Source organism: Budorcas taxicolor, chromosome 5, assembly GCF_023091745.1.
Source record: "Budorcas taxicolor isolate Tak-1 chromosome 5, Takin1.1, whole genome shotgun sequence".
In the NCBI taxonomy this organism is placed as follows: domain Eukaryota; kingdom Metazoa; phylum Chordata; class Mammalia; order Artiodactyla; family Bovidae; genus Budorcas; species Budorcas taxicolor.
Genome location: NC_068914.1, coordinates 100308690 through 100442748, shown reverse-complemented (window position 1 = coordinate 100442748; position 134059 = coordinate 100308690). Strand labels below are relative to the sequence as shown.

General features: G+C 50.0%; 10 protein-coding genes across 15 annotated transcripts; 7 read left to right on the top strand and 3 right to left on the bottom strand.

Annotated features, from left to right (window-relative positions):
- The first annotated feature begins 5501 nt into the window (after positions 1 to 5501).
- MARS1 (methionyl-tRNA synthetase 1) lies at positions 5502 to 24756 on the top strand. Of its 2 annotated transcripts, XM_052639393.1 has the most exons (22): positions 5502 to 5660; positions 6650 to 6740; positions 6886 to 6964; positions 7042 to 7176; positions 7519 to 7594; positions 7834 to 8006; positions 8168 to 8274; positions 12335 to 12451; positions 12594 to 12797; positions 13600 to 13801; positions 15759 to 15833; positions 20365 to 20535; positions 20705 to 20800; positions 21159 to 21276; positions 21631 to 21844; positions 22620 to 22751; positions 22859 to 22963; positions 23055 to 23241; positions 24069 to 24140; positions 24258 to 24281; positions 24375 to 24446; positions 24543 to 24756. In XM_052639393.1, the coding sequence occupies exons 1-22, from the start codon at positions 5552 to 5554 to the stop codon at positions 24687 to 24689; spliced, it is 2706 nt and encodes a 901-aa protein (XP_052495353.1). In that variant the 5' UTR covers positions 5502 to 5551; the 3' UTR covers positions 24690 to 24756. The 2 variants fall into 2 exon arrangements, with proteins under 2 accessions (XP_052495353.1, XP_052495355.1); XM_052639395.1 differs by lacking the exon at positions 24258 to 24281.
- On the bottom strand, positions 24700 to 28612 carry DDIT3 (DNA damage inducible transcript 3). The gene is made up of 4 exons (XM_052639396.1): positions 28529 to 28612; positions 26254 to 26301; positions 25377 to 25532; positions 24700 to 25284 (listed from the first exon to the last, which is right to left on the bottom strand). The coding sequence occupies exons 3-4, from the start codon at positions 25512 to 25514 to the stop codon at positions 24916 to 24918; spliced, it is 507 nt and encodes a 168-aa protein (XP_052495356.1). The 5' UTR covers positions 25515 to 25532; positions 26254 to 26301; positions 28529 to 28612; the 3' UTR covers positions 24700 to 24915.
- A 1990-nt stretch (positions 28613 to 30602) lies between these two features.
- Positions 30603 to 37863, top strand: MBD6 (methyl-CpG binding domain protein 6). Of its 2 annotated transcripts, XR_008199418.1 has the most exons (14): positions 30603 to 30826; positions 31848 to 31911; positions 32091 to 32227; positions 32519 to 32621; positions 32737 to 32899; positions 33118 to 34170; positions 34343 to 35004; positions 35284 to 35437; positions 35620 to 35789; positions 35909 to 36322; positions 36421 to 36473; positions 36679 to 36742; positions 36891 to 37060; positions 37323 to 37863. XR_008199418.1 is itself a non-coding variant. In XM_052641481.1 (13 exons), the coding sequence occupies exons 3-13, from the start codon at positions 32115 to 32117 to the stop codon at positions 36963 to 36965; spliced, it is 3024 nt and encodes a 1007-aa protein (XP_052497441.1). In that variant the 5' UTR covers positions 30603 to 30826; positions 31848 to 31911; positions 32091 to 32114; the 3' UTR covers positions 36966 to 37862. The 2 variants fall into 2 exon arrangements, 1 of the variants encoding a protein (XP_052497441.1); XM_052641481.1 differs by having other exon boundaries at positions 36891 to 37862.
- Positions 37864 to 38014: 151 nt separating this feature from the next.
- DCTN2 (dynactin subunit 2) lies at positions 38015 to 51714 on the bottom strand. Its single transcript, XM_052641483.1, has 14 exons — positions 51539 to 51714; positions 50596 to 50664; positions 42548 to 42644; positions 42327 to 42388; positions 41835 to 41933; positions 41407 to 41567; positions 41066 to 41216; positions 40683 to 40748; positions 40436 to 40474; positions 40182 to 40259; positions 40018 to 40089; positions 39690 to 39792; positions 39486 to 39577; positions 38015 to 38459 (listed from the first exon to the last, which is right to left on the bottom strand). The coding sequence occupies exons 1-14, from the start codon at positions 51572 to 51574 to the stop codon at positions 38373 to 38375; spliced, it is 1212 nt and encodes a 403-aa protein (XP_052497443.1). The 5' UTR covers positions 51575 to 51714; the 3' UTR covers positions 38015 to 38372.
- A 3410-nt stretch (positions 51715 to 55124) lies between these two features.
- Positions 55125 to 80566, top strand: KIF5A (kinesin family member 5A). Its single transcript, XM_052639776.1, has 28 exons — positions 55125 to 55271; positions 66144 to 66231; positions 66325 to 66398; positions 66807 to 66911; positions 67166 to 67214; positions 67654 to 67709; positions 67933 to 68020; positions 68310 to 68434; positions 68920 to 69024; positions 69514 to 69662; positions 69767 to 69915; positions 70189 to 70364; positions 71351 to 71419; positions 71793 to 71999; positions 72298 to 72444; positions 73042 to 73230; positions 73590 to 73707; positions 74083 to 74147; positions 74248 to 74357; positions 74734 to 74835; positions 75334 to 75394; positions 75613 to 75684; positions 75845 to 75949; positions 78605 to 78821; positions 79036 to 79189; positions 79502 to 79584; positions 80001 to 80028; positions 80488 to 80566. Exons 1-28 carry the CDS (start codon positions 55143 to 55145, stop codon positions 80564 to 80566), a joined length of 3099 nt encoding a protein of 1032 aa, XP_052495736.1. The 5' UTR covers positions 55125 to 55142.
- Positions 80567 to 86023: 5457 nt separating this feature from the next.
- PIP4K2C (phosphatidylinositol-5-phosphate 4-kinase type 2 gamma) lies at positions 86024 to 98644 on the top strand. 3 transcript variants are annotated; one of them, XM_052639429.1, is made up of 11 exons: positions 86024 to 86246; positions 89072 to 89169; positions 89843 to 89939; positions 90313 to 90456; positions 93981 to 94127; positions 94316 to 94354; positions 94935 to 95048; positions 96026 to 96293; positions 96462 to 96565; positions 96753 to 96852; positions 97171 to 98644. In XM_052639429.1, exons 1-10 carry the CDS (start codon positions 86073 to 86075, stop codon positions 96831 to 96833), a joined length of 1266 nt encoding a protein of 421 aa, XP_052495389.1. In that variant the 5' UTR covers positions 86024 to 86072; the 3' UTR covers positions 96834 to 96852; positions 97171 to 98644. The 3 variants fall into 3 exon arrangements, with proteins under 3 accessions (XP_052495389.1, XP_052495390.1, XP_052495391.1); XM_052639430.1 differs by having other exon boundaries at positions 96753 to 96875; XM_052639431.1 differs by lacking the exon at positions 94316 to 94354.
- Positions 98645 to 101441: 2797 nt separating this feature from the next.
- DTX3 (deltex E3 ubiquitin ligase 3) lies at positions 101442 to 104958 on the top strand. Its single transcript, XM_052639420.1, has 5 exons — positions 101442 to 101498; positions 101682 to 101756; positions 102094 to 102842; positions 103748 to 103965; positions 104301 to 104958. Coding segments are annotated over exons 2-5 (1044 nt in total). The 5' UTR covers positions 101442 to 101498; positions 101682 to 101755; the 3' UTR covers positions 104377 to 104958.
- Positions 104959 to 105403: 445 nt separating this feature from the next.
- Positions 105404 to 112434, top strand: ARHGEF25 (Rho guanine nucleotide exchange factor 25). 2 transcript variants are annotated; one of them, XM_052639418.1, is made up of 16 exons: positions 105404 to 105526; positions 105808 to 105922; positions 108167 to 108381; positions 108515 to 108610; positions 108921 to 108997; positions 109173 to 109239; positions 109424 to 109527; positions 109715 to 109784; positions 109880 to 109969; positions 110067 to 110159; positions 110345 to 110395; positions 110552 to 110629; positions 110790 to 110990; positions 111138 to 111318; positions 111594 to 111805; positions 112108 to 112434. In XM_052639418.1, the coding sequence occupies exons 1-16, from the start codon at positions 105428 to 105430 to the stop codon at positions 112216 to 112218; spliced, it is 1860 nt and encodes a 619-aa protein (XP_052495378.1). In that variant the 5' UTR covers positions 105404 to 105427; the 3' UTR covers positions 112219 to 112434. The 2 variants fall into 2 exon arrangements, with proteins under 2 accessions (XP_052495378.1, XP_052495377.1); XM_052639417.1 differs by lacking the exons at positions 105404 to 105526; positions 105808 to 105922 and having other exon boundaries at positions 107851 to 108381.
- Positions 112435 to 114398: 1964 nt separating this feature from the next.
- LOC128047490 (solute carrier family 26 member 10-like) lies at positions 114399 to 121741 on the top strand. Its single transcript, XM_052639710.1, has 18 exons — positions 114399 to 114732; positions 115236 to 115346; positions 115835 to 115992; positions 116189 to 116353; positions 116592 to 116744; positions 117572 to 117654; positions 117806 to 117953; positions 118072 to 118185; positions 118883 to 118960; positions 119050 to 119145; positions 119559 to 119665; positions 119777 to 119846; positions 119919 to 120035; positions 120179 to 120212; positions 120292 to 120374; positions 120470 to 120524; positions 120642 to 120748; positions 121061 to 121741. Exons 1-18 carry the CDS (start codon positions 114399 to 114401, stop codon positions 121097 to 121099), a joined length of 2052 nt encoding a protein of 683 aa, XP_052495670.1. The 3' UTR covers positions 121100 to 121741.
- B4GALNT1 (beta-1,4-N-acetyl-galactosaminyltransferase 1) lies at positions 121715 to 127246 on the bottom strand. Its single transcript, XM_052639712.1, has 10 exons — positions 127029 to 127246; positions 126347 to 126511; positions 126112 to 126218; positions 125602 to 125642; positions 125274 to 125454; positions 124184 to 124282; positions 123860 to 124050; positions 123094 to 123234; positions 122612 to 122852; positions 121715 to 122000 (listed from the first exon to the last, which is right to left on the bottom strand). The coding sequence occupies exons 1-10, from the start codon at positions 127244 to 127246 to the stop codon at positions 121783 to 121785; spliced, it is 1602 nt and encodes a 533-aa protein (XP_052495672.1). The 3' UTR covers positions 121715 to 121782.
- Between the last annotated feature and the right edge of the window lie 6813 nt (positions 127247 to 134059).

Sequence of the window (134059 nt, the reverse complement as noted above, 5' to 3'; positions counted from 1 at the left end):
ATTTGTGACCCTTTATTAAATTTACACAAGGACCAATATTTCCATTACTGATGGCCACAGACCTGCAGCTGTGTGCTTCCTGTGCAGATTGAGAAGAACATTAAGACAGAGAAACAGAGCCAGAGAAATAGTAAGATCAAATTGGAGAGAAAGAGAGAGTGGTTAGGAGAAACACAGAGGTGCTCAGTTTGAGGAAAAGGTAAAATCAATTTAGGATATATTTTGGGGAGCTGAGAAACACTGATATGATCCTTGGTACTAAGTCTCTTGGGTGGGACCCTACTTTAGTGTGTGGGTTCATTAATTCATGCTCTTAACAAGGGTTGGCTGACCACCTCCTGTGTGAAAAGAACAGTGTCAGCTACTAGAGATGAGAGAAGGGAAGGAGACAGACATAGCCCTTGCCCTCTCAAAGCTTAAAGACAGATATCAACTAATGACATAATAAATGTATTAATTACAATTGAATCAGGGACTATGGACAAATAGCACAGGATGTTTTGACAGCTTATGGGGGTGGATGGAGGATTGATCTCAGTTTCTCCCTGGTGGAAAATGGGAACTGACCCCCACTGTCTATTGCCAGAACTTTAAGCCCCAGAATTTAGTGCTTCCTCCTTACCTGATCACTCCTCTTCTCCCCTTCTCTGTTTCTCTACTGCAAGTCACAGGCTTGCTCTCTGGCTTTGGAGACTTGGAGTAGGGAGAGCCCCATCCTCTTGGTGACATCAGAGAGCCAGGTCTCCTCCCCTGACACCTGATCTGAGGCCTGGGTTGCCAGTACTGGGATTCTGCCTTGGTGATCTCTCCTTAGTTTGCTCCACTTTCAACATGTGGAGAAACTTGCCCCTCCACTCTCCCTTCCCACTTCCAAAACAGTGACCAAGGAAATGGCTACCCACTCCAGTATTCTTGCCTGGAGAATCCCATGGACAGAGGAGCCTGGAGGGCTACAGTCCACGGGGCCACAAAGATTTGGACATGACTGAGCGACTAACACTTTTTTTTCTTATTCATTTATTCATTCATCTGGTGGTTGTTAACTGCTCAAATCTCATCCTCTAACTGTCCCCAGGGACTGCTCCTCTCCAGTCCTCTCCAGTCTGCCTTCTCTCCTGCACTTTTTCCTCTTTATTGACTCCTTACCATTAGTTTTTATTTTTTTTAATGCATTTCTTTTTTATTTTATTATTTAATTTATTTTTGGTTGCACTGAGTCTTCATTGCTGCACTCAAGCTTTTTCAAAGTTACAGTGAGCAGGGCTTACTCTTCGTTGCAGTGCATGGGCTCCTCATTGCAGTGGCTTCTCTTGGTGCACAGGCTCTAGGTCCATGAGCTTCGGTAGATGCAGCACTCAGTGGCTGTGGCTCCTGGCTCTAGAGCACAGGCTCAGTAGTTGTGGCACATGGACTTTGCTGCTCTGAGGGATTTAGAATCCTCCCAGACCAGGGATCAAACCTGTCTCCCCTGCATTGGCTAACAGATTCTTATCCACTGTACTAGCAGGGAAACCCTACCATTAGATTTTAAACATATCCAAGTCTCTCCCATCTTTAGACAAACTTCCCCTTCATTTACTGTACTCTCTAGTTGCTACCCTATCTCTCTCTTCCTTTTCACAGTCAAATTTCTTGAAACAGGTGCCTACACATGGAGGTCTCTATTTCCTCTCCCTCATTCCCTCACCTTTGCAAGTTCACTCCTCATAGGGTGTGGCCTGTTTCTTCACAGACACTCTGCAGTCCTTATGTTGCTTGACATCTCAGCAACAGTCAACACAGTTGAACTTTCTCTCCTACAAACATTGCTGGTGTCCTTCTTAGCCTTTTTTTTTTTTTTTTTTAGCCATTCCTTCTCTGTTGCATTGGAGAAGGAAATGGCAACCCACTCCAATATTCTTGCCTGGAGAATCCCGTGGAGGGAGGAGCTTGGTAGGCTACAGTCCACGGGGTTGCAAAGAGTCGGACACGGCTGAGCTACTTCACTTCTTCTCTGTTGCATAAGGAAGAACTTTGCTTGTTTCTTAAACCCCAGAAGTCTGTCTAAGATCCTGTGCCCTTTACCTTCTATATACCATTGGTGGTCTTATTCTCTCCCCAGCTCAAATGACCTCCATATGTCACTGGCACTGTATCTCCAGTCCAGATCTTTCTCTGGAGCTCCAGTCTAATCCGTTGTCCACTGAAAAACGCCACTTGGGTTTTTCACAGGTACCACAAACATAGTATGTTCTCAATTGAACTTGTCAGCTTCCCCCATAAACTTGTTTCTCTCGAAGTACCACTAGTAAGTTAATTAATTTTGGGGGGGGGGGGCCACACCAAGCAGTTTCCCAGAATCCCAAAAGCTAGGCTACCAGGGAACTCCCAAGTTATATTTAAATTTATAAATATTCATTGAATGCTTACTATCATACATACCAGGGCAAGAACTGTATGCTAGGCATTATCAATTAAGATGCCCTCTTTTAGGGAATTCCCTGGTGGTCCAGTGGTTAGGACTCGGCCCTTCCACTGCAGGAGGGAGGGCTTCCATCTCTGTTTGGGGAATTAAAATTCTGCATGCTGTGATGTGTAGTCAAAAATAAAATTGTTGCCCTCTCATTGACGATTAAAATACAGTGTGATAATCACTATGAAAGGGGAAATACTATCATCTGTTGGAGCACATAGAGGGTGTACCCAATAGCCCAGGCCAGAAATCTAGCAGCCAGCCAACCCTAACTGTCTTGTTTCTTCAGCACTCATATTTAGCTGATTGCTAAATCTTTGCAATCTACTTCCTTTAATCCCTATAAGTACTGCCTTTTTAAGCCCAGATAATATAATTTCTGAACTGGTTTCCTTGCATATAGTTCTGTTCCTCTCCAGTCCATTCCTGGCACAGTGATGCTTCCAAAACATAAAAATGCCCTGCCACTCCCCTGACTTAACCATTCAAAGGGTTCCCATTTTCCTCAGAGTAAAGTCCAGATTTTACAGTATGGTTTAGAGAGACTTTCTCCTGTTAGCCTAGCATTTTCACACTTCCCACTACAAACTCCATATTCCAGCTACATACTAATTCCTCACATTCCTAAAATGCATTGAGGTCTCTGGTCCTTTGCATAAGTTGTTCCTTCTGCCTGAAACACTTCCTCTCTCCACTTCCACCAATCTTTATCAGACTAATTCTTACTCATTAGTTAGATCTCAGTTGAAAGGTCATTTGCACAAGAAAATCTCTCTTAACTCCTTAGAGTCAAGCAGGGCCCCTAACTAGGAGATCCTACAGCAAGCTTTACATTTCCTCATAACTTTCATGACACTTTAAGGTTATTTGACTTTTCTGACTTCCCAGAAAGTCTGTGAGCTCTGCTAAGGTAGAAGCCTATTTTGTGAACAACTGTATCTTCAATGCTTTATATAGCTCAAAGTAACCTCTCTGTGGGGTAGAAAGTTTTCCTCATCTGAAAAATGAGAATGACAGAAGCTACCACACAGTCTGTAATTTAAAAAATAACAATTATTTTCTTAGAGCCCATGATTTTATGGGGCAGAGACTTGGGCAGGGCTCAGCTGGGCGATTCTTCTGTCCCATATAGTGTTGACTAGGATCACTTGGTGATATTCAGCAATCAGATAGATGGTTTGATCTGGAAAGCTTCACTCACATACCTGACCACTTGATGAGCATGGATGGAATGCTGGGATCAGCTGGCACTGTCAACCAGCATGTCAACATGACACCACTCCTGCATGGCAATCTCAGAGTAGTAAGACTTCTTACCTGGCAGTTCAATGCTATTCGAGTGTGCCAAGAGGCCTGGGCAGAAGCTGCAGGGCTTCTTATGGCTTAGCTTCAAAAGGCCCAGAACCACCACAGAGTTTTTTGAAAATTAAAAATGTGGGTTTTTTTCCATTTAAAAAAATTAGTTTGAGAAATATATATATATATATATATACACACACACATATATAAAACAGTGCCAACTTCATAAGTACTCCTATTAGGTATTAATTAATTTTAAAGGGATTCAAAGATGATTAAGAAGGTCCCTTTCTCAATTACTGATACGTGTTTCCTAGAATAGAATATACTTATTGCCCCTGGTGGCTCAATGGTAAAGAGTCCACCTGACAATGTAGAGACATGAATTCCAACCCTGGGTTGGAAAGATCTCCTGGAGAAGGAACTGGCGACCCATTCCAGTATTTTGACTGAGAAATGCCATGGACAGAGGAGCCTGGCAGCCTACAGTCTGTGGGGTCACAAGAGTTGGACATCCCTTAGTGACTAAACAACAATTGCCCAACTCTTAGCCTTCATAGTCCCCTCAATCTACTTTTCTATACGCAAGCTCCCTTCCCGTTAATGAAATTGCCAGTGTGCATATGCGCTTCAGACTGGTATTAAATCAATATTTAATAGTCACATTCTCTTAATTGGACATCACTTACTGCCTAAACAGACAGTTGGCTCAACGGTTAAAGCATCTGCCTGGAATGTGGGAGACCTGGGTTCGATCCCTGGGTCAGGAAGATCTGGAGCTGGAAATGGCAACCCACTCTAGTATTTTTACCTGGAGAATCCCATGGAGGGAGGAGCCTGATAGGCTACAGTCCATGGGGTCCCAAAGAGTCGGACACGACTACGACTGAGCGACTTCACTTTTAGCGACTAAACAACAGTTGCCCAACTTTTAGCCTTCATAGTCCCCTCAATCTACTTTTCTATACGCAAGCTCCCTTCCCTTTAATGAGATTGCCAGTGTGCATATGCGCTTCAGACTGGTATTAAATCAATATTTAATAGTCACGTTCTCTTTTGTTAATAAGACAATGAAAATTTTTAATTGTCACTAACCTTAAGTTAGTGTCCCTAACGTAAGTAATTCGGGCACGACTGAGTAAGCACATAGTGAAGTCGCTCAGTCGTGTCCGACTCTTTGCGACCCCGTGAACTGCAACCTACCAGGCTTCTCCGTCCATGGGATTCTCCAGGCAAGAATACTGGAGTGGGTTACGATTTCTTTCTCCAGGGGATCTTCCTGATCCAGGGATCGAACTCGGGTCTCCCACATTGGAGGCAGCCGCTTTAACCTCTGAGCCACCAGGCAAGCCCCAAGCACATTGCACAACGTTAAGTTTATCATAACTCTCAACTCTAGAACTCTTGATTCTTATGAACTCCAATCTACAGTCAGCCATTGCGAGTTGCCTCTGTCATGGCAGCGCCACTTCAGCAAGAAAGTGGGGCCCTCGGTTTCCGTCATCGGCCTCTGGCTGCTTTAGAGGATTAAAGTGAGCTGGGCCCCACACGTTACGGGCTCCTCCGGTCCTCCCATCAATAAAGTGTCGCTCTGGCACCGCATCTAAACCTCTCCATCTCTATGACACTCCTTTCCTGTTTTCTAGTGTTGCATGATGGGAGAAACAGTCAGCTTTCCGGGAGCCAGGCCAGGGGAACGGCTCCATTCGGGACTCCATTTCCCGGCGTGCCTCGCGGCGATCGGTCAGCCCTCTGGCGGGAGACCGGTTCCGGTTGCGTCAGCGTAGGGTCCACGGCGAAATGCGGTTGTTCGTGAGTGAGGGCGCTCCGGGGAGTCTGCCTGTGCTGGCCGCGGCCGGGAGGGCCCAGGGCAGAGCGGAGCTGCTCATCAGCACTGTAGGCCCAGAAGGTAGTCGGGCTGGTGCTGGTGGGCGGTGGATGAGACGGGCGGGACTGGAACACGCGGACAACGACCCCACAGTTGTCTTCGCCAACACTCCAGGCCCCAACACCACGCACTCCCGTCAACTTCCTCCCACGTTATCCTTCAGCACCCCGTACCTTCTTCCCTCCCAGTGACATCTTTCATCAGTCACTTCCCTTAGTTAGCCTCAGTGTACCCTTCTCTCATTTCTGGTCTCCCCTCCTTTCTCTCCCAGGACCTCGTCTCACTCCAGTGAACCTCTCTCCCCTCTCCAACCTTCTCCCCCACGTCATTCATACGATGCCCCCCAGGTTTTCTTAGGAAACCCTACTTTCCCTTCGGTTTATCTCTTCTCATTCCCAGCCATCGGTTTGTGTGACTCCTAAGCGGTTCTCTTGTCAGTCCTCCCAGTTCACTTAATTTTGTTCTCCCAGGGTAGCTCAGATGATTTTCAGATATTCTTGTGCTCAGTCTCTCAGTTGTGTCCGACTCTTTGTGACCCTGTGGATTGTAGCCCGCCAGGCTCCTCTGTCCATGGGATTTTCTAGTCAAGGATCCTGGGGTGGGGGCCATTTCCTTCTCCTGACACAGGGATCGAACTCATGTCTCCTGCATTGGCATGTGGATTCTTTAGCACTGAGCCACCTGGGAAAACATCAGACATCCTAGTTATTTTCAGTTGTTGCAGTTCTTGGCTGCAGCACTACCCCAGTACCACCACACTCTCTCTGCAGTCCCCATCTGTTTCTAGCTGGCAGTCTCAGCTGAACACCTGCTTGTCTCTCCAGCTCATTCTGGACCCATCCCCTTTCAGAGGTCCTATCCTGGACCCTCTCCTTGTGACTGCCCATCTCCCCTGCACCCCCTCTGCCCTCCCCCCCAGCACCTCCCCCGGACGACTGTGAAGATGTCCTTTTAAGTTGACATAGTATTTCTTTTCTCTGTTTTTCACCCATCTTCCTCCCCTGTGTCAGAGTGTGTGGTCCCATTCCTGACCCGGCCTAAGGTCCCTGTCTTGCAGCTGGATAGTGGCAACTACCTCTTCTCCACCAGTGCAATCTGTCGGTCAGTACTGGTCCTTGATGCAGGGAGGTGGCTGAATAAAATCGGGTTACTGTCCTCTGTGTGGCCTTATTTACAACTGGGGTAAGAAATGGACTCAACCAGCGAGCCCCTTTAATTCTCCCTCTGTTGCTCTTTCCCTGGGTAGATACTTCTTTCTGTTATCTGGCTGGGAACAAGATGATCTCACCAACCAGTGGCTGGAATGGGAAGCAACAGAGCTGCAGGTAGGACTGAGATGTGGGGTTGGCAGGCAGATTGTTGCTCTGCACGGCCATCCTGACCCGGGTCTCCTGTGTTTCAGCCAGCTTTGTCCGCTGCCCTGTACTATTTAGTGGTCCAAGGGAAGAAGGGAGAAGATGTTCTTCGCCCAGTTCGGAGGGCCCTGACACATATTGACCACAGCTTGAGTCGTCGGAGCTGTCCATTCCTGGCTGGGGTGAGTTGGGCCTTGAGATCAGGGTTGGGAAAAGCTGTATGGTATAAGAATTAAGGAGGAAGACTGTATTCAAAGTTCAACCCCCACCCCCAACTGCCCCTTACTAGCACTGTAACCTTTAAAACTCGTAAGCTCTTTAAAGTTCATTGTTTCTCGTCTTTGAAGTGGGAGTAATGTTAGAACCCTTCTCAGTGGGTTATTGTGAGAATTGAGATAATTTAAAATGCTTAACACAGTGCTTGATATTTAATAAGTGTTTAGGAAATGTACAGTATTATTATATCCATGGGAAGAAACTGAATGTCTCACCTGTGTAATTTTTCTTTTTGTTTCTCAACAAAGGAGACAGAATCTCTAGCTGATATTGTTTTGTGGGGAGCGCTCTACCCGTTACTCCAAGACCCATCCTATCTCCCTGGTGAGAACTGTGCATATCACTTCCCCACCAGCCTGAGGAACTTGGTGTTGGGGTTACAGAGTGGGCAGTAGACTATTGAGGACCTATTCTGAGCTGTAACTTGACAGGGCAACTATAGCAGAAAGACAGCTGAGGGAACTGGGGAAGGCAGCTGGAGAAACTTCATAAAGGGGAGGAGGTCCCTTTCCAGCTACCGATTCTAGGTCTTGTTGATTGCTTCCTTTCTCCCATGCCCACAGAGGAACTGGGTGCCCTGCACAGCTGGTTCCAGACACTGAGTTCCCAGGAGCCATGTCAGCGAGCTGCAGAGACTGTGCTGAAGCAGCAGGGTGTCCTGGCCCTCCGGCCCTACCTCCAGAAGCAGCCCCAGCCCAGCTCCCTTGAGGGCAGGCTTATCAGCAATGAGCCTGAGGTTTGGAACAAAGAAGAGGGGTACCCACACAGCCTCAGTGCCTGAGGTGGCGGGGGGTGGCTTGGAGAGAGAGTTTGAGCACCGCTGTTAACTGTGTCAGTTCTTGGAGAGAATTTCCTTACGCGGTGTACCTGGTGAGGGATACTGTCCACTCTTCATAGGAGGAGGAACTGGCTACTCTGTCTGAGGAGGAGATTGCTGTGGCTGTAGCTGCTTGGGAGAAGGGCCTGGAAAGCTTGCCCCCTCTTCGGCCGCAGCAGAATCCAGTGTGAGTAGGCACAGACTGAGTGGGGCTTGGTTTTTTATGTGGAAATTGTTGATAGAGCCAGTACCTGCCTGTTTAATCCCCATTGCTGACCTTTCTGTAATTTTCTATCCTCTTAACCTCTTGGCTAATATTTTGGACATACTGTCCATCAGTCCCCCCCCCACACCTGTGTTTTCAGTTACTTTCCACCTACTGATTGTACCTTAGTCTGTTTCTCCCGTTCAGATCGTTGTTCTGAGCTTTAGACATCTCTACCTCCACTGGCATTGCAAACTCATCATGTCCAAAACCAAACCTCTTACCTTCCCTGCCAGCATCTCTTTCTCCTTTAGTCACTTGTCTTAGTGAATGACTCCCACCTTCCACCTGAAGATCCAGGCCAGAAATCTTGGTGTCATCTATACCATTTTTTCATCTCTTCCTGTATCATTTACTCCATTACCAGGTCATTGATTCTAACTCCTAAGGAGTCCTTGTATCCATCCCTTCTCCCTATCCTCACTGCTGCTACCTGAAGTGGGGCCTTGCCATCTCTTACCTTCTCCTTCCCTGCTGTCCTGTGCTCCATATTGTCACCAGATGGCTGCTTAAAACTGCCAATATTATCATCTCATTCTGCTTTTCAGAATTCTACAGATGGTTTCTTTGTGTACTTCACCTGGTCTTTCACAATCTGGCTCCTGCCTGCATGCTTAGCATCATGTTTTATCACTCTTCTGATAGCTAAGATAATATTCACATACATACTGGGAATTTTCTGGCTGGGTCCAGTGGTTAAGACTGGTGCTTTGACTGGTGAGGGCCCAGGATCGATCCATGGTCAGGGAGCTGTGTGGTGTGGCAAAAAAAAAAAATCACACCCATATGTAGATTTTTCCATTGGAACGAAGTATTTGTAGTTCTGAACATGTTCAATAAAGATTTACGTGTCCACTCCTTGTCAGGCCCTGTGTGCTGGGAACTGGGTCTACAGACGGGAGCAAACAGACAAGACTCTGCTGTCATGCCACTTTGAGTCTAGTGTTATAGACAGGTATTTCAAAAACTGTAAGTAGTATGAAGGAAAAGACAAGTACTGTGAGAAAATGTCACAGGAGGTTAACTTAGAAAAAGACAACATTTGAACTAACACTTGTGGGAACTCCCTGGTAGTCAAGTGGTTAGGACTCCATGCTTTTACTGCTGAGGGCCTGGTGGGGGAACTAAGATGCCACAAGCTACACAGTACCACCAAAGAAAAAAGGAGATCTAAAGATCAGTCCTGGGTGTTCTTTGGAAGGACTGATGCTAAAGCTGAAACTCCAATACTTTGGCTACCTCATGTGAAGAGTTGACTCATTGGAAAAGACTCTGATGCTGGGAGGGATTGGGGGCAGGAGGAGAAGGGGACGACAGAGGATGAGATGGCTGAATGGCATCACTGACTCGATAGACATGAGTTTGAGTGAACTCTGCTGGTTGGTGATGGACAGGGAGGCCTGGCGTGCTGCAATTCATGGGGTCGCAAAGAGTCAGCCACGACTGAGTGACTGAACTGAACTGAACTGAAGACTTGCAAAATGAGTAGGAGTTAGTCAGGCAAGGGTAAGTGTGGGGAAAGGCTGTCTCAGATAGACGAAGCGTCTTTATAAGGAATTTCTAAAAGGCCAGTGGCTGGAGGCTGGTCAGTCAGGGGACAGCTGGGTCAGAATGAGCTTTGAGTGGAGGGCAGGCTGAGATCATATTCTCACACCTTGGTGTGTTTGCTCATGCTCTTCTTACTGGAAGGCCTGTGTCTCCCCTACCTCCTGGACAGTTGTTCAAGAGACTGGGTCTATCATTTCCTTCTCTGTACAGCTTGAGAGTCTTAAGTGCTTCATCTTCTGGCAGCTCCCGTTGTCACATTTTATGGTAATTGTCTCTACGTGTCTGTCTCCTCACTAATCTGTAAGCTTATTGAAGATTGGGGCTCTCTTTTCTTTTACATGGCATATCTTTTAGCACAGGGCCAAGTATTTGGTAGATAATGGTAAAATTTGAATGAGTTAATGAAAGTTCATCTTTTGTTCATTCACTCATTTTGAATATTTCTGTGAGTACCTACTGAGGACTGATTTGGAGGTAGTAAAGAACAGGAGGTAGACTTTCTCAGGTGTCTATACAGGCTAACTTGTTTGAATGCATACTTAGAGGAGGAGACAATTGGTGTTAGGCACTAGAGCAAATGCTTTTGCTTCTGACTGAAGTGCACCCCAAGAGTCTTGAATCTGGCACATTCCCACCCATTCTTAAGAACCCAACCCATATAGTTCTGCCTCTGTGGAATCTTTCTTTATTTTTGGCTGTGTGGGCTCTTCATTGCTGCGTGTGGGTCTTCTCCAGTTGTGGTTTGTGGGTTTCTCTTGCTGCTGAGCGTGGGCTCTAGACGTGTGGGCTTCAGTTGTTGCGGCTTACAGGCTCTAGAGCGCAGCCTCAGTAGCTGTGCTGCATGGGCTTAGTTGCTCCTTGGCATGCAGAATCTTCCTGGACCAAGGCTGGAACCCATGTCCCCCGCATTGGCAGGTGGATTCTAAACCACTGGACCACCAGGGAAGTCCCTCTGTGGAGTCTTGGGCTGGGGATGCTCAACTTCCTTTGACCTCTGTGAGCGCTTTGTACCTCTGATCGCACTGATCCCAGTCAGAAGTTATATGATAGAATGTACCCTCCTTGAGGGCAGAACCCTGGGCATGCTCACCTTTATGTCTCCACTGTAGTAAGCTCACACAAGATGAGAGAGACATTACGGAGCGACACGAAAAGGAGCACTGCAGCGTGTGTGGCGCAGGTTGCTTAGGGGCCCAGGGCACAAGGATGACTGGGTGGGAGGCCGACCGTCAGTGAGGGAGGGCTTTCCCGAAGGAGCTGATTTCTAAGCTGGATTTCAGAGAGAATTATGGTATTCAGTCACGGGGAGAAAAGTCAATGAATGCAGGAGAGATTGGTGAGCACTTTCTGAGGAAATGAGCTGTAAAATGTTCCAGGAAGTAGATGGACCATCTAATCAGCACGCAGCTGGGAAGAAGGGTGAGATTAACAGGAGGAAATCACTGGAGTCTCTGTTGGTAAGAGATTCTGAGACTCGGTGAGCCTGCAGGGTGCCTACAGTTGAAGAACATGGTAATTGTTGGAAGCTGGCTGTTGTAAGTTAAGAATGGTTTGAAATAACATTGTAAATCAATTATACTTCAAGAAAAAATATTAAAACTGAAAAAAACACAAAAGAATGATTGGAAAGATGAACCCTAGTGAGGTGTTAGTGCTGGAGAGGGCGGCAGATATAGGATGTGTTCAGCCGAGCTGTCATGGGTGACAAAGCATGGAGAGAGGAGCAGATGGAGTGACTTCTGGCGGCAGGTTGAGTGGGATGACTAGGAATGGTCCTGGGACAGTGGGGAGGAGATTATGGCTATGAAGGCAGTGGCTGGTGCCTGCCGGTTTGAGACAGGCCATGAGGAAGTGACTGACCCACATGGGTTAGGGCGTGAAGAGTCATGCGATATGAGAGGACTTGGGAATGCTTGTGTGTGGGTTGGTGAATTGTAAGCGTTTCAGGTCCTGACTAGAAGTAATGCTAACATAGCACTTGGAAAGAAGGGGAGAGGTCAGTGCTGGGAAGGTGTTCTTGGGTGGTGTTAAAGTCCAGGGAGTTAGTGAATGATGGTTGAAGAGAGCCTGGGGAGAGTTGTCAGTACTCGGGAGGCTGGAGCCTGAGAACCAGCTGATGGAAAAGGGGCACTTAGGATTATAAAGAGGGACAGAGTTCCATGTGGGAACGAGGCTTCTTAGGAGCAGTACACGAGGCTTGCTCGCTATGGGCAGGGCCCTATATTTGCAGCTGGAGGGATCTCATGGCTTCTGGGAGAGTTTAAGCTCCAGCAGCTTCGTGTGAGGAAAGACTTCAGATGGACATGACCCTGGGCAGTAGAATAGATGCATCTGGCTGCTCCGTGCACTTTGGGTCACTTTTTTTTTTTTGGGGGGGGTCACTCTTGACCCTCTCATCTCCCCCTGGACTGTTCTCTTCCTTCTTCCCTTCCAGGTTGCCCGTGGCTGGGGAGAGAAATGTGCTCATCACCAGCGCCCTCCCTTACGTCAACAATGTTCCCCACCTTGGAAACATCATCGGCTGTGTGCTCAGTGCCGACGTCTTTGCAAGGTGCAGCCAGCTACTGGGGGAGGGCCCTGAGGAAGCAGTGCTCCCCAAGTGGGAAATAGGCCTCAAGTGGGGATACTGGAAGGATCCTGGGCACATGGAGGGGGCTGAGATGGGGCCTCATGATCACTACATTCCCTTTCAGGTACTCCCGGCTCCGTCAGTGGAACACCCTCTACCTGTGTGGGACAGATGAGTATGGTACAGCGACAGAGACCAAGGCTGTGGAGGAGGGACTAACCCCACAGGAGATCTGTGACAAGTACCACGTTATCCATGCTGACATCTACCGCTGGTTTAACATTTCGTTTGACTTTTTTGGTCGGACTACCACTCCACAGCAGACCAAGTAGGTGTCCTTTGATCAATCAGAAATGGAGGGGGTGAGGGCAGTGGGAATATTGAGGGGACAGAAAGACAGACGGAACCAAAATTGTTGCCCCCCCGCCCCCAAACATCTGGATATTGTCCTGAAATGTGATGTGTCTCAGGCATTATTATGGGGAGTCATTGTGTGCAGAAGTCTGACCAGGGCTGCAGGAGCCGCCAAGGTGGGGAAGAGACAGGAATTACGTCCACAGGAAGGATCTGCCTTGCCTCTCCCGCCTTCCTTCTCTTACAGTCTTAGGACACCCTTCCCGCTCCTGTGTGTTTATAGGAAACATTCATTCTCCTCTGCTTGATTGTCAGGCCTATAAATACTACACAGTAGGTAGGCTGCCAGAGAGTGCTGTGCAGTTTAGCAGTTGGACTGATTGAATTTTTCAGTTCAGTTCAGTCGCTCAGTCGTGTCTGACTCTTTGCAACCCCATGAATCGCAGCACACCAGGCCTCCCTGTCCATCACCAACTCCCAGAGTTCGAAGAACTAACCAGTCCTATCCTTTTGGAGATTTTTGTTAACAAAGAATACAAAACAGATAAATCTGTATTTGACCAAAGTAAATTCTAGAGTGATGAAGAAAGAGATCATGTGGGGAGTTGGAGAATTTATGTGAGAGGTCTGGGCTCATGAGTAAACTCCCTGCAGATGACTAGAGGGCCTCTCCCTGATTTCTTTGGCACTTGGACTGGGTGAGTTTGGGTCGAGTGGCAAGAAGGAAGGGTGCATTGCTTCCTCTGACTTCCCCCGTCCCTTCCACACCTCGTCAGAATTACCCAGGACATCTTCCAGCGGCTGCTGGCCCGAGGTTTCGTGCTGCAAGATACTGTGGAGCAACTGCGGTGTGAGCACTGTGCCCGCTTCCTGGCTGACCGCTTTGTGGAGGGTGTGTGTCCCTTCTGTGGCTACGAGGAGGCCCGGGGTGACCAGTGTGACAAGTGTGGCAAGCTCATCAATGCCATTGAGCTCAAGGTAGGAGGAGGGTCTCCTGGGAGCCTGGAAGGAGACAGTGTCTAGTTTTAAGGGACTGTCACGATGTTTTTTAAATGAAGTATAGTTGATTTATAATGTTGTATTACTTTCTGCTGTACAGCAGAGTGATTCAGTTATACATATATATGCATTCTTTTTTATATTCTTTTCCATTATGGTTTATCCCAGGACATTGAACATGGTTCCCTGTGCCACACAGTAGGACCTTGTCCGTAGGATTTTTGATTTAGCATTCAAGACCTTTCACCAGTGGCTCTTTCTACTCTAGTCTTAGCAACTGATCACTCATACTGAGCATTTACTATGTGCTTGGCATTGTGCTGGGAAAGAGACAAGTTGAATTCATGCTTTCTTGCCTTTTCTTCTGCTTCACACCAGCTGTTCTGTGCTTGTTTAGTTCTTCCTTTCTTCCATAAACACCACCTTTCTTCTACTCCATGTTTATTCATTTGGTAGTTGTTCATTTATTCAACACACTTTTTTGAGTCTTTACAGTAGTGTTGTCATAGTTCTGGTTATTGAGATTGTAGCAATGAACAAGACAGATTTTTATCTAGTGAGAGAGAAGACAAGCACTAAAGATAGAGTGTAGTTGCTATAAGCTTCCAGGAAGATGTAACAGAGTGACTTCTGGGGGGAAGAGTTGAGCTGGGTGATTAAGGAAGTCCTCTTAGAAGGTAACATTTGAACTGAAAGTTTAACTGAAGAATGAGAAGGAGCCAGGAGGCGATAAGTGGGATGAAGAGTATTCTAAGCAGAAGGACCAGGACATGCAAAGACCCAAGGCAGCAGAGCAATGAAAAGGGGAATTGAAAAGACCACAGTGGGTGGGGGTGGAGAGGTGGTGGTGGTGGGTTGAAATGAGGTCAAAGACATAGGCAGTGACCAGATTTTCGGGCACAGTTAGCCCTCTTGGAGTGGAATGGCAGGCTGCTCTGTGGATAATGGGTGGGAGGGAAGCAAGAGAGAAAGCGGGGAAACCAGTTTGGAGGCCAGAGTGGCAGTAGCTCAGAAATGGAGTGATGGTAGCTTGGACTAGGTTAATAGCAGGGGGAATGAGGGGGCAGGGAAGGATTTGAGATAAGTTTTGGAGGCAGACTCTGTGGAACTGGACAGACTGGAGTTTGAGGTGATAGGTAAGTCAAGAGAATGGAGACTTTACGTTTTTGGCTTGAGCAGCTTGGGTGGCTGGTAGCACCGTCTACAAACACGGGCAAGACTGCGTGAATTGCTTTCTGGTAGAGTATGGTGACACTGTTTGGGTTTGTTAAGTTGGAGATGCCTCCTTAGACATCCAGGGAGGGATGTTAGGTAGGCAGTTGATACAGACATGTAGAGTTCGGGAGAGAGTTCCTGAGAGAGTTATAATTTCTCACCTTCAGAAACCCAGATCAAAACTCACTTGCAGGCTTTCATTGACTCGCCCCACCCAACTGCTACTCCTTTAGCTGTCATACTTCATTGTTTGTACAGTCATGTTGTGTCATGCAGATAAGTATTTCTCGACATTTTGCCGTGTGAAGGCCTGCGCTTGTTTTTCATGTAAGCCCTCTCTCCCTGCTCGAGCGTAACTTCCTCAAGAAGAGGAACCATGTGTCTTCTTTTCGGTTGGTCTTTTCACTCCTCACACAGCTGCAGGGCTGTCTAGCCTGGGTCTATCTAGCCTGTGCTCAGAGAGTGCATTTTTCCTGTGCTTGGGAATGAAAGGACACAGACATGAAACTCCGTAGCAAAAGTTGTGCCCTGCAGACCTGACTCTCCAAGCTCAGAGCCGGTCCAAGTAAGTAGTTCTTACTTGGTGGGGTGTGAGAATGAGGTGAAGTATGGTGGCAGACAGGGGACCTCATCTCCCCTCAACCTGGAGAGCTCCTGGCCTGCAGCCTGATTCCAACTGCCCTGCCCTGGGTCACCCCTTCTCTTGACTTTACCTTCACAGAAGCCTCAGTGTAAAGTCTGCCGGTCGTGCCCTGTGGTAAAATCCTCTCAGCACCTGTTTCTGGACCTGCCTAAGGTGAGTGGGCCTTTTCCTCAAGCCAGTCTGCACAGCCTCTCGTGCACCCTCTGCCTCAGCGACAGGCAGAGACAAATGTGTACCAAATCACTCTCCCATGTTTTTAATTTCCATTTTAAAATCATGCATGTTTAATGTAAAAAGACGTAACAGGAAAAGAGCACAGAGTGAAAGGCCAGGCCCATCTGCCAAGAGGTAGTTTTTGCTGCTGATTTTCCTCTGTAGCACTTGCATGTGAACATTTTATTTTTATTTTGGTGATTATTATTTTTTAATTGATTTATTTATTTTTGGCTTCACTGGGTTGCTGCAATCTGGCTTTCTCTGGTTGTGAATGGGAGCTACTTTCTGGTTGTGGTATGCTGAATGAAAGTATTTTTATGCCTTTTGTCTTTTCCTTAATGTAAATTAGATGGGCATTCATATTATTCTGCAGTCTACTTTCTTTTACTTCATAATTTGTCTTGACCAATTTTTCGCTTTAGTGGATCTGTCTTTTTTTTTCCTTTTATTTGTTTAAAAATTTTTTTTTGGCCATACCCTGTGGCATGTGGGACCTTAGTTCCCTGACCAGGGATCAAACCTGCACCCCTTGCATTAGAAACTGGAGTCTTAATCACTGGACTACCAGGGAGGTTCCTGTTTATTTTTAAAAAATATTTATTTGGCTGCGCTGGGTCATAGGTTTTAGTTGCACCCCACGCAGGATCTTCTGTTTTAGCTGCAGCTTGTGGGATCTAGTTCCCTGACCAGGGCCACCTGTATTGGAAGCTCAGAGTGTTAGCCACTGGACCATGAGGGAAGTCCCTTTTTTTTTAAAACTTTTATTTGGAGATGATTTCAAACTTGGAGAAAGAGTTGTGGGAATAAGCAGTTCCTAGAACAAAGAACCTTGTGTTCTTTACCTACAAGAACCTCATGTACCCATTACCCAGATTCACTGGCAGTTAAGATTCTGTTCCATTTGCCTTAGCTTATTCTCTCTCTCATACATGTATGTATATGTACTTATAGATCCTCTTTACTCTTAAATGCTTCATTGTATGTTTTCTAAGAAAAAAGACATGTTCCTGCATAACCACAGTATGGTTAACAGTTTAAAGAAATTTAACGTTAATATAGTTGTGTGATCTACCATCCGTATTCCATTTTTGTCAGTTATTCCAATAATATGTTTTCTAGCATGTTTTTTCCTGTAGTGCTGAATCTGGCTCTGAATAATGTATTTAGTTTTTCTGTCCTTTAGTTTCCCTTAATCTGAAACAGTTCCTCAGCCTTTATCTTTTATGATATTAACAGTTTTTAAGAATATAGACCTTGATTCCCCTTTCAAAACAGAATATTCTTCATTTTGCATTTGTTGACTCTTTTCCTCATGAATAGATTCAGATTACGCATCCTCAGTTGGACTATTGCATAGATGATACCGTGTTCTTTTCGGAGGCATGTGGTGGCCATTTCCCCCTTATCAGTGATGTAAATTTTGTTCAGTCAAGATGTTACTAGGCTTCTCCACTGTGTAATTAATATTTCCCCCCTTGCAACTTAAAAGCAGTCTGTGGAAATGCACATTTAAGACCATGCAAGTATCTTGATTTTCATTGAAAGGGTTCCTCTGAATTTAGCATCCATTTATTTAATCATTCTTACCTGACCGGGTTTTTATTAAGATTTGCCAACTCTACCACTTTCTCCACACTTACCCTTCTCCATCATTTCATTTATTTATCTATTTATGTATTTATTATTAGTGTTGACTCATGGATTCCAATTTTTTTCAATGGTTTATAACTTATTCCTGTCCTAAAAAATTTTGATGTTCTGATTGTTCCTTATTTGGCCAACGGGAGCCTCAAGGTGGTTTCTCTGGGCGTTTCTGAGGTCTCCTATCATTTTTAAGCACTTATTTTCTAGCATAGCAGGATATTCTAGATTCATCTTATTCCATCCTGGGATCCAACCATTTCTCCACCAAGCCGTATTTTTTCTTTTAAGTAGGGAACAGTATTAGAGGCCAAGTTTTGTGTGCTCATTGCTCTTGGGATGTCTTTGCTTCTCAGCCCTGTCAGCAGAAAGTTAGGCATTTATTTTAGGTTCACACTGACATTGCCATTCCAGTCCAGCCCCATGGAGTTCTTCTTCACTTTCCCTCATCCCTTATTTTTTATCTCCCTTCTTCCACACAGTAAGTACTCTGGTTTCCAGCAACATTATTTACTCATTTATTTGATCCTACAGTACACCTAAAATTAATTTCAGAATTACTTCACCCATACCGCTACCAAAAAACCTACTAAGGTGAGTTTAGGGTTAGTTTGCAGTCCTGCTCCTTCCCCTAGAACTGAGGGTATGTAATCAAGTGTGTTCAACATTGTCTTGGCTCAGTTTTTTTCCCCTTTCAGTGTGGTTATGTTACTGAAATAAGCCAATAATTTAGGTTCATTTGCTTCTAGTTTTTTTTTCTCTCCTCATACTTGTTTTTTAAAAATGTAGAACAGTAATATGCTTCTAAATCGAAACCCTGAGAAACCTGCCATGCTGCAGTCTCCGAGGCCACAAAGAGTCGGATATGACTTGGCGACTGATCAACAAATACTCAGAGAAGTGTCATTCCCTTTCCTGTCCATGCTGCCTTGCTCTCCTGTATCCTACAGGCGATTGGTTTTATTTTCTGATTTAGTCTTAGTGTTTATTTTTGTAAAGATAAGCTTATATATATGTGTGTGTGTGTGTGTAAAACATTTTATATATACATATAAAGATGAGCAGATAAATGTATGTATACATATGTATCTGCTATTTTCTTCTTATACAAAATATAGCATACTCTACATACTGTTTTGCATTTTATATTTTTCACCTAACAGTATGTTCTAGAAATCATTCTGTATCAGGACTACTCCATACATGTCAGTTCATAAAGATCATTCTTACTCAATGTTGTTTTGTTTTTTGTTTTGGCAGCATGTGGGGACCTTAGTTCCCTGCTGCTGCTGCTGCTGCTAAGTCGCTTCAGTCGTGTCCGACTCTGTGTGACCCCGGAGACGGCAGCCCACCAGGCTCCCCTATCCCTGGGATTCTCCAGGCAAGAACTCTGGAGTGGGTTGCCATTTCCTTCTCCAGTGCATGAAAGTGAAAAGTGAAAGTGAAGTTGCTCAGTTATGTCCGACTCCTTGCGGACCCCCTGAACTGCAGCCTACCAGGCTCCTCTGTCCATGGGATTTTCCAGGCAAGAGTACTGAAGTGGGGTGCCATTGCCTTCTCCGACCAGGGGTCAAACCTGTGTCCCCTGTAATCACCACGGAATTCTCTGTTTTTCCTTTAAATTTTTATTTTTTTATTTTATATTTTGGCTGTGGTGGGTCTCCATTGCTATGTGAGGGCTTTGTCTGGTTTTGGCAAGTGGGGGCTACTCTTTCTTGTGGTGCTCAGGCTTCTCATTGCTGTTGCTTGTCTTGTTGCGGAGCACAGGTTCTAAGCATGTGGCACACAGGCTTAGCTGCTCCACGGCACGTGGAATCTTCCCGGACCAGGGACTGAACCTGTGTCCCTTGCATTGCAAGGTGTATCCTTAACCATTGGACCACCAAGGAAGCCTTGTTACTTAAACGGTTGCATAGTACTTCATTCTGTGTGGGTGCCATAGTTTATTTAACCGATTTTTTTTGTGTTCGTCATTTAGGTAGTTTCCAGTATTGTGCAGTTAAAAATACTGTTGCAGTGAATAACCTTGTGCATATGTATTTTTGTATTGTGGGAAGTCTGTCTTCAGGAGAAACTCCTTAAGGGATCACTTGCTGTGTCCAGAATAAATGCATATGTAGTTTATGGCCTGCTTTTTCTCAGTAGGTATTGTTCAGTTTTACCTTCCTCCCAGTAGGGTGTGCACCAGTTTGCTATAGCCTCACCAGTAGAGTGTGTTGTTAGGCTTCTAGTGCTGTGGTGTTTCTGTGGATGAATCATGTGAACCATTCCTTATGAAAGATTTATCTTTGTTTTTCTGCTTACAAAAGTGATAAACACTTGTTTTTAAAATTTCAGAATGAAATAGGTGGTGTGAAAGTGGATGTTCCCTCTAATCTCCTGTGAGAATAAAGTACTAAGATATATACTTTTTGGGGATTATGTTAATCTGTGTATTACTATTTTATGATAGGATTATATCTTATATTACTATTTTGAAGTTTGCTTTAGTTAATGTATTTCTGAGATCTTTACATACTTTTTAAAAGCCTTAGTAAGTATTTCATTGGTTGATATACCATAGTTCTTTAAATTCTACTGAACCAAGTGAATTAGTTTTAATATTTGGTGTGATGAGTGGTGCAGTTCTCTTATAAATACATCTATACACACTTATGTGAAAATTTCTGTTGAAAAAAGTCTCAAGTAGAATTGCTATGGCAGTCATGAATCCTTAATTTTAATTATATATCAATAAATGACTCCAAAAAGCTTGTGTGTATTTATCCTTATGCTGACCACACATGCAGCTGTCATAAACCAGCTCTCTGTGCTTCTCTGCTATCAGCTGGGAGCACGGGTGGAGGAGTGGTTGGAGAAGACGTTGCCTGGCAGTGACTGGACACCCAACGCCCGGTTCATCATCCGTTCTTGGCTTCGAGATGGTCTCAAGCCCCGCTGCATAACCCGAGACCTCAAGTGGGGAACCCCTGTGCCCTTAGAAGGTTTTGAGGACAAGGTAAAAAACCCTGAGCTTTACTCAGATCTCAAATGATTCAGCTTTGGGGTTGAAACCTGGGCAAGCAGAATAGACCATTGCTTATGTCTTGTTTCAGTCTGAGACTCTGGGTCAGCAGGGTTTTCCCAGTGTGCTTGCATTCTACCGTGTCTCCCTCCTGTCCCTCCAGGTGTTCTATGTCTGGTTTGATGCCACCATTGGCTACCTGTCCATCACAGCCAACTACACAGACCAATGGGAGAAGTGGTGGAAGAACCCAGAACAAGTGAGTAGTTCTTAGTTAGCCTGTCCGTGGGGCTTCCCAGGTGGCACAGTGGTGAAGAATTCTCCTGCCAATGAAGGAGATGTAGGAGATCTGGGTTTGATCCCTAGGCTGGGAAGATCCCCTGGAGGAGAATATAGCAACGCATTCCAGTATTCTTGCCTGGAAAATCCTATGGACGGGGGAGCCTGGCAGGCTGTAATCCCTGGGGTCACAGAGTTGGACACAACTGAGCATGCACACATGTACCCACTGCCTGTCGGAAGGGTGAATGTGCAGGGGGCGGTTCGGATTGGGTACCTGATCTTTCTTAGGCCTCTGAAGAGGCTCTTAGGAGCTGTCTCCCAATTATATTTCATAGGTGAACCTGTATCAGTTCATGGCCAAGGACAATGTTCCCTTCCATGGCATAGTCTTTCCTTCTTCAGCCCTAGGAGCTGAGGACAACTACACCTTGGTCAGCCACCTCATTGCTACAGGTACCCTGGGAGACTGAAGATGGAGGGTGTTCCTAGGGAGTGAGGACCAAGGCAGCACTTGGAAGAAGTTCCTGGAGAGGTGCTAGGTCTTGAGTTAGGAGTTGAGGTGAAATAGGAAACAGAACATGGACGCTCAACCCAGAAAAAGGAAGGACCTGAAGAGAGCAGAAGTTCAGAGCTAAATTTTGTAATGGGTGGAAGTAAAGGGGAAAAGATCACATTGGAGAGGAAGGATCTTCTAAGTTCTATGCAGGCCAGCTACTCTAGAGCTGAGGTTGAGGAAAGAAGAGTTAGTGGGTCAGGGAGGAAGGACATGATTTGAACAGATGGTTGGCATTCTCCTTCTCTGTCCAGAATATCTGAATTACGAGGATGGGAAATTCTCTAAGAGCCGGGGTGTGGGAGTGTTTGGGGACATGGCCCAGGACACAGGGATCCCTGCTGACATCTGGCGCTTCTATCTGCTGTACATTCGGCCTGAGGGGCAGGACAGTGCCTTCTCCTGGACAGACATGTTGTTCAAGAATAATTCCGAGCTGCTTAACAACCTGGGCAACTTCATCAACAGGTGGGATCTGGTGAGGGGTGAGAGGCAGCAGATAGCTGGGGGTGGGTGCGGGGGGAGGCTTGTAAGAGGGGAAGTTAGTTGTAGAGATGTGATTTAGCAGAGTTGTAGAGATGTGATTTAGCAGAGTTCATCACAAAGTGAATTTTTGCTAATTATTTTATTAATGTTATTAATGTTATTGGAAGTGTGTCCTTTCCTAGTGCAAGTTCACTCGCAGGCCACTGAAAAGTTTGACTGAAAAAAAGGGTTTTTTTAGCACAGGGGTAGGAGATTGGAGTTTTATCACTTCAGTCTCACTTTCCGTTATTGGTTCCTATCTCAGCTATTTTGCAATCTAAAGAAATAATCTCTGTGGCTACCCATACTTTCAGATTTGGTTATTAAACCACAATGATCAGGTAGGTAGTCTCTGCTAGAGGATATATTTGTTTGATATCAGTTAATGTATATATTTCAGCTTGATCATTTCAAGTTACTGACTTCTGAAAAACAAATGGTTACTGAAAACCTTATATGAGGGATATCAGTTTCCTTTATATGAGGGATATCTGTATGTAAAGTATGTCTGTCATGTGCAGACATTTTCTTAGGGGAGAGAAAAAATAAGGAATTAAGTTTGGAATGGAATTAAGCAAAGGAATTTGCTTTCCAGCTTGAGGGAGCCAGGTGGTTTCAGTTCTGAGAAAATGTAAAATTATGAAAACCGTGTCCAATTTTCTGTAAGGAGACTGGGAAGTAACTTTTCTCTTCTCCCTGCCCCCCTTCTCCCATCCAGAGCTGGGATGTTTGTGTCCAAGTTTTTTGGGGGTTTTGTGCCTGAGATGGTGCTCACCTCTGATGATCAGCGCCTGCTGACCCATGTCACCCTGGAGCTCCAGCACTACCACCAGCTGCTAGAGAAGGTTCGGTAAGTATCTACACCTCTGTCTCAACTCCGTGATCTGCTGGCATTTTGACAACCCCATACTGGTACCCCTAGGACCTTACCCCTTGGCCTGCATCCTTCCTTCTCAGGATCCGGGATGCCTTACGTAGCATCCTCACCATCTCTCGCCATGGCAACCAGTACATTCAGGTGAATGAGCCCTGGAAGCGGATTAAAGGCGGCGAAGCTGACAGGTGGGTGAGAAAGTAGGGTTGGCTACAGAAATAAAGTGACTGGTTGGATGTGTCCTCTTGGAGGTCCAGACTAGTATTTTTTCTTCCCCAGGCAGCGGGCAGGGACAGTGACAGGCTTGGCCGTGAATATAGCTGCCTTGCTCTCCGTCATGCTCCAGCCTTACATGCCTACAGTTAGTGCTACCATCCAAGCCCAGCTGCAGCTCCCACCTCCAGCCTGCAGTATCCTGCCCACGAACTTTCTATGCACCTTACCAGCAGGACACCAGATTGGCACGGTAGGTCTGAGAGTTGGAAGAGCCAGCCTCTCTCAAAATTTTTTAAAAAGTTATTCATTTATTGGCTACATTGAGTCTTTGTTGCCACACATGGGCTTTCTCCAGTTGAGGCAAGCAGAGCTACTCTCCAGTTGTGCGCAGGCTTCTTGTTGTGGTTTCTCTTATTGGCTCTAGGCACATGGGCTCAGTAGTTGTGTATGGGCTTCTTGTCCCAGGGCATGTGGGATCTTCACAGACCAGGGATTGAACCTGCATGCCCTGTGTTGGAAGCATGGAGTCATAACCCCTAGACCACTAGGGAAGTCCCTCAAAATTTCTACCTTGCCATGCAGCCTTTGGAGGGCTCAGGGAAGAACTTACTGGGTGTGACACTCTCATAGCTGTTCTCACAACCCATTCCACCCTCACCTCCACTCTGCACTTTAGGCTTGTTTCTGATATAAAGCCCTTGGAATTGGTTTACAAGCCCAATCTTTTCTTTAGCCCATATATCCTCATTGTCCTTCGTGCCAGAACCTAGGGGGCAGGGAAAATATAGGGTAGCTGCTTTCTCAACACAAGGTGATAAAAATACGTACGTACTCCTCTAAGCTTTTGCATCAACCTAGCATCATTAAATAACCTAAGTAATCTTTGATCCTAATGAATGCCAGTGCTTTTTCTGGATTCTTTACTGAAATCAGCATGTATTTTCTCAGCGGTACACTCAACCTTTCTTTTGGAAACTTGAGTTCCTAAATGTCAGAAGCTGGGGTGGAGAGGCCCTCTTTATAGTCAAATAAGAATTTATACCCCATCAGTGGATGATTCTGGAATTTTTTTCACAGGTCAGTCCTTTGTTCCAAAAATTGGAAAATGACCAGATTGAAAGTCTGAAGCAGCGCTTCAGTGGGGGCCAGGTAAGAAAGCTAAAGACTGCCTCAGCCACCAATAGTCCTCCATGTCCCTCAGTAGCCCCCACGCATCCCTCTTTTGGCCCTCCTGGTTCCTCACTTAGTTTTTCTTTCCTGTCTTAGCTAGAAGAGTCCTTGGCTTTAAAGGTAATCACTTGCCCCTGCGATCTTACATCAGACCTGAAGTCAGGGCATGTTTATGGTAGCAGGTGCTAACTCTGTCCTGTCGTTGTTCTCAAGGCAAAAGCATCCCCCAAGACAGCAGCTGGACCGCAGCAGATCCAAGCACTGACAGAGGAAGTGACCAAGCAGGTGCGGGGCTGAAGCCCTATGGGAAGCTGGAAAAGCTGAATCCTAAATAGGTCCTTTCTGGTCTCACCGTTATTCCCCCGCCCCCTCTCCTCTCAGGGCAACATTGTCCGAGAATTGAAGGCACAGAAGGTAGACAAGAACCAGATTGCTGCAGAGGTGGCTAAACTCTTGGATCTGAAAAAACAATTGGCTCAAGCTGAGGGGAAACCCCTGGAAACCCCTAAAGGCAAGAAGAAAAAGTGAAAGTGAGAACTTATCATAGAAAGTCACTTTAATGGATATGGACAATAATAAATAAATAAATGTACAATCTCTATATACATGCTGAGACCCTTTTCTATCGTCTACCCTAAGCTACCCTACTGAATCGATGGTGGTGGGGTATGTCGTTGGCACTGGTGACGTGGTCAGTAGATACTTCCACGAAGGGTCAGAAGTGGCCTGAAATGGAAGTGCTGGTCCCAACTGTTCACGCTTGGTGCAGGTTAACCATCCGGTCAATTAGAGCTCGGCGAGTTGCCTCCACTTCCCTGGTCAGGCGCTCGATTTCCTTTTTGAGCCGGTCATTCTCTTCAGCTAGCTGTGCCACTTTCCTTTCATTTTCTTGTTCTTTCTCCTTCATGCGTTGCTTGCCAGCCCGGGCCGGGGACTGGCCACTCTGTTTCCGTTTTCTGGGTCTTCCTTGGTCTTCCTCTTCTTCCTCCTGAGCCAGGGAGCTCTGACTGGACTCTGGAGAGCAGGGGCTCTGGGAGGTGCGTGTGACCTCTGGTGGTCCTGGCTCCTCAGTAAGCCAAGCCAGAGAGGCGGGGTCAAGAGTGGTGAAGGTTTTTGATTCTTCCTTCAAGGAGATAAGGCAGGGTAGGTATGAATTAGTCGAAAAGGGAAAGGCAGCACCTCCACTTCCCCTGGCATCAGGCCTAGCATTCTTACCTCCGTGTTTCCAGGGGGTGAAACACAGGTGCCCCGATTTTCATCTGAGGACAGCACCTCCTGCAGGTCCTCATACCAGGCTTCCAGCTCCCAGCTGGACAGTGCCCCGAAGGAGAAAGGCAATGACTCAGCTGCCATCTCTGGCTGGATCAGGATCTGGAAAAGGACATACTCATGATAGTGGGGGTAAGGAAAAGAAGCTCCACCAGTCAGTCTACAGGTTAATACACTGGCCTGCTGCCTGTCTTGGTAGATAAAAATCTATTGGGGAGCAGCCACAGCTGTTTATTCACATGTTGTTTTACAGCTGCTTTCATACTACAATAGCAGAGATGAACAGCTGTGAGAGAGACTATTCTGTGAGGCCCTCGACATCTTAAACATTTACTGTCTGGTCCTTTAAAATGTCTCAACCCCTGACCTAGAATGAGAGTCCCTTTTTGCTTTTGCCCAGCACTTGAAGAAGCAAGTACCTGGACATGTATTCTTATGGGTTCCTAGTAAAAGTCTTCAGCTTCCCTTGGGGAACTCCACTGGTTGTTTCCAGGGGTGGTTACTAGACACCTGTACTCCTTTCTCCTCCTGTGGGGGGAGCCTGGGCAAACAGTCCTTGGGTCCATCTAACCTTGGGTGGGGAATGAGGTGTGGTGAGACCTCACCTGACTGTGCACTCAAGAGCCAGCTTTCAATTAGGACATGTTCTAAGAATAGGGATTTGGTCACCTCTTTAAGGGCAGGCCAGGAGGATGGATGTGGCCTAACAGCAAAAACCTGCTCAGATTCAAACCCTCCTCTCCTGTCTTCTCTAGGTGTTTTCATAATTTCATAAGCAACAACTCTTAGGAGCTGGTTTGGGGAAACGGTCAGTTAAACTTACCTGCTTTCAGGTGTGGTGATGTATGAAGATACACTTCCTTCTGGAACACTGTGGGGATCAAAGATAAATATTAGACATTTTTGGAAGGGTGGAGAAAGGTTCTTTTTACCTCCAGCTTCCTACTGGTCCTTCCTTACTTCCTACTGATAGTTATCAGTCTCTGTGGCCATTTCCAAGGACAGAGAAGAGCCTGACTTCCTTTATTTTTAGTTGCTGACATTTGTAGTCCTCTGATTACATAATAGCAAAATCCTGGCCAACTCAGCTTTTTCTAAATTCAAGGCAGTCTTCAAATGCCAGGGTAAGGACTACAGGGATGGGAACAAATAAAGTGGCCTTTTCCTAATTCTATTCCCACGCTGACCACCTTCAAATGTGTTTTTTCAGTCTAGACCTCTCCTGGGACCTCCTTCTGGATATCTAATATGCATCTCAGACTTAATATGTCCCAAGACAAACTTTGGCTAATCTTCCCCTACCAAGGTCTTTCCCATCTCAGTATAGAGCAACTCCAGTCGCTTGAGCCAAAAACCTTGGTATCATCCTTGATTCCTCTCCTCTCAAACCCCACAATTCAGTCCAAACCAACAGCAAAACTTAAACTCATTCTTCAAAACCCCAGAATCTAAACACGTCTCGCCAATTCCATTTTTTCTAATCTAGATTAAGTTACTCTCATCTCTCCTAGGTGATTGCAGAAGGTCTCTCAGTTTCTGCTCCTGCACCCAACCCCTCCTGGAGTCTATTTACAACAGCAGCCCAAGTGAACCTTTTAAAACTTAAGTCAGGGTGTGTCATTCCCCTGCTTAAAACTTAATCTCACACATATTAAAGGCTGAAGTCCTTTAAATGACTTAAAAGGTCTCCACAGTCTGCTCCTTCCTTGCCTTGTTTTTCTCATTGACCTTCCCAGCTCCTGCTCACTTTAGTCCAGCCAACTGGCCCCTAAAGATACTATACATGCTCCCACCTTAGGACTTCTGCTCTTGCTATTCCTTCTGGAAAGCTCTCTCTTCCCACATAAGTCTTTCATTTAAATATCACCTCAGTGAAGGAATCCCTGACCACCCAGTGTAAACTGTAACCTCCACTCAGCATTCTCTACCCTTCCATGCTTTAGTGTTTTCTACGGCACTTTACATATTTGCTTACTGTATGCCTCTTCCCACTGAAATGTAAGCTCTGAGAGAGCAGACATTTTTCTCTCTTGTCTGTGGATAAATGCTGGGTCCCAAGCTGCATGGCACATAGTAGGTCTGGTTAAGTATTAGGAATGAATGCATAAATTCTCCCCAATCTCTCACAGGGGTAGGAGGATGAAGCTCAAAGGCAAAGCGGCAGCTGCCTGCCCCTAGGGACTGCAGATGCAATATCGTCCTGAGTCTTTCTCTGCAGGGCTGTCCTCCCTGGGGAACCCTTCTTGCCTTCCCATGTGTGGGATAAGGCTTTCATCAGCAGTGGAGCCCCAGGCCAGAGGGCTGCAGAGCCAAACAGGGGGCTAGCCTGATGCAATGGTTACACAGAGATTAGCTGGGAGACAGGACAAGGGAAAAAAGGCACGCACCAATCCCAGGGGAAGGGCAACCCACTTGGGAGACCCCAAGTGGCTTCCCACACTTAAAAGATCCAAGATGCTCTCCGGAGCAGAAGGCTAGAGGGCTTTGGGGAAAGGAAAACTCATCTCCGTTCCCTGTCCATCGACATCCCTCTTCCCGAAGACTGGTGCCGGCCTAAGATTTTCTGTTCTCTGCAAGCGTGCGGAAAGAATGTCCTGCGGAGGTCCAAAGCCCCAGCTACTGACGTGGCTATGCTGGCCCCGAGACGCTAAGGCCGAGACACGATTGGGGGTAGGGTAGGGGGAGGACCGCCGGTGGCAAAGCGGCGGCAACGGCCCGAACCACTGGGTCACCAGGCTTTTCGGGGGTGTGTCCTGTTGCCCCGCCTCCCACCGGACAGGCCTAACAAAGAGGCCTAGGGTCAGCAACGCGAGAATAAATCTTCCTAGCTGGGGCCCGGTCGCCTAATAGCACAGATCAGGGACTGTGCTCCGGGCAGGGGCAGGATGGTGCGGTCGTGTGAAGGATGGGGTGTCTGTCTCGTAAGCACTACTTTCGAATAAAGGATTCTCCTCATCCCTCCCCCGGGACAGTCACTTCTCTTCTTTGCGGAGGGGGTGGGGCTACACCCATAAGAGCGGATGCCCTAACTTTAAGGGGCCAACTCGTGTTCGCGAGGATGGGAGGGTAAAAAAGGTAGATGGGGAATCAGTACTCGCCTCTCTCCTCAGGTTCCGGCTTTGATTTTGGCTCTGTCGCTGCCACCCGCTCATCTTCAACATGATACACTCTATGCCTTAGACTCAAGCCTCTGACCTCGATCCTCCGAGCTGAGATCTTTTAACAGGGCCTTGCCCTCCTCTCTGGGCGGGTCCAGAGGCCTACCAATCAGGAAGCGGCACGCCGGCGTTGGCCCCACCTCATCCCTTACGTCCGCCACTCAGGAGCCTCGCGGCACCGCCCCCGTCGCTCCCTCCCGCTTGGGGGTCGACTTAGTGTAGGACCCGGAAGTGGCTTTGGGTCACGAGGCTTCGCGGAGGAGGTGAGTGAGTCATGCGCGCGCGCGGAGGGGAGAGCTGGAGGGGGAGGGGAGGAAAGGGGGGCGGGGATGATGCAATGTTTGGCAACCGGTATCTGCGCGCGCACGCGCAGGGGACTACAAGGGTGGTGGGAGGTGCAGGGGAGGATGGGGGAGAGGAGAGAGGGCGGGGCGCCAGCTCCCGGTACCCAACGGCCCCAACGGCTATCAACTGTGGTCGCCCCTAAGCTGCGGTGTGAAGGCTCACTGCAGCTTGTCTCTCTCTAGAGCTCTTGTTCCGCCCATCTGACATTACCCTCCGTTTTATCTCCACCAAAAGAAACTCCCATTTTCCTTGCCCCTGATCCCCTCCCTGCTAACGGACACCAGGTCTTTTAAACCTCCCACCTTTGAAAATTTGCATTCATCCACCAGGATTGTTTGCATCTTCTCGAGTTTTCTCTCAAAAGAAGCCAAGGAGCTTGACGCCCCTTGGTACTCATTTTAAGCTCTTCTCTGAAGCGCACCCTTAAACTTTTTTCTTTGTAAAGTATCTGATGAGCCCTCGGCATGCCAGAATTCGTGTTCTTTGCCGGGTGGCCCCGATCCCACTGTTTCGTCTAATCATCTTCCCCCAGTGGTGCTCTGCTGCCCTTCACCAAAGACCAGGCCCGCCCTTTTCAGTTATCAGACCTGCAGGTCCTGTGACTCCCTGCTGTGAGGAGCTGGGCTTCAGGCCTCCTACCTTAGGTGTTTGGGCTACAGTAGAGCCTTGTTGCCTGCGTGCACGTGAGCGCAAGAATGCCTGGGTCTGGGTTGTCAGGAACCCTGATTCTAGCCTCAGCGGTCCCTCACTTGCCCAGGGATCCTAGGCCAGTTACCTAATCTCGCCGTGCTTCATTGTCCTTGTTCGTAAATAAAAGATCGCCTGCTGGAAGTGAGATTATTATGAACTTGGAGGCAGCTTGAACAAAAGTGAAAAGCACGGTGGAAAATGCAAACTGTATTTCAAGTGCCATTAGGTAGAAAACGGAGGCCATGTGTGGCCTGTTACATATCCTGTCATATCCTCATGGGGGCAGCCAGAGTTTGTCCTAAGAAACTGTCACAAGGCTAGTTGTGGCTGGATGGCAAGTATAGGCGGTGGTGTGACCGGTGACAGGTCCTTGGTCAGGCCTGCACCACTGCTCCGGAGCTCCATTTCTCCTGTAAATGGGGGTGGGGGTGGCTTGGACCAGATGGTCTCTCCTGGCCCAAAGACATGACCAGGTTGTCAGTGACAGGCAGAGGTCATGTGACTTGACAGGCCGGGGTCGTGTTTTGACATGTTGACCTGGGGAGGCGGGTCAAGTCCCAGCACACTACCCGGGAAGCCTTTGGGGCGGGGCAGGGCAAGTCGCGACTTTCATCCTTCGGGGCCGGCTCCTCCCGGACCTGGCATTCCTGGCTCCCCGAACAGATTGTGGCTTTGGAAGGGGCCCCTCCCCGGGAAGGGCTGGGATTGGCCACCAGTGGCCTGGGAAGAGGCTCGGATCCTTCCGCGGAGGGCGGGGGGGTGGCCCCCGCGTGGGGTGTTTGTTCTCTTGGGGATTAATGGGGGGTTGTGGGGGAGGGGTAGGCGCGCTCCCGCATGCGCACTGCGGCCCCTCCTGTTGGCTCGTCGTTGTCCGCTGGGCGGGGGCCCGGCCCCGCCCCTCTCCCGTCCGGGCAGCGGCGGCGGCTGCGGCGGTGGCGGCGGCGGCGGCGGCAGCGACGGCGGCGGCGGTAGCAGCCTGCGCGGTGCCTTCTGGGAACGGAATCCCCAGGGCTGCCCCTGGCCCCCATGGCGCATGCGCGGGAGGCCGCTCGGTGATCCGCGGCAGCGGCGGCGGCGCTTCCTGCTAGGACCGGCCGGGGCTGTACCGGAGGCTCGGGCTCCACCGACCCTCCTCCCACTCCCTCCCACTCACCCTCTGGGCCGCGACTGCGCAGGGCGGGGCCGGCCGAACCATGGGCCGCGGTGAGTGCAGGGCCCGGCCCCCCCACCTCGCCCCTCCCCCTCCCCTCCTGTCCCTACCCTCTGCCCCCTCCGCGTCCTTTTGGCCCCTTTCCCTGGCCCCATCCCCACTCCCCCGCCCTCACCTGCTCCCACCGTTTCTCTCTCTCACTGCTTGACTTTTGCCTTCTTCACCTCCCTCCCCTCAGTGCTTCGCCCACCCTCCGCCCGCCCTCTCCCCAAGTTCCTTCCTACTTCGTGCGCCTTCCCCTCCTCCCCAAGCTGAGGGAAGCAGGCTGGGTGACAGGGCGCCTTGTTATGAGAGGGAAAGTTTAGAAGCCGCCAGTGTGGGGTGGGAGCGATGGTGGGTTTGGAGAGAATACTTGCAGGTTTGTGGGGCGTCCCCATATGTATCAGGAGAATCCCTCTTGGAGCTAAACTGAAGCCAGTGGGACAGGAGGTGCTGATTCTTCTTGCCTTAGGCTTGGGGGGAAATCCGGAGCTTCTGAGAATAGTGGGAGAAGACAGAACTGTGATTCCAATGTTTCCTAAGACCCAAGTGAACTAGATCAGTGATTGTCTAGTGTAGCCAGGCCATGGGGGAACTTACGCTGGTACCACCCGAGCGAGCAGTTGGGCAATTGCCTGGTGACCTGCGGGGCCATCCATACTTTTTATATGATCTTCCTGAGGGCGAGGGAACAGCAGGGGCCAGCCTTTCTGGGAAAATTCCTAGAGATTACGGGAATTAACCCGCACTCCTGGCTGAAGGTTTCTGTCCTTGGTGGGATGAGGGGGCCTCGCCCTTTATATGTCTAGGGATTGGGCTGTGATTCCCCGGTCCCTGAGAGTTGTGGCTTTGACCCTTTGGTCCCTAGAGACTGAACGTGGAGAGGATGGTTGTGGGCTCAGCCACCAGATCCCTGGGATCTCTCTGGGTGCTTACCTCCTGTTACTAAGGATCTTTCCCTTGAGTGTCCTGGTCTGTGGTGCTCTAGTAGGTTGGGCAGATTCCTGACCGTCCTTTCTCTCTCCTGTGTTGCAGGTGTGGGCTAAGCCGGCGGCCCCGGCTTTAGACTGGACCCCACAATGTTTGCAGACATGTTCAGGTAGCCATGGTGGGCTGGCAGAAGGTTCCTCCTCATTCTCTCCCCCAGCTCTCTGAGGGTTTCCCTTTGCTCCCGAGTTCTCTTGAGTCTCCCCACAACCTTTGCCTTGCGGGAATACTCCCTCAGGTACCCAGCCCAGTTTAATCCTGCTAATGCCACATGAATGTCTGTGTTATCAGGCACGTGGGAGCTGATTACACACAATGAATGGGGGCAATGAGAGCAGTGGAGCAGACAGAGCTGGGGGCCCTGTGGCCACATCTGTCCCCATCGGCTGGCAGCGCTGTGTTCGAGAGGGTGCTGTGCTCTATATCAGGTGTGGCTCCTCCAAGTTCCCCAGTTTCTACCCCCAGGCCCTTCAGTTGCCTAAGTTTTCTCTCTTCTATTCCTTCTTCTCTAAGCTCAGATCGCTGGTGCCCTGTTGCTCTCTGTTCCTCTTCCTTCCTCAGCTTTGTTGCTCGCTGCACCTCTAGTCCTGTGCACTTGTTCTCTCCATCTTTTTCTCTCTGCCCTTCCTAGGAAGGTCTTTGAACCTTTGAAGGTTTTTTTAGAGTGTCTTCCAGTTCAGTGTTATCTAACCTCACACTCTGACCCTATCCTCTCCCAGTCCAAGTGGCACAGAGCTGTCTTCCTTGGAGCAAACCCGCAGCTACCTCCTCAGCGATGGGACCTGCAAGTGCGGTCTGGAGTGTCCACTCAACGTCCCCAAGGTCAGAGTGGTGAGGGTGAGATTGTCAGAGAGACTTAATGCCGGTCACTGACCGAGGTAGCTCTTTCTCAGATTCTGCTCTCTCAGGGTCCTTGTCTGTGCCTTCCACCTTACAGGTTTTCAACTTTGACCCTTTGGCCCCGGTGACCCCGGGTGGGGCTGGGGTGGGGCCAGCATCAGAGGAGGACATGACCAAGCTGTGCAACCACCGGCGGAAAGCTGTTGCCATGGCAACTCTGTACCGCAGCATGGAGACCACCTGCTCACACTCTTCTCCTGGTGAGTGTTCTCCACTTTACAGAGACAGGAAAACTTAAGGGTCTGGAAGAGGGGTGGTGGGAGGAGGTCTGTGAGAGAGAGCAAGAAGGGTGGAGTGGGGAACTGCTTGGTGAAAGGAGGGCACAGGGAAGCTGGGAGTTTGCGGGGGGAGGGATGGAAAAGACAAAATTCTTGGAAGGGGAACCACAGGTTGATGCTTTGTTTCTCATTTATTGCAGGAGAGGGAGCAAGCCCCCAAATGTTCCACACTGTGTCCCCAGGGCCTCCCTCTGCCCGCCCTCCTTGTCGAGTCCCTCCTACAACTCCACTCAATGGGGGTCCTGGCTCCCTTCCCCCAGAACCACCCTCAGTTCCACAGGCTTTCCCCCCTCTAGCAGGCCCTGGGGGGCTCTTCCCACAGCCAAGGCTTCCTGATCCTGTCCCCTCTGGAGGCAGCAGCAGCCCTTGTTTCCTCCCACGGGGGAATGCCCCCTCCCCAGCTGCACCTCCTCCACCTGCTATCAGCCTCAACGCCCCCTCATATAGCTGGGGAGCTGCTCTCCGATCCAGCCTGGTGCCCCCTGACTTGGGCTCTCCTCCAGCCCCCCATGTTTCCTCCTCACCACCTTCAGACCCTCCTCTTTTCCACTGTAGTGATGCCTTAACACCCCCTCCCCTGCCCCCAAGCAATAATCTTCCTGGTCCCCCTGGCCCCTCTGGTCCTGCCACTCAGCCACCAGTGTCTTCAGCCACTATGCACCTGCCCCTGGTCCTGGGGCCCCTGGGAGGGGCCCCCACAGTGGAGGGGCCCGGGGCACCCCCCTTTCTTGCTAGCAGCCTACTCTCTGCAGCGGCCAAGGCACAGCACCCCCAACTCCCCCCTCCCAGCACTTTACAGGGCCGAAGGCCCCGTGCCCAGGCACCCTCAGCTTCCCACTCTTCATTGCCCCGTCCCTCTCAGCGTCGTCCCCGCCGACCCCCGACTGTGTTGCGATTGCTAGAAGGGGGGGGCCCTCAAGCCCCTAGGCGGAGCCGTCCTCGGGCCCCTGCTCCCACCCCCCAGTCTTTTCCTCTGCCGGAGCCATCCCAACCAATTCTCCCTTCTGTGCTGTCCCTGCTGGGACTCCCCACCCCTGGCCCTTCCCACTCTGATGGAAGCTTTAACCTTTTGGGGTCAGATGCACACCTTCCTCCTCCCCCCACCCTCTCCTCAGGGAGCTCTCCTCAGCCCACGCACCCCATCCCACCTGCCCTCCCTGGGACCACCAGTGGCAGCCTCAGCAGTGTGCCAGGTACGTGAGTGCACCAGAGCCCTTCCTTAGGGTACAGAGACTGCCAAGACATTGAAGGGAGAACTTAGAGAGCTCTGTAGTGGTTTTCTGGGTTGGGGGGCTGGGAGTTTGGATTCTTTAGATACTGGGAGAAAGGGTCTCTCTAGAGCTGAACCTCTCTTTTTCTTTGCAGGTGCCCCTGCCCCACCAGCTGCCTCCAAAGCCCCCCTAGTCCCCAGCCCTGTGCTTCAAAGCCCATCTGAAGCGCTTGGGATGGGGGCCGGCCCAGCCGGCCCTCTGCCTCCCCTGGCTGGTGGGGAGGCTTTCCCTTTCCCCAGCCCCGAGCAGGGCCTGGCGCTGAGTGGAGCCGGCTTCCCGGGGATGCTAGGGACCTTGCCCCTCCCTCTGAGTCTGGGACAACCTCCACCTTCTCCATTGCTTAGCCACAGTTTATTTGGCGTCCTGGCTGGGGGAGGGGGACAACCTCCCCCTGAGCCCCTGCTCCCCCCACCAGGGGGACCTGGCCCTCCCCTAGCCCCAGGTGAGCCCGAAGGGCCTTCACTTTTGGTGGCTTCCCTGCTTCCACCACCCCCGTCAGACCTTCTTCCACCCCCTTCTGCACCTCCTAGCAACCTCCTTGCCTCTTTCCTGCCCTTGTTGGCCCTGGGCCCCACAGCTGGGGATGGGGAGGGATCTGCAGAGGGAGCCGGGGGTCCAAGTGGGGAGACATTTTCAGGTTTGGGAGACCTGCCCCCCCTGCTGTTCCCCCCACTTTCAGCTCCCCCCACCCTCATAGCTTTAAATTCTGCGCTGCTGGCTGCCAGCCTGGATCCCCCCTCGGGGACACCCCCCCAGGTGAGGATAGGGGGTGAGTGGGTGGGACAGAACAAGAGATAGAATCAGAGATGGGAGCTGGGAATCAAAGGCTTTCAGTTTCATGTCTGAGCTCTTCCTTAGGGCCTTTGAGGAGGGCTTAGTTCTTAGCTGGGGGTAGGATGGACTGTAAGAATTGGGTCTGTATTTAATAAGCATGGCCTGCTTCAGTGGGGCTTCAGTGAGATTTCTACGTGAAAGTACTATAAACTTACTGAATACTTTACACATGTAGATGTTACAGCTATTTTTTCTCCTTAGCCCTGTGTCCTGAGCGCCCCCCAACCTGGACCACCTACCTCCAGTGTCACCACGGCAACTACTGACCCGGGGGCCTCCTCTCTGGGCAAGGCCCCCTCCAACTCAGGGAGACCCCCTCAACTCCTTAGCCCTCTGCTGAGTGCCAGCCTGCTGGGTGAGTCTGAGGGAAGACTCTGTGGTGTGGGAGAGAAGAAAGGAAGCAGAAAAATTGGGAGTAAAGACTGGATGAATTAGGGAAGAAAGTCTGTGACCACTGAGTCAAGCCTGAAAGAATAGGGTCTGCTCAGCCTAATTGGTTTGCCCAGGGACACCCTTGACTTTACACTTCCTTAACAGGTGACCTGTCCTCGCTGACCAGCAGCCCTGGAACCCTCCCCAGTCTGTTGCAGCCTCCCGGCCCTCTTCTCTCTGGCCAGCTGGGGCTGCAGCTCCTCCCTGGGGGGGGAGCTCCTCCACCCCTCTCAGAGGCTTCTAGTCCCCTAGCCTGCCTGCTACAGAGTCTCCAGGTGAGGGGATGGGTGTGTGTTAGGGAGAAAATTTTTTCCCCAAACTGGAAATACAGACATTTCAAGTTAAAAGTAGCTGGAAGTGCATTGAAACTGACAGAGATCTGTTTTGTCTGCAGATCCCTCCAGAGCAGCCAGAAGCCCCCTGTCTGCCCCCTGAGAGCCCCACCTCAGCCCTTGAACCGGAGCCTGCCCGGCCTCCCCTCAGTGCCTTAGCCCCACCCCACAGTTCTCCTGATCCCCCAGTCCCTGAGCTGCTCACTGGGAGGGGGTCAGGGAAACGGGGCCGGAGGGGAGGAGGGGGACTTAGGGGCATTAATGGTGAGGCCAGGCCAGGCCGGGGACGAAAGCCTGGCAGCCGGCGGGAGCCTGGCCGACTGGCCCTCAAGTGGGGGGCACGTGGTGGCTTCAATGGACAAATGGAACGGTCCCCAAGAAGGACCCACCACTGGCAGCATAATGGGGAGCTGGCTGAAGGGGGTGCTGAGCCCAAGGATCCATCCCCTCCTGGGCCCCATTCTGAGGACCTTAAGGTGAGTGTGGATTAAGTAATGGTTATCTGGGTACAAAGGCCCTGAGGAAAGGTTGAGGCCAAGGTGTCTTTTCCTACACATAGTCCATCTTTTCTCAGGTATCCCCAGGGGTAGTCAGAAAGTCTCGTCGTGGCCGCAGGAGAAAATACAAGTGAGTATACTGGACTTTCCGGCTTCTTATTGGATTTATAGCAATAGTTAAGAGTGATTTGGCTTTCGAAAAGGCAGTACTTACTTGAATATGAATAAGGATACTATGCCTATACTGTCCACATGTAGAAAGTTACCCACCCAAACTCTGAAAATCCTCTGGCGCTCAGGGACGTGCTCCTGATCCACCTGTGCCCTTATTGCAGCCCAACCCGGAACAGCAACAGCTCCCGCCAGGACATTACCTTGGACCCCAGCCCCACAACCCGCGTAAGTGTGCGTCACTGCGTCGGTGGGTGGGAGTGCATATAAAGGATGAGGCAGGAGGAGAAGAAGGTTAGTGGGAGTGGGGAGAAAATAAAGGACTTCCTGATACCCAGCTGTTTGATCACTTCTTTCAACTTCCCCTCTTGTATAGGCGGCTGTCCCTCTGCCTCCCCGGGCCCGCCCTGGCCGTCCTGCCAAAAACAAGAGGAGGAAACTGGCCCCATAGCAGCCATACCTGGAGCTGGATCTGACCCTGACTGGGGAGAGCTGAGTGCTGAGCCTTGGGAGCCCCTGCCAGCCACCTGCACCTGTGGACAGAGGGTGGGGGCACTACTCCCCACTCAGAGCACAAATGCAACCCCTTCCCCCACAGTCCCATCCTGAGCCATTGCAGGGGGTAGGGAAGCTCACCCCCTCCCCCCCAAAGCCATGTCACTGAAAAGGCCTGGGGGGGGTGGTATATGGCCCTCTCCCCACCAGGCTAAGGGGAAAACCCCCTCCCCCAGGTCTTTTATTTGTTTAAGTTATTTTTGCACAAATGACTTTTATATTTAATTCGACTTCATTGCTTCCCTTTTTGAAGCCAGCAGGCTCAGTTTACAAACCTGTGAGCTACTGTTGGCTGCTGCCCTCCTTCCCAATGAAAGGTACAAAGCAATAAGCATCATGCGTCCTCCCCTCACCCCTGCCAACACCCCTCTGCCTCTGGCTCAGGTTGCTCAAAGCACAGATCCCCCTCTTACCCTGTCCCCAGGTTTGAAACACATAGCCTCATTTCAAGGTGTAGCCAGCTTCCCTCCACTTTCCTCTGGGATATGAAGAGGGGTAAGGGGGCAAAGAGAGCCCTCTGGGTGTCTCCTCCCATACACACTACACTGCCCCTTCTCCCCCATCAAAACGCTCAGAGACGTTGTGACGATGCGACTGAGGATTATGCAACATGGTCCAACCGGAGCGGCCAGCATGACCAGCTGTCCAGGGGCTGCCTCCTGCCTTTTCTTTTGTAAAGACAAGACCCTTGGGAGTTTTAATTCTGTTTTGTACTTGCCCTGTGGGGCCTCCACTGCTTTTCTATGGGAGACACTCTTAATTTAACAGATGAGAATATTTTGAAACTCTGGCTCTGACTCTGTCCTCATTTTTTCCTTAGTTCTTTTGTAAGAACAGATTATAATTTAAATCCTTCTTCTGTGGTAGAGAGTGCTTAGACTGTCTGTTACACTGTGTATGTCTCTTTCAGTGCTGCCTCTTCCCCAGGAAACAGCAGAGGCCACACAGAGTACAACAGCATTTAATGGTCAGAAACAGTTGTACAGTATTACAGTCAGCCACAGAAGCTGTGCTGGAGGACAGGACCCAATCCTCCCCCACACCAGGCAAAGCAGTATTGGGCAGGAGCTGGCATGTGGCTGGGCCATGTCCTCATCCCTGTGGCCTAAGAGGAGACCACCATCTAATATCCCCAGCTTCCACTACTCTTCAGAGGAGGGGGTGTAAGCCCCACATGCAAGAAGCCCTTGCCCCCAGTGTCAAATGGGACGCAAGAGTTACGATTAAGGGGAAACCCTGTGTAAGATATTAATAGAGTTCAAAGGGGTAGGGATTACCCCTGTCCTCCATCACCCAAAGGTGCTCACTTTCCCAGTTTCTTCATCCGTTCATCAATGTTGGCAAAGTTCCCCTCAATGGTGGACAGGTTTTCACGCATTGTCGTCTGCACCTAGAAAGTGAGAGAGCTGTTTCACTGTCAGGTTCAGGTGCTTACCTGGGTGAGGCCCTGAAGAAATTCTCTGAGAGAAGACAAAGACATGCAGGAGAATTCCCTGGTGGTCCAGTGGTTAGGACTCTGCACTTTCACTGCTGGGGCCCAGGTTCAGTCCCTGGTGGGGGAACTAAGATCCCACGAGCTGCACAACAAAGCTAAATTAGAAAAAAGAAATGGAAACAGCTTGCGGGCCCCAGAATGGGAAGGCGACTTGGAGCACCATGGACCTAGCGTGGGATCTGCTAAACAGGCAGGCCTCTTAAGAATTCCCATCCTGACTTAAACCAGAACAGTTCTTTCATCTGTTTTATGTACTGAGGGACAAATAGGATTTTGTTGAAGTAAGGGTTTCACTCATCCGAAGTTTTAGAAAACTGCTCTGGAGGAAGAACATACCATGCTAAGCACTTTAATTTATCTTGACAGTCCTGTGATGCCAGAATCCCAACTGTAGTGCGTCCCCCAGCACAGAACAGTGCCTCTGCCAGAACCTGAAGACTTGCTCTGTGCTGGGCACTGCTTAGAGAATGGAGAGGTGACGCTCACAGCTCAGCGTCAGGAAGGAAGGGGCAAAACCAGGTGGGAGCCTGGCTCCAGATTTCAATGCCCATGTTCTGTCTAGTGTCCTGTGCTCAGGAACATCTGGTTGAGGACCCAGGGAGGATAAAAGCCAGCTGAGACTACAGAGGGAAAAGATAGGTTTTATAGGAAGAATGGAGGTTTACTGAGCTCTTACCAATTCACTCATATTACTTCATTTAATCCACATAACTCTGAAGGAGGTATAATTTGCCAGATAGTGAGATGGAGGTTCACAGGTTAAATAAGTTGTCAGATGTCCCATGGCAACCAAGAAACAGTATGGAGACTCAAACCAAACCCCTGCCACACCACTGTGCCACCAAATGGGCCAAGGCAGAACCCTCTGGAGCTGAAGCTGGAGAACCTTGCCTGTGTGTGCTGGGGAAGGGAGGCACTCACCTGAGTCAAGAGGGTGGCATTGTCCTTGAGGGAACAAGCAATCATCTGCTGCGTGGTATCCAAGTGTGTCAGAAGCTGACCAAATTGCATGGCTGTGAAAGGTCAGAATAGTAGGCATGGCATTAGAATCCAAGACCAGAGGGAAGGGAACAAGAGTTGCTCACTTTCCATTCCTCTTGACATCCCTTGTGGTTGGCCTCCCACCTTGTTCGTGCAGCTGCTTGATGGTGACAAGTCTCTGTACCAGCTCAGGAAGGGAGGTGGCAATGGGGCTCCAGCGCTGTATGGTTTCATACAGCTGGTGCACCTGGAGGGACAACACAGTGACCAACTTCAGCCAAATACACCCCATTAGGGTGAGACAAGTGCAAGCTGGGGCAACAGGGAAGCACTGCCTTATCTCAGCTGGTAAGAGCTTATGAGGACAGTGGCCTGAGGATTCAGTGCTCTCATGCTTTGCTCTTTCCAGCAGGAAGAGTACATGAGGGAGCAGGAAAGGGTATGAAGATGGGAGGAAAGGTCTCTTCCTGACCTTGCTCTGTGTATCTGCATCCTCTACAGAAGCTTTATGCTTGGCAATCTCATTCACTTTTCCCAGCACACTCTGAAAGCACAGATTTTAAGGTTGATAGTAAAGGCATCAAGGTCTTCCAAAGTCACTAGCTGCCTGTAATCCAAGTTGCCTCCACTTAATACCTGTAACCGAGCCTCCACTTGGTCCAAAACTGCAAGGTCCAGGGCGCCCACCTTCGCCTGCAACAGCTCTACAGTATCCTGGGGGAGGGGTCAGGACAAGCGTCATGAAGCAGACAGAATCAGACTAGAAAAGGCCACCTCATATTCCACTGAAGGTAATGAATAAACAGCTACAGATCCAAAAACAATTTTCTAAGCAAACCCAATCCTGATATCCCCTGTCATCCAAAGACTCCAGTTCCTTTTACACTCACCATGAGGCAGGCTCCCTGCAGACCTGCTGAAAGGGGATTCTAATGGGGAAAAGAAGCAAAGAAGTTAGTGGTTTTCATCTCTCCAGGTGATTACCACCTTCTCCCATCCTTTCGGGTTCCAGCAGGCAACTGCTGGCTGCTCCTGTAACTGGAACCTGTTCCTGACTCCTCTCTGGATTCTGTGGAATGCTGTGGACCTTAGGGCTCAGGATGTGAGGGTTGGAACAAGTACAAGAGAGCACCTGACCTGAGCATCCTGATCACAGCGTACAGTGGCTTCCAGCTCTGTCAGGCGCTTCTCGAGTTCTGCCACCTAGGGGAGGAATGGGGAGATCTGCCATCCACCTACCTCCCTTCTGCTGCAGTGGGAGGTAAACCTTGCTCTTTGCTGGTCTGCTTGCCCTCCCCTCCCCTCTCCCCACCACTCTGCCAAGGGATTTCTTTCTCTGGAACACAGCCCTAGTCAGTCTTAAATGAGACATCAAGAGGAATCAAGCATTCCCAGCACCCTCTCCCCAGATGTGATTCCTTGGAGGGCAGCAGGAAAGTCTCTGGAGCCACATCTTCCCTGGCCCCTTAACCAACGTTACATACATCCACACACATACACAAACACACACAAAAACATACCTTGGCAGCTTGAGAGAACTTGTCCTGCTCAGGCCGAGAATGCAGTTCATAAGTGACCAAGCTGCTATCTGGGGGGGTCCCACTGCTGGTCTTGCCCCCTGAACCAGTCCCTTTGCTGTTCTTTGTTGCTTCCAGCTGCAGCAGTAGGCGCCTGGATCAAAAAACCAGCAATATTATCACGACCTGAAGGATGAGGGTCAGCCCAGTCACTTGTTTCTGCCTCAGGGTCAGCATTAAGGAACAGCTAGGCCACCTCTCCCCTTCGCAGCCCTGTCAATACCTGGCTGGAGTCCCTCTACACCCCAATTAGCAATGATTTCCCAGCAAAGTCTGGCACCCACTTAGCCAGAGCTCCATCGGGGTCAGTAAGGTTGATTGCGGCATCTGGTCCCAGCAGCTTCTCCAGATGGGAAGCAACCAGCTGCTGCTTCAGGGTGGCCAGCTGTTTAGCCAACACCACGGGGGTCAGCTTCTCCTCAGTGGCTGATTCCTTCACTGTCGTCTGGTATGAAAACAAATAGACAGTGAGGAGTGCTAAGAGTAAGTCAAGAAAAAAAACAGATCAAGACCCTTAAAGATAGCTGTGGCTAAAAGTCACTGGGCTGCTCCTTACCCACTTACAGCACTAACTATAAATTCCCGTGCATTCCCAAACTCTGAAAACCTCAGCCCCCTTAGGGAGGAGCTTAGGGAATCTTTCTCCTCCCGCTGGGAGGCCTTCCTCTGCTGTGTAAGTCATAGCAGAAAGGCGAGAGGAGAGTCTAGTTACCTTGATTTTTTCAACTTCAGTTGTCAGCTCTTGGACCTCATGCAGTAGTCTCTGGTACTTTTGTTGGGGTGTCTCCTTTACTCCCAGACCCTCTCCAAGCTAGAGAGCAAGCACAGATGGTGACATCACACCTCCTAGAACAGGGACCCTCAAGAATGTATTTAAAAACAAACAAACAAACAAGAATGTATCCAAACCCAGTCCGAGTTTGTAAGAGTATGATATCCAAATCCAGTGTGAGTTTGTAAGGGTATTATACCCAACTAAGAATCCACCATCATCCTCACTCAGAAGACCTGCAGAGAGCTGGAGGCCTGGAGACACTCCATAGCCAATAGCAGGGGGACAAAACATCCTCCCCTGCATCCAGCTGGGCTTCTGAGGAGCCCCAACCAGAGAGGAACCCAGAATCCCACCTATATCCCTGCTCTATCTTAAATGCCCACTGGATAGGATCGCTGCACCATTCCCATCAACACACAAACAACAAACCATCTCATATTCTCCAGATTCATATCCCGTTCTTTTGGTTTTTCCAATTCGATCTGAGAAATCTGCCAAGAAAAGAAGATGGAATTGAGGGCCTGATCAAGACCCACGGCAGTCATGATCTCAGTGACTGTGAGGGCTTCCATAAGACAGCTCTTTCCCCAAAGCAAATGTCAGTGAGGCCTGAGGTCAGGCTTCCCCATCCAGTTTCCAACCAGCCTCACCAAGTCCCTTTGTGCCCACTCTCTTGTCTTTGAACTTGTCATAGGCAGCATTGGGATTGACAATGATGTGCTCCACACTGGTACTCGTCAGCTCCTCCTGCAGAAACAGGTAGTTCAGGACAGGGGCAGATTCATTCCCACTCTAGAACTTCCCAGAGCCCCCCAAATCCCCAAATCATTAGGAGACTGGGCTCTAATCTCCCAAGGGGAAAGAAGGACAGCTCCAATCCAAGCTATCGACCCAGGTTCACCCTAGGAAATGAAAGCTTCCTGGTAAGTTTGGAGTCTCAGTTGTATAAATATTAACACCCTGATTCAACTGGGAACAGAGGCAGCATAACCTCCCCACCCATTCTGTACATAACCCTCCTCATCCCCTCCCCTTCCCCAATCCAACTGGGCCCTCCCAGTTATCTGGCAACACGATGCACTCAGGGCAAGAAACCAACCTGACCTCTTTTAACCTCCCCCTCCCAAAAGTAAATTTCCTTGCTGCTGAGGAAGTCCCTTTTCAAGCTAACCACCCATCCTTGCTGGAGGGAAAGAGGAGCAATCAGGCTACTAGCTCCTGAGTATCAGAACTTGCATGTGCTGCTAAAGGGAAGATAACAGCTTTTAGATACAAGAGAAGGTTGGCAGAGGACCTGGCCAGATGCCATTTCCAGACTGCCATGAAGTCAGGGAATTCAGGGGAGAGAGAGAAGAGGCAGATACTGGGTTATTTTTTAAGGGACATCTTAGAAGCAACAGCATAAACTGTACCTGGTTGCCAAGAGTACCCATTGGCAAAGGCCACAGGTACATTCTGAAACAGAGACAGCCCTGCTTCTTCTCAAAGAGAAGCTGCAGCACTGGCCTCTTCTCCCTGACCCTCTGCTGTTTCTCAAGCACTGAAGCTCTTTCATAGGAGGGGGCGTGGCAAGCAAAGTGAAAGAAACTTCACCCTAGAAACTGAGGCAGAAAGGTTCCCTCCTTACTAGTTTATCTGTTAGCGGTTCACAGTCTAATAACTACACCAAAACCAAGTCCTCCAGACTGCATGTCTCTCCTTCAATTGTCAGCAGTCCAACAGGTCTCATCATACTTCTGGAGGAAGTGGAAGGAGACCTGGAAAGCCTTTTTCTTGGAGTGGACATCACCTTCTACTGGAGAAAGGCAAAGAAAGTCTTCTTTCTTTTAACCAGAACAATGGTTCTCAACCCTGCCTGCACAATCGAATCACTTAGAAAAGGGGTGGGGGAGAAAAGAGGGATGGGCTCACCTCTGTAGATCTGACTGAACTGTTCTGAGGTAGGGGCAGGGTAGTAGGCCAGTTTAAAAGCTACCCAGGTCATTCTAATATGTATCCAGCACTGAGACTCTCTGACTGTCAGTGGGTACTAGGGGCTGATGGGGCACGGGGAGAGGTTATGATGGAGAGACATGGAGAAAGAGCAGCAGACGCAAGCTCCACTCTTCATCTCAGCTCTGCTATTACCGAAGGAATCAGTGTGAGTGGCAGATTTATAAACGAGGGAGGAGGCAGGTAAGGAGAAAACATCAACTGTGCTTTTTACCTCTTCAGGGAAGTGCTGGGCAGAGGGGCAAGAGCTAAAAAAGATTAAGGGGAAATAAAAGGTTTCAAAGTCCCATATGAAAGTGCCTACGGGAAAAAACAACTGAGTCACAAATTCTCTCAATCTTCTCTGAAGTGTTATGGCCAGAGCACCCACTGGTCAAATAACTGTGGTCTCAGGCCTCTAAAAAGTATATGTCTGAGATGGACTCATGTTCAGGAAAGGACATTACCCTCTTTCAAGCTCACTCTCAAGAATAAGAATATGCCACTCCTCCCTCTGACAATGAGGTAGGGAAAAGAAAAAAAAAACCTCTTTAGAAGGCATAGTCTACAGACTAAGGAAAGCAATCACAGCTACCGTTTTGTTAAGCCCTTACTACGGGCCAGGCACTACACAGACGAGAACATACTTTCTTATTTAGTTTTCTAAAGAGGGAATGTGTGGAGTAAAAAAGGGTCACCACTGGAGTGTGAGTGTCGGAGCTTCTGGACATAGCAGGGACGGTCAGTAATTTCATCTTACTAGTCCTGCTGCAGGAGCACATCCTGGGGCAGAAGGGCTACCCAGCGCTGGCACCCTCCCGGAGCCTCTCCGAGGGTGTGGCTCCGAAGGCTCAGGTGGACAGCACACTTGAGCCCTTCAGAGGCACCGACTCTGCCAGTGTCTTGGAGGTCTGGGGGCATGGGCTGGAGGTAGTGTCATTACGGTGATTCATGAGATGGGAAAAGGTCAGCTGGGGTTGGGGCTGAATAGAGGAACAGAAGATTTAGTAGAGACAAAAGGACAGAGAACAACTGTCCATCATAGCACACCCCGTTAAAAAGCAGATGAAAGGTCAGGCTTCTTACCAGCTCCTTGTGGTTTCCCCAGAGGTGAGAAAATCAAAAGAGTTAAAGGAAAGGGATGGGGAAATGGGGGTGAGGGAGGGAAAAAAAAAAAAGACAAAATTGTTATTAGCAAATTGTCACATGCACTACACGACAGTCTTCAAATATACTGCATCTCAGGGCCCAGGGGAGCCTAGCAAAATTTGGGGCCTAGCCAAGAAATTTCAGCTGGGGTCACTGCATACCCCAAGAGAAAGAAGAGCTTGGGACCCTGTCCTTTCTGGTGGTCAGGATGTCGTGAAGCTTTGCCGTGAACAGCAGCAATTCAGGATCACCTGGGAACTAAGGGTTAGGTGTTGCGAGCCAGTGGCACGGAAGAAAGTGGGGGCAGAGAAGGCTGGGGGAGGCAGGGAGAAGCTGTAGAAATGGCAGAATGTGAAGCAGAGGCTATGGAGATAAGAGTCTGAGGGCTTGTAGCTGATTGAGGGTCCATGATTCTCAAGGGAAGTAGTTCATGGCTCAAGTCTTCCTGTCTCTCGGTTTCTCTAGTTTTGAAGAATTAGGCATTTGAATGGCAGAATCAATCATAATGCGGGTGCTTATGTAGGTGGTTTCATGTGACTTTGTGTTAAGCAGAACAAAGTGAACTTTCTAGATTATAGATGGTACGTTCAATGAAATGCGAAGTAGCTAACTGCAGGCCCATCCTCATTCAGTTGCCAGAGGAGAGGCAGGGCAAATCCTGGTCCCTTGTGTAGTCTGGTGTGTTTGTATCCATCTTGCGTGCTTGGAAACTCACCCTACACTCTGAGGGATCCAGAGCAACTCTGCCATGATGTGCTAGCACACAGTCCAAAAGACACTCAGATTCACAGCTACCAGACATGTGCAGAACATATTTCTTCAACCCTCTGTTCACAGGGGTTGGAGGGTATAACATGGGGAAAAGTTAGAGTCTTTCAAAAAGAGGCCTTATTTTAGCCCAAGCCACACAGATAAGGCTTCACTTCCAAGCAAGACTGGTTAAAGAATTGCCAGGAAAGGACAGATATATGTGTATGAAAAGACATGATGGGATAAAAACAACTACATTCTGCCCCAGAGATTTCAGCTAGATGCATCAGAACTTCATCCTCTAGCCCAGCCAAGACTCCTCTCTCAGTTCAGGGCAGAGGTGGATCCAGGTCCTGTGGTCTAAGGCTGGGATGTCTCTGCAGAATACACTTTACCTTTCTCTTGCCTCACCAAGCTAAAACCAGCTTGATTAAAAACTCAAGGGAAAAGAGAGGACAATCGGCCATAAGTTCAAGTCCAAGTCATGAGGAATGGGGGAGGACAGAAAAATTTAAAAAAGAAAAAGTGGTATATGCATATTAATTTGTAAATCATATATACCACCTCCAAGTCTGACCTACGGTTGGGTTGGGAAATGAGATTTCTGGAATAATGTCTGTAACCTGGAGTAGTAACAATCACTATGGGAGCCTACTACACCCAGCCAACTTGATTAGAATTCTAAGTGCCTTGATCCCAGGTACATGACTCCCCATTCCCTCTCATTAATAATCTCCCAGACTCCCCAGGGCTGTTTGGCTAAGTGGCTGTGCCTCAGAGGGCAAGACCTGAGGTTCTAGATCAGAAACAGGAAGAGGTCACTGCCGCTCGCTCCCTTAGCCTGTTCAGGCTCTTTGCTAACACCACAGCCAGGGGGACTTCAGTACCATGAGGACACAGAAGATGGATAGTGCTGTAGAGTAAAACTGTCCAGGATGGACCAACACAGTGCTGACCATCCAACCATTTCTAAAGGAGGGGTACAGAAACAGGAAGACTTGTGGAAGCACAAAAAATCCAAGTTAGTCCCTTAAAATGCATATAACATCCCTTTCCTAGCCCATTTACTTCCTCTAAAGCCTTAGCATAAGAGAATATTAAGATGAAGTTTTCATCTTAATCAGGTATAATCCACACACTGCTAAGAAGTGAGGACTGCGGCTGTCCCCCTTGTTCTTAACCCTTGTCCAGAATGGCTAAAAGTCATTCCTTTTCTCTTAACTCCATTTCAGTCTGTGGAGGAGAAAGGCAACCCCCTTCCAACTCCTGCTCTTAAATTCCTCATGTCCAGAAGTGTTCCTAGTCTCCATGCTTCTATCCCATCCTCCACTGGACAGTTTTATTCTGCAGACGTCACAAGGGGAAGACACAATGATGCATGAATCATAGTTGTGTTTCTAAACCTGGATTAAGAATCTTTAACCATGAGGCCAGCAGGGCCCTTAGTGACCCGGCCAGAGATGCATTAGAATTTAAAGCAATTAGCTGCGACAATAGCACAGTGAGAGCATTGCATGCGAGATGGCAAACGAAAAAAAACATGCAGAGAAGAAGCATTGAATGGTCTTACTTGTGCAAACTAGTGTCCAGGCAAGGTGGTGAGGAGGGAGGATGGGGGAAGCATTAGGAAAAACTCAGGTAAGTTCCAGTGCGCCAACAGTCAATGAACACAATCAAGCATACTCTGTGATATCCCAAACTGTAAGGAAGAAAACTTACTATTTCCCATCTCAGGCTGGTGGAGGGTCTGGCATCATTTACCCTTTGGAGAACTGAAGGCCCTGCCAGGGCCCCACCAAGCTAAGGCTAGGTCATTTTCCCCCTTCCACATGGCATCAGGATAGGCATGGCATAGAGGGAGGAACTAATCCTGTTTCTAGTGAGTTTTCTAAACTTACTCCCCCTTGCTCCAGCACTTCAAAAGTGGGGAGCAGAACGCCTATACAGACCGAAGCGTAAGCTGTGGGCTCAGTGGGGAGGGAATTCCAGCTGAGAATTAGCTTTCCTGACAAGACATTTTAAGAAAAGTTTCCAAAAAGCTCATGGCCCAAATCAACCCAGGAGTGTCTGATATGCAGAGGGGATATCTGCATACACTGAGGAGGAAAGGGCTAGCCTGTGTGGTTTTCTGGCCCGTTCACTTTAGAATATTTTAGCTCCTGCTAAAACTGTTTTAAAGGGATAGCAGAAAAATCAGGACCATTTTTACCTAAAATAAAACCTTCTACTATTTCCTTTTCCATCCTTCTCACTATGGGAATTGCAAACTTTTCTGTTTAAGTAAACTAGCAATTACAATCTTTTGGGTGTATTACAGGGTATTATTTCCTTCGGCAGCCCGATTTCTTCCATAGCGGAGCAATCGAAGGAAGAAGGTGAAAAGACAGGGAAGGTTGTCAATAACCTTTGATTACTTCTTTAGATAAAAATCTGGAGACCGCCCTGAAAGGTTCCATTAAGAAGTTGATCAAAATTGGTTGTCTCCAGGGAGGAACTGACCATTGGCAGGCAGCAGTGGGAAGAGACACTTTTTGTTCTATGTACATATATTACCTATTTTAAAAACTAATAAAATTAAAGTTCCAAATAATCTGGAGACTAAGGCAGAGCATGCTCTTGCTGGAGTTAAGAAGGTGACTGAAACCTCATGGTTCAGCCACAATAGTGGTGGTGTGCAGTGTGACCCATAATGGGTCTTGGGAAGGTAAGTGAGAAGGGGACCAGCTGCTAGTGAGAATCCAGGCCTCAAGGAAATGAGGATGCTGGATTGTCTAAGTACAACCAACTGCTCCTCAAGTTGCACACTTACGTCAGTATTAAGAGCAGTGGCAGAACCATTAGTCAGCTGACTTCCTGAGAGCTGCCCTCGTAAGGCCCACAGGGACATGCAGGGGCCAGAGACATTAGCTGACATCAGGAAACATCTCAGACCTCCCCCACTCTCGCCAGGGCTCCTGAAGTAGCTGAGTCTCCCGACCCTACTCACTCCTCCCTAGTGATAGTGTCATTCTGCTGACCCTTAGGTGATGGAGGCAACTTAGCTCCTCTTGTGTTTACCATCCAGTTCTTATCTACTTCTATACTGGTATTCTGGCTACATGCTGCAGGAAATAAACATCAGCCCATCAGACACCCCGCTAGATGCTACTAAAATAGGCTGCTCAGGTTCAGCAGGGAGAAACAGCCAATCAGGGCAGAAGAGTCAGGTTCTTCCATGCCTGGGATGAAGGTCATGCTCTTCTTATTAAGAGATAGCCCATGATTTCGAATGGAAAATTACAATTTATTTTTTGGTTTGGAAAGGGGACTGCTATGATATTACCTGTTTGATCATGGTCAGTGACAAAGGGACAAACTTCCATTCATTATTTCACCATGAAGGCTTGATATTTTATAGGCAGAGCCCTAGGCTAGAGCTGAACAGTCTCTGAACTATGGTAGCAGAATGGAGTCCTCAGTATATATATCTATATACTCCTGCCCTTTGAGTCAGAAATAGCTTCTTATTAAGATACCTCTTAGAGTGAAGGTGCAAACTTAGGTCCTGAGCAATGACACCACCTGCATTATTTCCAGATACTCAAGTTTGGGGGACAGACTGACATGCCAGCAAGTACAGAAGCAACAAGAACACACCACTCAGAGAGGGGACAAGGAAGGTGTTCCCCACAAACAAGGAACCACTTCCACATGGGGGAATCAAATAAGGAATAAGTGAGTACGCCAAGCCATACATTATAAGCCAGCAACCAGCATTCTCCAGAACTAACCAGCCCCACAAACGTAGCCACAGGACTCACAGACACACATACAGAGCCTGTTTCCACTGACTCTTAGTCACAACTTTTTTGAGATCTCATACCATCAATGTGACCCTAGCCCAGCTCTCCTTGCAAATTATAGAACCTAAAATACATCCTATAAGACATGTGAACAGATCTTTGCTCGCCTTGGCACTTACACTCAGGGTTTCCACTATGTTCACTTCATTCACTCAGTTTTTTCTTTCATATTTCCTATATGTATCCTAACTCCCTCATTAGTTTGGGGGATTTTTGAGGGAAGGGACATTTTTCCCTCTGTACTGCACAAAAATCAACACAAAATGAACACATTCAATAAGCAATGCTAAGTGGTTTCCCTTATGGTTAAAATGTGTCCGTAGTTAATTCCTTCCTCTTGAGTTCTTCCTGAATCTGAAAGTGCTATCTATCAAGTCCTCTCCTCTGCTGATATGAAATATTTATGTTCTTCTTCAAATTCCTTCTGCTCTGACTAGTTCTCTTGTCTTTCTGAAGTCTCCAATTCATTTTCCTTGCCTAGCGGATTCTGGATACTCACGTAAAATCACTTATAGTATTCCTCTACACTTCAAAGTCTAGCTTGTTAGGATGTTAATGAACACTGAGTGAGAGATACCTCTATACTTCAAAGTCTAGCTTGTTAGGATGTTAATGAACATTGAGTGAGAGATATATTTTATGAAATAGAAGGTCTAGGTCTTAAACTCATGCACTTTTTAAATGCGCAGGCTTCATGACGCATTACCATGGACTAGCACTACCAGGCCTAAGTCACGAGCACCCAGCCTGTTTTGAAATATTTCAATTTTATTTAAAAGGCCTAAGTATCAGGCCTCTTAGTTTTAATTCCACTGACCTGACTCTCCTTCCTGGCACTGCTCATCTGCAAGTCCTGCAACCTACATACCACCCAGGCTGGGTTGGCATACCCGCTTATTGCTGTGGCTCGCCAGAAAAGGGAAAGGGCCTGCCTGGGAGAGAGAGATCAGAATCCACAGGAGTCCTGAGGCGCCACATAGTCTTACCGCATCAAACTCTGCTTGATCATCCTCAGGCAGGTCGCTGGTTTCATAAACATCTGGCTCGTTCCTGGCCTGCAGGTAGAAGCAGTGACCATCCAACCTCACTACCCAGCAACACCCCTGACCCCACTCCGTTTGAACAAGTTAACAGAGAAGTCAGGCTGTGATGCCAGGATTCTGCCCCTTCTTTCACCTGCCGGGTGAACTGCCTGTCATTTCCCATGTCTTAACAGGGGTGGGGATAACAGTGGAGATGACTGATGGTAAATGGTGAGTGTTAAGTGATGACAAAGATGTTGCCCTGAATCTGAAGAATGACGGGTCCTGGGCAATCAGAAGTAGGAGAGGAGCCATCATTAGGCCCTGCACACACTACCCTGGCTCAAGGGCTGAGATTGACTCAGGACCTTAGTACACAAGGTCCTATTCCAACCCTCCACCCCGTGAATGCAAGTAAGGCAACACAAAGGGAGGTACATGCCGGCATGTGCGGGGCTTGGGAAGGAGGTTCCCTAGAGGACAAGAGTTCTCTATCTGGGGTTCTGTCACGGTAACCTCCTCACTCTTTGCAGAGTGAAGGCCATCACCAAATGGCTTGGTTTGTGTGTCTGAGGTGGGGGTGAGGGTCTTATGGGAATATCTGGGAGACACGGGAGGTGTAGACACGGAGGATAATAAGCACTAGAGAACAGTGCTAAGTGCCTAGAGACCATTTCTGGGCCGAGAAACCGGCGACTGCCGGAAAGGGGCCTTGTAGGCCTTCGCATAGCCCAGCCCAGTCGGGTCGGAGTCCGAAGGGTGCTGGGGCCGGTCAGGGAGCTAGCGGCAGGAGCCCTCGGGGCTGAAGAGGGGTGCAGGCGGGAAAGGTCACGGGTTGGTGTCTGTTAGGGGTCTTTAGGAGGTTGGGGGCGCGGTCTTGGGGAGCCAGGGCCGGCCGTGTACTCACAATGCCGGGAAGGTCGGCGTACTTAGGGTCCGCCATGGCGGCGGCGAGGCAGGGTTGGGGGACCGGGGCCTCGGCAGAGCCGGGGCCGGTGCTCGGGTAGGGGAGAGGATGGGTCCTGGTCCGGCTTAAGGCGGCCGCAAAGGGAGCGGCGGAGGAGGCGGAGGAGCAGGAAGTCTCGCGACAGGAGTAGTACAGAGGAAGGGTGAAGCAAAAGTCGCGAGAACAGCCCGCTACCACACCCCTGGAGAGGCAGGGATTGGCGAGAACGAGGCCGGGAATGAGGTAATGGCAGGAAACCGCCGCCTAGGATTGTGGGATATGCAGTCTTGGCCCACCCAGCTTGGGTGGGGACCGACGTTAACGCGCTTTGGGAGCTGTGTCACATAACTTATTTTCTTTCGTCTTTATAGCGAGTCTGTGAAAGAGCTTTTACAATTCCTGTTTTTCGGTGGATAAATTTGTTGTTCAGCCGCTAACTCTGTCTGCTGCTAAGTCGCTTCAGCCGTATCCGACTCTGTGCGACCCCACAGACGGCAGCCCACCAGGCTCCTCTGTCCCTGGGATTCTCCAGGCAAGAACACTGGAGTGGGTTGCCATTTCCTTCTCCAACGCATGAAAGTGAAAAGTGAAAGTGAGTCGCTCAGTCATGTCCGACTCTTAGCGACCTCACGGACTGCATCCTACCAGGCTACTCCATCCATGGGATTTTCCAGGCAAGAGTACTGGAGTGTGTTGCCATTGCCTTCTCCCAACTCCTGTCGCTCTTTGCAACCCCATGGACCGTAACCCGCCAGGCTCCTCTATCCTCCACTATCTCCCACAGTTGGCTCACATTCATATCTATTGAGTCAGTGATGCTATCTAACCGCTAGCCATGTCAAGCTCCCAGAAATTAAATGACTGGGTAAAAACAACACAACTAGGTTTGCTAAGGCACAGCCAGGGCTTTGAAACAACGATAAGTAACTTTAATAGAGATTTAATCATGTTGGGAATGAGAAAGTTAACTAACCAGGTTAGGGCTGTCAGATAAAATACAGAGCTCTTAGTTAAATTTGAATTTCACATAAACAACTAATAGTCTTTATAGTATAAGTATGTCCCATAGGATATGTAGGACATATACATAAAATAGACACATTTTACTATTTTATCTGAAATTCAAATTTAACCAGGCATCGTGTTTTTGAATCTGGCAATTCTACCACAAGTTAATAAATAAACACTTGGTAGCACCCTCTGTGCTCTTAATCCCTTCACTAATGGTTTTCAGACTTTTGAATTTCACAGTTTAGTACAATTAAAACAATATCAAACCTTTTTGAGGATAGGCATAGTATTGCTACTTTTTTATTTTGCCAGGCAAGTATTTGCCAAATCTATTCTCTACTATTACCATCATTACTTAGTAGAAAAGTACAGAAGGACATACAGTACTCTCAGAATAAGAGATATTCCTTTGAAACAACAAATCCAGCTTTATGAAAAACCTACCACATTCACATTGTGTCGTGTTTTTTTGCCGGGAGGGATCCATACACGGTCAACTTTTGTCTGACCAATGACCCTGCATTGACTAGTATTTTGAAACCCCTTCACTAAGGATGTCATCCTGGAGCCCCGGGGGGCCTAAGGTTGGGATATTTCCTGAGCTTGCAGGATGCTGCAACAATTAGAAATAGTGCCAGACCAAGAGACTGGAGAGATGCCTGTTTTCCTGAGTTTAGAACTCATTGTCATTCAATGTGTACTCTCCTGGCTCCTCCCCAAGCCCTTCTCTCCACAGTGCTATTGCCTTGCCATCCAGTTTCTTATGGTGAACCTCTTTCCTTCAGTTTCCTTAAGATTCAAGGGGGGTTAGGGGTATATGTCCAACTTGGAAACCCCTTTAGCTGTGTTCTGAGTGGTTAGGTCTTGTTTGGCCAGGCCATCATTCTCTCCTCCTTGCCTCAAGTGACCTTAGACACTTACTAGACAATTGCTAGGCAGAACCTCCCTCCCTCCTTCTTTCTTCTCCCATCACCCTGCTCCTCCCCCTGGCCTAGAGTCTCAACTCCTGCAGTCTAACTCTGTTGGCCAGCAGAGGCCCTGTGACGTGGAGAAAAATCAATCCCGCCAGCTTCTAGATGGTTCTGCCCAGGGGCTGCAGCAGCAGTCTTACTGGAGGGGAGGAAGGACATGGAATTTCTAGACTTGGCTCTCTCTCTCTCTTTTTTTTTTTTTTTTTTTTGCCAGAGAGAGGGGAGAAACAGAAGAAAGGCCTGAGAAAGGGGCTGGAGTGTTGGGACTGTTCAACAGAGTACTGCGACAGGAAACATACTCACATAGGTGCCTAACCCTGCCTGAAGCCCAAATGCAGACGTCAGCTCTAGAGGTCCTTTTTTCAAGCCCCTCTGGTCTTACCCACCACCATCATCTCTCCTCCATCACTGTTTTATGACTTCCTCCCTCTTGCAAAAATTCCTCTGGACCACCACCATCCCAGCTCCAAACTATGAGGCAAAAATGAGAATTACCTGCTTTTGAATTCTGAGAGACCAAAATAGGACCCCTGGTAGCTCAGCTGGTAAAGGATCCGCCTGGCAATGCAGGAGACCCAGGTTCGATCCCTGGGTGGGGAAAATGCTGGGGAGAAGGAAATGGCAACACACTTCAGTATTCTTGCTTGGAGAATCCCCATGGACAGAGGAACCTGGCAGGCTACAGTCCAAGGAGTCGCCAAGAGTCAGACAGGCCAAAATAGGAGACCACAGGCCAAAATAGGAGACCTAGTGGGGACCTAGTATCTATGTTGGGAAGCGAGTAGAGTCCTTTTGGATGTAGGAGGGGAAGGGAAGAACCAGACCTCCCTTGACACTCCTGTTTGAAAAATGGACCCTGGACACCCACCTCCATAGGGGTACAAGTAGCTGCCCCTGAAGGTTGAGTGAGCTGAGGATCTTTGAGAGGGTTGTGGGGAAAGAGAGGAGGAGACGTGTGCTGCCGATCTGGAGAGAGGACTGTGATGGAGGTGAAGGATGCCCTGGAATAAAGGAGGTGTGAGTGCTGTTGACTCTTACCTCCGACGGGAAGACAGGCCCACCTCAGATCCTTTAGCCCTTCCAGGGGGTTGGAATCCGAGGGAGGGATAGACTGGCCAGGGTTGTGAGGGTGGGACCCAGTGAGTGACTTGGGTGGGGAAGGGGTGAGGACACGCTAGTCTCCGAGAGTCAGGAGTGGAGAGAGGAGGCAAGAAGAGAGCAGAGGTGCCACCGTCGGTCTGTGGGCGCGGTGGGGTGGCAGCCCCCAGCCAGGGAAGCCCCGCCCCGCTCCTCCGTCGCCGCCCCGCCCAGGCCCGCAGCGCGGCGCTGCAGCGCGAGGGGCGGAGAGGCAGATCGCCGAGAGAGGACCAGACGCCCAGGTCGCCCGCATCCCGGTGCCGCAGGAGAGAGGAAGCGCGCCTCGGCCCTGCTCCTCAGCCTTTGCCCGGGCGCCCGCCTCAGCTTTCTGAACCCCCAGAGACAGAGCACCTGTCCTTCGCCTGGGCCTCAGCTGAGCCCCTCTCCTCCCGGAGCACACGCGACCTCTGCAGCCGAAGTGTCCCAGCCCCACGCCGGCGACCACCATGGCCGAGACCAACAACGAATGTAGCATCAAGGTGCTCTGCCGATTTCGGCCCCTAAATCAGGCCGAGATTCTGCGCGGGGACAAGTTCATTCCCATTTTCCAAGGGGACGACAGCGTCGTTATTGGGGTGAGTGCCGCCCCTGGAGGGAATGTCGGAGAGGGGACAGGATCTTTTACGCCCGCCGAGCCTCAGCCCCCAGCCTGTCTCAGCTCCCTCTCCCCACCGCTCATCCTCCTCCATCCTTTTAGCCGCAGCCCCTCCTCTCCCTGCATCAGGATGGCTGGGTGTGGCCTGGCCAGGCCGGCGGCCGAGTCTCGGCAGAGTGGGAGGGGGGCTACTATCCCGCGATCCGGGGACCGGATTCCCCTTTGCTGCTTTCTGCAGCGTCCCCACCCCTAGAGCCAGTCTCGTGTTTTTCTGACGTTTTCCCTGTTCCCTAGGGAAGGCGCATCTTCCCTTTGTTATTGGCTCAGAATCTCTACCCCTCACTTCCCAGGAAGGGAGGGGGAAGACTAGTGGACTGGCTAGATGGGAGGTGGGTTGTCCAGGGTCTCTGCCGAGGTACAAGTGAGGGTGGACCCTGGGGTCAAGGCCTGCATCATCCCCTGAAGTAGTTACAGCCTGGACTTGGAGGGAGGGCACAGGTTTAGTGAAGGGTTTTCAGAGTAGGAAATACATTGGTGCCACACCCAGTTTGGGGAGGGGGATCTTCTAGGTCCTAAAGAAATGTCTGCCTTTCCCTCCCAGGTATGGTAGGAAGAGGATTTCAGACCCCTCAACTCACCCTAACAAAAATAACCAAACCCTGAGATCCTATCAAGCACTTGCTTATTCATCGTTTCTCTTGATGATCCAATTCAAAGTAGCAAGCCACCTCCTCTACCTAGTCTTGACAGCCCCTACCCCTGGAAGAGACTATTAAGAAGGAGAACTAGTATTTCCTGTGCTTTTTACTCTACATATATCATTTGATCTTCAAAACAACACTCTGAAGAAGGTATCAATATTTCCACTTTACAGATGAGGAAATTGAGGCCCAAAGAAGTCGAATGACTTTCTCAAGGTCACACTGTTAATTCATGGATCTGAACCTAAATCTGTCACTCCAAAGCTCACATCTTTCCTTCGGTATCACATTACCTCCACAGATTTCGGTTCTGGACTTTTAGCTGTGGTAGCCCCCAAGGGATTCCTAGGGAATTCCTCACCTCCCCTCCTTTCCTAGGCTGGTTGGGACTGTCAGGCTATGGGGTGAAAGGATTTGGGGTTGAGTCCAGTAAGGAGTAGGACTTGAGGGGTGCTGGGCCAGGACACTGTAGCCAGTTCAAGAAGGGAGGAGCCCATATAAGGGCCATTCTCAAGGTCAGGGGCACTTCTTATGTATCTTTGATCCATAGTGCTTGGCACAGGGCTTGCTTGTTGAAGGAATGAAGGAAAGAGGAGGGAGCCTGGGTCTTCGGAGTCAGTGAGAACGGGACTTTGAGTAAACATGCCTTAGGAAGAGACTTGCTGACGTGGTTTGTCCCCAAGGGCTCTAGTCTGTCACCAGTCTCTCTCACCTCCACTGTGGACTCAAATGGGTGCTCTCGCCCTGTGTATGTGCTTATGTATGTATGCTTGCCACATAGGGAGGGCCCCTGTCTCTCTTTGTCTCGGGAACCTTAGATCTTGCAGACTGATCAGTCTGGCCAGGCTGAAATAATGCCTGGATCAACCCTTGGGGCCTCCTTTCTGAATAGTCTGGACAGTGGGTGTTAGCCACGAGCGTTAGAGCTTGAGGGCCCCCTGAGACAGAAAGGCTGAGAAGTAGGACCAAGGTGGTTATGGAGGAACAAACCCACAAAAGGCTTCCACTTTTAAGCCTAACTTCCTTGCTCTAGGGTGTTTAGGTTTATCTGAACCAACTCCCTGAGGCTCTCTGGGGCACCCATCCTGGCATGGTGGACACAGGGCATGGGGCGATGTCGGGAGAAGGAGTTGTGTTGATTTGTCTCATTCCCAGCTAAATAGAGAGACCTCGTGGAGGTGGGAGGGAGGAGAGATAAAGAGAGGCCCAGGGCCCCCTGCCAATTCAGATTTTATCTTACTCCACAGCTGTTCCTTCTTTATCTGTTTTGCCTGATATTTGCAGGGCTGAACCTTTGTCTCGCTCTGTGTCTTGCCTTGCCCTAGCCCTTCCTGTCAGTGTCTTATGCCAAGATAAGTGCTTATGGGGGGCCATTTTGTCTCAGGCAGCATCCTTGGTGCTTGCCTTCCCAGGCTTTCTATTCATTCCTCGTTCAGGAGGATGAGGGTCATAAGTGAAGTGATTGTGAGGAGCGCCTTGAGGGTCCCAACCAAGGAAAGGAAATCCCCGACCCTCCTTCCTCTCTCTTCCTCTGGCTCCCTTTGGGGCCCGTTGTGGGAACTGTCTGAGGAGGTAATGGAGGAAGCTGCTTCAGGATGTCTGGGAAGGCTGAAGGTGGGAGAGGCTATTCTCTCTCTCCAGTCCCAGCCCCCTGCTCCTCCTGTGATGGCTCTCCTCTCTGCACTGCGGCTAGCTCTGGGCTACAGAGTCCCTAATGTTCATGGGTTTTTTCTGCCTGGCAGAATGTAGGAGAACAAGCTGGGAAGACAGCTCTGTGAGCCTCATCCCCCTCCCACCCCCTGACTTGTCCCTGGAATCTGGGGGATGGGGCTTAGCCCACGTTAATGGCCTGAGTCATAGTGGAAGGGTGTCTGGGTCACTGTCTGTGTGTGCTGTGTACCTTGTCTTGCTCTTTGGGTCACTGGGAATCCACTGTGACTTTTTAAGTGTACCCATTTATGTGTCTCTCTGCCTGTCTTGGTGGGCAGTGTGAGCTGTGCATCTATACCAGACACAGGAGAATGGCAGTAGGGAAACCCACAGCCTCTCTGCCTCCCGCCCCTGCTCCACTTCCTTTCCCTCTCCTCTTCCCTCCCTCCCTCATTCAAGTACCCACCATATTCTATCTCCCTTAGATTTCCTGATGGCTCGGTGGGTTCTTAAAGAGGCAATAAAGCAGGGCCACCAAGTACCTCATTTGGAAAAGCCAGGTTGGGGCCTGCAGGATTATTGGAGCAGAGTCAGTATTGTTTGAGGTGGCCCAGGATTCTTTTGATGTCTGAGGGAGAGGAGCAGTTCTCCCCTTAGCCTTGGGGGAGTCTCGTCAAGGAAAGCAGAGAGGGGAGGTGATGTTCACTGTGGCCAGTGTCTCTCTAGCATTGCCATGGCAACAATCCCCAGGGTTGTCACTATGGAAATCAGTCCTGATGCTCTCAAGTTCAGTCTCTACCAAGTGCTTCAGTGAAGGTTGAAAAGGTTGGTTATCTCTGGACCCCTGATCTTAGACCTTTCCATTAGCTTTAGTCAGCACCCTTTGTGGAAAACACCAGAAAGTGCTGGGAGACACAATTGGACAGGAGACGGGGAAGCTTGGAGCGGGTCAGAGAACAGAGAGTCCTGGGTTGTGGGACTCTGAAGAGAAGCCCTCTGGAGGGGCGGTTTATGCTGCTGTGGGGGGAGAGAGAGTGGGTCTCAGAGGCATTCCTCAAAGGTGGAAGGTCTCCCTGAGTGTTCCTAACTTACAAGTCTTCTAGTCCCTGACTAATTGAAGTCACGGATTAGTACATCCTTGGAGAGGATAGATGGAAGAACTGCATTCTTCTGAAAAAGGGGTTGAGGTTGCAAAAAGAGGATGATGAAGGGCTTTAGTTCTGTCCAGAAGTATTTGGAGAAACGCCCACATGGAGAGAGGAGGGGAAGGGAAGCCATGATAAAGCTCTGACGCAGTGTTGGCACGTCAGTTCTGGGATCACTTTGACAGTGTGGGTCTGGAATCAGATTGCTTGGGTTTGAAACCTTCTTCTACCACTACCCTACCTCTCTGAACTTCAGTTTTCACATCTATGCAATATGATAATAATAATAGTACCTACGTCCTAGGATTGCTGTGAGCGTGAAATGAGATAGTGTATAGTGACAGGCACATCATAAACTCCCAGCCAGAGTTAGATGTTATTTTTATTTTAGATGCGCTGTCTCCCCACCAGCTCACCTTTGGCACAACTGGGAAGTGGTTAACATTTTCCCCTCTTACAGATTGTTTCATCCAAAGATTCAGGTCCCTAGGATCTTCTTGCTCTCTTCTTCCATCAATATCTGTGTTTCTTCAACAGATAAATTAATGAAGAGCCTCCTGTGGGCCAGGGTCTGTGCTTAATGTTGGGGATTGAGAGGGGAACCTCTGTCTTCAGGAACCTCTTGGTTTACATGGTGGTCCAGGCTGTGGAGTGGCCTGGCCAGAGTCCTGGGAGAGGGCATCAGAAATGGCTTTTGTTAATTGTACATATGCTTCCCCAGATTCTGATAAGAAATCCCCCACAATGTACTATAGTCTGACTCAGAATAATTGTGTGTCATGAGAGATGTAAATAATGGTGACGTTTCCCAAGTGAGTAGTCTAGAAGCAAAAAAGTAGATAACTGCTGGTCTAGTTATTTTTTAAAAAGATCTGACAGAACAAATTCATCCTGTAATAAATAGAAAGTTAAAGGACGTTCATACTTTAACAGATATGAAAGTCTTAGGAAGAAGAAATGAACTAGGTTTGAAACTTAAGGACCCAACCAAGTGTAGGAAGATGGTAGCAGACCTTCCCAGAAACCCTAGAATTGTAAACATGTCTTTCTCTGCTCACGAGATTACTAAGTGCATCCACTTTTAGCTCTTGGATATTTTTTATCCTCGTGGTTCCAAGAATGCCACTCATCCTCTCTCTGATCTCTCCCTGCCTAGGCTCAGGAAAATGAGTTCCTCAGGCAGTAATTGCCTTCAGCACTTGGAGAGCGCCCTCCCTTTTAAAGCGCCCACAGCACCCTCTGTAGTGAAAGTGTTAGTCACTCCGTCGTGTCTGACTCTTTCTGATCCCATGGACTGTAGACCACCAAGCTCCTCTGTCCATGGAATTCTCCAGGCAAGAATACTGGAGTGGGTAGCCATTTACCTTCTTCAGGGGATCTTCCCAACCCAGGGACTGAACCCAGGTCTCTTGCATTGTGGGCAGATTCTTTACCATCTGAGCCACCAGGGCAGCCCCTGGAATCCTGCAGCTGGGAGTGTTAGAGCATTGATCCCCAGGTTCCCAGAAGGGAAGAAGGAAATAGTGAGGTTGGCTTGGGAGTTATATTTAATCCCCTTTGGCTGCATGCCTGGCTTCAGTAAGCACAGATAGACATCACTGATGGAGGAGAGGTGAAAGTCACTGGCTGAGATGGACATGTTTTGTTTGTTTCTGTTTCTTGGTGGCTGAATGGGAGAAATATTGAGTTAGATTACAATTCAAGAATCAAGGTTCAGTTAAAGAATAAAATAAAACAAAAATTTAAAAAATATATTACCACTGAGAAAGAAAAGCATTAAGGCCACTTTAAATCTGTTTATTGAAACACTATGATTTTATTCTATGTAATAAGAATTTTATTCTTTGATATAAAGTATAATGATAAACTATATAGATAAAAATGGTTTTAAAATGGTGAAAAATTTATAAAAGTCCTATGAATAATTCATAAACTCAGTCAACCTTAAAAAAAAGAAGGTAGATTTTTCTTTAATAGTAGTAAACATAATCTGGTTACAGCACTGTGCTGTCCTTAGTCGCTCAGTGGTGTCCAACTCTTTGCAACCCTGTGGACTGTAGCCTACCAGACTCCTCTGTTCATGGGGATTCTCCAGGCAAGAATACTGGAGTGGGTTGCCATGCCCTCCTTCAGGAGATTGTCCCAACCCAGGGATTGAACCCAGGTCTCCCGCACTGGGTTCTTTACCAACTGAGCCACTAGGGAAGCCCAAGAATACTGGAGTGGGTAGCGTATCCCTTCTCCAGGAATCTTCCCAACCCAGGGTTGTTGACAAAGTTGAAAACAAAGAAAAGCACAAAGAAGAAATTAAAACTCACTAAAAATCTGCCCCCCCAAATACTGTTAACAATTTGATGTATTTGTTTCCAGTAGTTTTTTTTCCTACAAATATACATATAATGATTTTAATAAAAGTATATCATAAGCTCTGTTGTTTTGTAACCTATTTTTCACCAACAAAATACCATGACTTTCACCATCATTAAATATTTTACATAATTTTATTTATTTAAAAAAATTTAAGTTAATTTTTGAATGTCTTACATGCACATGTAACAAAATTCAAATGATATAAAAAAGATACACAGTGAAAATTAAGTCTCCTTCCTACTCCTCTTTCCTAGCCACCCAGTTCCCCTTTCAGAAGGCAGCCGTAGAGCCAGTTTCCTGTAGAATCTTCTAGAAGAATGCCATGCATTTACAAGCAAATGCATATGTATTTAATACATCCATGTACTTTTTTTTATACAAATGATAGCATACTATGCATACTGTTCCGTACCTTGCTTTTTTTTTACTTAACGAGGAGTCTTAGAGATCCTTCTACATCAGCACATAAGTATCTATCTCACTCTTTTTAACTACTGTATGATTTGTTGTAGAGATATGCCATAATTTATTTAGCCAGGTTCTGATAGATATGGATATTTTGATTTGTTCTAATCCTTTGCTATTACAAACAATTGAATGACCATATGTATCAATACATTTAAGGGCCCAGGCAGTGCAGTGCATCATCAGACTATTCTTGGCCAGGCCACTGCGGCATGTGGGATCTTAGTTCCCTTACCTGGGATTGAACCCATTCCCCCTGCAGTAGAAGCATTGAGTCCTAACCTTTGGACCACCAGGGAATTCCCCTAGAGAAGGCATCTTAATTCACAGGGCTAACAATTAAGTCCCATCATCAAACTATTTTATTTTGGCCACTTTGATAGGCTAAAATGCTAATATAGTCTAATATTCATTTTTTCTTATTAACAATGAGTTTGTGCATAATTCACGTTTTAAGGGCCATTATCACATCATCTTGTGATGTTCTACTTTATGATAGCACTTAGGTGTAATTTACTACAGTGACTGCACAAATCTTATGCAAACAGCTGTATGAATTTTATAATGTATTTGGACACCTGTGTGACCACTACCCAGGTTGAGATCTAGAGCATTTTGATTGCCCTTTGAAAGCTCCCTTTTGCCCCCTTCCTGTGAGTATCACCCCAAGGCAACTGCTACTTTGAGTTCCATCACTACAAATAAGTGTTGTTTACTCTTGAACTTTATATAAAAAGAATAGTACAGTATGTGCTCTTTGAGTTCTTTCAACTCATTTTTGAGATTTATTGGTGTTCTCATGTCATCCTTTTAAATAGTAGCAAAGAATAAAACAATGTACATGCCATAGTATAATCAATGCCTTGCATTAACCAGTCCCCTAAATGTAACTTCTTTCTGTTGTTTTCAAATCCTCATTACTATAAGCAGTGCTGATAATAAACATTCTTGTAGCCAACTATTTGGTACAGATAGTTCTATAGTACAAATTCTTAGGAGTACAATATCTGGGTCTATGGATATGTACAATTCAAGGCTTTTGATCATACATTTCTGAATTGCCCCGTTAAAGTATGGATATACTGTCCTACCAGAAAAGAATGAAGGTGCTCCTTTCACGGAAATTATACCTTCTCGAACCCTCATCTATGCTGGGTATTACAATTAAGTTTTTGTTTTCCAGTTTGATAGGTGGAAAATGATGTTACTGTTTTTTCTTCAAAAATGTTAAACATCGTTATGTTTATTGAACATTTGTGTTTCTTCTGTTGTTAGTACCTAACTGTTGTCCATATTTTTCTGGTTTTTTTTTTTGTTAGTTTTTTTTTTGTTAATTTTTTTGTTGTTACTAGTTTATGAGAGTTCTTTATATAGTAAGAGTATTAATCTCTTTGTTTTTAAAATTTAAAATTTTCCTTTTTATTTTTTTATAATTTTCCTTTTTAAAAATTATATATTTTCATTTTAGAATACTTTCAAATCTAAATCAAAAAGAACAACAATAACAAAAAACTCCTAAAGTCCCACTGTCCAAGGATAACCACTGTTAACATGTTTCTCTATGCAAGGTATACATATATACATACCTTGTATACGTATATAATACCATACATTTTTACTGAAATGGAATAATCCTTCATATACTTTTGTGTGTGTGTGTTTTACACTGCACACTATTTTAAAAACCACCTTTTCCTTAAAATAATTTTGTGTGTACCTTATCATGTTATTACACATTTTTCTGTAACTCACCTATACTATTTTCTTTCTTTAATTTCAAAGCAATATGTCATTGTAAAATATTTACATGTCACAGAAAAAATGTCATAAGCATAAGTGTCTATCATTCTGCTTTCCAGTGGTAATCACCTTTAACAGATCTATATACAGTCTTCCATATCTTTTTCTAAGACTATTCTATCCCTGTGCTTTTTAAAAATATATAATCATGTTATACAAATTGTTTTTATTTTTTCGTGTATTTGATCTTGGGCATGTTTTCATGTATTTGATCTTGGACAATGTAAACCAAACTTGCTCATTGTAATAGGAGTAGATTATGGAGGTATAACCCATATCTTCTTGATGGGTGTTTGAATTGTTTCTTCTTTTTCTTTAATACAAACGGCTGCAGTGAACATCCATCTACACACATCATTAAGTGCTTAAAGCAAGTTGCGATATGAATTCTTAGCATTGAAATCTGTGGGACAAAGAAGGTACCATTTCACGCCAGTCAGAATGGCTGCGATCCAAAAGTCTACAAGCAATAAATGCTGGAGAGGGTGTGGAGAAAAGGGAAGCCTCTTACACTGTTGGTGGGAATGCAAACTAGTACAGCCACTATGGAGAACAGTGTGGAGATTCCTTAAAAAAACTGGAAATAGAACTGCCTTATGACCCAGCAATCCCACTGCTGGGCATACACACCAAGGAAACCATAATTCAAAGAGACATGTGTACCCTAGTGTTCATTGCAGCACTGTTTATAATAGCCAGGACATGGAAGCAACCTAGATGTCCATCAGCAGATGAATGGATAAGAAAGCTGTGGTACCTATACACAATGGAGTATTACTCAGCTATTAAAAAGAATACATTTGAATCAGTTCTAATGAGGTGGATAAAACTGGAGCCGATTATATAGAGTGAAGTAAGCCAGAAAGAAAAACACCAATATAGTATGCTAATGCATATATATGGAATTTAGAAAGATGGTAACGATAACCCTGTATGCGAGACAGCAAAAGAGACACAGATGTATAGAAAAGTCTTTTGGACTCTGTGGGAGAGGGAGAGGGTGGGATGATTTGGGAGAATGGCATTGAAACATGTATAATATCATATAAGAGACGAATCGCCAGTCTAGGTTTGATGCAGGGTGCACGATGCTTGGGGCTGGTGCACTGGGATGACCCGGAGAGATGGTGGGGGGGGGGAGGTGGGAGGAACACGTGTACACCCCTGGCGGATTCATGTTGATGTGTGGCAAAACCAATACAATATTGTAAAGTAAAAAAATAATAATAATAAAAAAGAAAGAAGTCTGTGGGACAGAGTATGGCCAGTATGGACATTTGAGTATTTAATAGAATTGTCCTCCAGAAGGCCCTATCAGTTTACAGTAGTGTACAGTTTACAGTCTCTCTTCATTGCAGAGAGCACTTGCACAACTTTTTCTCTTTGTGGCTTCTGTTTTTGGGACTTCAGAATCTCTCACCACAGAGAGACCAGATAAATATTCCTGGTTGACTTTTATCATAAATCAGATTTTGAAAATCTTTTAAATATTAAAGACAATACTTATTAGTATAAATATCCTTTTTGGAAAGAATTAAAAAGAAAAACAAAAAATACACTATGTTCTCACTCTCTTTGGCATTAAAAAATAAAAAACATAATACTTGCACCTGGTTTAAAAATGTAAACCTTCCAGGATAAAATGTAAAATGAAAGCCACCTCTCCCTCCCAGTTTCTCTCTCTAGTCATTGTTATTTTTTGTACAATTCCTTTTGGAAAAAAAGTTTATCTATGTCAGGGCAATATTGTAGATATGCCCAGACCCACATCTCCAGCCTTCTCCAATGCTTATGATTTGTCTTAGTTAAAATATGTCTCCCAAACTCTGGTGTCTGTAGACTTGGAGGTTAACCTATCAGTTGAATAAAGATGGACTCTGTAGCAAAATAATTTGACAACTATGTCATAGTTTCTTTATACCAAATAATGGGAAAATATGACTGAAAAGTTGTCACTTACCATGGAAAGCAAGCAGAGTCTCTTTGAATTGGACCAGAGATCTTCCCTTTAATATGATCAGATAGCAAATCTATTCTCTTTGGGTTCCTGGGTTGTAAATATTTTGTATCTTTAGCATTCTTATCAGCACACATGATATATAACATTACCTGAATTTGCTTCAGTTTCTCTTCACTTAAAGCTGTTTCCCTAAAGGAAGAACTGTATTTCTGATTTCATATGTTTTTTCACAAAGAGAGAGCGTGTGTTAATATTTCGGTAGCAGCTCAGTAGTTCAGCATTTGTCTCTTTCATTTATACAGTAGGCAGCACACTATACATCTGCCCCTAACTTTGTATCTTCCAGTCGTAATACATCTTTAATATCTTTTCATATCAGAACATATGGATCTATTGAGGAAGATTTTTTTTTTTTAACTTAGTGGTAGATTTTTAATGTCAGTATATTGTTCTTCACTCTCTACAACCTGTAGTCCTTTTGTCTTTTCTCATTTGATCCCAGGCAGGGGATCTGGGATGGTGAGTTTGTCACACCAAGGCTGGGATCCTCTCATGTAGTATCGCCATGTGATACTCCTCAGTGACATTCTAGCCCACGGGTCCAACTCCTGGGGTCAGTACTCAGCTTTGCTTCTCTTTGGTTTCCTTCATCCCCGTAATTGTCCATGAGTACAGAAGGTTGAGGAACAGGTGCCTTTTCAGGTGTTTCTTCTTCCCCACACCTCCCTACTGATGTCTGCCGTCTTTTATTTCCACTCCAGGGGAAGCCATATGTCTTTGACCGTGTATTTCCCCCAAACACGACTCAGGAGCAAGTATATCATGCCTGTGCCATGCAGATTGTCAAAGGTAATGAGTGTATTTTGAGAGTGTACTTTTTCAAGCTCCCATTCCCTACCCTACTTCTCTCTAGCAATGGTCTTTCTCTGCCATCTTTTCCAGATGTCCTAGCTGGCTACAATGGCACCATTTTTGCATATGGACAGACATCCTCAGGGAAGACACATACTATGGAGGTGAGGGTTCTAACTGTTATGGGAGAGAGGAGTTGGGAGTGTTAATGGGAGGCCAAGGAGTCTCAGTGGGGGAAGATCTAGGAATGAGGGCTGCCTGGTACAGCGTTATTGTGTAGCGCTGGAAGGGCAGTGTTATTGTGGAAGTTTAATGGACTCCCTTCAGCTTGCTGCTGTTCACCCTCCTTTCCACTACGCCAGTTTTCTTCTTTTACCGGGAAAAGCAGCAGCAATGACAGTTCAGAGGGCTGCTCAGTTCCCTCTTCCTTCCACTAAAGGTAGTGACCATCCCCTAAGTCAGGATGGTCTTCTTAGCAGCTATTACCTCTGTGTTCGTCTGCCTCCCTCTGAACTGTCTGATTCCTCCTGAGCCCCAGCCTCATTTGGAATACCCTTACCCTTACTCCCCAGGGAAAGCTGCATGACCCCCAGCTGATGGGAATCATTCCTCGAATTGCCCGAGACATCTTCAACCACATCTACTCCATGGATGAGAATCTTGAGTTTCATATCAAGGTGATCAGGGCATGACCACTGGGCATCCTCTTATAGGACTGGGAGGGGAGGATCTAGCATGAACCCACTGAGATCCTGGGCTCCCCAACTTATTCTCCCCCATGGTTACCTAAGTTCTTCTCTGCCAAAACAGTCTCTTCTGCCCTTTCCCTCCCACCACCACTATTTGAGTGGATCACATTAGCCTGTGATACCTGAATCAGATTTAAGATAGGCCCCCATCACCTTATACTTCTCCTTTCTTCCTAACCCAGGTTTCTTACTTTGAGATTTACCTGGACAAAATCCGTGACCTTCTGGATGGTGAGTGGTGTGTAATCCCAGTGGGTGGGTGGGGGGTGAGGAAGGCAAGGAAGAGAATGATCACAGTGTCCTTGGCCTCTTGGGCTTAGGTGCTGTTCGGTGAGAGGTGCAGCAGGCATACGAGGACACACACACTTGTACTCATGGCCCTTACCTTCACTCACCAAGAATTTCCAAAAACCGAAAGGGTCAGAAGATGAGCTTAGATGCCCAGGCCCACATACAAACAACCTCAGCCTAGCTGGAGCCCTGGGGCTGGAATCCAGCAGGAGGACGAACAGCCTTCAGAGTGAGCAGGGAGTTTAGGCTTCACAGGGGAGTCTTCTTCCCTTTTGAACACAGAAGAATCATCCATCTGAGCAGACTGCAGAGTAAAGGGGTTGGGTAGGTAGGGGGGTGGAAGTGCTGGCCTTGCTCACCCTGAATTGTCTCGATTCAGTGACCAAGACAAATCTGTCTGTGCATGAGGACAAGAACCGGGTGCCATTTGTCAAGGTGAGAGCGGGGCTGGAGCGAGCAGGTGGGGCCAGGGTATTGAGAGCGCGGGCACAGGAGGAGGGGAGATCACGGCCCAGGAGCCGGAGGGCAGACAGCCTGGACTGGGGAGGAGTCTGGGGCCTGGGCAGAGGCACTGCCTTGAGGGTCATTTGGTCACTGTGCAGGTAATTTAATCTGTAGACCAAAGTGTGTGGGGTCACTGTCCATTTGCCCCCTGCAGGGTTGTACTGAGCGCTTTGTGTCCAGTCCGGAGGAGATTTTAGATGTGATTGATGAAGGGAAATCAAATCGTCACGTGGCTGTCACCAGTGAGTGGGGGAGATCAGGGGCTTTTGAGTCTGGCGTCTGCCTCTCCTCTATGCCTATGGGGGCTGAGGGACTTGAAAGTGAGCAGGGGGAGGCTGTGTCCTCCTCTGGAGGAGAGATGCTTGTCTGTGAGAGCCTGCACCCTTGCTACCAGGGATACGTAGGGGCTGGGCTAGTCCCGGCAGACACCCCCCTCTCAGCGGGTGGGGGCGGTGGTCCGTGGAAGCTGAGGACTGAGGGCTTCATTCCACAGAGTCTGGTATAAGGACTGTCTCGTCCTGCCTCTTACAGACATGAATGAACACAGCTCTCGAAGCCATAGCATCTTCCTCATCAACATCAAGCAGGAAAATATGGAGACTGAGCAGAAGCTGAGTGGGAAGCTGTATCTAGTGGACCTGGCAGGAAGCGAGAAGGTGGGGGTTCCTGCCAGGGTGAAGGGGGCAGGGAAGGAAGCCTTGAGGGGGGGTGGCCTTTTTAAAAATCAAAATAACTCTCATTGAGCTAGAATTCACATACCGTGAAGCTCACCATCTTAAAGTATACAGTTCAGCATGTTTGCAAAGTTGTGCGTCATCACCCCTGATGCCAGAACCTTTTCATCACCTGTTAACAGTCATGCCCTGGTCTCCCGTCCCCATCCCCTTGTAACCTCTAACCTACTTTCTGACTCTGGATTTGACTTTCTGGACATTTCACATAAATGGAATATTGTATAATATTGTGTGTGTAGGGGAGAGAGTCTGTAGCCAGAACATTTAGGGGACAAGAGGAGGGCCTTCTCCATCTTCTTTCCTATCCTCCTCTCCTTGGACTAAGCCACCTTACGAGGAGAAGAGGAGGGGGGAGCCCACTCGCTCTGCAGCCACTCATGACACACTCACCCTTTGTGCCCTGGTAGGTCAGCAAGACTGGAGCTGAGGGAGCCGTGCTGGATGAGGCCAAGAATATCAACAAGTCCCTGTCGGCCCTGGGGAACGTGATCTCGGCGCTGGCTGAGGGCACGGTGAGTGCTCCTTAGGGGTCCTCACCCCATCTTCTGCCTTCTCCTAATGCCCTCGCCTCGTCATGCCCAATTCATGGGTTGCTCCACCCCTAGTAAGCACTACCATCCTTTCTTTCTTGCTTTTTTAAAATATTTTTTTAAATTATTTTATTTATTTGGCTGCACTGGGTCTTAGTGGCGGCATGTGGGATCTTTAGTTGTGGCATGTGGGATCTAGCTCTCCAACCAGGGATTGAACCCAGGCCCCCTACATTGAAAGCACAGAATCTTCACCACTGGATGACCACCAGGGAAGGCCCGTCCTTTCTTTCTTTTTTTTGGCTGTGCCATGCAGCTTGCAGGATCTCAGTTCCCCAACCAGAGATTGAACCCAGACCATGGCAGTGAAACCCTGGAATCCTAACCACTATGCCATCAGGAAACTCCCTTACCATCTTTTCTGATTCCCCTGCTGAATTTTTCTGATTCGAGGCCTCTCTTTTCCTCCAGAAAAGCTACGTTCCATATCGTGACAGTAAAATGACACGGATTCTCCAGGACTCCTTGGGAGGAAACTGCCGAACAACAATGTTCATCTGCTGCTCACCGTCCAGCTACAACGATGCGGAGACCAAGTCCACCCTGATGTTCGGGCAGCGGTCAGTGGCGGGTCCCCTACTCCCTGCCCCAGCCCCTGCTGTGCTCTCCGCTCAGGGTCTTATGAGCCTTAATGGAGGTCTCATCTCTTCATTCCCCTCTCCAGGGCAAAGACCATTAAGAACACTGCCTCCGTGAATCTGGAGTTGACTGCTGAGCAGTGGAAAAAGAAATATGAGAAGGAGAAGGAGAAGACAAAGGCTCAGAAGGAGACGATTGCGAAGCTGGAGGCAGAGCTGAGCCGGTGGCGCAATGGTTAGTGAGGGGTCCTGGGGGTGCAGGGAGCCAGAGAGCGCTCCTACGACCTCCAAGGAGGACTGTGCTTCTGGAGGGATGCGGTAGAGCAGTCATGAGGGAAAGCGAGAGGGGGCTGACTTCCTTTATTCCCCACCCCCAGAAAGGTGGACGGTCCACTGGGCAAGAGACATGGAAGCCAGGAGGGCTCTGCGATGGGCAGTGAGGGAGGAAGGGCCCGCGGGTGCAGCTGTTCCTGCCCCTATCCCTCACCTTGTTCTGCCACTTCGCCAGGAGAGAATGTGCCTGAGACAGAGCGCCTGGCCGGGGAGGATGCTGCCCTGGGAGCCGAGCTCTGCGAGGAGACACCTGTGAACGACAACTCATCCATTGTAGTGCGCATTGCGCCCGAGGAGCGGCAGAAGTATGAGGAGGAGATCCGCCGCCTCTACAAGCAGCTTGATGACAAGGTGAGGACATCGGGCAGGGCACAGGGGTGAGCCTGGTGGGATGGTAAGTGAGGGCTCAAAAGAGTAGCTTATCCTGACTTTTTTTCTGATTTTAAAAGAGATGAATGTTTGTTATTGAAATGTGAAAGATAAATAAAAACATATTGAAGAAAATTTCAATCGTTCCTCCTCCCACCATTCAGAAATAAAGCCACACAACTGAGATTATACTGTATGTGTAACCTCACGTCTGATTTTTTCATTCTGCATTATATAATGAGCAGTTTCGTACTTTGTTAACAGTTCTTCACTGAAGTATTTTTAAATGGCTGCCTTACAGTCCATTTATCAGAATGCATTTAACCATTTATTTATTTACAGGCCTTCTAGGGTTTCGTGTTTTGTTAGTTGGTTATTTTTGCTATATAAATAACTTTGAAGTGACTATCTTTGTCTCTTGTCCATATAAGACTTTGCTTCAATTAGAATGGAGTGCTGGAGTGGGATTTCTCAGTTAAAGGATGTGAACATTTGAATGCTTTTTCTGTACACTGTCAAGGTTATACTAACTTCCAGAAAGAAAGGAATTAAAAAGTGAGGGCAGGAATCAAGGAGAGAAGCTGAGGAAAAGACTTCTTTCTTTTTAGGATATAGAGTTCCTTTCTTTCTTTTTAAAATATTTATTTATTTGGCTGTGCTGGGTCTTAATTGCAGCAGTCAGGATCTCTGATCTTCATTGCGGTATGAGGGCTCTTGAGTTGCAGCATGGGAACTCTTAGTTGTTGCATGTAGGATCTAGTTCCCTGACCAGGGATCGAACTCAGGCCCCCTGCACTGGGAGCACAGAGTCATAGCCACTGGACTACCAGGGAAGGCCTAGGATGTTTTGAACTCAAAGCCTAAACTATCTGAATTTTTATCAAGATCCATATCTGCCCCAAGCTCCCAAGTCTAAACTGGAATGAGAAGCTTCCCTTCATTCCATCTTATCCCCTTGCCTCCGATAGGATGATGAGATCAACCAGCAGAGCCAACTCATAGAGAAGCTCAAGCAGCAGATGCTGGACCAGGAAGAGGTAATGGGAAGGAGGGCAAGACAGAGGAGAGGGCTGTGTATCCATCCCTGAAAGGCAGGAAAAAGACCTTTTCTGGAAAGATGGAAGAAGGGGCATTCTGCTTAGGGGTTAGTCACCTCCCCAAGACAATAGAAATCTGGGGGCTTAATTGGGCTTTTGCTTAAAGCACAGAAGCTGGAGTCTGGGTGCTCCTTCATTGTGGTACCCTATTTCTATGAAGCTGAAAGCCCCATTCCTCTTGACTCTTGCTTGGACCCTTGCCTCTCTCCTAGAGCTATACCTGGGTGAGGGGGCTCAGCTTCCCCAGGCCAAGAAGCCGGCGAGCTGGTCACTGGCAGAAGACTCCTGCCCATGACCCACCCCTCCCTTGCAGCTGCTGGTGTCCACTCGAGGAGACAATGAGAAGGTCCAGCGGGAGCTGAGCCACCTACAGTCAGAGAATGATGCTGCAAAGGATGAGGTGAAGGAAGTGCTACAGGCTCTGGAGGAGCTGGCCATGAACTATGACCAGAAGTCCCAGGAGGTCGAGGAGAAGAGCCAGCAGAACCAGCTTCTGGTGGATGAGCTGTCTCAGAAGGTGGTGAGTGGCCAGCCAGGAGCACCCTGACCTCAGAACACCTTCTGCGTCCAGAGGGAACTCTGCTTCCTAAGAGGGTGGTATCGTGTTTGTACCTTTGTGCTGTCCTTCAGTTCGTGGTGGGCCCCTCTCCCACTCCATCACGTTACCCTCCTGAGCATTCTCTCTTCCAGACCCTTCTGCAGGGCTTGTGTTCTCTTCGTAGCAACCATCAGGGTCATGCATGAAGGGAGAGGCCTCTGGCTGGTGGGGGAGGGAAGCAGGAAGATGGTGCTGGCATGACCTGAAGGACTGTCCCCAGGCCACCATGCTGTCCCTGGAGTCTGAGTTGCAGCGGCTGCAGGAGGTCAGTGGACACCAACGAAAACGGATTGCTGAGGTGCTGAACGGGCTGATGAAGGATCTGAGTGAGTTCAGTGTCATCGTGGGCAACGGGGAGATTAAGCTGGTGAGTGGAGAAAGACGTGGCGGCCTTGTTCAGATCTTTCTTGTTCTGGGCACTGGTGGGAGGTGTAGGTGAGACACTCATGTCCTCAGAGATACTGAGAGGAGGGGGACAAGATCCAGGAAGCACACCTGCAAACTAGACACAGGAAAACACGCAGAGGTTTGCATAGACTCAACTGAAATACACATTTTAGATCTACATACCTGGTGAAATTTACATTGCTGGATAAGGAAGCAGTGGAGATGTGCTTTTAGCAGGATTTGGAGATGGGGGCACAAAATTAGGAATGATATAGAGAGATCTGTGGCAGTGACGATGCCCCATCTGTGTGATCAAGTGGATCAGTCTGACTACAGAATATCCTGTTTATAGAAGGGAAGAGGGTGGCTGTCAGAACAGATCGTTGGATGCAGAGAGGGGGATTCAGTGTGAAAACCCAGGTGGTACAGAGCTGCTAAAAGTTGTTTGGAACATACCTGTCCCACTGGAGTCCCTGTGCCTGTGGGTGTGTGTGGGGCTAGGCCGAGTGGAAGGAAATGGATAAGGGGCTTCCCAGGAGCAAAGAGGCACCTCCTCCCTCCCATGTTCACCCCACAGCCAGTGGAGATCAGCGGGGCCATTGAGGAGGAGTTCACGGTGGCCCGACTCTACATCAGCAAAATCAAATCTGAAGTCAAGTCTGTGGTCAAGCGGTGCCGGCAGCTGGAGAACCTTCAGGTCGAATGTCACCGCAAGATGGAAGTGACTGGGCGGGAGCTCTCATCCTGCCAACTCCTCATCTCCCAGGTGAGTGCCAGAGGTAGAGAGCCTCTGGGTGCCATGGGAGAGGCAACTCTGTGGTTGTGGGATGACTGCTAGCACCCATGTTTCTGTCAAGGGCCTAGGGTCAACTGAAGTCAAGGACAGAAGAGCTAGGGGAAGCAGGAGAGGGTCCAGGCTAGAGAATTGAAGGTGCAGGGGGATACTGCCCTCTGAACCAAGAGAGTCTAAAGCAAGGGTCTCCAGAGGAATGGCCCTCAATCCTGCATCCTGGTGGATGGTGTAGCAAGGAGGGGGGAGAGCTGGAGCTTGTGGAGGTCTGTGCTGCCTGGAGTTGGGCCCTTGACTCTATCCATCTTCTTCGTCACCAACCCTCACCCCATCAGCATGAGGCCAAGATCCGCTCCCTGACGGAATACATGCAGAGCGTGGAACTCAAGAAGCGGCACCTGGAAGAGTCCTATGACTCCCTGAGTGACGAGCTGGCCAAGCTCCAGGCCCAAGGTGAGGCCTGCTTAAACCTCCAACCCACCCGTCCTGGGACCTGAGATCAGAGAGGGTGTTGGGAGGCAAAGCGACAAACATCACAGGAAGCTGCCCGTCAGCACACTCACCAAAGCATTAGACTGAAATCCTGGAGTCCAGCTCACATGCTGCTTAGCATGCTTTGGCATGTAGCTCATTTTACGTGAACCATAAACCCTCCATCATCCTCTGTCCCTGCTATATGAAATTGGACAATCCTCACCCAGAAGAACATCCCTGTGGGCCCATTCTAAGGGTAAATGTGCCCTGCCCTGCCCGGCGCTCTGGTCACAATGTGACGTTGTGTCTGGAGGTGGTAGGTGTGATATAAACCGCTTCCTCCCTCTCCCTCAGAAACTGTGCATGAGGTGGCCCTGAAGGACAAGGAACCAGACACCCAGGACACAGAAGATGTGAAGGCAAGTGGGGAAAGTATTGGGGAGACTGGGGCCTGGCAGGGCCCTCACCAAGCTGGTGGCTGGCAGTCTGGCATTGAGCATGGGTGGGGTTGTGTTGCAGAAGGCCCTGGAGGTGCAGATGGAGAGCCACCGGGAGGCCCATCACCGGCAGCTGGCCCGGCTCCGGGACGAGATCAATGAGAAGCAGAAGACGATCGATGAGCTCAAAGAGTAAGAGTTCCCCAGGGTGGCTCCAGTCTCCACCTGGTCCCCTCGCCTTGCCGGGTCCACGCACATACTCCCTCTTGCACCAGGATCCAGTTCTCTAACGCCTGTGGGTCATCATGACTCTGCAGTCCAGCTCCAGGAGGTACAAGGAGTGAGGACTAGTCCCTGTGCCCCAGGCTTCTCTGATTTGATAGCTCAGGGCCCCTTATTCTGCCACGGAAGCAGCGGCCTGAGTCCGCCGCTAATATACCCCGAGGTAGATGCGTCAACCCTGCAAGGACTTATGCGTACAAGAAGGAAAGTGTTGGAGGGGTCAGTCTCCCCTTTGTCCCTCGCTGACATCTCCTTGTTCTCCCCAATACTTCCTTGCTCTCCGCAGCCTGAATCAGAAACTCCAGTTAGAGCTGGAGAAGCTCCAGGCTGACTATGAGAAGCTAAAGAATGAAGAACACGAGAAAAGCACCAAACTCCAGGAGCTGACGTGAGTGACGGGTCTGCCTGCAGACCTGAGACTACATGGGCTCAGACGGCTACTCACACATGCCACAGGGATAGGACGTGATCTAGATGGGGATACGGTGACCACAGGAAGCCAGGTCCTCAAAAGAACAACTTGATGGCGAGGGGGAAAATAAAGGAGACTTCTGTTCAGTATTAGCTGACATGGAAAGATGTGGGTGATGTTCCATGAAGTGTAAAAAGCAGGTTATCAACAGTAGGAATGGTATAACCTCGTAACATTTATGTGAGAGCCACATGCATGGAAGAGTCTGGAAAGATGGACACCAGAATGTTCACTGTGGTTTGATCTGCAAGTGGTAGAATCATGGGCTTTTTATGGAACTCATCTTACTTTTCTCATTTATGCACTGTGAACATGAATAACTAGTTTAGTAAGTAATAATAAAATATAGATCAAGGAATGGAGGAGGGACAGAGGAGCAGGGTGGCCCTGAGTGCTTTTTATGTCTTCCTCCAGATTTCTGTACGAGCGACATGAGCAGTCCAAGCAGGACCTTAAGGGCCTGGAGGAGACAGTTGTGAGTGACTTCCCTTCTGTGCCAAGCCAACAGGGGGGTGGCTTGTGTCCAACCCTCCCCGTGATTTCTTCTGTACCCTGTTTCTCCCACCTTTCTGTGGGATGATCAGGACACACCTTTTTGTAAAAAGAGTGACTCACTTGTCTGGAGAGACTAAAGGGGAGGGGGAATGGTGACCTCGTATTTGGTGGCCTCAAATTTTTCATCATTCTTTGCAGGCCCGGGAACTCCAGACCCTCCACAACCTTCGCAAACTGTTCGTTCAAGACGTCACGACTCGAGTCAAGAAAGTGAGTGCTGCCTCGGGGTCTTCCCAGCCCCCATATCCCCGTCCTGTCCTCAGGTTTCTCCAGCCCCTGCGGCCTTCAGTGGGGCTTCCGGGCCCGGTCTGAGTGGGGCCTGACTGGCCTCAGGATGGCCGTATCTTTCCCCCGCCTTGTCTCTCCTCAGAGTGCAGAAATGGAGCCCGAGGACAGTGGGGGGATTCACTCCCAAAAGCAGAAGATTTCCTTTCTTGAGAACAACCTGGAACAGCTTACAAAGGTTCACAAACAGGTAAGAGCGAGGGCAAGGGTTGAAGAGAACTCTTGAGGCCTGGGATCCCTAAATCCTCACAGGCCCTTGGATTTAGAAAAATCTTATTGCATGTCTTCCTTCCCTTTCCCTCTTCCCTTTCCTACTGACCCCTTCTTTATGCTGTATTTGGTTCCACGTTTACCCTGTTCTTGGTTCTATGCCTGTTTTCCCTTTCCCAAAGCTCCCAACCTGCCTCTGCTCAAGTGGAATTCCTAGGCCTATGTTGTTGGAGGGTGAGGTGGAAACCAATAGCAGTTTCAGAGGCGTGGGCCTGGGACTGCGTGAGGGACCCTGGGCAGATCGTGGCCAGAGTGGAGAGCACTGAGCCAGAGGCAGCCAGGGGAGCTGGGCTTTCTCTCGTGGCAAGGACTCCATCTGCCTAGGCCTGGGGCAGGCACGCAGAGAAATGACACGATGTTGTCCCAGATGGCCCAGGCAGCCCCTGGTCAGTGAAAACTCCTGTGTATTAAGTTGCTGCCTCTCTGTCCCCCTCCTTGCTGCTGCGGTTCCTTAGGTGGAAGACTGGGTTTCAAAGGTATGGGGTGGGGAGGCGGCGGGGCAGTCCAAAGGAGTCAGGACAGGAAATGTTTGGTGCCCACAGAGCAGGTAACCCTCCCTAGTGCCATACAGCTGAGCCTTGAAGACCGGTGCAACACTGTCAGCTGGCTCTTTAAACAATTCTGAGAATAAACGCTAACCTATTCTTCATTCCTGTCCTTTCAAATCCACCTTAAAATGCTTTTTATGCTCATATTCTCATTAAACTAGAGCTTCAGCTTTTCTTCTTCCCAGTGCCATACCCAGCATATACAGTCAATACCCAGGACACCTTCTTATTTTTTTAATAATGAAAAAAAAAAATCCTAGAGTTGTGGCCCAATGATGGTACACAGGGTTTATTTTATTTGGACCTGCAGAAGGCCTTACTACCATCTTTTCCCCTGTGCTTATCATCCAACAGTGTGACAACATTATAGAAAAGTTAAAAGATGGAAACAACATTTGTAATCAGTTTTGCCATTCTTTTTGTGTTCATTTTCCTTCTCTCTCCAAATGCATATTACATTGCATCCCTCCCCACCCCACCCCCCCCCCCCGCAACTTTTTATTGTGGTAAAATAAACATAACATAAAATTTACCACCTTTAATCATTCGCAGTGTACCATTCAGTGGTATTAAATCCATTCATAATGTTGTGCAACCATCCCTACTACCATACCGCTCCTTAAGTCTTTTCATCTTGTAGAACTGAAACTCCATCCCTATTAAATAATAACCTCATTCCCCACTCTCTCTAACCCCTGGCAACCCCCATTTTACTTTCTGCCTCTTTAATTCTGACTGCTTTAAGAATCTCAGTAGAATCTAAGTGGAATAATCTGGAATTTGTCCTTCTGCACCTGGTTCATTTGACTTAGCATAATGTCCTCCAAGTTCATCTGCACTGTGGCACATTTCAGGACATCACAGGCTGTTTTCTTCTTCCCTCTCCACCCCCCACCCCCACGCCTCTGTTCTAAGTCTCAAAGACCAGGAACTACTCACCTGTAGGCTAGGACTCCTCCTAATTTCATCCCTCAGGGGACACAAGACTAGAAAGGAAAACACTAGAGATGGAGAAACCTCTCAGTTAAACAGGACCTTAAATAGCCAGGGCTGCAGCCTGTGACAAATTGAACTGAGTTATTGTCACAGCAAAAACATTGTTTATGATCTGTAAGTTGTCCAAAATGAAAGGGACAATTCTCCCAGCGTCCCCTGCTACATCAATGTACCTAGTATCTTCCAAGGCCGGCTCCTTATGCAATCTGCAGACCCCCAGTCATTGTGTGAGACATTGTAAAAAGATCAGGTAGTCTCTTCCTGGCTGTAAGGTGGTTGCTTAATTATAACGGGGAGAGGGCCGGCCCAGGAAATCCTTGAACATGAAGGTAATGAGCACAAATGTTTGCGAGACCTCAAACATTTTCTTTCCTTCCTATGGGGCGGCCGTGTGGATGTGTGGATGTGTGGGGGGGGCGCCTGCATTCCAGCTTCTGCTCCTGCTCTGCACTGCACTGAACCTGTGCTCAGCCCCATATCCACCCTCCAAACTGCTACTGTGCTCTTGCTGCCTTGCCCTGTGCATGCCCACATAGCCATCTCTGGGTAAGGGGGGTGCCTTGTCCCCATGGTTGCCCTGGGGCTGTTGGTCTGGCACCAGCTGTGAGATACTGGGGATTTGGTGGTGTTTTGGGCCAGGAAGAGATAAGAACAGGGCACTGTCACAAGAGTTCTAGGCTAAAACCTAAAGATTAATCTGTAGCATGCATCATTCCTTGGTTGAATTTTTTTAAAAAAAGTAACTTAAAAAATAAAAGAAAGAGTTCTGGGCTACAGAGGAGTTGACATGTTTTGCTGTTCAGAAAACGATGTAACTTTTTAATGCCTGGCCCCTGTTTGCTGAAGGAAGAAGGAAAGCACTTTCCAGCGCAGCAGTTAGGTAAAGGGATGAGGCCTTTGGAGGAGACACCACGGCGTCCACCTCCCTGACGGCACTTTTCTGTATTCTCTCTCCTGCCCGCACCCCCAACTCCGGCACCTCATCCTTGGCTGCTTTTCTCCGGGCCTCTGACCTGGGGCTAACCTCACAGCTGGTACGTGACAATGCAGATCTGCGTTGTGAGCTTCCTAAACTGGAAAAACGACTTAGGGCTACGGCTGAGAGAGTTAAGGCCCTGGAGGGTGCACTGAAGGAGGCCAAGGAGGGCGCCATGAAGGACAAGCGCCGGTACCAGCAGGAAGTGGACCGCATCAAGGAGGCTGTGCGGTACAAGAGCTCTGGCAAGCGGGGCCATTCTGCCCAGATTGGTGAGTGGGCAGTGGGATCACACTCCGGGGGATCCTAGCAAATTCCTTGATGTTAAGCAACCCCACCCCAGCCTCACCCCACCACTCCCGCCCCAAAAAGTAGAAAGAGAATTACTATCTTATAAGCAACTCAGTTCAACTATAGCTCAGGGACCCAGAGTGACTGCAGAGGATAAGTGGTCTCTTCACGGTCATCTTCCTTCCTTTGCTGCAGCCAAACCCGTCCGGCCTGGCCACTACCCGGCATCTTCACCCACCAACCCCTACGGCACCCGGAGCCCCGAGTGCATCAGTTACACCAACAGCCTCTTCCAGAACTACCAGAACTTGTACCTGCAGGCCGCACCTAGTTCCACCTCAGATATGTAGTGAGTGACTGTAGGCATAGGCGGAGCCCCAACCCAAGGCTCTCTGCACCTTATAAGACATAAGATTGGGTTAATTATTGGGTGGGATTCAATTCTTTTCCTAAGTAGCTTCATTTCTAACCCTTTCTCAACTTCAGACCTTTGATTAGAAGGTGGGCATCTGCCCTCCTAATCTTCAGCCATGTTTGTCGTCTTCTGGTCTTGGGGGCAGGGTGGGAGGCTCCATCCCTGAGGGTGAGTGTGGATCAGTGGTCCTTGGAATAGTAGAAGGTGGGTATTAGATGTTGCATCTCTCTCCTCTTCTCCATCCAGCTTCGCTAACTCCTGTACCAGCAGTGGGGCCCCGTCTTCGGGCGGGCCCTTGACTTCCTACCAGAAGGCCAACATGGACAATGGTGAGTGAACAAGATGGGTAACCAGCCTTTGGGATCCCCAGGGCAAACTGGAAAGTATCAGAAGAATAAGTGACCCTGTGCCTACAGCTCAAACAGTGTGCCTCCCTTCAGGGTCTTGGGCTCTTAGAAGTGGGGTCACATGCCTGTCCCCACCATTCCCTTCCCTCCCTCGCCCCTTCCCTTCCATTCTCCTCTCCTCTGTGAGGGCTCAGGGAGACTTTTTGTCAAACCAAATAATGACGCAGCTCAGAGTGGGTGAAGACAGAGTGCCACAGACCAAGGTGGCAGCTATGTTCCCAAGACTCTGACCTTTCTCTTCAAGGAGTTAGGATGAGAGAGGGTTTGAGGAGATTGTTGGTAACACATCTCTTTTTTCCCTTCTTCCAATCCTGTGTTCTCCATGGGGATCTCTACAGGAAATGCCACAGATATCAATGACAATAGGTACGCCAGTCCCCACTGTTCTTGGGCTCTCTGGGTGAGAACAGAAGAAATGGTTACCTTTCCCTTGTGCCCAATTTAGGGGTTCCCCAGAGCCTTTGGGGAGAGGAGGAGGAAATGAGAGCCACTCTCGCCATCACCGTGTTGTCCAGGAGATCCAGTCATTCCCCTGCCTCTCTGTAGAGCACTGTCCCCTCCTCCAGTCCGCCCTATGGCTCCTCACCACTTCAGCTGTGGGGGCGGGGGGAAAACCGCCATGGACGTCTGATGACCTGGGTTTCTCTCCTATGTTGGGGAACTTTGTGACCTTGGGCAGATCAGCTCCATCTCTCTGGCCTTGATTTGCCCAGTGTTGCTGTCCTTGGTTATCTCACAGGCATGCTGAGAGAGCAGAGTGACAGGAATGCTGTCATTTATATGGGAGCTGACAACGCTGTGATTGTGTTGGGTCTCTTCTTCCAGGAGTGACCTGCCTTGCGGCTACGAGGCTGAGGACCAGGCCAAGCTGTTCCCTCTCCACCAAGAGACGGCAGCCAGCTAATCTCCTACAGGGGCTGCCGCAGACCTGCACTTTCAGGTAGTTTCAGGCTGCTTCCTCTGAACAGTCTCAGGTTGCTTCCTTCCTTGCCTCAGCTTCTTTGTTTCTCCTGCTTTTTTAATCATCTCGGAACTTTTACTAAATAGTTGTCCCTCAACTCCTGCTATCCCCTCCTAGGGGCTACATCGGAACTGCCCGGTGTCCCCTGGACACTCGCCCCTCCCTCCTGCCTTGTGCCTGGTGATAGTGGTAGCCACAGTACTGCCTTTTTGCCACTAGGGGTCACTGCAACATGTCAGAAGAAGTGGGCAAAGGCACTGTCCATCTACAGCACCAAGGGTCACCGAATCTATTAATGGTAGATACTAGGAGATCTTAGGGACAGGGAGGCCTGGCAGGCTGCAGTCCATGGGATCACAAAGAGTCAGACACGACTGGGCGACTGAACAACAGCAACAATTAGAAGAGCTCTGTGTCCTACACTCTTCCTATCTGTATATATCACCATTAAGCTTTAGGAAATGCCAGTGGAGGTGGAAAACTGTATATGCCTACCTTCAAGCCTTCCCCACCTCTGTCCCCTGTGCTGTCCCAGCAGCGCAGGCACCTTCTTGGTTCTCCTGTGTCGCCAGGTTTCTCACCAGGGCTGCTTTCGGGCTCAGAAGCGAGCAATGGGATCCTTGGAGAGTAAGAAACAAGAGATCATGGCCTCCTATTGAGCGGCATCCAAGCTGAGCCCTTTCCAGGGGTTTTCCAGAATAACAGGGCAGGCACACACACAGGCAGAAAGGCATGAGAAGCAAGCAGTAGGAATGGGGGAGGGAGTTAGGGAAGGCCTGGGGGTGGAGGAGCAGGGGCTTGGGAGGGTGGCATCTGGTCGTTGGTATCAAACAAACAGCTTGGAAACCCAAGCTGGCCTAGATGCCACCCTGTTCCAGTTCAGTAGCCAGGCTGCAAGGTGGTTCCTCACAATTTCTTTCTCTTTCTTCCCCAGTTTCTAAGAGGGACTGAGGCCTCTTCTCTCAGCATGCTGCAAACCTGTGGTCTCTGATACTAACTCCCTCCCCAACAGCCCTTGTTGTTCGACTGTACTATGTTTGATGTCTTCTCTTACTCTGTATCTCTTTGTACTCTATATTATCAAAAGCTGCTGCTATGTCTCTCCTCTATGTCTTACTCTCTAGTATCTAATGATGTATTTAGCAGTTTCTAAGCATAGTGTACCCTCCTCATTTGGGGCCATAGGGAGGGGGGGGGTCAGTGTTTCTTCTCTCTCTCATATGCGTTTCTCACACTGAGTGGTGTTAGTCATGGAGATGATTAAAAAAGGAAAATGGGAGCTAGAGGGCTGTGATCCTTCACAAACACACACACACACACACACACACACACACACACACACACACGCATGCACACAAAGCCTTAAGCAGAAGAATGTCTTAGCATCATAAGATACAGAAAGGGCCTTTTCCTCCCTCCTCTTCCACTTTTAGCACAGAGGAGGATAAAATGGAAGGACTGCTTAAATTATACGAGAATTTTCTTCAGACACCCCTCACCTGAACCGAGGGGTTCTGGGTGTGCACCTCTGCCCCTTGAAGTCTGCCTTTTGCCTCCTCCTTCCTATTCCCCCTGGAAAACCAAGAACATGGACTGCTCAAGGGATCACTTCCCTTTCTCCCTGAAACTCCTTTTGATATTCTCTACCCCAGAGCTCCTGACTAGAAGCCAAAGCTGCTTAAAATGATTTTGCAAAGTTAAGGAGGCCAACCTATTCCCAACAGTCTATCAGATGGTTGCTCACCTGTCCACAGGAATAGTTCTAGCCAAGCAGAAGCAGTAGGATTGCTTCTTCGGCTTTGGGGGTAAACAGGCTGGAAAATTCCTAAGTGTTTTTTGCCACAGTGATGAGCTGGATTCCTTTCTCTGTCCCATATTGGGCTGCATGTTCTTCCACGTCTCCACCTTTTGGTGTGGGGGCTTCCAGTTCATTGACAAAATAGTTATCTCGAAATGCCTTCCTTTCAGACTGGAGCTTGACTTTTCCCTGATGATATACATTAAAAATTTTTTTTCCAAGAATTCCTTCTATAATGTCCTTATCAGGCATTAAGTGCACTTTAAAGAAAGGGGCAGGGCAGCTTTTCCAGAGGTGGAGGAGCCCAAGGGCTGGACCCAGGATATAGGTGGGGGGGCTCTCCTGCTCCCATGTAATTGACAGGACTATGGTTTTGTTTTCATATCCTTTCCTACCACATGGTGCTAAGGGGGCTTTCCAGGTAACTGCAGGGATGCAGAGTGGAGGTCACAAGCCAGTCCAAATCAAGAAAGAGTCCAGATAGCCTGTCTTATCTGGGATGGAAGAACAGGGTAGCAGACCACCCATCACCTAGTTTCTTAACCAGGAAAGAAAGCTCAGTGTGCCAGCTGGTAAATACAGGCTGTCGTGGCCCATTACTCCGTCAAGGGAAGAAGTCCCGTCTCCCTTTACCTGTTGGGCCTTTCAGCAACTAAAGAGAAATGCAGGGAAAAAATATACCAGAGGGGTATGGAATAAATCCAAGGCGGTGATATTCAAATGTTTTTCAGAACCAATCTTATAATAGAACCCTGATATAAGAAGTAACTAGAAGTGAGGCAGAGCTGGGCATTTTGCATTTTTACTGTTTGATGGAAAATGGTTCATTAGTTGAGGACCCCTTGAATGGTCCTAAGAGACCCTGAGGGTTCCTGTAGAGTAGTTTGAAAACCACTGCTCAGAGGAAAGGGATGTAATCTGCCTCCCCTGCCCCAAGCAAAGAAGGAAAGAGTGGGGTCAGTGAGCCACGCCGTCTCCAGACCCTGGTGAAGAGGAAGGAAGACTCCTGTGTACCTGGAGACTTGTGCTCATATCAGCCCGCAGGGCCCCCAAGACTCCAGTGGGTTTTACGTACTCTTGCCACCAAACGATTCTCTTCAAACACAGAAGAAAATGTGAATGTATCGGGCAGATGAGGAGAGAGGTGACAGAGGGAGCAGCCTTCTCTTGAGCAAGATGTAAGGGAAATAGAATTCACTTACATAAATAAGGAAAGCCTTCACCAGAAGCTTCACTCGACCGTCCTCCTCCTTCCCCTCCCCTCACCCCCTCACCACCTTCCTTTCAGAGAGCCAGGGTCTCCACTTGGGGCACCTGGCCTGCTCACTCACTTCTGCCAAAATGTTGCATGCCAGCGTGGACGACAAACCAAACCGCACCAACCCCTGTGTGTATTTACTTGATGTACATAGATATCTTTAAAATAAAATAAATTCAGTGATGACGCTCCGGTGTTGCAAATCTTTATCCCTCCCCAGTCTCCCTCCCTTCCCTGCAGGTAATGGCATTATGACAGTGTGGGACATTATGACAGTCTTCCAGGTGATTTTCCATATAGTTACATGCAGGTTTCCCCTCCGCCCCCACTTGACAATATATCCTAGAGATCTTTTCACGTCAGTATACATGCTTACCTCACTAAAAAATATACATATATTTTTTCCACAAACTTACCCTATAATTTATTCAACCATTCAATGTTGGTGGACACGTATCCAGGTTGTCTGTAATTTTTAACAATGGGATCGTGTTTTCTTCCTTGTTCTCCCACAGACCACTGTCAGCCCCAGCATCAGTTCCATCCCTCCCTTGCCAAGAGCTCAATTCTCTAGGCTCAAGATTGTTCACCACAGTCCCCCTTCTAACCCCCCACTCCAGGGCACAGCCCCACCTGTTGTCCCTGGTCTCACTTAAAAGCTTCTGAGATGAACAGAGAAAACCCCACAACTAAAACACTGGGGCAGTTAAAAACAAAGAGCCACAGAGCTAACCGGACCTTGGTGCTGGCTTAACATTCTGTGTATCTGCTGTTTTCTCTCCCACTTCCCAGAGCAACTGGTTTAAACCCTCCCTCTTAAAATCCTTTCTTACTCGGCTCTCTTAGGCAACAACTATGTCTGTTTTAAAGCGTAAATTAAGGTGATGGAGTGTGAAATTCTTCATTCCCTCCCTCCCAAACACACACACCTACACACTTCCATCTACACAGATCCCTTTTGTTTCTACTTTCTGACAAGTGATAAATCTCCCTTCTCTGGGCTAAATCAAGGCCCTTCTAGATTTTCTTTCTTAAGGTACTTACAAAGACTCCACAGAAAAAACAAAAGCGATGTGGTCTTGGGCAGTTTGCATCTTATTTGTTAACTTCTATTTTAATGAATTTGACTCTTCTCCTTGGTGAGGTCTCCCTAAAAAGTGTGTTTTTACCATGTGTTTCCCTATAAGGCACTCCCTGCCAGGTTTTCTCATAACCAAATTTCCTGAAAAAGTCTTAAGCTTTCCCTCCCCTCTTTCTCACTTCCTACTTATCCCTCAGCCCATCCTGATCTGGCTCTTGTTCTGCTGAAAGTGCTTTCCAAAGGTCACCAGTTGTGGGACTGCCCTGATAGTCCACTGGTTAAGACTCTGCCTTTCTACTGCAGAGGGCATGTGTTCAATTCCCCTTCTGGGAACTGAGATTCCTCATGCTGCATAACACAGCCAACTAAGAAAAAAAATAAAAGCCCCTAGTTGCCAAAGACAACTCAACTCCCTTGGCTTTTGTGACCCTGCTCTCCTGGCCCTGTTTATTTCTCTGGCCACCCCTTCTCAGTCTTCTCCCACTAGCCTCTCACATGCTGGTCTATGCCAGGGTTCAGTCATTGGACTTTCCTTGGAGTTGTCATTCACATCTACAGATTCCTCACAAAAATTAAACTCCTATTCCCAGCCCAGATCATTCTGCTGAACTCTGGGCCCAGATATCCTGCTGCCCTCAGGTGCCCTAAACACTGTTAGGCAAAAGCCCGGGATTCATTCTCAGTGTCTCCCTCTCCCTCAAAGCCCACATCCACTGTGAATTTTACACACTAACATCAAACTGAACCTTTAGAGGCCATCCCCTTCTAGCCCAATAGTCACTGTTTTAGTGTCTCACCTCGTGCCTAGACTTTTGCAATCCTCTGGTTATCCTCCAGAATGATGCCTGAGCGGTCTTTCTAAAAGCACAAAACCCACTTAAGGGATCTCCTACTTCTTAAACAAACGCTTTCAGGTTAGCCTCAGGCGCGAGATTATCGCTAGAAACTGGGCGAAACTGGAAAGCGGCCACTTTACAGCTACGAAGCCCTCGACCATAGGGTTAAATCGGTCTAGCCCAAGCAGCAACCCCAACGCCTGGATGACTGGTCTGGGCTTCGCGGACCGCTCGCAGCCCTCAAAGGAAAAGGTTTCCACGCAACTCCCCATCATCAGGTTAGCCCACCCACCGCGCACGCGTCGGGGCGCGCGGGCCACCACCAGGGGGCGGAGTCAACCTGCCCCGCCCTGCTCACGCGCCAGCGGGCCAGCCTCCGGTCACGTGACGGAGGCGCAGGTGAGCGCCGCTTCCGGGGTCGGGAACCCGCATCGCAGACGGTTCAAGCTTCCACTCGGCCGGGTTCCCGGGAGACTATGGCGTCCTCCTCGGTCCCGCCGGCCGCTGTACCGGCGGCGACAGCGGCCCCCGGCGCGGGTTTCGGCTTCGCCTCCAAAACCAAGAAGAAGCATTTCGTGCAGCAGAAGGTGAAGGTGTTCCGGGCGGCCGATCCGCTGGTGGGCGTGTTCCTGTGGGGCGTAGCCCACTCGGTGAGACCCTGCCCCGGCCCCGCTGTGGCCCTGACCTAACCCCTCAGCTCCTCCGGGCGTGTCTGTTCCCAGGCTCCCGCTTCCGGAGCCCATCGCGCTGCCACTTTTCCACCAGGCTGTCCCGGTCCCTGCCCACCTACCCTCAGGTGTCTCCCGCACCATACCTTCTTGCTGTAAAGCTTTTTTTCTTTCTTTTTTAACGTAGGCTTTGTCTCTTCCTCCGCCCTTTATTCCTCCACTCTGTTTCCTTCTTCGCATGAAATCCAGCTCCCTGCCTCCTCCCAGTCAGTTCCAGCTTCAGCCCCAGGCCACGGAGCCCGGCCGGGACCTGGCTCCATCTGGAAGGACTTTAGGGGGAGAGACTGTAATAGATTGGTGGCGGTGAGGTCTCCGGTGAGAGAGTGTGCGTAGAAGGGGAGCGGGAAGAGTAGCTGAAAGGAAGTAACTGTTCGTTTACTCTCCTTTGCACCTTGCTTTCCAGCCGCCTTCCTTGACTTTGGAACCTTGGCTCTGAGGGGAAGCTCCAGCCTTCCTGGATCTTCTAATCCTGTATGTCCCTTTCCCTTCCAGAGGTACAGCATTTCAGGGAGGCTACCCTGCCCTGAGCCTAGTGGTTGCACTCAGTCAGCCCTTAATGTGTATAAGCCTTTGGTCTTACCTGCACCTTGTTGCTGGCTGGAGTAATGTTATTTGGTGTTACTGAGGGTCATCTTTGAATGAAGAGTTGGCTCAGGAGTTCTGGTGGACATTATGGTGGTGAACTTTAGAATCAGGGGGCTGCGTAGACGGTAGCCTTGGGAATCAGGAGGAGACCAGAGAGGCCAGCGCATCTCTGGTTCCTGAAGATACCTCAAGTGAAGAAAGCACAGCCATTGCCCTCCCTTCTCTCATGGCTGGAGTGGGAGGAGTGCAGTGATCTTGAATGTGACACCAAAATTTTAAAAATTCAATTTCCTTGAAACATTATAGTCATATGGAGTGTTGTATTATAGCCATCATATAGTGTTGTGGAGATGGAAGGGGATGGGGAAGAATACAGTTTTTGTCATTCTTAGTTTGGGGCTTAGGAAGTTATATGGAGTCTATCAGCTCCCTTTTGCATTTGTGGTCCCCAGGTCCCTGGGTGGTAATGTCTTATCGGAGAGTATTCAGTCTATACCACTTGGTATGGGCAAAGCTAATGGAGGCAGGGCTTCCTTTCTTCCCATCCATCCCTTTGGGAAGCTTGAGAAGGAGGGTTTTCCTTTGGTAAAGACTGGGGAAATTACACAGAAGACCTGCCTCAGCTTCCCTAGATATGTCTACTTTAGTCCCAACACCCCACCTCCAGCCAGCACACATTTACTTAAAGGGTCTGGAATGGAGAAATTCCTTGAACATATGTCCTAGTGATGAGTCAGCCTGCTTAACAGCAGGTGGCGAGGAGGGGGCCATGAAGAATTTTAGGCTGGAAATCTCTAGTGGCTTCTTTTTTTTCTGGAGGAATATGTTCTATCTTTTTCTACTGAGAATGAGAGGAGCTGGTTTTTCATGGCAGCGTATGGGATTTAGGTTAGACTGAATTTCTGTTAAATAATCAAGTAAGAAAAGGTAAGGCATCCATTTATTCAGTTAATAAACACTTGGGGACCACTGTGTGCCAGACATTGTGCTAGTCGCTTGAGAGATGTAGATGATGAGAACTGGTCCTTAGGAGAGCTCACAGCCCAGGTGGGGAGCTCATATAAATCAGCAGTTAGAGTCAAGTGAGAAGTGGACTGACTGCTAAGTGGACTGCGTCAAAGATACTGCAGCACCCTTATTAGTCACTGGGGAGAAAGCACATCTCCTGAGCATTTCTTGGTACAGGAACTCCCTTTCCACTCTGATATTAGCAGACTGCTGATTCTTGGGGCTGAGGAGAGCATGTGGTGCTTGCATGCTTTGGGCTGTGGGTTGGCTTTACTTTAGTGAACAAACGAGCTCATATCCTCTACCTGCCCACATTCCCTCAGAAATCAGCTGTTTTTCTCTTACCTTATATGCAGGCAGGTGGGGACCTACTCAGAGAACTGGGGCAGAGTGGTCTGGAAGAACAGATCCTGTTTGTAAGAAGATGCCTCCTTCAGGATATGGACATTTTGTTCTTGCTGCTGTTGACCCCTCAGAGTCCCATTAACTCTCTGTACTTTGAAAACATCTTTTGTTTTGTTTCCAGTGGAGCATGGAACTGTTTGTCTTGAATGTCTTGAGTCTGCTGAGGGTTTTTTCTTTTTTTTTTTTCTAGAATTTCTCACAGCTTTAAAAATAATCCAGAGTTGCTTACAGAGTTTGCCTAATATAAAATGACTGTTGTGAGCCTGAAGTTCCACGGGGGTGGGAGTGTGAGGGGCCGTGTGTGAGGGTTGCTTGCTGCAGGCCTCGCTGGGCAGCAGAAGACAGCATATACTCACCTTAGTCAGGCATATGCGTAACCAGGGTATTTAAAGGAATGAGGTGGTTGTTGTTTAGTCGCCCAGTTGTGTCCGACTCTGCGACCTCATGGACTGCAGCACGCCAGGCCTCCCTGTCCATCATCTCCCAGAGTTTGCCCATGTTCATATTCTTTGCATCAGTGATGCCATCTAGCCCCAGATGCCCTTTTCTCCCTCTGCCCTCAGTCTTTCCCAGCCTGAGGGACTTTTCCAATGAGTCGTCTGTTTGCATCAGATGACCAAAATATTGGAGCTTCAGCTTCAGCAGCAGTCCTTCCAGTGACCCTTTTCTGACTCTTTCCCAGACACAGTATATAAGTAGCTCTCCATACTCCTCCTCACTGCCTTCCCATTCTTATTCTGACTGATCAGATCAATGAGCTCAGCCAGGTGCCTCCCCCGGTGATGCTGCTGCCAGATGACTTTAAGGCTAGCTCCAAGATCAAGGTCAACAATCACCTTTTCCACAGGTATGTGGGAATCCCTGCCCTTCTCTTGTCAGCCTTCCTAGAAAAGAGAAGAAATCATTTTAAAAGTTAAGGTTGAATGAGTTGAAAGTTTTAGATTTAGAAGGCAACTTACAAGTTCTCGCTTTATTGCTTAAACTTCTTCCCAATGCAGAAATTCAGTATTTTTTTAAAGAAACCACTAAAATAATTTCCAGTGTTCCCTACACACTTATCTATGTGTACTAGTTTGCCTCTCCTCTAGCTGAAAATTCCACAGCGTAAATACATTTAGTTGTCATTACCATTAGCTTCTGAGAGGTACTCCCCGAAAGATATATCTGAATCCTATAAGCCCTCCTAGTATCAGAAGGTACCATTCAAAACCTATTGCTGATTTAAGGATGTCTCTGACTTTCTTGAGATTTGGGAAATGCTGCTGTTTGGATGGGCAGTAGATCCTGGCTCTACTTAAGCCACTTACCAGTCATGTGGTTTAAGCACGTCACTCAGCCACCCTAAGCCAGTCTCCGTTTCTATAAAACGAGAATAACACACTTATAAAAGACCTCATATGGCTTCTGTGAGAATCAAATAAGATAATATGTGTGAAGGTGTTTTATAAACTGTCAAGCCCTTTATAAATGTAAGATAATATTGTTACTTTGTTTTCTTATCTTGAAAATCCCTGTTGCAGGGAAAATCTGCCCAGTCATTTCAAGTTCAAGGAATATTGTCCCCAAGTCTTCAGGAACCTGCGTGATCGATTTGGTATTGATGACCAGGATTACTTGGTGAGTGTCCATCTTGGGGAAAGGGTAGGCCTTTCTCCCTAACAAGGGGAATCCTTGGGACAGTAATGTTTGGAGAAATGAGGACCTTCACAGGTATTCTTTACCTTTTTGTGGTCATTACTATCTTGTGGTCAGGCATCTTCAAAAATCTGAAGAAAGGTATAAAGCCTGTCCTTGGGGAGAAATGTAGATGCATTAAAAATTTTGCTGCTCATTTCATTCAGTCTATATATGGACACTGGATTTAGAACTTTTTTTCATCCTCTCATGCCAAGGTTTTATCTACTTTCAGATGTGTTCAGTTGACCACTGTCCTATGCATCTGTATATAAAGGGGGAGGAAAAGAGCTCCTAGCCCCTTCTGTGTCCCTAGGTATCTCTTACCCGAAGTCCCCCAACTGAAAGTGAAGGCAGTGATGGTCGCTTCCTTATCTCCTATGATCGGACTCTGGTCATCAAAGAAGTATCCAGTGAGGACATTGCTGACATGCATAGCAACCTGTCCAACTACCACCAGGTCAGACCTCTCTCAGCCTCATTCTTCCCGTTCCCTCCCTACTCGTAGCTCAGCTTCAGAGCACCTGGGAGACTTCCTGTCCCTCTTCCTCCCTATAGCCTATAGCCTATAGCACTCAACATAATTTTTTTTGAAAAACAAGGCATTTCAAAAAGAGAGGCTTCGCATACCTATTTGTGTTTGATTAAATAAGAGTTTAGACATGTTCCTTCTCATTTGGTGCTTCTAATCTAAAGCCGCTGTGAATTGATAGATACAAAAAGGATACGTGAATAGCAAAGTATAAATTTCAGACTAAGTTAGAATTAGACGAAGTGCCAACATCAAATGTACCATCAGGAATAAATGCAGTTTGGGGAGAAAACCACGGTGAGTATACCATTGGGATAGATTGGAGGGAAGAAGCCATGATCATAACCAGCCCTAAGAGAGATTAGGGAAGCTATTCTGTCTGAGCAGATGAATTTGGAATATGAAGTTTCTGGAATATTTTGGGAATAAAAAAGACCTGAATATCTTTCTACTGAAGGAAAATCTCATCCAAATCAGTGCTGCTGCTGCTAAGTCACTTCAGTCGTGTCCGACTCTGTGCGACCCCATAGACGGCAGCCCACCAGGCTCCCCGTCCCTGGGATTCTCCAGGCAAGAACACTGGAGTGGGTTGCCATTTCCTTCTCCAATGCGTGAAAGTGAAGTCGCTCAGTCATGTCTGACTCTTAGTGACCCCATAGAGTGCAGCCTACCAGGCTCCTCCGCCCATGAGGTTTTCCAGGCAAGAGTACTAGCAAAAACAAAAGTGTTTTGGGTTATTCAACAGCTAACCCATGTCTGTTGTTATTAGGTCCTACGTCAGACAGTAAAGAAAGAGGTAAATGAAATGGCTGTGGCCATTGAGGATCTCTTGTTCTAATGGCAGAGACTGGTAAGTTAGCATTAGTTAAACACACAGCACGATGTGTGCAGGCAGTGGAGGTATGTAGGGAATGCTCTGGGTGGGTAGAGGAAGAGCATCCCAGCTCAGCCGGGGCAAGAGGTGCACCTGGTAGGCTCAAGGAGAGTTTTTAGAGGGAGTATCGTAGGAGTTGATTCATGCGTGACTGGTAGGGACCAGGCATTGGACATGATGAAAGAGAGCACGCTAGGCAAAGGAAAGCAGCACTTGTAAAGGCACAGAGCCATGAATGAGCTTGATGTTGCAGAACTGCAAGAAATTCAGTGTGACCAGGATGAGGTATTGTAGGACAGTTAGGCAGGAGCCAGGTGGTGAGGGCTTTATAAGCCACACAGAGAGTTTGGGTTTTATCCTGAAAGGTCGTTTGCGGGGGAGTGATGTATATATCATTTAGAAATAGCCCTGTGTCAGAATGGATTATAGAGGGGAAGTACTGAGAGTGGAGGTACCAGTGAGGAGATAAGTGTTATAGTCCAGGTGAGAAATGACACGGGCCTGGAAGGATGATGGTAGTGGAGGTGGAAAGGAAGACCTTTGGGAGAACTTCAGGAATTAAGGCAAAGGGGCTCCAAAGTCCTGGGAATTCCTGCCCAGTTGGGAAGCAGGAAGAGAAACAGGTCTTTGGAGGAAGACAGTTCTGATTTAGGCATGTTGAGTTTCTGGTTTCTACAGTTCGTCGGGATACAAATGTCCTATGAGTGGTTGGGGTATGGAATTTGGGAGAAAGAATCCGATCTCTTTCTAATTTTAGATTTCTTTCTAGTCTAGATTTCAGAGTTACAGGTGAGTAGATGGTACTTAGGAGAAGGCAATGGCACCCCACTCCAGTACTCTTGCCTGGAAAATCCCATGGACGGAGGAGCCTGGTAGGCTGCAGTCTGCAGGGTCGCTAAGAGTCGGACAGGACTGAGCGACTTCACTTTCACTTTTCACTTTCATGCATTGGTGAAGGAAATGGCAACCCACTCCAGGGTTCTTGCCTGGAGAATCCCAGGGACTGGGGAGCCTGGTGGGCTGCCGCCTATGGGGTCGCACAAGAGTCGGACACAACTGAAGCGACTGAGCAGCAGCAGCAGATGGTACTTAACACCGTGAATATAGATAAGATTATGGAAGTGTAGAGTGAAATAAGGTTGAGGACAGAACCTTGGGCAAGTAGAGTCCATAAAAGAGACTAAGGGATGCTTTTTTTTTTTTTAAACGTGATTGCCAAGTTTAATTCAACAGCTCCACTAACTCCTGCCTTGTAAAAATAACAGAATGCTCCTCTCCGAGTACACTGTGATGTGAGGTCAGGTTTGTTGTTTTTGATATAGCTCTATAAAAAAGTTGACGTGAAATGCACATAAAAAAAGTTTTAAGCTTTAAAAAATACAGACTAGTAATTTATCAATACACCTTGGAGGTTGAGAATAGGATACTAAGATTTAATAAATCTTCCAAATACAGGCAGTCCCCAACATATACAGCATTTTCCAAATACAGTGGCTTTCCCCATCAGGTTTAAAGGAGCAAAAACCTTTTCTTCTGCTCCTCCCAGTTACTAGACTACCCAGGTGCTCTAAACCCACAACCACGACCCCAAGGAAGGAAAAGAGGAGGGGAGATGGGGACCAAGTAAGGCCACATGGTCACTGCTGCCCAGAGACTCTGTTGTGGTTGTTTTTTTCCTCCTTCCCCCAGGCCTCGGTCCCCAGCGCTGCCCCAGAAGTCCCTGCCAGGGGACAGATCTAGAGAGCTCCTACCCTCATGTGACCGGTGAGGCTGAGGCTGAAGGCCCAAGGGCCAGCACCACATTTGGGTCTTCTTGGCTGGAGCTATCGGATGCTTTTAGTGATTTATGCCCTACTTCATTCCACGTAGGATTTGTGGACAGACAGGAGTGGTGTGATGGGAGCTCAGGCTGGTCAGTAGTATCAAGTACCAGCCAGTTGAAATATGACAATGACAAGATGCCTGTTTGAGTTGGCAACTGAGGGATTTGAGGCAGTGAAGAGTAGAGAAATTTCCGAGGAGAAATGAGCGTATAATCTGATTTCATTGGTTTGAGGTATGAATGAGAGAAAATGGACTGATAGCTGACTAATTTTCTGAGAAGGTTGGCTATGAAGAGCAAGGCAGCAACACAGATGGTAGCACTTAAAAGGGGATTTTTTTAGGAATCCAAATTATAGGCCATCATGTAAACGTTTTTATTGTGGGAATCTAGCCCACCAAGAAATATTAGCCTAGGTAAAATCATTCCGTTGATGTAATTTCTATTCTTGGTTCTATGAATAAAGAGGGTCAAAAACAAGGATAACAGCACCTACCTTCCCCATCTCAAAGAATGATAAAGATCAAAGGAGAGAAGGCACTTTAAGAGATATTATACATCTGGGATAAATCAGAGGAGATGAGGATTCAGAAACTGCATGGATAACCTGGGGCTTCTTCAGAAAGCCCCACACCACTTCTGAGCTTCTGTAACCTGTCTATGTGAAGTTTTCTGGCTCCCTATGGAATAGGAGCATTTGAATTCCCATCCCTGAGCTGTTCATCTCTCCTGCTTCCTCCCTCCCTCCTACCCCAGTATATTGTGAAGTGTCATGGCAACACATTGCTGCCCCAGTTCCTGGGGATGTACCGGGTTAGCGTGGACAATGAAGACAGCTACATGCTCGTGATGCGCAACATGTTTAGCCACCGTCTTCCTGTGCACAGGAAGTATGACCTCAAGGTAAGGAGAGGAGGCGAGTGCCGAAGGGGAGGCGCCTGATGGCCTGAGCAGGGGGAAAGGCCAGGGAGGGCACTGGATGATTCATTTTAAAGGAAAGAAGGCTGTGGGTTTGAGGACTTGTCTTAGGAGGTAGGTTCCGACCCTTGCTTTAGCCCCTTTGCTGACTTGGTCTTTGGATCTCTCCACAGGGCTCCCTAGTGTCCCGGGAAGCCAGCGATAAGGAGAAGGTGACATAATTCTAGATGACAGGGTGTGAGGGGTGGGGGAGGGCAGGTGAAAGTGATCTTCTTAGGATATAGAGGTAGGGATCTTTGGATATTAATTCTTATCTTAAACCACCAAAAAAGAAGAGAAATGTAAACTTTTCCTGATCCAGGGACTTTCTGGAAGGGGCAGTGGGAAGGGCCTTTTTGTCACTGTCTTGGGTTTGGGAATGGGTGAAAATGCCAGACATCAAGAGCAAAATGCTCACCGACCACCTCCCATTCTGAGCTTTCATTCAAGCCAGCTGTCTTTGCTTAAGAAGAAGAAAGAAAAGTCAGAATGGAATACGTGAACTGAAAACCCTAGGTAGAAAGTAGTGGGGTGTGATTTGGGATACAGCTGCAGTGACTAAGTCTGGGGGCACCACTGGAGGTAAGAACAGACTCTGGGCAGCCTCCCAGTGTAAAGTCAGGTGAGAGGGGTGGTAAACCTCTCCCCCAGGGGCCCCGGAGCGCGAGACTGAGCCCTACATAGAGCAGGGTTCACTGGCTGAGATGGTAGGGGAGGACTGTATTCCCAGGATGTCCCTTTGCCTGTTCTCAGGTTAAGGAACTGCCCACCCTTAAGGATATGGACTTTCTCAACAAGAACCAGAAAGTTTATATTGGTGAAGAGGAGAAGAAAATCTTTCTAGAGAAGCTAAAGAGAGATGTGGAGGTGATGATTGGGGTGCCCTGGGAAATGACATTGCTTCGCTTTTTTGCTTCCCCCTGGGCAGCTATCCATTTACAATATGAGGGAACTCATCCCCTTCCCTTGGGGCTCTCTGCCTATAGGGGATTTGGGCTTCCCTGATAGCTCAGTTGGTAAAGAATCTGCCTGCAAGCAGAACACCCTGGTTTGACTCCTAGGTTGGAAGATCCACTGGAGAAGGGATAGGCTACCCACTCCAGTATTCTTGGGCTTACCTTGTGGCTCAGCTGGTAAAGAATCCACCTGCAATGTGGGAGACCTGGGTTCAATCCCTGGGTTGAGAAGGTCCCCTGGAGAAGGGAACGGGCTGCTGCTGCTGCTTAGTCGCTTCAGTCATGTGCGACTCTGCGACCCCATAGACAGCAGCCCACCAGGCTCCGCCGTCCCTGGGAATCTCCAGGCAAGAACACCGGAGTGGGTTGCCATTTCCTTCTCCAGTGCATGAAAGTAAAAAGTGAAAGTGAAGTCGCTCAGTCGTGTCTGACTCTTAGCGACCCCATGGACTGCAGCCTACCAGGCTCCTCTGCCCATGGGATTTTCCAGGCAAGAGTACTGGAGTGGGGTGCCATTGCCTTCTCCGGGGAATGGGCTACCCACTCCAGTATTGTGGCCTAGAGAATTCCATGGACTGTATAGTCTGTGGAGCCCCAAAAAGTTGGACAAGACTGAGCAACTTTCACTTTCATGAAAACCTTCTAGAGGTGACCTTTGGAGGGGGTGGCTGGTATGAACTGAAAGAATGATCTTAAAAGAATTCTTTAAAAAACACTGATCTGAGATACCAGGACATTTAGGCAATAAAGGGCAATGGTATGCTCCCAACCCTCCGTTTTTACACTTCCTTTCCCCAGGAGGGCCCTGGATAGTCAGGGAGGTATAAGGGTGGTACATGGGAATGGAGAGAGACACCTGGGGCTTCTGACCTGCCAGTGGGGTCTCAGTTCCTAGTGCAGCTGAAGATCATGGACTACAGCCTCCTTCTGGGCATCCACGACATCACACGGGGCTCTGAGCCGGAGGAGGACGGGCCGGTGCGGGAGGAGGAGTCAGAGGGGGATGGGGACTGTGGCCTTACTGGACCTCCTGCACCGGTGGGCTCCTATGGCACTTCCCCTGAGGGTATCGGCGGCTACGTCCATTCCCACCGGCCCTTGGGCCCTGGAGAGTTTGAATCCTTCATCGATGTCTACGCCATCCGGAGTGCTGAGGGTGAGAGAGAGTCTGGAAATTTTAAGGGCAGGGAGGGTAGTCCCTGGGGAACAGAGACCAGGGTGGTGGATGGAGAGGCTGGTTAGCTTTTCAGAAGAAATCTGACTGGTTCCTGGGGGGAGGGAATTGGAGCTATACTTGGTCTTCATCGCTGGTCTCTCTCCCCAGGGGCCCCTCAGAAGGAGGTATATTTCATGGGCCTCATTGACATCCTGACACAGTATGATGCCAAGAAGAAAGCAGCTCACGCAGCCAAAACTGTCAAGCATGGGGTGAGGGTTCCCTGAAGCCTTTCCTTTCCTGTCTTGACTATTCAAGAGCCTCTTGTGCCAGAGCAGTGGGGTGGCAGAAGGATGAAGGGCTGGGTATGGAAATGTTTGGGAGTGGGAAGAAGGGGAGGGCAGGGAGCAGGGGAGGGCTGTGGGGACTGACACCCTGTTCCACACCTTCCTCTCACAGGCGGGGGCAGAGATCTCTACTGTCCACCCTGAGCAGTATGCTAAGCGATTCCTGGATTTTATTACCAACATCTTTGCCTAGGAAACTGCCTGACTTCATGGTGACTGCTGCCCTATGTTTCAGGTGGTGGGGGCCTGAGAGGCATGGGGGAACTGTGAATGTTCTGGCCACTAACTTCTCTTCCTCTTTTGCTAACTTCAGGCTACAGGCTCCTTCCATCCAAATAACTCCATCTTGTTGAGTAGGCTCTTCCTGGCCCTCAGAAATACCGATTGATTGTTTTCCCTCCCCTTCCTTCCCTTCTCTCCCTTCCCTCTTTCCCTTCCCCACCAAGTTGCTTGCTTCATTAGAGTGTTTACTGTTGACTCTCTCCCAAGTGCCTTGATCTTTGTAAAATGTCCTGTTGTTTCCATAACAGAGGAGGAGCTGGGGGAAGGGGGTTGTTGGCCATCTTCAAGACCTGACTGGACAGATGGACCTGGCTCAAGCAACTTACTCTGGATGCACTTTGCTGTGTGGGATGAGCTAAGAGTATCTGAATTTTGCTGATAACTTTATAGAACTCGTTGTGGCATGCTTCCTTCCCAATAGGCCCTGGGATGGAAGATTTTCAAGACACTACAGATGTGGGTGCCAGCATGCACACATACACTGGGATATGGCCAGTCTTACCCAGGTGGGGTGGAGAGTGGTTGGTGGACTGGCAGCTTGTGGCGGTGGGACCTATGAGGACTCCTGTGATTATTTAGGGAATTGGAGGTCTGTGTTGAGGGTTGACTACTCTGATCTCTTCCCTCACTCCACCTACCCCCACTAGAGATGGCCATAGTGTTGAATCCTGGGTGAAGCTGTTTGACTGCTGCTGCTCTTCACCCGGACCTCACATCCCTCCTAGGGCCAGAACCCTTCAGTGGGGGTGTGGTCAGTTCTGGAGGCTGGACAGATGAGCCAAGGGTGTAAGGTTCACTCCCTGTGTTAAATTTCCTTTCTTCATGTCTAGCCATCCCGGAGGTTTTAGTCCCAGCAGAAGGGAATACCTCTACTTGGGTTAACCCTCATCATCTCTAGAGAATGGAAGTCTCACATGGGGATGCCTCCTCCACTCCCCGGAAGTATGCCCCTAGCATACTTCCTCCCCTGCCCCTTCTCAAACCTTTTCCCAGTTGGAGTTGTTTTCTGTTCTTTTCTGTCCATCTTAACTGCTACTGTGTCTCTCAGGGGACAGATGGCCCTCTTTGTCATCTTCACTCTCCACCCCCAGAGAGGAGTCAGAGCCATAACTCAGTCACCCAGCCCCCTCCAAAGACAGTTGAGCTGATGCATGATATTCTCAGAATGCAATGGACCCTGATGAACTGGGATAGTTCCCTTCCCCGCAATGCCTTTGGGCCTCAGGCAGCCATTCATCTTGTGATTCTGCATCTCCCCTGAGGCTTCTGCATTTCTCGAACACAAAGATGGGGCACCAGCAAGTGGCCTGTAGGGATACAAAGACTCTCAGCTCTGTATCTGCCTGGACTGATCTGTCTCCTAAGAAGTCACGAGGTCATAAAGGAGAATTCTTCCTGCCCCTCCATCTTCTCCAAAGGAAGTAACAAGAGGAGTCCCCGGTTGAGGATTGGAGCCCCTATAAAATTTTCCTGTCAGGAGCCTCATGGATCTTTTTCATTCCACCGTCTACCTTTCCCTTGTTGAATGCAATAAAACTCCATGACACCAGCAACTTTGTTTAGAACTGGGTTTTCTGACCCATTTCTGGCTGATGTATCATAAGCATTATGGTTTTCATTTGTTGCTTCTGTTTTTCATCTTTTTTGTTTTATTAATAAAAAGATCTCGTGTATTTACTCCCATTGCCGTCACTATAAGGAAAATAAATTATTGAATTCAAATTTCTTCACAGAAATTCTTTTTCTCCCCCACTCCTCTTTTTTGGAAGCTTGGGCTTAGGGGTACAGTGACATGTAAAGAACTGATCTTTAAGGTGTTGGGTCCCTAAGGACGTGGGTTTCAAGATAGACGGCTGTGAGCTTAAAAGGTGGCAAGGAGTGTGCATGGGAATGGAAGACATTCCCCAGTTTTGCAGGAGTCAGGTACAGGGAGGTCAGGGACAATTGAGGTGATGTGACCCCCCTCCGCCCCTTTCCCCAGGGTTCTGGGCTAGATCACACATCTCTAAAGGTGAGCGAGTCTTAACAGCACCAAGCACACGCGAGCTAAAGGAGAAGGAATCCAGTATTTCCCCAGGCTTCCTGGGAAAGATGTCCTTTGTGTGGAGGACAGAAAGAGTACATCAGGGTCCTGGGAAAGTAAAGAAGGAAGTGACCAGCCATCCAGCCTGGAGAGGGAGTGAAGAAAGTGGGTGGATCAGCAGAGGTTGTTGCCAGTGTGAGAAATCCATCCTGTACTGTTTGGCCAAGGAGGTCTTCTGACCGTTGGAAAAACCTGGCTTGATGTGGCCCCAGGGAAGTGAGTCGGACTGGGGGCGGAGACTACTGACTCTGATGTGGGAAGCATAAGAGGGTCCGTCCCTACCCCCACCCCTCCCCCCTCGCTTTGTGAGTTTTTAACTATTTCAACTATAGACTTGATACCATCACTCCAAGGCATTTTTTTTGGACAGAATGTATTCACTTATTCTGCACCAGCCTCAGTGTAAAGACAAAAATCAGAGATCAATATCCAGCTGAGAGCAGGTTTGACAGAAGGTAACAATCTAGGAAAAGGCAAGCAATAAAGAAGGGAAACGTCTTAGTCCTGGATTTATTTTTTAGAACCAATGCTTTTTACTATGACTTCTTCCTACCTCCTATTCCTCAAAGGCCTTTCTAGAAAAAGGATCACAGAGAAATTGCCCCCTCTTCCCCACCTACCTAAACCGACACTCCTCACCCACCCATCTGCCACCAGCTTCCAGAAGCTGCCACGCAGCTGGCTGGCAAAGAACAGGGAGAGAGGGCCCCTCTCCGGAGGGGAAAGCGAGAAGGGTAGCGTCTCTTAAGGGATTTACCCTCCTACCCTGGGCTCCACCACACCACCCCCGCCTCCAAAGATTGGGACGGCGCCTCCATTTCTGTTTTGGGGCGGAAGGCAGGGGCTTGTGGATGGAAGGGGGTCAAAGGAAACGCTGATTATCACTTGGGAGCGGGAAGGGGGTGCCATCCTCCTTCATTCCCTCTTCCTCAGTCTGCACCCCCTGCAAACTCTCCCCCCCCACACACCTTCTCGGGGTCTCCCCCCCGCCCTTGTTGCTAAGGCCCAGACCGTCATCCCAGCAACAGCCTCAGTCATGTGACCGGCAATGGCGGCGCTGACGAGAGGTAGGTGAGCCCGGCGCCCCCCACACCCACCGCGCGCCCCCCGGACCCTTCTCGCACCCCCCGCGCGCCCTCCCGCTTCCCCTGCGCCCCGTCCTCGGTCTCCTTCTCCTGCGCGCGACCCCGGGGGTCCGGGCCCGGCCCCGCCGATCCTCCGTCTGTTACCCTCCAGCCTTGGCCTCCATTTGGGGGTTCTGGGGCCCGCTATCCGGCCGACATGCATCCCCACCCAGTGGTGGGGCTGCCGGGGCTCTGCCGAGCCTGGGATGCGGGGAGTTGGTTCCGGGTCGCGTCTGGCAGGAGGTCGTGGGGGGGAGGGGTGGAGATGCCTCCGTGATGCCCCCAGGGACCCTGGCCCTTCCCGGCTGCCCCTGTCCGCCGGCCCCTCTCGAGCGGGAGGGACTGGCCCCGTGTCCGGCCTGGGCTGCCCCAGAGGAATCGGACCCAGCAAAATCTGTGGCCCCGCCTCCCTTTTCTGTGCCAGCAGGACTTGGAGCAAAGGACATCTAGGTCCTGGCTTCACTCTGATGGGGAGGGGGTGTTCCACCTGGATGGACCGAATGAGCCGAGGCTCTAGGGTTCCGATTTCGCTTTCTGAATCTTGAGGTGCATCTGGCCTTGAGGGGACTGGGAAGGAGGCGCAAACGGAGAGCTGCTCCCTTTTGGATCAGTCAAGGAATTGAGGTCACACTAATGGCCCTTCTTTCTATTTGGGCCACATTTGGAGGTGTTGTAGGGATAGCTCTGTAGCTGAACACAGCAAGACGGGGGCAGGGAGGGGGTGGTGGTGGTGGAGAATATCAGGGTGCTCCAGCGGATCCCCTGCGTGAGCTCCACCCCTCCTGAAATGCAGCCTAGGTTGCTGGCAGGCCTGGATTTTGTGTGGTGGGTTTAAAAGGTGACAGCGAGAACTTCGTTATTACGGGGGCTTCTGCCACTTGGTCCGCATTCCAAACAGACTCCAGCAGAAGGGACTGGGTTAACACTCAAGGAAGGCACCCTAGCACTAGGAGCTGAATTATTGGCAAAATGTGGAGCAGGGCGAGAAGCTGGGGAGCAAAGGAGATATTCTTGTCCTTGTGATCTGAGGGAGGTGGCAAAACAGACCTCTCTGTGTGTGGGCTTTTCCCTTCCAGACTTCTCTAATCTGTGTCCCTAGGTTTCTTAAGAGCCCAGAGCTGAGGAAGAGGAAAGTTAGCATGTTGAAGTTCCTTCTTTAGGAACTTGGCCAGAGGCTGAGGATGAAATTCTGCAAAAGACAGGGAGAGGAAATGGAAGGAGGAGTTTTTGTTTGCCTCTGGGCTGACTGGGGGAAACGGTAATATTTGTCATCCTAACCCCTCCTCCCTCCCTCCCCCCTCCCCTAGTCCTGGTCAGCTGAATGTGGAAACAGAGGGAATTCTGCTGTCACCGTCCATGGGCTTTCCAGGTATCTGCCTTTCATGGAAACTTCAACTTTCACCCTTAAATTGGTTTCCTTCATTCCATGTTCCTAGTAATCCCATTCCCAGGAGATTTACCCCCAGGTTCTGTCTGTCTCGTGGGCTGCTGGGTGGGGGCATGTGGAAATGGGAGAAGGGGTTTTCCACTCCTTTTCCTTTCCACCCACCAGGTCACACAACCTACAAGTAGGGAGTGGGGACAGAGCGCGCGCCTGCATGCCAATTCTAAGCTCTTCAGGATCAGAGTGAGCAAAAAGGAGGGTCGAAATCTCCTTTCCTTTTACAGAACCCAGTCCAGAGTTGGGGAGGGCCAGGATGCTTCTGTGCTCTAGGGAGGAGTGTAGAACCAAGACTGATGCTTACCTTAGATGATAATAAAGTTAGAGCAGCTTTCTTGCTCTTCAGAGGGTGCTGGAGTTTGAAAGATGGGAGGAACTAGAACGTGAACTTTGGGGAGGAGATGGGGGTTGGGCTCTGAGAGAGTAGAGGTAATATAGGACCGGAAAGGAATGGGAAGTAGGAGGCACTGATATCTGTGAAATGGGGACCCCCCACCCTGAGTCCCTTTTACCCTGGGGGCAGTGTCGTTCGTCCTGTCCAGAATGGCAGCCTGTGGAGGCAATTGCAAGAACAAAGTGACTGTCTCCAAGCCTGTGTGGGACTTCCTGAGCAAGGAGACCCCTGCCCGGCTGGCCCGGCTTCGGGAGGAGCACCACGTGTCCATTCTCATAGACGGCGAGACTTCTGACATCTATGTTCTCCAGCTTTCCCCTCAGGGCCCTCCCCCAGCTCCTCCCAATGGGCTCTACCTGGCCAGGAAGGCTCTCAAGGGGCTGCTCAAGGAGGCAGAGAAAGAGCTCAAGAAAGCTCAGAGGCAGGGGGAGCTTATGGGCTGCCTGGCTTTGGGGGGTGGAGGGGAGCACCCTGAGCTGCACCGCCCAGGCCCACCCCCTCTCCGAGCAGCCCCACTCCTGCCCCCAGGGGCCCGGGGGCTTCCCCCACCTCCTCCTCCGCTGCCCCCTCCTCTTCCTCCCCGCCTTCGGGAAGAGACAGAAGAGCAGGAGAGCACCTGCCCCATCTGTCTGGGAGAGATCCAGAATGCCAAGACGTTGGAGAAGTGCCGGCACTCGTTCTGCGAGGGCTGCATTACCCGGGCCCTGCAGGTGAAGAAGGCCTGCCCCATGTGTGGCCGTTTCTATGGGCAGCTGGTGGGCAACCAGCCCCAGAACGGGCGGATGCTGGTCTCTAAGGATGCCACACTCCTACTACCCAGCTATGAGAAGTACGGCACCATCGTCATCCAGTACGTCTTCCCGCCCGGTGTCCAGGGGGTAAGAAGACTGTGGCTGCCCTTACCCTTTGGTTTCCCCAGGCTCCTTGTTCTCTGATTTAGGAAAACTGGGTGCGAGGGGAGTATGGTTGTTAGATGTGATATAGTCGTGCTGTCTCCTGGGATGCCTTCCCGCTCAGCTCAGTGCCCTGGAGCAAGAGGCCCCCCTGAAGCCTAGCTTTTCCATCCCCACGACCCCAAGGCACCCATGAAAATCAGGTATGAAAGAAAGGAATCGAATTCTGTTTCCTTGATGAACTTGGATGTTGACAGCTATTGTCAGCAGAGGTGAAGCCTGTGAGGATGGCGGCTCAGGTGCAGACCAGCACAGTGGGATAAGTCAGACCTCCCCTCAACAGTGCTGGGAGTGTTAACTCCATTTCAGATTTATGAGACAGAAAATTTTGTTGACAGTCGAAGGTTAAAACAGTAGTGGTCAAGAGCCTACAGGTGTCTTTTCCTGCTTGGCAAAGAGTAATGTCCAGTTCTGGTTTGCAGAAAGATGAGGGAGCTCTGAAGGAGAGAAATACAAAAATGGAACAGGTTAGACAGTGGAAAATGCACTGGGAGTACTTTCAGGTGGAGAAGGGAAAGCTGAAAGATAAATGATTCTGTCTTCACATTTCTGCTGAGTTATCTGGAGAGTAAGGCCCAGCTTACCTCCCATCAGTTTCGAGAATCGTTTGTTGCTTGCGGGATTGGGAGAGCAGAAAGAACCTCTGAATGATGAGAATTTGGTCTGGAAACAGGCTTCTGGTGCCCAGACCCTAGAGCTGGTCCTTCCGTGGAAGGCTGTCACTGCCCCAGCAGCATTAGCTGGGAGTGCACAGCCAGAAGGCTGGCCACCACGACCCTCCATGGGCCTTAAGATGCACAGCTGCTCATTCTGCCTCCCCATTCCCCCAGGCTGAACACCCAAACCCAGGAGTTCGGTATCCTGGCACTACTCGGGTGGCCTACCTCCCGGACTGCCCCGAGGGCAACAAGGTGCTGACCCTGTTCCGCAAGGCGTTTGACCAGCGTCTCACCTTCACTATTGGCACCTCCATGACCACAGGGAGACCGAATGTCATCACTTGGAACGACATCCACCACAAGACAAGCTGCACAGGGGGACCACAGCTGTGCGACATTCCTTCTTCCCTTCTCTTGGCTCTACCCCTTCTCCCCATTTCAACAGAGGGAACCCCTTCTCTTTGGGAGCCTCCTCACTGGAGAGGACCACCCCCAAACTATTCAACCGTCTTGTCCATCCCAGTGTCTCCTATAATCATCCTGGTCCTGATGTGCCCAGCTTAACCTACAAATATCAGCAGAATTGGGCTGTTATCTTGGGTTTGGATAACCTTAAGGAAGGTGGGGAGGGGCTAGAATGGGGCACCAGAATGAGGGTGAGAATGGGGGTAATGTGAGTAAGCCTGAGGGGCTAACCTTGACCCTCATTTCTCTTTGCTCCCAGGTTTGGGTACCCGGACCCCACCTACCTGACCCGGGTGCAGGAGGAGCTGAGAGCCAAGGGCATCACCGATGACTGAAGGACAGCCCCTTCGGGAAGCCCTTGCTGTTCTCCAGTAGGACCCAACGGAAGCCTCTGTTCTCTCTCCCTCTGCCCCCCTCACCACTCCAGTAGGGGACTGTCTGACCAGGGAAGGAGTTTGCAGAGGGAGGGGCTATCCCTTCCCCAGCCCCCCACTGGCCGAGTGCTTCAGTGCAGTGTGAGCCACTCCCTTCTGGCAAAGGCGCTGTCCCAGGCTCTGCTCCCCTCCTCCGCGTGTACATAATCCCAGCCGCCCTGCCCCCTCCATTGCCCTTGGCTTTTTCTGGTATGTGCTGTGCTCCAGTGACTCTGCTGAGAGAGGACCTGGGTGGGAAGGGAGGGTCTCTTGAACCTCCCACCCCCACACACTGCTCCACTGCTGAACTTCTGTGCAGGGAGAGGGATCAGGCTGCTGTGAGCACCCCTGGAGCCGGCTGCGTGTGTTCTTCAGAATCAATTCCCCCTTCACCCTTAGACTTGTCCTTTCTCTCCTGTGTCTCTGTCTCTGTCAGTCTTTCTCCCGCTCTTCTCTGCCCCCTATAAGGAGCCTCCTTATCCCGTTCTGGAATTGCCGCCGGACTGTAGCTTTTAATTTAATAAAAATAAAGTAAAATATGCAACTCTATGCCGCGCCCCTTCTGTTCTGTGGGCCGGGTCCGGGGTAGGGGTGGGATGCGGGGGCTGGACCTGCTGAGAAGGGGCGGTGGTGGTGATGGGGAGCTCCCTGTGAGCCTCGCCAGGCTGCCTGCCTCCGGAGGGCCTGGAGCGGCATGCACTTAGCGGGCTCCAGGATAACACAGCGAAGCCCTGGATCGTGCTTCGACGGAGGAGCTGGGATTAAGAGGGGTTTGTTTGTTGTTGAACGCCGGTTGTAGAGAAAGCGACAACCCTACCCCTTTAGAAAAGTTTGGCTGGGGTGGGAGTGGGGGCGGAGCCGGGCAGGGGGGCGGATTCGGCGGCGGCAACTCCCCGGACGCACGGAGGCCTCAGAGCCCCCCAGCTTCCGTGCCCCCTCGGCTCTGAAACTTGGAGGAGGGTAGGGGTCCAGCATGAAGCCCCCGGATCGCCCTGGCCCTGGCCGCACTGACCGGATACTGGGGGTCATGGGGGGCATGCTGCGCGCATGCGCCCTACCCGGGCAGGAGGGGGTAAGAAGGGAGACCAAGGTGGGGTCGGGGTCTTTAGCGGGCTTCAGGACGGCTGCACCCCACAACTCAATATACCCGCAGACAAGGATTCTGCGGAGTAGTCGCAGGAATTCAAGAGTTCCATTAAGAGGACCGTAGGCACGTTTTGGGGTGAACTAACTGCTCTCTCCACCCTAGCCTCGGCGACCCTTTTGTAAAGAGTGGATTTTGACAGAAGGGGAAGCGGGAGGTGAAGGCTGGGCGTGGAGGGCGGGTTCCTTACCACTGCTCTGTACCCGCAGCCCTCGAAGAGAAGCCCCCTAGGGCCGGGGGGCACCGAGCCAGGATCTAACTGTACGGAGGGGGATCAGAGAGGGGAGAGCGATCGTGAGGTCCCCGCCTGGGTTCCTCTGCTCGGTAAGAAGCTGGGGGTGGGGTGGCGCCCAGTTTGCCATCCTGCGCAAAGTGGCGAATTAAAAAATATGCTGCTCATATTAGCATAAAGGTTCGCATCTAATTTGCATGAGACTCATAGAAAAGTTGAGACCTCCACGCTTCTTCTCGCCCTCTAGTCGACTGTGAGTCCTCCACCTCAGCGGGTCCCGAGCCCCGCTGGCGGAGTGTCCCCGCGCCCCACCCCTGGCCCCTCGCCAGCCCAGTCTCCAGGACTTCGCCTTAATTGGTGATTAGCCTCAGCTGGAGTCCCGGGGCCTGGAGGAAAGAAGGGTCCGGCGAGAGGGCGGCACCTGGGCTGTGTTCCCCACAAAGAGCTCCCCATTCATGCACCCTCTACTGGGGGACCTCGTCCCCCGCCCTCGCTCCCCCCGCGCGGCTTGGGACAGTCCCAACCCCGGGACATCTTCGCGCAGGCCAAGGCCCCATCCGCTGCGCCTTCTCCGCTGCAGAGGCCGAGGGGCGACCCTGGCAGGCCCCACCGCGGGGCTCAACCCCCACCCCAGTGCTCCGCAGCCGGAGCTGGAGATGCGGGAGGGAGGGGGAACCCGGGGGCTGAGGAGCCCCGGCTAGAGGGGAGGGGCGGAGGCGCTGGGGATGTGAAATGGGAACGTGGTGGTGCCTGGGGGAGGGGGGGTTCGGCTGAAGGGGGAAACCAGAGGGAGAGGGCGGAGCTGGGCCGCGGAGGCCCCTCCCCGCGGCGGCCGGGCGGCGGGGCCTGTTATTCCGCTCGCCGTTCAGCCAGGACCCGCGCCGCGCCAGTGACTCGGGGAGTCGGCCCCCGCCTCCTCCTCTGCCCGGGCCTAGAACCACCCCCAATCCGAGAGGCCGGAGACGGAGCGGGAGCGGCTGCAGCATCCCGGCCCAGCTTCCTCCACCATCCCTCCCCTCCCCGCTGGACATCTGGACCACCCTGGGCCCCGCTCCGGCTCCGGAAACCCTCCCCGCCCAGTTCGGCGGCCGGGCCCCGCGCCGTCCTCTCTGCAGAGCCCCCAGCCCTCTTCCAGACCAGACTTCCGCCTACCCCTGGACCCCCGCTCTCTATTCCCTCCCTCCCCCCCTCTCCCAGCCTGGAGCGGGGTAGGAGGGAGGGGAGTGTGCACCCTGCGCCGTCCCCGCCCCCCGTGATTCCCCCTGCATGGCCGGCCCGGGTGGGAGGTGCGGGGGGGCCCGGGCGCCATGCGGGGGGGGCAAAAGGAGGGTCGCTGTGCCTGTCCCCATGTGATCCGAAAAGTGCTGGCAAAATGCGGCTGCTGCTTCGCCCGGGGGGGACGTGGTGAGTGTAAGGTCGCAAGGGCTCAGTGTTGAGTCGGGGGCGGGTTGAGGGGTTCAGGACTTATGTTTGTCCCGGCCCTAGGGATTTAGAGGCTGGAGACTATACCTGTCTTTTCCAGGATAGTGACTTAATAGGTGATCTCAAAGATTCCCCTCTGCCTTCATTTCTATCAGTTCAAGTTAAGGAAACTGGGGAAGGGGCAAGGGACTTCTCTCAACTGAGTAGGAGAAGAACTCATTCACAATCCCCTTAGGCCTAGAACCACATCTTCCCTCAAATCTTTTTGCTGAAAATCTACTTAAGGTCTGTAGAGGGACAGGGGGGTGGAGGAATGAGGGATGAGGGGGCTACCAGGGGCTCTTTGACAAATCTCAGCTTCTCTGTCCCTGAGCCTAGGCCAAGGATAACTCTGATGAGCTCTCCTCACTTGCCCCCTTGTTGGGTTTGTGCTTGTGTTGGGGAGGTGGGCTGCAGAAGTCTTTCCTTTTCATAGTGATTACTGCAATTGGTGGAGGAGGGGTCTGGGGGTGGCAGATGGGCTCTTAGCTCTTTTTTTCCCCCCTTTCTCAGAGAATGGTCTGTACCCATTGCAAGGGGGAGGGTTATAAGAGAGCAGATGGCCACCCCCAGCTTCCAATGTCTGCCCAGATGGCTGCCCCCACTGCCATGCTCAGATATAAAGGAACCTCCACATGTAACTGGGGGTGCCAGGCCTAGGCAGCCAGGTGTTTACTGTCCTTCCTCCCAAGGGTGCCCTGGTGAAATTTTCTTCCTGGCCAAGCCAAATGAGGATGGCAAGAGAGTGAGCCCTGGGGGAGAGGGGCTGAGTATCACAGAATGGAAATTCTGGGAGCTCCCTGGGGACCCTGAATCTAGAGCTGAAGCAACATCTGTCATTCCCTTTCTCCCCCCACCCCACCCTACCCCATCAGAGTCCTACTCCATTGCTGGCAGTGAGGGGAGTATCTCAGCTTCAGCTGCCTCGGGTCTGGCTGCCCCCTCTGGCCCCAGCTCTGGTCTCAGCTCTGGCCCCTGTTCCCCGGGCCCCCCACGGCCAGTCAGTGGCCTGAGAAGATGGTTGGATCATTCCAAACATTGTCTCAGTGTGGAGACTGAGGCAGACAGTGGCCGGGCTGGACCATATGAGGTGAGCAGGGAGCACCACAGAAGCATGGAAGACATCCATGAAGAATGCTGGGAGAGGGCGGGTTGGGTGCCACTGGTCATGGGGAGACACAGCTATTGTCCCTGACCTTTGAGACTTGACCTTTGGCCCCTAGAACTGGATGCTGGAACCAGCCATAGCCACAGGGGAGGAGCTGCCAGAACTGAACCTGCTGACCACATTGTTGGAAGGCTCCGGGGATAAGACACAGGTATGAAGAAATAAGGGCTCCCAAATAGCTCAGTGATAAAGAATCTGCCTGTCAATGCCGGAGACACAGAGGAGTTGCGGGTAGCATCCCTGGGTCAGGAGGATCTCCTGGGGAAGAAAATGGCAACCCACTCCAGTATTCTTGCCTGGAAAATCCCATGGACAGAGGAACCTAGGGGCCTATGGTCCATGGGGTTGCAAAGAGCTGGACATGACTTAGAGACCAAGCACACATGAAGAAATAAGTCTGGGGTGGCTTCCCTCACCCAAGGGTCATCCATTTGCTTACTCTGAGATGTTCTTCCTTCCAGCCCCCTGAAGAGGAGACTTTGTCCCAAGCCCCTGAAAGTGAAGAGGAACAGAAGAAGAAGGCTCTGGAAAGGAGTATGTAAGTGTCTACACATTCTCTCTCCCTGACCTCCCCCCTCCAATCACACAACTTGCAGAGGACTGTCTCTCACATTTTAGATTTGAGACTTGGGATTTCCTCTGAGGTTGGCCGTGGTAATGAAGGGGCTTCTAGTCCAGGAAAGAGGAAGTGGCTAAACCTGTTCTCTTCGCAGGTACGTCCTGAGTGAACTGGTAGAGACAGAGAAAATGTACGTGGACGACTTGGGGCAGATTGTGGAGGTAGTTCCCTTTTCCCTTTCCAGCCCTGGCCCAGCCCTTTCCCTCTTCCCAGGGCTGTGTTAGAAGGTGCTTCGTTGCTCCTCTGTCCCACCCTCCCAGTCTCCCAGACTTCCTGGACTTTTTGAGGTTCCTACTGGGACGGGCCCCACAAGCACACGCGTGCTCCCTTCCCACCTTCCCACAGGGTTACATGGCCACCATGGCTGCTCAAGGGGTACCCGAGAATCTTCGAGGTCGTGACAGGATTGTGTTTGGGAACATCCAGCAAATTTATGAGTGGCATCGAGAGTAAGTGATGGATCCCCTGAGAGCAAGGGGGAGGGGCATATGTCTGGTGGTCTCTGTGTCCTCCCCATGGGCCCACTGTGGCCTGAGGAAGGTTTGGAGAGACTTTCTGGGCAACACTACGGGGCAGACAGCTCTAACTTGCCTGGGATGGAGTATTTGACCTGCCTTTCCCTGTCTACCCCTCCAGCTATTTCCTTCGGGAGTTACAGCGCTGTTTGAAGGATCCTGATTGGCTGGCTCAGCTCTTCATCAAACACGTGAGGCTTGAGGGCGTGGCGTCCAGAAGGGGAGGGGCTTGGGAGTGGATCAGGCCTCACTGCCTCGACACTTTCTTAAAATTTACCCTTGTTAGGAGCGCCGGCTGCATATGTACGTGGTGTACTGTCAGAATAAGCCGAAATCAGAGCATGTGGTATCAGAATTTGGGGACAGCTATTTTGAGGTCAGTGGCTGAGATACCTTGGGGAAAGGGGGACAGAATCATCAGTACGAGTGGGCTTTCCAGGCTGCAAAACCACCCCGTCTGTCTCTGTCCCCAGGAACTCCGGCAGCAGCTGGGGCACCGCCTGCAGCTCAACGACCTCCTCATCAAACCAGTGCAGAGGATCATGAAGTACCAGCTGCTGCTCAAGGTCAGGGCCACCTGCTTCCTGGGGGGCACAGCAGGTTGGGACAACCTTTTCTTCATTCATCTCCCCACGGTTCCTAAGGCTCCCCCTCGAATTCCTGGGGGCCCTCACCTGTGTCCTCAGGAGAGGGTGTGAGGCGTCTTGAGGATGTCCTCATGACCTCTGAGAATTTCTTTTCTGCGTCTTAGGATTTTCTCAAATATTATAGGAGAGCTGGGATGGATACAGAAGAGCTGGAGGTGAGGGCTCCCATGTCTCGTAGGACACACCAGGCACACCTTATCTTCTTAGTTTCCTGGGTTCCTATCTGGTTTATAGGGGGAGGCTGGTTGAAGAGGTCTGAAGAGGCCTCTTTCCCAACGTTGACAATGCTCCTCTCTTTACCTGCGTCCCAGCAAGCGGTGGAGGTCATGTGCTTCGTACCCAAGCGCTGCAATGATATGATGACCCTGGGGAGACTTCGGGGGTTTGAGGTACGGGAATGGAGCAGAGAGTCCCTATAGGGAGCTGTCCTCCTCTCCTGGGGTTGACGGGAGCTGGCTGGTCAGAGTGTCAGGGGAAGGAGGGAGGAGCAGAGAGTGGCCCCCTATTCTCTTCTGGTTTCTCTCAAAGGACACTTTTCTTTGGTTTTAGGGCAAACTGACTGCCCAGGGAAAGCTCTTGGGCCAGGACACATTCTGGGTCACGGAGCCGGAGGCTGGGGGGCTGCTCTCTTCCCGAGGCCGAGAGAGGCGTGTCTTTCTCTTCGAGCAAATTGTCATCTTCAGCGAGGCCCTGGGAGGAGGAGCACGAGGTGGAGCACAGCCTGGTTATGTGTACAAGAACAGCATCAAGGTGGGGAGGGGGACCCCCCGAGACGGGTCTGACTGGGATCAGGGAGGCCTCTGAGAGAATGTCTGGCTCTGGGATATTTGTTGGAGGGGGCAGGATCCAGAGTAGGGGCTGAAGAATTTGGGGGCTACCTCCTCTTTGCCAATCCAGGTGAGCTGCCTGGGACTGGAGGCAAACCTCCAAGGTGACCCTTGCCGGTTTGCACTGACCTCCAGAGGGCCAGAGGGTAGGATCCAGCGCTACGTCCTACAGGCTGCAGACCCTGTGGTCAGTCAGGCCTGGATCAAGCAAGTGGCCCAGATCCTGGAAAGCCAGCGGGACTTTCTCAATGGTGAAGCCCACCCCCTCACTCCTTCCCATCTTCCCTCAGCCCTTTGATCTCCTGAATCCCTCCCTGCCCAGTCTCCGATCCCTGACCTCTCCCCTCATCTCCACTTTTTCACTACTAACTTGAGATTTAGTAACTCAGAATCCCCCTATAGCAACCTACATTGGCTGACAGTCCTTGGGAGGGGAGGGCAGAGTGGGAGAAGATGGCCTGAGCAGAGCCTCTGGGAAAGGGTGTGCTTTGCTGTAACCCTTCTTCTGTCCCTCTCTTTGCCCCAGCACTGCAGTCACCCATTGAGTACCAGAGACGGGAGAGTCAGACCAACAGCCTGGGGCGGCCAGGAGGGCCTGGGGTGGGGAGCCCGGGGAGAATTTGGCCTGGAGACCGGGCCCAGCTCAGCACACACACTCCCATCAATGGCTCTCTCCCCTCCCTGCTGCTGTCACCCAAGGGGGAGGTGGCCAGAGCCCCCCTGCACCTGGACACACAGGTATGAGGAATGAAGTTCCCTGGTTGTAAGGGCAGAATGGGGAGGGCTTCTCTTTCGGTTCCAGGTCCCCAAACCCCCATATCATTCCTTTCTTTCACCACCTTCCTTTCGCCTGCCCCTTTCCTACTTCCAATCTCTTGCCCTCCCCGACTCCAGTTTAACCCTGGGAGAAGCTGATGGTCTCAGATGATCTGAGATGTCTGGCAAGAGGGTATGGCTTGACTAGGGGCTTACATTGACAAGAGAGGAGTGAGGGTGGATGCCTGAACTTCTTTGATTCTCTGACTTGAGTCTCTTTTCAGGCCCCCAGTGCCGTCCTCCAGGCTCCTCATGACTCTCCTCCAGTTCCACCAATTCCGGACACCCCTCCCTGCCAAGCCAGACTTGCCAAGCTGGATGAAGATGAGCTGTAAACTGGTGAAGGCCATGGGGGTGGTGCTGACTCAGCCACTCTGTTCCCCCAGGAACTTCAGGGCAATCTTTTGGCACTGCTCCAGAATTCCTCCCTCTTGGTGTGTCTGGAGGGTGGGCAAGGCTGGGAGTGGTGTCAACTTGGAGGAGGGCACCTAGATTCAAAAAGACTTCTTTCTGCCCAAGGAACACAGCTTCCTTCAGCTCCCACCCCTATGCATGCATCACAGGTCCCCCCAAAAGGAGGATATGTGGGTGGGTGGGAGGGCTGGGGCAAGGGCCAGATAGAAATTATTGGTTTTGTTTTTGATTTTTCTGTTTTCTGAGAATAAAGGTTTTGTTATATCACTAAAGCTGCTGTCTTAGCAGAGGGAAAGGGAAGCTGAAGTTGGGGTAAAGGAGTGTGGAAGAGATCAGATGGCCCCTCAAATCAGTCGTTGGAGGAAAGGTCTGGTGAAAGGAGAAGGGTGTGGGATGTAAGATTTAAAAAATGTAGTTATCTTTGTCCCTCACTTGCAGTTGCAGCATCTCTCAGTCCAGGTCTTGGGGCTACAGGAAAACCCTAGAACCTTGATATATCCTCCCTTTTATCCAGCCCCTTTCCCTCCCATCTGGTCTCTGTTCTAGATGCCACTGGAAAGCCTGCTGTGGCCTGACTTCCCACCATTCCCCCAACACCCAGATGCTAAAGCACTGAATGCCCACAGTACCTTTCTTTCTGAGGCCACCATGTTCAGCTGAGGGAACATGGGGAGGTGGAGAGATGCTGGGGGCTCTGGCCCCTTCTGGCTCTGGGTCTTCTTATTTTTGCTGTCTGGGAGGTCGCAAAGCATATCCATATTGAGCAGGAAGGGATTCTTCTTCAAGCCATAGACCTAAGAGTGGAGGTCTTCACCCCTCCCAACTTCTGGGACAGGCCCTGGGACCGAGACCCAAACGTGCAGAGATTCACGTCCAGATGCCCTGTCCTGCCTGGGTCCTTGGTCATCGGTGTGTCCACTGTGTCCATTCGTCCCCTGGGCCCAGTCACGTGTACTTGAGCTTCCTCAGCAGACAATAGGCTGCTGGGGTGGGAGGCTGAGGAGGAGCTGGAGCCTCCCTGTGGGCCTGAGGTCTCTCTGGCCACAATGGGGGGAGGGACCTTTAAGGGGGGGACAGGACGTACAGCCCAGATAAGACTTCTGGGGAACAATAGGAGGAATTGAAGAGGGGAGACCCACCCTCACTGTACCCCACACCCAGGGCTTTGGGGTCAGGGACTAGGGACCAGAGGGTGATTGGGAGGGGTGCTAAGAATTCTTGTGAATGGAGGAGGGGATGGGGCAACTAGCAGGATTTTGGAGCTCAGAAGCTTTGTATCTCTTCAGGGACCTCAGGGGTACATGACATGGGTGGGTGACCCTTTCGTACTTAATTTAACCACATACGTATCGTTGACTGCCTACTTTGTGAATAGCACTGGAATGCAATAAATAGTGCTTCAGTGTTTTTGCCTTCTGAGCAATAAAATAAAAATTTGCTATCTGTTCAGTATTCCCCCCTGAGGCCCTGAATTGGTAATTGGGGCCCAGCCACTCCCAGCAGAGGTGTGGGGTGGGAGTCCCTCTGGTGGTCCCTATCCAATGCATGTAGCTGCTTTCCATCTAGGTGGTCTGTGAAACAGCTGAGGCCAGTGGAGCCCCTTATATTTTCTGGTGAGAAGCTCTGCCCCGTGAGAATTAGGGTCTGTGGGGAGAAAGGGAGGTTGGAACACCGCTGAACTTTCTTGTGGGCCATGCAGCAGCCTTGAGGATGACCAGCAACCCCAGAGGAGTCAGCATCTGTCTGTGTCCCAGGTGCTAATGCGGAAAGAAACCGCCGGGAGTGAGAAGCAGGAGTCAAAAGACCTAAGAGTGTTGGTGGGTATTGGGTGTTTGGGTGCGTTTGTTTTCTGGCCCATCTCTCTGGTTCCTCCACAGCAGGCTCCAGAGCCAGCCATCGCGGCAAGGATGTCTGAGGGAAACGCCTAACACAGAGACGCCCCCTCCCCAAGGCGCAGCTGTCTCCTGACTGTAGAAGGTCCCCAAGAGAGGGCTCCCTCCAGGACGGGATTGGACTCTGCTCCAAGGAGGCGGGCCGCGGGGCCGGCGGCGGGCCAAGGGGTATTTAAGGCTGGGCGGAGTTGGAGGTGGCCAAGGGCGAAATGAGTGGGCTACCGGGCGCCAGGACCTGCCCAGGTCCGGGAGAGGCCTCCGACCTTAAGTGCCCCCTGGGCGCCAAGTTCAGGGAACCTCTCACCGAGACCCGGTTCCAGCAGCTCTTCGGAGACGCGGAGCAGGAGCCCGAGCTGCTCGCGGAGCCGCGCTGGTCCCGGCTGTGGCGGCGGCGAGCCAGTGCCTGCTCTGGACCGGGGGCGTGGCGCCTGCTCCTGGCGCGGCTGCCTCCGCTGCGCTGGCTGCCCCACTATCGCTGGCGGGCCTGGCTGCTTGGGGACGCGGTGGCCGGACTGACCGTGGGCATCGTGCACGTGCCCCAGGGTGAGCAGCCCCAAGAACTGCCTGGCAGGGGCCCAAGCTCTAGGGGGCTTCGGGTGGGCACAGGGCCTGGAAACCGGAAGCGAAGTGGGTGGGCTAGTGTGGCTGCGGGCTCGGCGACAGGGACCCGAGACCGAGTTCTGGGTAAGGACAGTGGAGCTCCATCAGATCCCCACCCCCAGCTCCCCTCACCTGTGCAATCCTGCGCGAAGTCTTGGCCACTGTCCCGCTCAGGGAACTGGAGAGACCTCTCGGCTTGAACGCCTGCCCCCACCCAGGACACCGCGGACAGGGATCTCTGACCTTGACCGCCCCATGACCTCCCACCCACGGAGGCCTGTTAACCCCTCAGTTCCCTCCTGTGGTGTGATTTAACATGTCTGTGCCAGCCTCCAAGAGTGTGGGAGGGGAAGAGCGGTCCTGGAGGGTGGGCCCCCAGCCCCCAGCCCCCAGCCCCCAGCCCCTCACCCACATACCAAAGACCTTTCGTTCCACTATGCCCCCAGGCATGGCTTTTGCTCTCCTGACCTCTGTGCCCCCAGTGTTCGGACTCTACACTTCTTTCTTTCCCGTCCTCATCTACACCTTGTTGGGTACTGGGAGACACCTGTCTACTGGTGAGTGACCCACAGACTCCTTTCCCTCTCTGTAGGGTGAAATGGACAGGGGGTTGAGGCTTCCCTTCTTATAAGCTCCCTCACTCTTACTCCCCTCTTCAGTCCCTCATCTTCCTTTCCACCATCCCCTGCTGGACTGCCCTGAGCCTCTGACCTAGGCAGTGCCTACTGGGGGTTTGAGGGGGTGCAGAGAGGCAGGAGTTTACTCAGACTTTTCCTCTCCATGAAATCTGGTTTAAAAGAACGTCTCTATGACTTGAAAGAGGGGAGAAGAGATGCACTGTCACCCAGAGGAGGGCGTAGTCCGCAGGGCATCCGCAGGAGGGGCAGGGCAGGGATCTTGGCCCCGCAGCCTTCACCTGAGCAGCCAGCTTTCTAGCAGAGGTGGTCTGACAGCAGCCTTTCTGGCAGAGTGCCCCGAGCCTGGGCGGTCACCTCGCCCCAGGCCGGCACATCTGGTGATCTGTGCGTTTCTCCCCTGGCCCTAGGAACTTTCGCTGTCCTCAGCCTCATGACCGGCTCGGCCGTGGAGCGGCTGGTGCCGGAACCCCTCTCGGGGAACCTGAGCGGAACTGAGAGGGAACAGTTGGATGCTCAGCGGGTTGGTGCGGCTGCGGCAGTGGCCTTCGGGAGCGGGGCCCTGATGGTGAGGGAGGACGGAAAGGGGGGTGGAGGGGGCAAGGACTGGAGGAGTCCATGCTGGGCGGGGTCGCCGGGGGAGAGGGAGGGACAAGTGTCCAGCGGCGGTCTAGGCAGAAGAGGTGCACGGAGAAGCCGGCGGCCCTGTGCCGGGACTGGTCTGCTCTTCTCCTGTGGTGATCCGGGCATCTTCTCCTCTGCAGCTGGGGATGTTTGCCCTGCAGCTGGGCGTCCTGGCCACCTTCTTGTCGGAGCCTGTAGTCAAAGCGCTGACCAGTGGGGCCGCCCTGCACGTGCTCGTGTCCCAGCTGCCTAGCCTTTTGGGGGTGCCCCTCCCACGTCAGATTGGCTGCTTCGCTCTTTTCAAGGTGGGGGTGGGAGAACAGCGAGGAGGCTTCCAGTGATCCCGGGAAGAGGGAAACCCGCAAAGGAAGGAAGGAGGGCCAGTGGAGGGACAGTGTGTGGTGGTGGTGGGGCAGTGAGGGTCGCCGAGGAGGTGGAAGCCCTACTGGGAGCCGGGAGAGAAGGCCTCGCCTCAGTCTGGGGATCCGACTGCCGGCAGTCGACCCTGGCCCCAGGCCCCTCTGCTCACTGCCCTGCCCACAGACGTTGGCTGCTGTGTTGACGGCGCTGCCCAGGAGCAGTCCCGCAGAACTGACCATCTCGGCACTTAGCCTGGCGCTGCTCGTGCCGGTCAAGGAACTGAACGTGAGATTCAGAGACAGGCTACCCACCCCCATCCCGGGGGAAATCGCCATGGTGAGGATGGCTCCCGGGTGCCAGCCCCCTGCACCACGCAGACCCTGCTTGCCCTGTAGGAAGTGCCCGCTGCCGCCCCCTCGTGGAGCGCGGAGAGGTCACACACGAGAGGTCCTGCTCACACGTGTGCTTTGCCAGGCGCCTTGTCAGAGCGCTTTGACCCTCGGGAATCTCCCACCCACGGGTTCGCCTTTCTCTCACAAAACCTGAGTCTTCTTTCTTCTTACAGCGCCCCCTTGCGGTGTCTCTGGCCACGGCGCCTCCACTCCCTTTTCTCTCTCACCCGGGCTTTCACTGTAACTCAAGGCTCATTTCCCTTCTGGCGTCCACCTACATTTCTCTCTCTCCTCAGTTAAACAGCATTCCATTCATATCCCACAGATACCCCGTATATCCCTAGATGTAACCCAGCTTCCCTGCTTAGAATGGCTCGGTTCTACCTCTCGATATCCACCATCTCTCATAGCAGTCCCCTCTCACTTCCTCTGGTCCATCTCTCTCCATAGTTCCAGGCACACATCATTTCTCTTTCATTCTACCTTACCTTTTTTTTTTGAACCGCTGCGCGGCTTGCAGGATCTTAGTTCCTGGACACCAGGGACTGAACCGACTCCTTAGAGAACAGAGTCCTAACCGTTGGAGAACCAGGGTATTCCCTCTCCACTCTAAATCAGTTGTCAGGCACCCATCCCAAACACACCCCAGCTCCCTCAGTTGCTGGGCTTCTGCAACCCCTAATCCTGAGTTACAGTCCTCTCATATTGAGCCCCTTCTAGCCTCTGCTGGGGGCCATCTCCACCCATGCTCTAATTTACTCTCTTTCCCAGGTGCTTCTGGCCTCTGTGCTCTGTTTCACCTCTTCCCTGGACACAAGATACAATGTTCAGATAGTTGGGTTGCTGCCTGGAGGGTAAGAGAGAGTGAAAAAGCACTTGTTTTCTTTTCTCACAACTCTCCCACCCAACTCCTCCTCCTGCCCTGCCCTGTACTATTTCCTCTCTCTTCCTCATATCCTTATTATTCCCAACCCACCCTCACCGTAGATGCCTCTCTTTCTGCAGATTTCCCCAACCTCTCCTCCCCAGCCTGGCTGAGCTGCCTAGGATTCTGGCCGACTCATTGCCCATGGCGCTGGTTACCTTTGCCGTATCTGCCTCCCTGGCCTCCATCTATGCAGACAAGTACAGCTACACTATTGACTCCAACCAGGTGTGACTTTGAGTGAGGACCCCAGCCTCATTCAGGAGACAGACTGCCCCCTAAAGTGATTTCCCTCTCCTAGCCACGCCTTCGTATCTCTCCTCTTCATCTCACCGCATCCTTTCAGGAGCTCCTGGCACATGGTGTCTCCAACCTCGTCTCCTCCCTCTTCTCTTGCTTTCCCAACTCTGCCACGTTGGCTACGACCAGCCTACTAGTGGATGCTGGTGGGAACACACAGGTAAGAGCCATGTTCTTGGGCGAGGAGAAGGAGGGAGGGACATCCATGTTGGGTGGTGGTGGAACAGGTGGAAGATTGGAAGATACCCAGGTGGCAGTCCTGTAGAGAACAATGGGAATCTGTGAGGGAAGGTGAGTGGGGAGTGGGATTATCTGGGAAGAACATAGAGAAGAAAGGTCCATTAAGACCTCTGTAGATTCTAAGCACTGAGAAAGGGCATGGTGTCCTATATGTAGTTCAAAATAAGGACAATACTAACCTGGAAAATAAATTTAAGAAACAAAATTCTGGACTTTTTCCTTGTGAGGACATATTCTTTTTCAAAGAAATGTCACATATTAAAGTCTATCCCTGATATTTTTGGTTTCCTGTATTTGTTGGTGTCCTAAGCATGTGGTTAGCCTGCTTTTTAGGGTCATCCAACAGTGGCTTTTAAAATGGAGGTAGGCTGCAAAAATAGAGATGTTGAACTATATCTTGGGGGAAACCAACAAATGACAGGTATTTAATTGGGCGAGGGAAAAAGTGAGCACCACAATGTCAAGAAGGGGTTAAGGAGTGAGGAGCAGCAGTGTGGAAGGGGATTTTGGGAGGAGGGAGACTTCCAAGAAGGCTGACACAGAGGCAGGAGACCATCTCCCAGTAGGGGTGGGTGAGGTTCCCTCCCTTCTTTGCTTCTGTCCCTCCTGCCCTACAGCTGGCAGGCCTCTTCTCCTGCATGGTTGTCCTGTCTGTGCTCCTGTGGCTGGGGCCCCTCTTCTACTATCTGCCCAAGGTAAGCAGCAGAGGAGGCAGAGGGATGGCTGGGAGGGGCGGCTACCTCCCCACACACGGGGGTGGTCAGCCTGCCTCCTCTGCCCTAAGGCTGTCTTGGCCTGCATCAACATCTCCAGCATGCGCCAGATGTTCTTCCAGATGCGAGAACTCCCTCAACTATGGCGCATCAGCCGCGTGGACTTTGTGAGAAATGGCAGCATTGCTCTCAGATGCCCCCTCCCACCTTCCTAGCATCCCCGGCCTCTGCCCTTGATCAAAGTTAACTGTCCCAGTTCTGAGTTCTGCAGCCTACCCACCTTCAACTTGTATACCTCCTAATCCCTTTACTCAGAGACAAGGTGAAGGGTAAAGCTTGAACCTCTTCAGACCTGAGTATTTGTAACTCCCCAGGTGGTTCAAGGTGTGAGGTCCTTACCCTTGGTGTGTATCCCCTATTAGGTCAACCTCATCCCTTCCTTCTGTCATTCTTTCTACTTTCTCCTGAGCCCTCCCTCCCCATCATTTGCCCTGGCTGTCACTGCCCCTGGACCCGCCTTCCCTGGCAGTGAGGGCCTGGCATTTCTTCTGGGCGTTTCACTCCCATCCATGTCCTGCAGGCTGTGTGGACGGTCACATGGGTGGCTGTTGTGACCCTGAGTGTGGACCTGGGCCTGGCCGTAGGTGTGGTCTTCTCCATGATGACTGTGGTCTGCCGCACCCAGAGGTGGGAGCAGAGATGAGGGGAGTCAACATGAGAGGACGGGAGAGAACAGAGTGCTTGGGGTGACTCTCCAGCCAGATCAGGCTGGGAAATTGACCCCAGCTTCCTGCGCAGGGTACAGTGCCTGGCACTTGGACTGGCTGAGGGGACAGAGCTCTACCGGCCACTCAGAGAGAGCCACAAGGTGGGTGGGCTACAGCCAAAGAAGGAAGGGAAGGTTAGACTTGGATGGTTCCCTGACCCTCTGACCCCTTAGCTCCTCCAGGTCCCGGGGCTCTGCATCCTAAGCTATCCAGCACCGCTTTACTTTGGGACCCGAGGGCAGTTTCGCCGCGTCCTGGAGTGGCATCTGGGGCTTGGAGAAGGAAGCAAGGTGAGGGACCTGGTCAAAGGGAGGAAGTGTGGCTTCTTTGGGGCTGGGAGACAGGTGGGTGTTCCAAGGGCGATTCTTGGGCTCACTGGGTGCATGTTTGTGCTCACATCTCAGAGGTGGTGACTCCCCTTCTCTACTCACAGGAGGCTCCAAAGACAGATGGCCCACCTGATGCAGGTGAGGTGGGAGGATAAGGGGGGAGATTTGGGCACCACCCACGGAGGCATCTGAGTCCTCCTGCCTTCTCCCATCCTAGCTGCCGAGCCTGTCAGGGTGGTGGTCCTAGACTGCAGTGGTGTCACCTTTGCAGATGCTGCAGGGGCCAGAGAAGTGGTTCAGGTGAGGGAGAGGGCTAAGGAGGAAGTCCCCTTGTGGTTTCATGAACACCCTCTGATGTAGGACTTAACTCCTTCCCCTCCCCTCCACCCCCGCAGCTGGCCAGTCGATGCCGAGACGCTGGGATCCACCTTCTCCTGGCTCAGTGTAATGGTGAGATATGCAGGATGGAGGGGTCTGGAGATGGGGGAGTGACTGGACACTTGGTGGGGAGGGAAGAGGACACCGTGTGGATGTAGGACCTGAGGACCTGATCGCCTCTCCACACAGCCTCGGTGCTGGGGACGCTGACCCAGGCAGGACTCCTGGACAGAGTGACCCCAGAGCAGCTGTTTGTGAGTGTCCAGGACGCAGCTGCGCATGCCCTGGAGAGGCTGGTGAGGCGGCGGCAGCGGCGGGAGTGGAGGCTGGGGGGCTCTGGCCCACGGCGGGGGGAGGTGTGAGCCAGTGACTGAGACCCTGGCAGAGGGGCTTTCCAAGGGGGCTTAGGAGGAAGATGCAGGAAAGGGATGGGGATGAAATGATTAGTCAATATAAGACTAAGCCAGAGAGACTGGGCCCAGCTGTGGGTGAAGAACTGAGGAACTAAAGTTCCAAAGCAGGCAGTGTGCCCCTGAGAGGACTGCCAAATCCTGGGTGAGGGAGGGGAGCACCCAGTCTACTTCTGACACGTCCCTTCCCTGTTCCAGGAGCTCAGTGGTCCAAAGACTTGCACAGTGTGGGTCTGACCTGGTCATTTGGTGTGTGGAGGGCCCCAACGAGACATGTGTGAGGCGGGCCATGGCCCCTGAGTCCCCTGACTTCATATAACTAATAAAATGAAGCTGAGAGCCTCTGGGGTCCATGAAATCAGTCTGGGTGTCTGCACATGGACCCTCGGTGCCCCTTCCTCCACTCCCAAAGCATTGCAAAGACACAACTAAAAGCGGCTTTCCCCTGTATGTTCACCAGCCCCCATTCCAACTCCATTCTCTCCATGGGGGTGAAGCTGCAGCCACTGCACAGAGTCCTGGATCCAGAGATACGGGCACAGCCCTGGGACTATATACTGGGGGCTTCCCCAACCCCTTAGTACCAAGGAGATGAGAGGAGAGTATTTCTGCTTTAGGTTTTTAGAGTCCCCCTATGGGCTCTTTGGCACTTGAAAAGCAACCCCCCACTTCCTGCCCTAGGGGAAGGGGTTGGGGGGAGGACTTGGCACTGGCTGTGGGACAAGTTATGGCTCCATCATGCCCCTGGGCACTTGCAGAAAGGAGGAGTGACACCAGGACAAGCCCCTGTTTGGGATCAAGTTCTGAAGGAGACTGGGACAGTCAGTGGAGTGGTCACTGGCTGGTGGGGTTTGCTAGGAATTCCTGGCAGGGACAAGGAGGCAGGCCCAGTCTGACAACTGAAAGGCCCCAAGTGGCCATCACTCTGAGGTCATGCACTGGAGCCGGTGTTTGAAGAAGAGCAGACGATGTTTGGCCACCTGACTCTCGTCCAGTGATCCCGGGTAACGGTACCGAGCATAAGTCTCTGCCTTCGCATCCCTTGAGGTCCAAGGCAACTTCAACTTGGATGCATGATCCACAACGACGTCTGAGCAGGAGCCCACTTGAAGAGAACCAAGTCCATCCAGGAAGAATTCTGGGGGCAGAGGGAAGGGGAGTACACAATGAAGGGTCTTGAGGATTCAGAGGCACCGCTGCCCCTAAAGGAGAACTGAGATATGGGATATGGTGGGTGCATATGCAAAGACTCCATCTCTAAGGACCTTAGGCATGTAAATCAACCCTTTGAGTCTTGTATAAAATGTGTCAATATCCTTACCTTGTGCTTTGAAAACTGATTCCTTCCCTTCCTCCCTCCTGCAACACACACTCACACACCCAAAAATTCAATAAATGCGGACTTGGCTGCTCCGAGGTGGCCTGAACCAGGAGATTCGGTTGGGAGGAGGATAGAGGCCGAGGTCACAGTGGTGGGGAAGCTCAAGGCAGACCCAGTGGCTGTACTGGCCGCTGAGGTTTAAATGATGTTTGGAGCTGGGATGTTTGGAGCTCTCTCTGTGCCCGGGGCACGGGTCTTGATAAATCTTCGTAGAACTGCTCTAGGGACCCCGGTGGCAGCTGTGGGCTCCGCGGGGTGGTCGGTCAGTAGTACCCAGGGCCCCAGGCTCCTTACTGCCCCACCACCCTGCCGTCCCTGGTCCCGAGCCCCGAAGGGTCCCTTCCCGGCCTGGAGGGGGCGCCACTCACCCAGGTGCGCCACGCGGCTGAGGCGCGGGTCAAAGCCGACCTCGCGCACCTTGTCAGTGCGCGCCAGGAAGAAGTTGACCACGCCGTCGGTGACCACGCACCCCGGGAAGCCGACGAGCTCGTGGTGGAAGCCGCGCTTCTGCCGGAGGCAGTTCCCGCGGCCTGGCGCGCCAGGCTCCACGCTCAGCAGCTGCCGGTAGGTGGTGGCGAAGCCGGAGATTTCGCGCACCGCGCCCCCCACCTGCCGGGGCGGGAGGATGGCTGCAGGCCGGACGCGCACTGGAAGGGGTTAGGTCTGGGCTCCCTCTCCCCACCAGGCTGGCTTCCCTGCTGGGTCCTTTCCCGCCCCACCCCTGCAGGACCCAGACAGTGCCCCAGGCTCTGCTTCCGTCCCCGGGTTGGCTTCTCTCGGGTCTCCCGGCCTTGGCCTTAGCCTGCCGGAAGCCCTCCTCCCACCCTCCATCCCGCGGCCCCTCCCCTACCAGGTCCAGCGGCGTCCGCTCCAACACGTCCACAAGCCTCTCTAGTCGAGTCCGCGCCGTGAAGACGAAGTCATCGTCCACCCACAGCACGTACTTGGTGGTTACTTGGGATATGGCCAGGTTCCGGCCTGCGAACCAGCCCTGGGAAAGGGTAAGTACGGTTGGCGATGCTACCGAGATAGGACGCAGCCCTCTGCCGCCTACTCCGCACTCCTGACCCCTCTCAACAGCCTCTGTTTGTGCGTGTGTGTTCAGTCTGCGACCGACGCTGCGACCCCATGGACTGTACAGTTGGCCAGGCTCCTCTGTCCATGAGATTTCCCAGGCAAGAATACTGGAGTGGGTTGTCATTTCCTCCTCCAGGGGATCTTGCCTACCCAGGGATCCAACATGCATCTCCTACCGGCAGATTCTTTACCAGTGAGATACCTGGGAAGCCCAACAGCCTGTGCCCCTCTCCAAACTTTGGAAGTGCTTAGGAATGGCCGGGAGCTAGGTTTAAAAAACATGCAGTTTCCTACTGCCAGAGGCTCTGAGTGGGTGTTCTGGGGGAGAGTCTTGTAATGTGTTTGATTCATGCGTTCATTCATTCATTCATCAACTATTTATTGAGCCCCCATTAGGTGCTAAGCACCATTCTAAGAAGGCAACTCAAATAAGACAGCTCCCGTGGAGCTTACATTTCAGAAATCCTCATGCTGGATTCACTACCCTGGAGACTGCGGACTGAGGGCATGCCCCCTCCCGGTGCCCTGTGGCTGTGCACCTTTCCAAAAGGCATGAGATAGTGCTCGATGTGGGGACCTCTAATGCTCTCTGGCTTGTCGCTGTCATCGGCAATTACCACTGTGACCGTTGGGTAGAAGCGGCGGATGCTGGCGATGAGTGCCCGTAACCGATTGTAACGAAGGAAGGTCTTAGTGGCAATGGTGACCAGAGCGCTGATGTTGTACTGGGCTAGGAGTGAGGGACAGAGTTAGGTGCAGAGGAGAGTGGCGAGTGAGGAGAAGGAAGACACCTCCCAGGGCCACCCTCTCCCAACTTTCTTCCTGTTAGGCTGGATCTATGCCCCTGAGCATACCAGTCTCACCTCCCTGGGGTACAGACCCAGGTGGGTACAGCCGAGGGTTGGGTGGGTGTCTTATGCGGATGGTGAAGGCAGCTTCGTGTCCCTCAGTGGCGAACCGGACTGGGAAGAAAGACATGAGATGTGGCCCCTAGGGCTTGGCCAACATTCTCTTTTCAGTAAGTCAGTATTTAAGTGCCTACCCTGTGTTGCACTTTTCTAGGCCCTGTTAGATAAGAATGCAAGGTTTGTATCCCCCTGGAACTTACATTTTAATGGGTGGGAGAAAGATGATAAGTTTTCATTAAAAGCTAGCCTTTATTGAGCATTTACTATGTGCCAGGCACTTGTAAAATTACTTTAACTATATGAACTCATTTAATCCTCACAAAAGCCCTATTAAGTAGATTCCTATTACAGAAAAAGAAGGCAGAGAGAAATTAACTTTTCCATAATTACCCAACTCTTAGGCAAGAAAGCTGGGGTAGGAACCTAGTCCCTCTGGTTCCAGGTTAAGTAAATAAGAAAATTCAGGTACAGATAAGTATTGAATAGAAAATAAGACAAGTATTGTGAGAGTGAAGAGGAACCATCTGAGCTGAGATCCAAAAGATAAGGAGCCAGCCATGCAAAAATCTAGGGGAAGCGCATTCTAGGCAGAGGGAACAGCAAGTGCAAAGGCCCCCCAGTGGGAGTAGGTTTGGTAAAGAAGCCTTGGAGAGAAGCAGGAGGGCTGTTATACCCCTTTTGCCAGAGGAGAAATGGGGGCTCTGGGAGAGAAAGCTCTCTGCCCTCTAGTAAGTGGTGGGCTGGGAATAGAGCTTGAGTCCTCTAGTTCCTGGGTCAGGTCACTTCCTGGGGCCACCATGGTTGGCCTGAAGGGGGGACACACCCAAGGCTCGGGTTTCCCTCTGGCCTCTTCCAGCCCCAGTTGAACAAAGGCCCCTTCTCTCCCTCCTTGGCCCTGCTGGCCCAGCTGAAATGCCCATTGTGTGTCTGGGCAGCTCTGGCCATTGCCTGAGTGTCTCCCACACCCTCTGCCATTTGCTTGCTCCTTCCTTTCTGGCTTCCTATGTTCACCCAGCCTGTTACTACATCCACCCAGGCCTCGCACCTGTGTCTGCTGTATTTGCCTGGTAGCTTCGGCTGCTATAAGTGACCAGTTGCAGCTGCCGATTGAGTTGGTCCAGCCCTGGGCTGGTGAGGGTGAGATCTGGCTGCCCTTCTCCGGTGAGAGTCACTCCAGTTACTTCCCCTGCTACATCCCAGGTGCCCAAGGAGGCAGTCAGGTTCACCTGGGAGAGGGGATTGGCGAGTGCAGGGTGATGCCCCCTACTCACCTCTTGCCTCCCTGCTTCTTCCATCCCTCCTTTGGCAGCCTTGCTGCCCTCCCTGCATCATTAATGCCCACCTGGCCTCCCCACCCTCCTGTTTCTTCTCACCTGGTATACCTCCTGACCAGAAGTGGCTTGCAGGCCCAGTCCTGGAAGCAAGGAGAGGGAACCAGAATCACAGACAGCCTGGGATTCCTCCCTTTCTCCTCCCTCTTTCACCTCACACAGCACAGAACTTTTCACCCATCCCTCCTATTGAGGCCACAGCAGGGCACATTGCAGGGCACAGCCCAGAGTAACTGATTTCTCACTCCTTCCCATCAAAGCAGTAGGTCTTGTGTGGCCTGCCCTGCCTGTCCATCTAACTTCAGCCAGTCAGCAAGAACACACCCTTCTCCCCAAACCTCTCCAGTTGTCTTCGGCAATTCCCCACAATCCTAGAGTCCCTTCTGTCCCCGTCTCCATCTCCCACCTTATGAGCCCTCCCTGACCTCCAGTTTCCCTTTCATTAGAAGCCCCCCACCTGGCATTCCAATCTTCCCTCATTCATTCTCACCCAGCCTGGGCTCTGCCACCCTCACAGTGGTTTAGGTCCCCGCCTTGGACCCTCCTCCCCACCTGGTACCAAGATACTTCTGAGGGGCTGGACCTCCACACCCTGCAGGGGGTACTGTAGCGGGGAGTTGGCAGGGGCGATGAGCAGCTGGTCAGCAGCAGACTGGCTCCTGGCAGTGAAGGAGAGGGAGGACAAGAGGAATCAAGGGGAGCCGTGCTCTCCCTCCTACCACACCCTCCCTCCAGGCCTCCCACGGCTCTCCACAGGCAGAGTCACACCCTCCTTTCCACTGGGTACCTTGAAAGGAAGGCCTGGAACTCCTGCTCCCTCGAGGCAGACACAGTGCTCAGCTCCTCAGGGTCAAAGGCCTTGGTGAAGTCAAAGGCTTGGACCTGCCTCTGGAAGGGGAGGTGGAGGCGTCCCTCACTGGACTCACAACTGCAATTGTTTGCAGACAGCAGCCTGTGAAGCCGGGAGGAAGGGTCCTCAGAGCCCTGCCATACAGCTCACTCATCCCAGGGAAGGTTGACACAGCACCCGCACTTTCGCCTTTCAACCCTCTTCATCCAAAATCTGTCCCCTTAATCACTGCTCTTCAAATAGTCCCCCAGAGGAGGGACCACCCATGAGATGACCCATCCTCTACATCTGGATTTTACAGAGATATAGAACAGACAAATGCTAAGGTTTCAGAGTTGCCTACACACCATCAGGACCCCAGCTGGACTCCTTTCACAGGGAATGACCAGGACTCAGAAAGTCAGGGCCCTCCCCTGATTGCAACCCTCCCTTCCCCACTCCCGAAGCACAAGACTCAGTAGCCCCCTCCACCTCTTACTTCACCACCCCCTCCCGCCCCCCCCCCCCCCACAACCACTCTGGGGCGCCCAGGCTTCAGAGCTCAGCAGCGGAGGAAACAGAAGCTTCCCAGACTACCCCCAGCGAGTGCCATGCTGTCACCCCGACTCCTTACACTCACCCCACCACTTGCTCCTTGAGCCTGACCGGGATGTGTGCGTATCTGGGCTCAGGGGCAAGACCTAGCAGTTCCGGCCTGGGGTTGCCCTGTAGGGGGGTCCACAGCGCAAGAGGTGCCCGGAGGCCCGGCGCGCCCCGGGTGCTCGCGTACAGGAGCCCCAGCGAGGCGCAGGCGAGCAGCAGGACGAGCACACCGAGGGCCCGGCGGCCCAGCCGCATCCTGGGTGGCGAAGGAGTGGGAGGGTGAGAAGGTGGTGAGAGAAAGCGTGAGTTGAGACTCTGGGCCCCCGCGGTTCCGGAGACTCCAGCCGACCCGGCTGGGGCTTCCCGCATCTCGCGCGCCAGGATTTGTATAGCGAATCGGTACCCTCGTCCCCCTCCCCTCACTCCCCGGGCCTCGGGTCTCCTGGCCTCCTTTCTTCTCGCCCTCTCCCACATCTCGTTTTCCTTTCACCCCCAAGGCCTGTTATCTCGACGAATCAAGAGACCTTTAAAGGTAGCGGTTTCGACGCGGCGGCTCGTAAGTAGAAAAAGCATCGTTTTATTAGAATAGCGGATGTTCCGGGGCCCGCCGCCTCCCTTGGCCCACGCATCCCCCACCCCCTCAGTCCGAGCATCACCTGGCCTGGGTGGGCTGCAGAGGGCAGCGCCACACCTTGCCTGTCGTGAAAAATGCAGAATCACGCCCGCGCTGCTGGGTGGCCCCGGCGGAGGTGACCCCGTGAGTGGCCTCGCGAAGCCGTGCGGGGCGACAAGGTGGACCGATGCGCGCGCCTCCTCCCGCCTCCAGCTCAGTCCCGCGTCCCGCCCCAGCACTGACCTGTCTTAACGCTTTAAGGCCGCTGCAAGATTTCGGTCAGGGCTGTGCCAGGCTCTCAGCCCTGGCCTGAGAGTCCTCATGGGGCTGGAGGCGGCCTGATTGGGGAGCCGGGCGTGAATCTGAGAGTGAGGGGGAGTCCTCCTGCCTCCCGAGCGCGCAAGACCCCGCCCGCCTTTGGACTCTCCGGGCTTTGTAGACCACCGCGCTGGGGTGGTTCTGGGCGTTTCCTGCGGGGTTGGGGGATCGGAGTCGAGAAACCGCCGCACGTCAATCCCAGAAACAAATCCCGGGTTCCCTGGGACCCTGTCCCACTTGCCCGGCCGGGAGAGTCCCGGCCGCCGCCCGGCTTTTCAGATCGCGGCGGCTCGGCTCGGGTGCCGGTTGCGGAGGAGCGTCAGGCTACGCGCCGAGAATGAGAGCGCTGGGGCGCCTTCTGGTGGGCGCGGAGGACACTGCGGGGGCGCGAAGCCAGCGAAGCACTGAGGTCCTCTTCACGCCTCCTCCCTCCCCGCCAGCCCTTTGCCTCCGAACCCTGGCAGTCTCCTCCGCCCCACCGCGATCCAATCACTCTTCCTATTTTCCGTCTTTCCATCGAGACTGTAGGCCAGGACAGGCGATAAGGGTTTGGCAAGTGATGGGGTGGGGACGCCCTGTAACCCCATTTCAAGGAAGATTTGGATACTTAGGGTGAGATAAAGGAACCCAGACAAGACTGGAAAATAAAGACTGCCTAGCTAACAAAGACAAGTTGACAGCCTCCCTCCTAGCCTCGCCTCTCCCGCCCTCCAGCCCCCGCATACCCCAGTTATCTAACGAATACTCAATGATGTAGCAAACACTCAGTAATTCAAGGGCCTGCTTCTTCTGACTGCTCCTTGTTGCAGACTTGCGGAAGGGAAGAAACCCCACACAGTGCCTAGATTGGTTGTACTTATGCGTGCAAGCTGCAGACCTGTACTACCATAGCTGTAGCTGGATTCTTGCTGCTGCCCTAAGTCCTGTGGTCCCATGAATCTAATAAAAGATGTCACAATTTAATAGGGAAGAAAGATATAATAGGAAATGTAAAACATAATGAAAATGTGGGGGCATGGGAGAGGGAAGGTTGGATTATTGGATGAACTGTGTACAAAGAAATGACTAATCGGCTGGAGAGAAAGTGAGATTCTCACCCTCTTTACACCAAAATAAATTCCAGATGTATCAAATATCTTATTATTAAAAATGTAACCACAAAGAGTAGTCAAATAATTCATGGAGTTTGTTTTGTTCTTTTTTATGATCTTGGAGTGGGGAAGAGATCTCTAAGTAAGATAAAAGGACATATTAATAGATTTGCCTATATAAAAAGCTTGGGTGAAGAAATTTCTATAAACAAACTTGAGAAATGACAAACTGTGAAAAAATATGTGAAACATGTAAGACAGATAAAGGTCTGTTTTTCTTAAGAGCTATAAAACATCAATAAGAAAAAATTATCAGTCACCCCCAAACGGGCAAAAATTGTGATTAGACAGTTGAGGGAAAAAGTAAAAATGGCTTTTCAAACAAATGAATGTACACTTGACCCTATTCATAATAAATAAAATCCAAATTAGAGTAACAATGAAATGATTTTTGTTTAGCAATTTAGTAAAGGTCAAAGAGTTTGCTAACACAAGTGATCAAGTATTTGAGGAAATAGTCACTACCATACATTGTTGTGAGTGTTAATGGACCCAGCTTAGAGCAGTTGGCCAATCTATTAACAATTAAAATATTAATCAAAAAATAAAATATTAATCATTTAAATCTTAAATATTAGAAAGTTAAAATTTTTAAATATGATTCAATCAGACAATGGGACTCTGGATTAATCTATATCTACTGATACGGAATGATATCCAAAGCTGTTAAGCAAAATAAACAACAACATATATAGTCAGCTCCTGAGTGTGGGTTTTAGCTTCTAGGATTGTCCAAATACTAGAAATGAAGTGCTGCCATAATAAAAACCTAAAAATGTGGGAATGGATTTGGAACTGGGTCTTGGGTAGAACCAGGAAGGAACCTAGGAGTGTTAGTGAAAGACTGAAAGATATTGAAGAGCACATTAGTAGAAGGCTCATGTCCTTTGAGAAAGCTGCTGATAAAGAAAAGTGAGGAAAGTAGGGAAATTGAGGAGCTTCCCATGTGGCACTAGTGGTAAAGAACCTGCCTGCAGAGGCGGGAGAGGTTAAGAGATGCAGGTTCGATCCCTGGGTTGGGAAGATCCCCTGGAGGAGGGCATGGTAACCCACTCCAGTATTCTTGCTGGAGAATCCCATGGACAGAGAACCTGGTGGGCTATAGTCCATGGGGTCGCAAAGAGTCAGACATGACTGAAGGGACTTAGCATGTATGCATATATATCTAATGAATTGGGGATCTCATTGAGATTTTCAAGCAGAATGTTGAAGGTGCCTTCAGGTTTCTTCTTGTCACTTTTAGTAGAACATATATGAGATAAGCTAAAGAAAGGAATGCCAATAAAAAAAGTCCTGGGGATTGTTAGGTTTGAAATTTCCTAGCCTCTCCAAGGACCAGTGAGGCTAGAATTTAAAAAAATGGCTTCCAGGACTTTCTTGGTGGTGCAGTGGATAAGTATTGGCCAGCCAGTGCAGGAGACATGGGTCTGATCCCTGGTCTGGGAAGAGTCCACATGCTGTGGAGCAGCTAAGCCAGTGCACCACAACTACTGAGCCCATGGGCTACAACCACTGAAGCCTGGGTTCCTGTAGCCGGTGCTCCACAAGAGAAGCCATCGCAATGAGAAGCCCGCACCTGGAAACGAAGAGTAGCCTCCTGCTTGCCACAACTAGGGAAAGCCCACATATAGCAAGCAAGACCCAATGCCGCAAAAAAAAAAAAAAAAGGCTTTCAGGGAAAGACCATATCTAAGGAATGCTCAAGAAACTATTGTCTGAAAATAAAGCCAAGGGTATAAACATAAATTTTCTGTTAAAGAAAGAGCTAAGGCAGTGCCTCAGAATGGTTTCATTAAACAATAGGACTCTCAGTGATCAAAGAAGCCCAAGGAAGAAAAGGTTTATCTCGATAATATTTGTGAATATGGCTTTCATGTGATGTAGTTAACCTCCATAAGATTCACAGGAGAACTATAAAGATTTTAAGAGGATTGTATTTGCAGAATTTTATTGGTGATAGAATAATTCTCTCTTACTATTCTAATAGGTAAATGTTTGCTGTTTTAAATCCTTCAAGTTTGGAGTAATGTATTACACAGCAATAGGTAACTAGTTCAGAATATTATATAATGAGGGGGTTATAGGCACTGCTTTATTTAAAATAAATTACCAAGAAAAAATTCTAATTAATTTTTTTCTTCTTGGTTATTCATTTCAAATAAAGCAGTGTGTACATGTCGATCCCAAACTTCCTAACTATCCCTTCCTTCCCCCTCTACGTTTCCCTCCAGTACCCATAAATTCATTCTATAAGTCTGTGAGTCTGTTTGTAAATAAGTTCATTTGTATCATTTTTTTGATTCTGCATATAAGTTATATCATATGACATTTCTTTCTCTGTCTGACTTACCTCACTTAGTATGACAATATCTAAGTCCATCAAATTGCTGCAAATGGCATTATTTCATTCTTTTAACAGCTGAGTAATATTCCATTGTATATGTGTACCACGTCTTCTTTATCCATTCCTCTGTTGATGGACATTTAGGTTGCTTCCCTGTCTTGGCTATTGTAAACAGTGTTGCAGTGAACATTGGGGTGCATATATCCTTTTGCACCATGTTTTCCCCAGGATATATACCCAAGAGTGGGATTGTAGAATCACATGTAGCTGTATTTTTAGTTTTTTAAGGAACCTCCGTACTGTTCTCCATAGTGACTATACCAATATACATTCCAACCAACACTGTAGGAGGGTTTTCTTCTCTCTACACCCTCTCCAGCATTTTTTGTTTGTGGATTTTTTTTAATGATGGCCATTTGACTGATGTGAGGTGATATCTCATTGTAGTTTTGATTTGCATTTCTCTAATAATTAGTGATGTTGAACATCTTTTCATGTGCCTCTTGGCCATCTGTATGTCTTCTTTGGAGAAATGTCTATTTAGGTCTTTTGCCCATTTTTTGATTGGGTTGTTTGTTTTGATATTAAGCCACATGAGCTGCTTATAAATTTTGGAGCTAATCCCTTGTCACTCACATCATTTCCAAATATTTTCTCCCATTCTGTGGGTTATCTTTTCATTCTGTTTATGGTTTCCTTTGCTGTGCAAAAGCTTTTGAGCTTGATTAGGTCCCATTTAAGTTGCAGCAATATCGTTTTCAGTCCACCTCCTAGAGTAATGCCTGAATTCTACTTTAATAAAAAGAATCATACAGAATGTAGTCTTCTGCGTTTTGACTTTTTTCTTTCAGCATTATGAGTTATTGTGTATAGCTGTAGACCATTGCTTCTCAGTCTATGCAGTTGACCTTTGAACAGCACAAGGGTATTGTTGAACTGTGTAAGTCCATTTATATGAGGATTTTTTTTTCCTCATAATACATATTATGGTGCTATATGATCCAGCACTGGTTGAATCCATGAATGCAGAACCCCAGATTCATCGAGGACTGACTATAAAGTTTTACATGGATTTTTTTGTTTAGAATTTTTTTCTTGGTTAAAAAAAGTAGAATACAGGCAAAACTAATCTATGTTTGTGGTCAGAATTGTGATTACCTTTGAGACATGGAGTAGTAACTAGAAGGGGTCAATCTGGGTGCTAGTAAAGTTGTGTTTCTGTATTCAAGTATGCTTAATTTGTAAAAATACAGAGTTGTATACTTGTAATCTGTACTTTCCTGTATTATATTATACATGAATACACAGTTTGAAAATATGAGAAACACTTGTAATCTGCTTTTGAAAATATTCAGAAGCTTTTTTCTTCAAGCAGTACACCTACTTTCAGTGGGGTGATTCTTCTGATGGTCAGGCTGGGTTGATCTGGTAGCTATAGGCAACTGGCAGCTCACATGGGGCTGGATGATACAAGTTGCCTTTTCTCACATGATGGGAGTTTGGTGCTCTCGGCTGAACCTCTCTCTCTTTGTGGTCTTTCATGGCAATCTCAGGGTAGCCAGTGTGTGAGTGGAAGCTTCAAGCTCCCTTGAAGACTTGCTTGTAATTCACATAGCATTATTCCTTCCCCACCCTCTCTCTCAGGCATATTTAGGTGGTAAGGCAAATTATCAGGTTATCCCAGCTTCAAGGAGTGGTTATACTCCATCTCTTGATGGATATAAATGCAAAACATTTATGACCATTTTATTTATTTATAAATTTTTATTTAGTCACCTATCTATTTATTTATCTTTGGCTCTGCTGGGTCTTCACTGCTATGAGTGGACTTTCTCTAGTTGCACCGAGCAGGGGCTACTCTCAAGTTGTGGTGGACGGGCTTTTCATCGTGGTGGCTTCTTTTGTTGCAGAGCACAGGCTCTAGGCACTCAGGCTTCAGCAGCTGTGGCGTGTGGGATCAGGAGTTGATGTGTATGGGCTTAGTTGCTCTGACACATGTGGAATCTTCCTGAACCAGTGACTGAACCTGTTTTTGAGGCAGGTTCTTAACCACTGGACCACCAAGGAAGTCCCATGACCATTTAAAATCTTCCATTATCACCAATAACCAAATCTTTAAGTGCAGGAATTATTGCTTAATTAGGTACTTTTAGAAAGGAAGACTGTCTGAATAACTTGGCATCAACATTATAAGGAATATCGCTCTGAAATGACAGAGCATTATACACAAAGGTGCCTGGAAATAAACATGTACCCAATAACAATCAACAAGAGACCCAGATCTTTTAATACCCTTTTCCACTAAAAGGAACCAGGGTCCTTGGATTCATTCCAGGTCCTATCCCAGGGTTGGGACAGGAAAAGTTAAAGATGAACTTGGAATGTCAGGCTAAATAAATTAATGTAGGAAAAGAGAAATTGCTGATTGACAAATATAAGGGAAATGATGAAGTAGAAAATAATTCTGCAACCATCAGAGTAAAAATTGGTTTGATCAAGAGTCATCAATGAGTGCTAATTTTAAGGGAGGAAGTTTCATGAGGAATAAGGTGTTTACATAGTTTGTGTAAAGTGTTTCCCTACAGTTTGCTTGTTAGTTATAAGAGGAAAATTATAACCGCACAGTGGGAAAAACAGACAGC

Excerpts from the sequence above, each read along its gene's own strand:
- PIP4K2C (XM_052639429.1), top strand. The coding sequence starts at position 86,073 with ATGGCGTCCTCCTCGGTCCCGCCGGCCGCTGTACCGGCGGCGACAGCG. Across the intron at positions 86,247-89,071 it reads TGTGGGGCGTAGCCCACTCG|ATCAATGAGCTCAGCCAGGT; the intron begins GTGAGACCCTGC and ends CTGACTGATCAG. Across the intron at positions 89,940-90,312 it reads TTGATGACCAGGATTACTTG|GTATCTCTTACCCGAAGTCC; the intron begins GTGAGTGTCCAT and ends CTGTGTCCCTAG.
- LOC128047490 (XM_052639710.1), top strand. The coding sequence starts at position 114,399 with ATGAGTGGGCTACCGGGCGCCAGGACCTGCCCAGGTCCGGGAGAGGCC. Across the intron at positions 114,733-115,235 it reads CATCGTGCACGTGCCCCAGG|GCATGGCTTTTGCTCTCCTG; the intron begins GTGAGCAGCCCC and ends CTATGCCCCCAG. Across the intron at positions 118,961-119,049 it reads TCTTCTACTATCTGCCCAAG|GCTGTCTTGGCCTGCATCAA; the intron begins GTAAGCAGCAGA and ends CTCTGCCCTAAG.
- DTX3 (XM_052639420.1), top strand. Across the intron at positions 102,843-103,747 it reads TCCCGCCCGGTGTCCAGGGG|GCTGAACACCCAAACCCAGG; the intron begins GTAAGAAGACTG and ends CCATTCCCCCAG. Across the intron at positions 103,966-104,300 it reads TGCACAGGGGGACCACAGCT|GTTTGGGTACCCGGACCCCA; the intron begins GTGCGACATTCC and ends CTTTGCTCCCAG.
- ARHGEF25 (XM_052639417.1), top strand. The coding sequence starts at position 107,851 with ATGGCCACCCCCAGCTTCCAATGTCTGCCCAGATGGCTGCCCCCACTG. Across the intron at positions 110,396-110,551 it reads TGGATACAGAAGAGCTGGAG|CAAGCGGTGGAGGTCATGTG; the intron begins GTGAGGGCTCCC and ends CCTGCGTCCCAG. Across the intron at positions 111,806-112,107 it reads CCCTGCACCTGGACACACAG|GCCCCCAGTGCCGTCCTCCA; the intron begins GTATGAGGAATG and ends GTCTCTTTTCAG.
- MBD6 (XM_052641481.1), top strand. The coding sequence starts at position 32,115 with ATGAATGGGGGCAATGAGAGCAGTGGAGCAGACAGAGCTGGGGGCCCT. Across the intron at positions 35,438-35,619 it reads GCTGAGTGCCAGCCTGCTGG|GTGACCTGTCCTCGCTGACC; the intron begins GTGAGTCTGAGG and ends CTTCCTTAACAG. Across the intron at positions 36,474-36,678 it reads GGCCGCAGGAGAAAATACAA|CCCAACCCGGAACAGCAACA; the intron begins GTGAGTATACTG and ends CCCTTATTGCAG.
- DDIT3 (XM_052639396.1), bottom strand. The coding sequence starts at position 25,514 with ATGGCAGCTGAGTCATTGCCTTTCTCCTTCGGGGCACTGTCCAGCTGG. Across the intron at positions 25,285-25,376 it reads CACCCCCTGGAAACACGGAG|GAAGAATCAAAAACCTTCAC; the intron begins GTAAGAATGCTA and ends ATCTCCTTGAAG.
- DCTN2 (XM_052641483.1), bottom strand. The coding sequence starts at position 51,574 with ATGGCGGACCCTAAGTACGCCGACCTTCCCGGCATT. Across the intron at positions 42,645-50,595 it reads ATCAAGCAGAGTTTGATGCG|GAGGAGCTGACGAGTACCAG; the intron begins GTAAGACTATGT and ends CTGTTTCTGCAG. Across the intron at positions 40,749-41,065 it reads AGTTCTCTCAAGCTGCCAAG|GTGGCAGAACTCGAGAAGCG; the intron begins GTATGTTTTTGT and ends TTCCTCCCCTAG.
- MARS1 (XM_052639393.1), top strand. The coding sequence starts at position 5,552 with ATGCGGTTGTTCGTGAGTGAGGGCGCTCCGGGGAGTCTGCCTGTGCTG. Across the intron at positions 6,965-7,041 it reads GGGAAGCAACAGAGCTGCAG|CCAGCTTTGTCCGCTGCCCT; the intron begins GTAGGACTGAGA and ends CCTGTGTTTCAG. Across the intron at positions 15,834-20,364 it reads TGTTTCTGGACCTGCCTAAG|CTGGGAGCACGGGTGGAGGA; the intron begins GTGAGTGGGCCT and ends CTCTGCTATCAG.
- KIF5A (XM_052639776.1), top strand. The coding sequence starts at position 55,143 with ATGGCCGAGACCAACAACGAATGTAGCATCAAGGTGCTCTGCCGATTT. Across the intron at positions 71,420-71,792 it reads AGATGCTGGACCAGGAAGAG|CTGCTGGTGTCCACTCGAGG; the intron begins GTAATGGGAAGG and ends CCTCCCTTGCAG. Across the intron at positions 74,836-75,333 it reads ACCAAACTCCAGGAGCTGAC|ATTTCTGTACGAGCGACATG; the intron begins GTGAGTGACGGG and ends GTCTTCCTCCAG.
- B4GALNT1 (XM_052639712.1), bottom strand. The coding sequence starts at position 127,246 with ATGCGGCTGGGCCGCCGGGCCCTCGGTGTGCTCGTCCTGCTGCTCGCC. Across the intron at positions 124,051-124,183 it reads TGGGTCTGTACCCCAGGGAG|CCCAGTACAACATCAGCGCT; the intron begins GTGAGACTGGTA and ends CCTCACTCCTAG. Across the intron at positions 122,853-123,093 it reads AGCGGACGCCGCTGGACCTG|GTGGGGGGCGCGGTGCGCGA; the intron begins GTAGGGGAGGGG and ends CCGCCCCGGCAG.